The sequence below is a fragment of the Dysidea avara genome, chromosome 1 (genome assembly GCF_963678975.1).
Source record: "Dysidea avara chromosome 1, odDysAvar1.4, whole genome shotgun sequence".
Classification (NCBI taxonomy): domain Eukaryota; kingdom Metazoa; phylum Porifera; class Demospongiae; order Dictyoceratida; family Dysideidae; genus Dysidea; species Dysidea avara.
Window position 1 is genome coordinate 49,423,936 of NC_089272.1, and position 144,179 is coordinate 49,568,114.

The following is a 144,179-nucleotide window of genomic DNA, read 5'->3' on the forward strand; positions in this document are numbered from 1 at the left end:
TGTACTTGGCTTTCAGGTACAAGTTACAGAAAGCAACTATTCTATTCCAGTACTGAGATATGACCTGTAGAGTGATGGGGTGTAGTTTGTACCCACATGCCCTATTTTCGCAGGCCCAGTCACATATTATAATCTAGGTGATGGTCACTGCAGACTGTACAAAGACACAGACCCCATACTATGCTGTGATGTATGTAGGCAATCAGTGGTATTATTACCGTTACATTCCAATTTTGAGTAGATAAGTATAATATTATTATGATTATAATAATGAAAGTTATACAAACATATACATGTACAAATTAGGTCTAGCTATTGTATGCATGGAATGAAGTCTATATCAACAGATTTCGATATAGATTGATGTATGTACCATTCTTGATGATGGTGCATGGAGGGAATATATAGTAGTATTACTAGCATTATATGATCATGTATCACATCATCGTCATGCCTAATTATAATAATAATATTATGTTTGTACATTCTGTTTTGTTTTTAGCATAGCATCTACACACGGCCTGTAACTTTTCAGCCTTTCCCAAATTGATAGGTGATATTTCAGGCCGCTTACTGCAGTAGTGTGTTGTAAACAATCTATTGTATTGTTCCGCACTAAATTCTATACACTGTCGTTTTGTTATCATATCCTATAATGGACACATGAGCCATCAGAATTATATACAAATTACATACTTACCTCAAGCTTTTGAAGTAGTTTGCTTTGTGTCTGCAAAACCTTTAATAAACCAGTTGCAGTTTGCAGGGTTAAATTCAGTGTGTCTAGATCTGTACCATTAAACAGGTTGTATTGCAAATGGTGCTTGATTGCCATTACACTGGTAAAGTATTGGCATGCTTTACTAAACTTTCGAGCCATCTCATTGAGGTCAGTATTCGAAGACTGATTACACCACACTGTTGAACTATTCTGTATTAAAACCATGCAATAATAGATGCACGTATATAACAATACAGACTGACATCATAGTGCACAATACAGCTTTGACTATATGCTACACACCATACACTGACATCAGCTTACCAGTTCTAATAAATGTCTGTTGTATGGTATAGATACATAGTAAATTTCCTCCAGCACGTTGGCCAGTAAAGCATTATCTACATTAGTAGGACAGGCAATTCCTCTTGTAAAGCCAATTACAATTGCTAGCAGAATTGAAACTTTAAGAAACATTGTAAATAAAATTCCTTTAAATCAATGCTAAAACAAGTTTTGCAGTCTCTAAAACTGAAAGTCAACTTGCAACTTTTATAGAACATATATACAGCAGTTTCTAAGCAACTTTATACTACACACATTAATTAAAGATCACTAATGCAGAAAATTTATCATGGCAACTGAATGTGGTTTGTAAAAGAATTTTTTTTTGTAAACTGCTCATATAATTATGTGCTTATATAAATGTCCATTATCACTCAGCTCATGCCGATTTACTTGCTTTGACACTTAGCCAATCAGAATCTGTCCTCTAGCCATTGGAACTGTAGAGGGTAGCAGATATGATGCTGTTGAGCTCCAGTTCTATGCCGCCTAGCATAAAACTGGCGCAGTACACAACAAAGGAGAAGTGTTAACAAGTACAACGATGATTGTTCCTTTGAAAACTGGCGGTACACAATTCCGGGCACATAGTATATAATATCTATGACCTTATGAAGTGAACTATGATTATGTCTGTGTTATCTTTGGACATGTTAATTAATTGTGTTCTGTGAGACAAAACAAAAAGGTTGAATGAATTTAAAATTGAAGATTTTTTATGGCAAATGTTACAATGTGAGTATACTGTACTAAATTGTAAATATTGGCAAGTATTTACACATGTTCATATATAGCTACAGCAAGCATGCAATAGAAAAAATTAATATTAAATGCAGTGAGCTGTGACTGAGAATATATATGTATATGTACTTAGCCATGCCATCATCTAATAGCAAAAAATAGGTATGAAATCTAGCCAGCAAAATCTTTTTTCAATTGCAAGTTAACCAAATGTTCAGTGAAACTTCTACCAATTATTGGTCTTACAATGATGCAAAGCTTCCCTTTGTATAATAGTGCTTGTAACTGTAATTATTATTTAAGCAGGGAGTCCACTCAGCTGATGCTGAGTTTCAGTGGAGCCCTGAAAACAACTTACAGAAAAATATACACTAAATACACAATACAACAGGTAGAAATACACTTAATTACATAAAAGTTGTAGATTATTAAGACAGCACAATTAATACTACTACTACCACTACTACTACCACTACTACTACAGTACTTTTCATTAAGAATTTTCATGTACACACATTTGTACAGCAAGGAACTGAGAGCATGTATAAAACACAAGACAAACAGTTCATACATTAACATTAATTGACTGAAGAAGACGAACATACTACTACTACTACTACTACTACTACTACTACTACTACTACTACTACTACTACCACCACCACCACCACCACCACCACTACCACTACCACTACTACTACTACGTAACATTACAAGTATGTCAATTCAGCAAAGCAAGGCCAAAATTGTATTAATTTTAAATTAAGAAGTTTCATCTAAAAATAGTTCATAATGAAGCTTCCTTGTTTATCTTCTCTTCTGTCATAGCAACATCTACTTTATAGAATAAACAAAGGATATGATAATTTTGATTAATCATCACCTCATAAATGACATCACCAATCCTGCTCACCACATCACTTATATGTAAGCTACATATGGTCACTCAGTGTAAACAATTATCACAGTAATGCAGGATGATGAAATGTTTCACAATACATACTAACGTCTATGGATATAAATCAATGCAATGCTAATTATGTCAGCTACTATATTACTGCATGCCATTAAGGTCTATACACATAAAAAATGTATACAACAAAACTTTCATTATTAATTTGCCTCATGCACGATCACATATCTGTCTACATAGGACAAGAATGAAGATACACTACACCTGTAGCTATAGCTTGCAATAATATCACTCAGCAGCACAACATCTGTCATTGGTTGTTGAAGTGTTCACATGACATGTGGCTATAGAAGGTTACACATTAAATTTTATACTAGTTCCTTCTGTGCATGTACTATAGCATAAAATTAATAGCATATATGAATTAAGCATCATAAATACCGTATTCCACTTATATCATATTAATTTAAATCATTATCTTAGTAGTTACTGTGTTGCAACGCACACTTTAAATGTTTATAAGTGCTGTGCACAGCTACATTTAATGTATACATTACAGGGAAAGCATGCAAGCATTTATGATGAAGATAAATGCTTGACAAAATTTCAATTGAGAAAAAACTTACAGTACATGTACAGTAATAAAAAGGATTAACAAAACTATACTTGACATGCATAATCAGGTGCACACAGCTACCTAATTGGCACACTGGTCTGCAGGATAGAACCAGATTAACACATAATAATGTGATTGAGGTATACATTAATGCCATGCAATAAAATAATTATGCCTTGTTTGTTTAAAGGAATTGACATGTCACATGTCATTTGGTTATTGTATGGTTCATTGTTTAAGGTATTGTGGTGAGGATGATGTTGCAATGTATTATTGGTATTGTTATTGTAATGTGCACATAATGTTATGTGACAATGAAGTTGAGTTACAACAACAAGAGACTTGATGTGTATCCTCGTGCATCCATGTGTGACTGGATTTGGATAAAGGAGTCTTTCACACATTATTGAAACAAACTTGTCTACTTTGGGGTTCATATCTACACAGACTACTGGGAAAACTTATTGGCATGAAATTTTGGTATGAAGTGAGCTACAACATGGTATAGAGAAAATGGCAGGTTTGTGTAAAAAATCTTTGATACACAGTTATATGTGGTCTGTTCATAGGAAGACCCTCTTTTACACATTCAGTTTTTAAGATTGATCATCATATGTAAATGTTGCACAATGCCATCATGCACCTATTGTACTATAGCTATGGACCTCTATTTTACTTGGCCTGACAAATAAACAGCAGTGCAACAAGGGAGGTCACCTATATGTTTGCACTCCTACAGGTGTACTAGATTAAGTAGACATTTTTAAATCCTATACATTGCCAACTTCTGGGAGGTCATGAGGCTATGGTGTATTGACGACATATAGAAACGTAAATATAAGGCAACATAGCATAACATGCAGTGAATAGACTGTTGCTACTAAATAATCTCTAAAGTTATCAGCATCTGATTCATTAGAGAACTAGAGTATATGCGCTGTTTACCCCTGCATGGCAATTTAATAAAAACACTATGTTTCCTGATACAATTTGGTATGGGTTAAAGAAATAATAGAGCATTGTTTATAGGCAAACACATTTATATAAAGCTTCGAATAACCTCTAATCCATATAGTGGTCACTTGAACATCAAAATAATATTTGAATTTGGCTGATTTGATATGTGTGACCAAAGTTGTAAAAAGGGGTCTTCCACACACACATAGGCTAGCAAATTATAGTTACTTGTGATTTCAAAGCCACAGTTTTTAATTAACAACATAATCAATCCTTGAAACATTATTAAAGAAGACATTTTACACTTGCCAAGCTACAACAAGGTTGTAATCAGCTTATACACAACATAATCAGACATTTAACCATACACTCTCACACACTAGCTAGCAATCTTGCTTCAATCACTCCCTCACCCACTCACTCACTCACTCACTCACTCACTCACTCACTCACTCCCTCACCCACTCACTCACTCACTCACTCACTCACTCACTCACTCACTCACTCACTCACTCACTCACTCACTCACTCACTCACTCACTCACTCACTCACTCACTCACTCACTCACTCACTCACTCACTCACTCACTCACTCACTCACTCACTCACTCACTCACTCACCCACTCACCCACTGACTCACTCATCCATTCACCTACTCATTCACTCACTCATACACTCACTCACCCACTCATGCAATGCACCCACCTACCCACTCACGTACCTACTTCTACTACTACTACTACTACTACAACTACTACTACTACTACTACTACTACTACTACTACTACTACTACTACTACTACTACTACTACTACTACTACTACTACTACTACTACTACTACTACTACTACTACTACTACTACTACTACTACTACTACTACTACTACTACTACTACTACTACTACTACTACTACTACTACTACTACTACTACTACTACTACTACTACTATACACAGGCAAAGATTATGCACAGGTGTGTGCTATATTAGGGAGTTTTGCAATCCTTTACTCATGTCCATAACTGTACACCCAAGCGATGTAACAAAGTTATATTTAGTTGTGTGACAGGTATAGAATAACATAAATAGTTGGCACTGGGATGTTTCATAAGTTAAAGTTTAACTGTTGTATGTACTGTATGATCTGTTGATTTAGAGACTCAGTTTTGTTCTTATTTGGTTATTGAACATATAGTAGGAGGACAGTTAGATCATACTCTTTCAGTTTCATTGTTGTAGCTGACAATGTACATGCACATGCACACTTCATTGTATCATGTGAATTCAGTGCACTTTACATCACTTACCTTTTGTAGAGTATATGGGCAGCACCTTGTTTTATAGTTGTATGAAGTGTATTAGATTGTGATAATGGTTGTTGGTTACTGAAACTTAAAGCAGCTAAGGCTGTAGCTACAACTGTATTGTGTGAAAAGGAGAACCTTCCCAGCTCATTATGAGTGTCACATTATACCCACAGGTACTTCAGCCATGGCTGTAGGTTGAAGTAGGGATTAAATGGTGTAGGAGAATCTTTGTTTCACTACTTTGATTCCTAATAAGTTTGGCAGATTGATGGGTTTTGTAAATAGCTTGCTGATACCTTTATGTCATTAAAAAAGCCAAGTGCATGGCACTGTGTAAATATTTAAAATCATCAGTTAATCTCACTTACAATATTATTACTTCTTCAACAACAACCCATCATTACTATGTACTACTCCTAATGCTGACTGCCAACATTTCTCAATAAATGGCTAAATTAAAATGACCTTAGAGTAAACTGAAATAGAATATAATTTAAAATTAGAAAACATTACTTTAATTCACAAAATCACAGATTAGTAACCAATTGATTAGGTATCACAAATGATACCAACAATAAACTGATTCAGAGTGCTATTATTATTATTTTTCCTTCTCCATAATATTACTATTATTAACTAGATGTAGCCACACAAAATGTGCATTACTAATATCCTCTGTATAGCATGTTGTAGCTGTCACCTGCTTTCCAAGTAAAAGCAAGGTCAAAAGTGCTACTATGATGTATACAATCTCTATGTAATCCACCTTGTTTGTACTGAGAAATGTAAATATGATAGGTTCATTAAAACTCCAATTTTGCCTCATGTAGACAATAAAATATGCCTCAATTAAAAAAAATCGTATTGAATAAAATTCATAACATAATAATTATGAAATACACACACATGCACTCACACACAAACAAAGCCTCCAAAGCAAAACCCCGGCAGCCATGCGGAACTATTTCCTATTGCTACCCAGTGAACCAACACTGCATGGGATGCCTGTGCACCAATCAGGCACTTAAGCCTTGTGTAGGAAAATCCTCCTGGGGCAGGGCTAGTAACCCGCAGGAGGACTGTTCAGGTTTCATGGAGAGGTCGCAGAAACTAAAGTTCCACAACGACCTCAACCCCACTTAGTGAGACGAGGAGAGTTGGGAATTTGCTTCCCCAGTTTGCACTAGGTAGGCCTGCGCCTATTATGCCGGCATAATCTTGAGAATAATAGGAATTTCGTGAGAATAATTCCTGAATAATAGGGATGGTTACAGGCATAATTTTAGAATAATCGGACGACCACCGGAATAATCGGTGGAATTAGGGGGCGTGTCTCTTCTTGATTACCTAGAGGAAAGAGTTAAGCTACTACAAATGATATAAAGCTGACAGGAGTGCTGGCTGAAAGGAGCTAAAAGATCGATATACTCTAATAGAACGCTCAAATACTCTAATAGAGCAGTCAGGTCGTTTCATGCTAACAATCTGCAGCCAGCACCAGGGATTTAACTGCATGATTATCTGCAATTCTGAAACTTGCACATCTTATACCAGTGTATCCTCTTCAAGTCTTTGAGCATTATTATCTACCTAACTTAGTAGCTATACAGTAGTTACAGCATACAGTATTATTATAATACACTAATAATTAAATACACTTGAATTCTTACTGTAGATAGCTATTCTAAGTCTGCTGTAACTATTATGGATAGAAAAACGATGTGTAAGGTGGAATGTTTCATATATGGTTATTAATAATTCGGACAAAACTAGCATCTTGAAAACTAAGCGACTAGCCACAGATATATACTGAATGAGAATAATAATGGAATAATAGGCTGGATACAAGAATAACAAAAAGAATAATAGGGGAATTTTTTGGGAAATTCTGGAAAGAATAATAGGTAAAATTTTGGGCATAATAGGCTCAGGCCTAGCACTAGGTACCCATTAATGTTACAGCTGGGTGGGCTGCTTTCCCAGTTGACACCAGGCCACCAGCTCCCCATTTAAACAGCTGGGTAGACTGGAGCAGTGTGAGTATAAAGTTTCTTGCTCAAGGAAACAACAACACCACAGTGGCTCAACCGGGAATCGAACTTGGGACCTTTCGATTACCAGACCGAGCCTTAACCACTTGGCTATGCTTCCTCACACCACACACGCGCGCACGCGACGTACGCACTCACGAATACAGTACGGTACTGAGGTTTTCACCAGCGTTCGAATCTGTGTGACGCTGTGCGTGAGTGCGTAACAGTTAGCGTGATTGCACACTCAGCTTTTTGCCATTACGCTAACCGGTACGTTCTCACGCACGGCGTCACGCAGATTCGAACGCTGATGAAAACCTCAGATGCGTGCGTGCTTGCGTGCGTGTGTGCGTGCTTGCGTGCGTGCATGTGTGTGTGTGCGTGTATACCTTACACAACAAACATTGTGTACAACCAGACTCTTTGCTGTCGCACTCGCTTGCACGTGTAATATTGCTCGAGATCTTAAAAATCGCTAATTAAGGGGCGTGGCAACTGTTTTGCTTTTGAGACATCGTGGCAGATGTTTCGCTCACGGAATCACGAGCTAAACAGTTGCCACGCCTCTTAATTAGCGACTTTTCAGTAAATTTCGAGCAAAACTGTGCATGTGATGTTGCGCTTGGGAAGTATTGAGCACAAACAATTACTCGGGGGGTCCGCCACTTTCTCGAAGAGCGTACGAGATTTCGAAATCACAGTGATTTCTCTGAAATCAATGATTTCTCTGAAATCAATGATTTCATTAGTGATTTCATGATTTCAATTGTGATTTCGTGATTTCAATTTTGATTTCGTGATTTCCGTGATTTCACCATTGTTGACTCTCACGGAGCTAGAACAGGTCCAGAAGCTTCGTCATCAGTAAACTGGATGGTAAAAGTTATATCTTCACTAGAGTCTAGTTCGTAAGCAAAGATGCTGGGGCCAAAGCCGTCTTGCTGAGATGATTCCAGGCACCAGTAGCCGTGATGGTTTGTGGTTGTGGTCGTACGGTAGTGCTGATGATTAACAGGCAAGCTAACAGTGTAAAGAGGCTGTCTAAAAATGAATAGAAGCCGTCCCAGAACTTCGTGCATAAGTTATATTCTAAAAAGTGTAAAAAAATAATAGGCGTGGATCAAGGAATGCCGCACTGGCCTAGTTATAGCTAGCCGCCGGCATTTTAACGAGGCAATCCACGACTTATCTGCAGCCTATCAATACCATTATCCTCTTAGCCCACAATGTTCAACTAGTCACCACCACCCTTACCACTTCATCCAGGTACTTAGCTACATGAACCGGCATTCCTTCTTTCCAAGAGCTGTCATCGACTGGAATAATTTGCCAACTTCAGTGATTGAGTCAGAAAGCATGCATTATCAAAGAGCTACTACATACTTGTGCTGTAAAGTAAAAGTGGTAAGGCAATGTTAGGCATTGTCGAGTATCGTCTTTACCGGTAGATATAATAAAGCAGTACTGTTGTTATCTTGTGTATTTTTTCCTTGGAGCATTACTCACGTCCCCTTGGCACATCAGCATGCCCAGCAATAATAATAATAAAAGTAGCTGATGGTGATACATGTGATTAATTAAGTATATTGGAATTGGTTACTATTACATGGTTGCGTGTCATCAGTGGGTCCACATGATTTCAGTTACACTTTTATCACTGAGTTATGATGAATTTAAAACAGTATCTTTGGTAGGAGATAGACTTGGACTCAATCAGTAATGATTAGGTAATGAAAAAGGTGTAAAATTATTTACAAAAATAGATAAGAAACAAGTACACAGAAAAGTTAAGCACAAAAGTATACAAAGACTAGCAAATTACAAACTACCACACTAATTACAATAAACTAAACTACTTACAAGCTACACCTACTTAACTACATTATAAAACCTAAACAAAATCTATAATGTCCTCCGAGCAAAGAGCATAGTGTCTGAGGACCATTTTGGCATTGTATTTCCATAAAGTCACTGATTAGGTAATTGTTCTCAGTAAAATTTGTGTGCTATACACTGTTAGCTCCAATGCATCCTGCATTATCAGTTCTTCAGATAATATAATGGAAACCAGTATGATGCATTGCCAGCAATGAACATACCTGTAAAATTTAGCAGAACTTATAAACCTTATCTGATCAATATGTGATGTATTTATTATAATAATCTGCATGAAGCTGACTTAGCTATTTGCAGAAAGATAGCTACTTGTATGTATTACCTACCAGTTTTATAATACACAATAGATTAAATCACACCTGAAAGTTGACATAAACAATATCTCTGCTAACATCAGTAACGTGCACATCCCTTCCTTCACAATGGTATTGAAAACTGGAATGGCTCTCTGTAAACAACCCTGATCTCATTTCATATTGACTAACAACCACAGAGGCAGGAAACACCTAAGTACACAGTCAACTGATCTGGATACATCCATGGTCTTCATTGTGTATGCCAGGATTGTTTTATATGAAATGTTTGCTTGCGAGTTATGTAAAGATGTTTAGTGGGTCAGCTGAACAAGCAGAATCATATTATGTGAGCTAATCTTTGAAAAGTTACACCTAGTAGCTAGTTACTAACCAGTACTGACATACATATTTTCTAGACAAGCTGCATAATTATTTGTCCTGAAGCTAATGCTAGGAACTACTTTCTTTGCAAAAGTGTGCTTATAGTTTGCAGCCCTTCTACATGGTTTACCCGTCTCATCATTAACCCATGCAGTCACTATGATGTACCGTCACTTGTGGCTGCGAGTAGAGCCTAAATTGCTAGTTAAAACTGAATAAGATTCCGAGATGGATTCTCAGATCACTCGTGTGGCTCCAGCATAGATTTTAGAGGCGCTTACGCGCCTCTAAAATCTATGGCTCCAGTGATGGAAGCTTTTGACCATTAGTGGACTCAGCTTGGGCTGTAAAATTCTAGAGATTGGCAGCCTAACCAGTGCCAGATCAAGTGATTCGGGCCTTAAATCACTTCTGTTATGTTCCAATTAATAATATCGCGTAATTCAATGCGTCCGTAATTTACGGAAATATACGGAGTTTTACGATTTCCGTTTTCAAAAAGTGTGATTTCTGATTTCTTTTGAGTGTGTGATTTCATGATTTCAAATGTGATTTCTGACGAAGCGTACGAGATTTCAAGAGTGTCGGACCCCTTTCAATTACTGACGGCTTATACTATGTTAAAGTGCACTTACCGCATTGTTGAACCATGTATACACCAGAATCCACCGGATTGACAACTAACACGTGATCTATTTAGGGGAAATCTCGTGGAAAGTCTCTAATTACCTTAAGCGGACATACGTGATGCGTGGTTTTAAATTGAATGGTTTAAGAATGTAACTCGTGACTTTAACCACAGAAATGTAGAACTATGGTTGCAGGTGAAAAAAACTTATTTACTCAGTTACAAGAAATTCACCCAGCCGGGATAAAATGTTGAAGTGAATGTCATTAGTACCAACCTGCCTTATTTAGCTATACCAATTTTCAGAAACCCCTTTAGAAATCCTAGATCTGCCACTGCAGTATCTATGCTATTGGGGACTACATACCTAGATTATAATATAATATATTCTTGTCAAACACTAGCTGTTCATTTACAATGAAAATATCGCACTACTGAAGTATGTAAAATTTGGAATAGGCCTGTGCCAGTGACGGATCTAGGATTTCTAATATATGACCGATCCTGTGAAAACAGGGCATGTCGGCACAAACTACACCCCATCACTCTACAGGTCATATCTCAGTATTGGAAAAGTATATTTCCATTCTGTAACTTGCGTCATGATGCCAATTAAATGTTTACTAAGAACTGAAAATCGCAGTGCCATAGCATAATGGTACAAAACGCTATGAAAAATGAAACATTGAAAAAGTAGGCAAAAATCATGTGCCCACATGCCCTATTTTCGCAGGCCTGGTCACAATTATATTATGGCGTTTTCTGAAAGTTAGTATAGCTAAATAAGGTATGTGATAACAATTCCCCAGGAAATTTTGAGATTTTAGAAGCTCTGAGATCGGATTTTAGGCTTAGTAATTACAATAAATTCAATACTTTAAACTGTAAATAATTACTAAATACTATAGCTAACTATAGGGCAAATATGGTGACTGCAAGCTGTGGCTTTGGTTGCTGTATTGGAGTAGTTACTTGACTGCTCTATTAGAGTATCTTGATCGTTTTTAATGCAGTGGGAGATGAAAACTGAAGTGTTGCTGATGGTTTAATAGCTATAAATGGTGTTAGTTTTTGTGAACCAATCTAGTGTGTGGTACAGTGTCAAATGCCTTAGCAAGATCCAAGAGTATTGCATCAACCTGAGTCCTGAGTCAAAAAAATTAATAACGACAATTCAGGTGAATTTGGTTCCGAATCCTAGTGGAGGAGGCAACACAAATTCACCTGAATTGTCGTTATTAAAATCTTAGCCATTAACCTACCATCACAGCCATTTCTTGGCCACCACCTTTGATTTTGTATTATTTTTCACCATGGCTTTTCTGGAGGCCGCACCCTTTTTTTACAGCTTGGCTGTTTTTGATTAGATAGTATATATTTCACTTGAAGCAGCTGTCTATTACCTTCGTACGCAATAAGTGCCTCTAAAATAATTATCGTTTGTCTTGAAACTATTACATACAGCAACTGTTAAAGACCTCAGCTGCATTTCTAATGGCCCAAATGTTGAAGTAAAGCATCGCTGGAGAGCCCACCATTAAGAGTGGAATCCTCGTTTTTAGAAATCTGGATCCCGAGGTGGATCCGCCCCTCAAAGACATTATTATCTACCTGCCTCACAAAAAAGCTAAACTGGTAATTAAGACTATATAAAACGACTACCCAATGCTAGAGACAACTCCTTGGGTACTACACCCGTTCACCCTCGTCATACGCACACGATCGTTAAAATCACATGTTTTGTTGTGGCGCGCAGTGCAACTATGAAGCACCTTAACTATTAATTATCCTTCGAGAAGAACAAAAAAGCGAATGATGCAGTGGACAGAACGTAATCGGAACAATAGATTCGCGAATCTGCCGTCATTACCTTAGTTGTCTGAAGTTTCTGGAGTCGTATAGCTACACCTATCGCAACATGCAGGCAGGCTGGCAGACGAATCCAGGTGAAATTCGAAAATTTTAAACCCAGTCACTGTACATCGAAACATTCGACTTTTCACTTCGTTTAACCAAGGTACAGCATCATTTCAGCAGTACTAATGTATTCCAGGTGGTTTTTTCGGATAAAACTTATTGCAAGGCCATTATTTTGTTAAGGTGTGAAAATCCATGAAACCATAATGATTTTCTTACCTCGCGCGCCCTACTTTCCTTGGACGCACGCCCTACTTTCCTTGGCCGCGCTACTGACTACCTTGAGTCTTGATAATGCTGTTGTGGCAGATGACACTTCATTAATTTTTGGATGTATATTTTCAGTTTAACAATAATTATTGACCTTGTCCTGCTGAATTGCCACATACATAGTTGTAACGAAGTACATAGTTGTAACGAAGTACATAGTAGTGGTAGTATTAGATATGCTGTCATAACTATCTACTGCTACATAAGTATTATATAAATGAAACTGTCACCTTTGCATTGTTAGGCTAAAATAATTCTGACCTTAATTACATAAGTAGCTGCATGCAGGTGGCTGCATTTGATTAGCCAATTCAAAATGATTATTTTAACACATGGCCTTATTTTGACCTGATTTTATTGCAAAACCTTATATGTGATCCAGTCTGGGAAAACCGGTCTTATCCCCTATTTAAAAGTATTGAGAAATGCCGGTTTAAAGTATTTAGTGTGTTGTAGCTTGCCAATGGTTGAAGCTATGTGTACCACATTTTCACATGTTTTACACCAATTCTTTACCTTCCAGAGCATCCACTGTGCAAGTAGCCAACAACTAAATTATGATGCTTACACTATAAGCATTAATTTATGTTATGGTGCATGCACAGAAAGAATCTGTTAATAAGAAACCTTCTGTAGCCAGTAGACATGCTCATGTGAAAACTTTCTCAATCAATGAAAGGTGTTGTGCTTCACATGCATTGTAATGACATTACTATAAGGTGTAGCTATAGGGGTGTCATGTATCATTATTCTTGTCCTAGCTGAATATGTGATTGTGAGGCAAATAATGAAAGCATACATTTATTCTGATAGTATGCGTGTAGACGTCAATGACATGCAGTATAACACAGTAGCAAACCTAGCATTGCATTTTATATCCATATAAAGTAACTCGGAGGATTTTATTTCCTTGCATTACTATGATAACTGTTTATGGTGATCTATGATAACTATTTACGGTGATTATAGTTTACATACACGATGTAGTGAGTGTGGTTGTTGGTGTGGTAACCGCAATATAGAGGATGAGTTGTAATTTAAATTAGTGCATAAACGAATGCTAGAATGAGCATTCGAATGTTTGAATGAAAATCTGCGGATTATCCGAATGTTTCTAATATTTAAAACCCACAATCAAAATGTTTAATTATTTGATCTAAGGAGTAAGACTTATTGTTGTGAGGATTCTATGCACTTACTTGTTGAAATACTCTTTGATATAGACATTAAAATGAGTGTAAACAATAGCGAAGTAGTAGTTTTATCGCTGTAATCGACCTCACGCCTGGTGCGCTAGCCGTCGCTTGTAGCTTCACATGCACCTGACTGTAGACAACAGGCTATTAACTAAGTGTAAACAATAGCGAAGTACATGTTAACAACTTGACACCTGGCACGTGTTGTGTCCTGTACTATTTCAGCTGCACGTGACCTAATTATATACATTGGGCGTCCACGTAAAAGATTCGAACATTATGAATTTGTATTCAAATGCTCCCAAATGAATGACCATTCGAATTTCAGAGCATTAGTTTATGCACTAATTTATATGGCTGTCACCACTGACACCTTGGCGATGATGAATCGTACTCTTTGTTTATCCAATAAAGTAGATGTTGTTGTGACAGAAGATAAAACAAGCAAGCTTCATTATGAATTATTTTGGCTTAATTTATATGTAGCAATTTGACCTTGCTCTTCTACGTACTTGTGATGAATTACATAGTAGTTTGATTACATAGTATTTTGATAATCTACAGCATACATTAATGAAACCTGTCAGTCACCTTCACATTGTAAGATCAATACAAAATGCACCTTTATTGCATAAAATAACCAGCTGCATTTGATTAGTCAAGTCACTTGTATACAAATTGTAATTTTGGTTTCTTAAGCGATTGCCAGTTAATAGCCTTATTTTGACCTGAGTACATGGATTTTAGCTACTACAAAACCATAGCAAAATAAATACACTTAATTGTGTTTTGCAAAAAAAAGTTGTACACATAATTATGTAAAAAAGAGAGTTGGAAATTCATTTATTCATATATGCACAGCACTCATCCACTTACAGCACAGCACTCATCCACTAATCAGCAATCATCGCTATTATAAAAGAAAGAAATGTTTTATTTATTGTAAATAAACAAGCATACCTGTGTATGGTAGGGATCAAAAGCCATTTATAGAATTGGTAAATACAAACAGTCAATAACATCCAACACCGTAGAAATTAGGAATGCTGTTTACATGAGTATCTGTAATATGTGACTGAATTTGACAAAACAAGGCTTCGGCGCACAAAGCTTTGTTAGGAGATATGACGATTTTAAGGAATCATTGTGTAATAACTTTCCAGTGCCTATAGCTGTGCAAACAAAATTTGCACCAATTGTTCATCTGTTCACTAGCTATCACTGAGTGGGTGTATACTGATACCCAAAATTTGCCCTGTTTTGAGCAGCTTTTTTCGAGCGGGTAATAATATCACAGATGGTAGTAATAAGGGTGGGAGGGTGGGGGTGGACGGTGGTCTTAATATACTGGTATAAAATGGAGTAAGAAGACGATTGGAATCCAGAGGCCAAGTTTGGGCTCTCCATGGCCCTCCATGGCCCTCAAATTACTCCAAATTGACTGAGAACACTATTGGCAAGCTCTCTGTGAAGTCCCAGCTCACTACACACCATTATCACAAAGGCATGGCCATTTGATGGTGCCAATCTCACACTCGTGGCTTTGACAGGGTCGGAAGAAAGCTGCTACAGAAACCAGACTTGCCAGTGCTGAAGGAAGTACAGTGTGAAATATGATAGTGTATTAGACCAGCAATCCATTTCTGGTAAAATCGTAAGTTTGATTTTGTGTGTGTGGAAGCCTTGTTATATGAAATCCGGTCACATATGACCAATGAAACCTGTGAATCTCAGGATTAACAGCTGGGTGAGCTGGCATCAGGAGTCATCTTACTATGTGAATATCATTGCATGTATGCACAGTACAATTATCACCAATTATTTGTTTCATAGTATGCTATGTATCATTTATCTAAAAAATCCTGCAGTTTGCCATCAACGCATATCTGGATGATGCATTTGTGGAAGTTTCACTGAACGTATATGGTTAACTTGCAATTGAGAAAGTTTTGCTAGAGATTTTGCACCTATTTTTGCTATTAGATGGTGGCTAACTAAAAATAAATATGTAATAACTTTAGTAAAATAGTATAGGGTATTTGTCACACTCCGTTTATTCTTATGATCACAGTTCACTGCATTTAATAGTTTCTACTGCTTGTTGTATGTTATATGTGCAATTGCTTACCAATATAAACATCGTATTGGTTAGTCACATTGTATAGTAGCATTTGCCACGAAAATATTAAATTTTAAATTCATTCAAACTGTGTAAAATTGTAGAATGTAGGGAATGTCACTGAACACATGTACAATACTGTCCAAGATGGCACAGCAGGTTAAATCAATATAGCTACATAGAGCAAACAAATTATATTTCTCAGTTTTCCACATACTCATGTCCATAACTACTACATAATATATTATAATCTAGGTGATGGTCACTGCAGACTGTACAAAGACACAGACCCCATACTATGCTGTGATGTATGTAGGCAATCAGTGGTATTATTACCGTTACATTCCAATTTTGAATAGATAAGTATAATATTATTATGATGATAATAATGAAAGTTATACAAACATATACATGTACAAATTAGGTCTAGCTATTGTATGCATGGAATGAAGTCTATATCAACAGATTTCGATATAGATTGATGTATGTACCATTCTTGATGATGGTGCATGGAGGGAATATATAGTAGTATTACTAGCATTATATGATCATGTATCACATCATCGTCATGCTAATTATAATAATATTATGTTTGTACATTCTGTTGAGTTTTTAGCATAGCATATACACACAGCCTGTAAATTGTCAGCCTTTCCCAAATTGATAGGTGATATTTCAAGCCGCTTACTGCAGTAGTGTGCTGTAAACAATCTATTGTATTGTTCTGCACTAAATTCTATACACTGTCGTTTTGTTATCATATCCTATAATGGACACATGAGCCATCAGAATTACATACAAATTACATACTTACCTCAAGCTTTTGAAGTAGTTTGCTTTGTGTCTGCAAAACCTTTAATAAACCAGTTGCAGTTTGCAGGGATATTTGCAATGTGTCTAGATATGTACCATTAAACAGGTGGTATTGCAAATGGTGCTTGATTGCCATTACATTGGTAAAGTATTGGCATGCTTTACTAAACTTTCGAACCATCTCATTGACGTCAGTATTCGAAGACTGATCACAATCCACTGTTGAACTATTCTGTATTAAAAACCATGCAATAATAGATGCACATATATAACTGTACAGACTTACATCATAGTGCACAATACAGCTTTGACTATATGCTACACACCATACACTGACATCAGCTTACCAGTTCTGATAAATGTTTGATGTATGGTATAGATACATAGTAAATTTCCTCCAGCACGTTGGCCAGTAAAGCATTATCTACATTGTTAGGACAGGCAATTCCTCTTGTAAAGCCAATTACAATTGCTAGCAGAATTGAAACTTTAAGAAACATTGCAAATAAAATTCCTTTAAATCAATGCTAAAACAAGTTCTGCAGTCTCTAAAACTGAAAGTCAACTTGCAACTTTTATAGAACATATATACAGCAGTTTCTAAGCAACTTTATACTACACACATTAATTAAAGATCACTAATGCAGAAAATACAGACTGTATATTAAGATGTTACCATGGTAACTGCATGTGGTTTGTAAAAGAATTTTTTTGCAAACTGCTCATATAATTATGTGCTTATATAAATGTCCATTATCACTCAGCTCATGCCGATTTACTTGCTTTGACACTTAGCCGATCAGAATCTGTCCTATAGCCATTGAAACTGTAGAGGGTAGCAGATATGATGCTGTTAAGCTCCAGTTCTATGCCGTCTAGCACAACACTTGCACATTACACTACAAAGGAGAAGTGTTAACAAGTACAACGATGATTGTTCCTTTGAAAACCGGTGGTACGCAATCCCGGGTACATAGTATAATAATATCTATGACCTTATGAAGTGAACTATGATTATGTCTGTGCTATCTTTGGACATGTTAATTAATTGTGTTCAGTGAGACAAAACAAAGGTTGAATGAATTTAAAATTGAAGATTTTCATGGCAAATGTCACAATGTGAGTATACTGTACTAAATTGTAAAATTAATATTGGCAAGTATTTGTACATGTTCATATATAGCTACAGCAAGCATGCAATAGAAGAATGTTAAATGCAGTGAACTGTGACTATGAGAATATATATGTATTTGTACTTAGTCATGCCATCATCTAATAGCATAAAATAGGTATGAAATCTAGCCAGCAAAATCTTTTCAATTGCAAGTTAACCAAATGTTCAGTGGAACTTCTATCAATTATTGGTCTTACAATGATGCAAAGCTGCCCTTTGTATAATAGTGCTTGTAATTGTAATTATTATTTAAGCAGGGAGTCCACTCAGCTGATACTGAGTTTCAGTGGAGCCCTGAAAACAACACACAGAAAAATATACACTAAATACACAACACAACAGCTAGAAATACACTTAATTACATAAAAGTTGTAGATTATTAAGACAGCACAATTAATACCACTACTACTACTACCACTACTACTACTACTTTTCATTAAGAATTTGCATGTACACACTTTTGTACAGAAAGGAACTCAGAGCATGTATAAAACATAAGACAAACAGTTCATACACTAACATTAATTGACTGAAGATGAACATACTACTTACTACTACTGCTACCACCATCAAACTGGCACATCATTCTTTACAAAGGTAGTATGCACACCACATCAATCACACCAATAAGAGTGTGACCATAAATAATTATTTACAACTGATAAAAAGCAAATATTGCATTATTTAGGAGTGGGAGGCATGTCATGACATGCTATTATCAAAGTTAACCACTAATCTCAGTATCATATGTGAAAATGCTGCATCATCTACAGTTTTGCAATTGATGTTACAATCCTGGAATGTCACCAATCTACAAACAGTACACAAAACTATGTGTAAGTCAGTAACTTACCTACTTTAACATCTCTACTTAAACATTGTTTTCAAAATGTATTTAAAACCTATATCACCCAGCATGGAGTTTGATTGTGGGTTCTAATTTCACTCAACCAAGGCTTACATGTTTTACGGTACAACATGTACTGGCCCCACTGATCATTGGTGCATAATATTGTTATCCCTTTACTGTTGTTTACACTCTGATGTCTGATGACATAATTGAATGTATTTTATTTAGCTATGAGCTAATGGAAATTTTGTTGATACAAACTTATATACCAGCTTTGCCTTTGTGCATTGATCTGAACTGTCTGTGTGTAATAATGGCTTAGCACAAAATGAGTTTATTGCTCTGGTTATATATATATTAATAACACATAGATTCAATGAAATTGATACTTCATGATCCTTCTTACAACCCCTCAATGATAAAGGATGCTGCAGAATACCTCTTTTAAATACTAGAATCATCTATAATGGCAGAGAATAGCTTTTCATTTATAAATATTAGTGTCATACACACCAATTTACAGTCACACTGCTTGCCTTATGTGCTTTACACACCATATCCTGAAAGTGTGACGGTGTGCTGCTGGTTAAGTGTGCTATGACCACCTGAGTTTTAACAGTGCACCACCACCACCACCACCACCACCACTACTACTACGTAACATTACAAGTATGTCAATTCAGCAAAGCAAGGCCAAAATTGTATTAATTTTAAATTAAGAACTTACATCCAAAAATAGTTCATAATGAAGCTTGCTTGTTTATCTTCTGTCATAGCAACATCTATTTTATAGAATAAACAAAGGATTTGATAATTTTGATTCATCATCACCTCATAAATGACATCACCAATCCTGTGTATTGTGTCTAGACAGCTATCACACCCACTCACCACATCACTCATATATGTAAGCTACATATGGTCACTCAGTGTAAACAGTTATCACAGTAATGCAGAGTGATGAAATGTTTCACAGTATACATACTTATATGGGTATAAATTAATGCAATGCTAATTATGTCAGCTACTATATTACTGCATGTCATTAAGGTCTATACACATAAAAAATGTATACAACAAAACTTCCATTATTAAGTTGCCTCATGCATGATCACATATCTGTCTACATAGGACAAGAATGAAGATACACTACACCACGTAGCTACAGCTCACAATAATATCACTCAGCAGCACAACATCTTTCATTGGTTGTTGAAGTGTTCACATGACATGTGGCTATAGAAGGTTACACATTAAATTTTATACTAGTTCCTTCTGTGCATGTACTATAGCATAAAATTAATAGCATACACGAATTAAGCATCATAAATTCCATATTCCACTTATATCATATTGATTTAAATGCTTATCTTAGTAGTAACTGCATTGCAAAACACAATTTAAATGTTTATAAGTGCTGTGCACAGCTATTACAGGGAAAGCATGCAAGCATTTATGATGAAGATAAATGCTTGACAAAATTTCAATTGACAAAAAACTTACTGTACATGTACAGTAATAAAAAGGATTAACAAAACTATACTTGACATGTATAATCAGGTGCACACAGCTACCTAATTGGCACACTGGTCTGCAGGATAGAACCAGATTAACACATAATAATGTGATTGAGGTATACATTAATGCCATGCAATAAAACAATTATGCCTTGTTTGTTTAAAGGAATTGACATGTCACATGTCACTTGGTTATTGTATGGTTCATTGTTTAAGGTATTGTGGTGAGGATGATGTTGCAATGTATTATTGGTATTGTTATTGTAATGTGCACATAATGTTATGTGACAATGAAGTTGAGTTACAACAACAAGAGACTTGATGTGTATCCTCGTGTATCCATGTGTGACTGGATTTGGATAAAGGGGTCTTTCACACATTATTGAAACAAACTTGTCTACTTTGGGGTTCATATCTACACAGACTACTGGGAAAACTTATTGGCATGAAATTTTGGTACGAAGTGAGCTACAACATGGTATAGAGAAAATGGCAGGTTTGTGTAAAAAATCTTTGATACACAGTTATATGTGGTCTGTTCATAGGAAGACCCTCTTTTACACATTCAGCTTTTTAAGATTGGTATCATATGTAAATGTTGCACAATGCCATCATGCACCTATTGTACTATAGCTATGGACCTCTATTTTACTTGGCCTGACAAATAAACAGCAGTGAAACAAGGGAGGTCACCTATATGTTTGCACTCCTACAGGTGTACTAGATTAAGTAGACATTTTTAAATCCTATACATTGCCAACTTCTGGGTGGTCATTAGGCTATGGTGTATTGACGACATATAGAAACGTAAATATAAGGCAACATAGCATAACATGCAGTGAATAGACTGTTGCTACTAAATAATCTCTAAAGTTATCAGCATCTGATTCATTAGAGAACTAGAGTATATGCGCTGTTTACCCCTGCACGGCAATTTAATAAAAACACTATGTTTCCTGATACAATTTGTATGGGTTAAAGAAATAATAGAGCATTGTTTATAGGCAAACACATTTATATAAAGCTTCGAATAACCTCTAATCCATATAGTGGTCACTTGAACATCAAAATAATATTTGAATTTGGCTGATTTGATATGTGTGACCAAAGTTGCAATAAGGGGTCTTCCACACACACATAGGCTAGCAAATTATAGTTACTTGTGATTTCAAAGCCACAGTTTTTAATTAACAACATAATCAATCCTTGAAACATTATTAAAGAAGACATTTTACACTTTCCAAGCTACAACAAGGTTGTAATCAGCTTATACACAACATAATCAGACATTTAACCATACACTCTCACACACTAGCTAGCAATCTTGCTTCAATCACTCCCTCACCCACTCACTCACTCACTCACCCACTCACTCACTCACTCACTCACTCACTCACTCACTCACTCACTCACTCACTCACTCACTCACTCACTCACTCACTCACTCACTCACTCACTCACTCACTCACTCACTCACTCACTCACTCACTCACTCACTCACACACACTCACACACTCACACAAACATCACAGTACAGCATGGCAAAGTAAACCACAATACACAGGCAAAGATTATGCGCATGTGTGTGCTATATTAGGGAGTTATGCAATCCTTTACTCATGTCCATAACTGTACACCCAAGTGATGTAACAAAGTTATATTTAGTTGTGTGACAGGTATAGAATAACATAAATAGTTGGCACTGGGATGTTTCATAAGTTAAAGTTTAACTGTTGCATGCACTGTATGATCTGTTGATTAGAGACTCAGTTTTGTTCTTATTTGGTTATTGTACATATAGTAGGAGGACAGTTAGATCATACTCTTTCAGTTTCATTGTTGTAGCTGACAATGTACATGCACATGCACACTTCATTGTATCATGTGAATTCAGTGCACTTTACATCACTTACCTTTTGTAGAGTATATGGGCAGCACCTTGTTTTATAGTTGTATGAAGTGTATTAGATTGTGACGATAGTTGTTGGTTACTGAAGCTTAAAGCAGCTAATGCTGTAGCTACAACTGCATGGAGTGAAAAGGAGAACCTTCCCAGCTCATTATGAGTGTCACATTATACCCACAGGTACTTCAGCCATGGCTGTAGGGATTAAATGGTGTAGGAGAATCTTTGTTTCACTACTTTGATTCCTAATAAGTTCGGCAGATTGATGGGTTTTGTAAATAGCTTGCTGATATCTTTATGTCATTAAAAAAGTCAAGTGCATGACACTGTGTAAATATTTAAAATCATCAGTTAATCTCACTTACAATATTATTACTTCTTCAACAACAACCCATCATTACTACAGTATGTACTGCTCCTAATGCTGACTGCCAGCATTTCTCAATAAATGGCTGAAATAAAATGAGCTTAGAGTAAACTGAAATAGAATATAATTTATAATTAGAAAACATTACTTTAATTCACAAAATCACAGATTAGTAACCAATTGATTAGGTATCACAAATGATACCAACTATAAACTGATTCAGAGTGCTATTATTATTTTTCCTTCTCCATAATATTACTATTATTAACTAGATGTACCCACACAAAATGTGCATTACTAATATCCTCTGTATAGCATGTTGTAGCTGTCACCTGCTTTCCAGGTAAAAGCAAGGTCAAAAGTGCTACTATGATGTATACAATCTCTATGTAATCCACCTTGTTTGTACTGAGAAATGTAAATATGATACGTGCATTAAAACTCCAATATTGCCCCATGTAGCCACTAAAATATGCCTCAATTAAATAAAATCGTATTGAATAAAATTCATGACATAATAATTATGAAATACACACACATGCATGCACTCACACACAAACAAAGCCTCCAAAGCAAAACCCCGGCAGCCATGCGGAACTATTTCCTATTGCTACCCAGTGAACCAACACTGCATTGGATGCCTGTGCACCAATCAGGCACTTAAGCCTTGTGTAGGAAAATCCTCCTGGGGCAGGGCTAGTAACCTGCAGGAGGACTGTTCAGGTCTCATGGAGAGGTAGCAGAAACTAAAGTTCCACAACGACCTCAACCCCACTAAGTGAGACGAGGACAGTTGGGCATTTGCTTCCCCAGTTTGCACTAGGTACCCATTGATGTTACAGCTGGGTGGGCTGCTTTCCCAGTTGACACCAGGCGACCAGCTCCCCATTTAAACAGCTGGGTAGACTGGAGCAGTGTGAGTATAAAGTTTCTTGCTCAAGGAAATAACAACACCACAGTGGCTCAACCGGGAATCGAACCTGGGACCTTTCGATTACCAGACCGAGCCTTAACCACTTGGCTATGCTTCCTCACACCACACACGCGCGCACGCGACGTACGCACTCACGCATACAGTACGGTACTGAAGTTTTCACCAGCGTTCGAATCTGTGTGGCGCTGTGCGTGAGTGCGTAACAGTTAGCGTGATTGCACACTCAGCTTTTTGCCATCACGCTAACCGGTACGCTCTCACGCACGGCGTCACGCAGATTCGAACGCTGATGAAAACCTCAGATGCGTGCGTGTGTGCGTACTTGCGTGCGTGTGTGCGTACTTGCGTGCGTGTGTGTGCGTGTATACCTTACACAACAAACATTGTGTACAACCAGACTCTTTCGCTTGTACGTGTAATATTGCTCGAGATCTTAAAAAATCGCTAATTAAGGGGCGTGGCAACTGTTTTGCTTGTGAGGCATCGTGGCAGCTGTTTCGCTCACGAGAATCGCGAGCTAAACAGTTGTCACGCCTCTTAATTAGCGATTTTTCAGTAAATTTCGAGCAAAATTGTGCGTGTGATGTTGCGCTTGGGAAGTATTGAGTACAAACAATTACTGACGGCTTATACTATGTTAAAGTGCACTTACCGCATTGTTGAACCATGTATACACCAGAATCCACCGGATTGACAACTAACATGTGATATATTTAGGGGAAATCTCATGGAAAGTCTCTAATTACCTTAAGCGGACACACGTGATACGTGGTTTTAAATTGAATGGTTTAAGAATGTAACTCGTGACTTTAATCGGCTCGACTTTAATGGTAAACTCGAGCCCCTCGTGAAAAACTGCATCGCTTGAGCAACGCTTGAAGAAGTAAGAGTCAAGAATACTGAGGTACTCTATGATATATGCCGGTCTTGAAGGCTAACGAATTCAAAACGAGGAGTGGAGTTTGTGCAAAGTGTCACATCGCCACACACTGATTCACCGTGTTTGTGCGATAGGGTTTTTGGACCTGTCCATCAGATGTTGAAAGGAAATTCATTCCAACTTGTGAAGTTATTGATGTACTCATTGTTGGGGTCCACGGGGACATTGATGATCATTTACCAGTCAGCTGTAAGTAATGTCACAACAGAAGGAATGGAACCATTTCTATACCCCTGTGCTGTGACATACTGATTTTCCAGGTCAATATATGTACACTCATAGATCCTTTATACCCCGGGATAGGAATCTCCGCATACTTGCTGTACTTACTTGTTGTTATTGTTATTGTTATTATCAATTTTGTCAAAAGACCGGGTTGTACAAAAGGACAAGCCTGTAGGCGTACTTCCCACAAAAAGCACATACACACCAGAAATTACAAAAAAAAATGACATAAGCAAATACACCTGTAAAACAAAACTACTACAAGAACAAAAATAAATACTAACAAAACAAGAACATTAAATATACAGAAGATTCAAAAAAGAAAACGACGGAGGGCTAAACGGAACAAGGGTGGCTGTTTAATTCGCAGGATGGTATGGGGTATGGTATTCCACAGAAATGGGCTGTTCACAAAGAAAGAGTAACGAAACGAATTGATAGACGATGTCACAGGCCGGAGAGATAGAGGGTGACACCTTGTGGGAGCTTGGGACAACTGAAAATGTTCACTAAATGGTAAGGAATTCCTGTGGTAGAGACTATCATGAATGCAACAAATAGTAAAGTAGTTGTGATGCTGTTGAATGGTAGGCCACTTTAATGCTTGGATGCATTCGTCAGAAGACTTACTCCAACAGTGAGATGAAGGAATCCACCTACTATTGGAAGCCCAACGGGCAGCTCTACGCTGAACAGATTCCAGAGCATTGATGTTTTTAGCAGTATGAGGATGCCAAACTGGACTGGCATATTCCATAACGGGGCGGACAATGCATTTGTAAGCAGTAGATTTAATGGATGAAGGAGCATTGAACAGGCAGTGGCGAAGAAAATTGAGTGCTTTAGTAGCTTTAGCTGAAACATATTTACAGTGTTCATTCCAGTTCAGCTTTGTGTCAACTATAATGCCTAGGTATCGAATTACAGGATGGTGTAGAATAACAGAAGAATCTAGATGGTATGAAGGTAAAATTGGGGAACGCTTGTTGGAAATCACTATGCTATCACATTTAATTGGATTGAGACGCAAGAGCCACTTTTTCGCCCACTGAGCTATACTTGAGAGATCAAACTGCAACAATTTAACATCATCAGGTGATGAGATTTCCTTGTAGATCGTGACATCATCAGCAAATAGTTTGACTTTGCTGTGAGATATAACAGAGGAAATGTCATTTAATGAAAAGTAAAAAAAGAAGAGGGCCTAAGACTGAACCCTGGGGCACCCCTGAGGTAACCGGAAGCCATGAGGAAAACCTCCCATTAACTACAACACGCTGGCGTCGACTTGTTAAAAATGCCTTTAACCAAATCAAAATATCACCAGAGATTCCAAGAGATTCCAACTTCAACAGTAAACGAGGATGGGAAACAGAATCAAAAGCCTTTGCTAGGTCTAAGAAAATGCAGTGAGTACTACTACGCTGTTCCAGAGAAGTTGCCCAATCATTAACTGCCTCCAAAAGTTGGACTAGCCGCACCGTTAATTAATTGGTGTTGACTGGAAGGAGAAAACTCTGATCTATTGTTCTGTAGTGAGTTTCGTGTTGTTTGATACAGTAATCTTGTTCTTTACTTCGAATAAGGCGGAAAGGTGATTGTGGATGCAAAAACAGTGACAAAACTTGCTGACAGACCCAAGCGATTAAAACTTTGGCTAGCTGTAACTCTGGAACTATTCACTCTATGAGTGTCAAATTCAGTCCGTAAGTATAACTTGGGATATGGAATCGAACCAGCGAAGTCAATAGTCCATATCTCTGTGTTCAAATCTTGCCGTTTGAATGGTGGAGACAAATTTTGGCTAGCTCAACCCGCCTGAAACAATGTCTTCTTAACTTACAATTTGTTTTGTGTACCTATCCATCCTTTGTTTATTGAACTGAAGTAAACTCATTGTCCGCACTGTCCACTAAACAGAGAATTAATACACTAAAGTCGGAGTTACTGATGCATCAATTCATAGATCCCTTTGTAGAAAGGTGTCGATGGAGGTGCAGATGAAAGTGTTAAAAACAGAAGATTCTAATCCCGGGGGTGTAAAGCATGTATGGTACACTCAACCACAGAAATGTAGAACTATGGTTGCAGGTGAAAACAAACTTTTTTACTCAGTTACAAGAAATTCACCCAGCCAGGATAAAATGTTGAAGTGAATGTCATTAGTACCAACCTGCCTTATTTAGCTATACCAATTTTCAGAAACCCCTTTAGAAATCCTAGATCTGCCACTGCAGTATCCATGCTATTGGGGACTACATACCTAGATTATAACATAATATGTTCTTGTCAAACACTAGCTGTTCATTTACAATGAAAATATCGCACTATACTGAAGTATGTAAAATTTGGAATAGGCCTGTGCCAGTGGCGGATCTAGGATTTCTAATATGTGACCGAGCCTGCGAAAACAGGGCATGTGGGCACAAACTACACCCCATCACTCTACAGGTCATATCTCAGTATTGGAAAAGTATATTTCCATTCTGTAACTTGCGTCATGATGCCAATTAATGTTTACTAAGAACTGAAAATCGCAGTGCCATAGCATAATGGTACAAAACGCTATGAGAAATGAAACATTGAAAAAGTAGGCAAAATCATGTGCCCACATGCCCTATTTTCGCAGACCCGGTCATATATGGCGTTTCTGAAAATTAGTATAGCTAAATAAGGCATCTGATAACAATTCCCCAGGAAATTTTGAGATTTTAGAAGCTCTGGATCGGATTTTAGGCTATTTTGTTAGCAATTACAATAAATTCAATACTTTAAACTGTCAATAATTACTAAATACTATAGCTAACTATAGGGCAAATATGGTGACTGCAAGCTGTGGCTTTGGTTGTTGTATTGGAGTAGTTACTTGACTGCTCTATTAGAGTATCTTGATCGTTTTTAATGCAGTGGGGGATGAAAAAGAAAAATGAAGTGTTGCTGATGGTTTAATAGCTATAAATGGTGTTAGTTTTTGTGAACCAATCTAGTGTGTGGTACAGTGTCAAATGCCTTAGCAAGATCCAAGAGTATCGCATCAACCTGAGTCCCCATATTTAGGGCTTCTGCCAAGTCATTATCAGTCGCAACAAGTTGAGTCTCACATGACCTGTGCTGTCTAAACCCATGTTGTTCATTACATAATATCTTGTGCTTGTTAAAGTGATCATAAATAGATTATACTTTCAAAGTTCATATTATGGTATTAATGGCCAATTACTGTGATGGATCGAGTCCTTCCTTATGAACAGATCTCAGCAGGTTACAGTAAATCGTCAGCTAAGCAGCACAGCCCAGGTTATTTCAGGAGTCCCCCATAGTTCAGTATTGGGTCCTTTAATATTTATTTGTTATGTGAATGACATTCCTGATAAAATTAAGTCCACTTTAAAGTTTTACGCAGATGATGCTCTTCTGTACAGAGAGATTCATTCTCCAGAGGACAGTAAAACCCTACAAGAGGATATCAACATGCTACAGCAATGGGCCGAATGCTGGATGATGAATTTTAATCCTGTAAAATGTGAATACTTAAGAGTAACTAACAAATCTTCACCCTTTGCTACACAATATCTCATAAACAATAATAAGATTCAGTAAGTTTCACAAGCAAAATATTTGGGAGTTCATATTGACGAAACACTTTCTTGGAACTTCCACATTAATTTTGTATGCAACAAAGCAAATAATGTCTGAGCATTTCTGCAGCGAAATTTAAGACAATGTCCAGCAAATGTAAGGGAAAGATGTTATCTTACTTTAGTGCGGCCCATATTAGAGTATGCTTGTGTAGTTTGGTCACCCTATACTATGACTAATATTGATAAACTAGAAATAGTACAAATTAAAGGAAAGCAGCAAGATTTGTATGTAATGATTACTCAATGTGCTCTAGTGTCACTAACATGTTAAATAGGATGCACGCACTGGACAACACTTCAAGTTAGAAGGGAAAACCTGAGACTGATAAGATCTACATAATCTTGTTGAAATTGATGTAGGGAACTCACTTAACAAGAATAATTTACCCACCCGAGGTCATTCAAATATTCGTTTAAACATTCCTTTTACCCCGATGCAATTAAATTGTGGAATAAATTATCAGATACTATAATTAATTGTACAAAACTTTAAAGATCTAATTAACTGTTAATAATATTTGTACACACCTGCATTACACCTTTATGTACGTTTACACTCGCTTGTTGAGTCCTGTACATTACATATAATTAAATTAAATAGTTAAGTGCAACTGCATGCATGCTACTGGTGTATAGTTGTTTGCTATGACAAATTGTCAATACAACAATGTTTATGTAATGAGAATGCCACTAAGCTAAATTGAAAAGGGGGTTTCTGTCAAAACCCCAGAAACCCATCTGGATCCGCTACTGTGTGCCCACCTGGTCTGGTAGTGCCTGCCTGATTATTTATTGTATGGAATGTAATTATGTTGTGCTTTGTGTACTGTAGTCATAGCTATGTTGTGCATTTTATTTTGCATTTGTTTGCACTGGTATATGTGATTCAGTACCTAATTGTGTGTGTGTGTGTGTGTGTGTGTGTGTGTGTGTGTGTGTGTGTGTGTGTGTGTGTGTGTGTGTGTGTGTGTGTGTGTGTGTGTGTGTGTGTGTGTACTCTGGGATGGAAGAATGACCTTGGCCAAATCCTGGAGTTTAAGCAAACAAATCAAACAATATCAAATTGCCAATTACATGATTGTATGTACCAATTCCATATACAGTGGAACCTCAGTTATCCGAACCCCTTGGAACCAGGGGTGGTCCGTAAGTCTGAAAAGTCTATATCACTGAAACTGTGTATAAAATAAATAACCTTAAAGAACTTTATTATAAAATATCCGTATTTTCAACTACCCTAATAGAACAGTCACTACTATAATAGAGCAGTCATTACTGTAGTATGGATAACCAAGAATTCAAATAAGGTTCCACTGTAATTTATTGTGTTATGCATAGTCATCAAGATACACAGTAGTGTGTCATGTGGCCAAGAAAGCCAGCATAAATTATTATACTGACAGAAACAAAGAAAATACATTTTCACACATGCCAAGCACTATAGTTTATTGTCTTCTCAAAAATTCATGATTTTTACATTATATCTGTCTTCCATAAATTTAAGCAAAATCACCTAATGTATATTTGTGAAACACATACAAGCCATCAAAGTAAGGCTTAATTTCTTGTTCTTCTGAGATAGCCTAATTGCTCTTGTTTTGCATCAGCCTTGGGGTCAAAATTAATACAGTGTATGTACCACTTTAGCATAGGCATTCAAATGCGCTGATCAGAGTTTAACATGCATATTGCCAGGGCAATATTATGAGAATGCAACTTATTCATGGCTTTGATGCCCAACCAGTTCAAAGATACAATATGCTTTGAATCATTTCATTATATTGAGCAACACAAAGCATTTAATTGTGGGTTTGGGTTTATAGATTTATACTGTAGTTGCTAAGTTTCAACTTCAGTAGTTGCCACTTACTAAATGATGCAGTGAAATAATCATTTGGGCAATGAGTGGATGTGTATTTCCACCCACCACATACCAGTCATTGAGCAGACCACAGAAACAACACAAAGAAGACAACTAGATTTAAATAGGTATATAAGTAATTTATAGTCTTAACTACTTAGCTTAATGCATTAACTAACTTACTGTCCCAATAGCGAAGTTAGTAGGCTTAATGTAGTACAAAATGCTAAAGCTAAAAAAATTATGGATCTTACAATTGCAACTGGCATTGTGTGTAAAGCATAATGATGTATGGACAACATTCTAATGGCTATCAGCCCATGCTATTAACATCACAACCAATCATGAGATACTGAATCAGATGTACATAGCTATAAAAGAAACAGGGTGTATAAATTCAAAGACAATAATATACATTGTAGATAGACAATAAGTAGTCGAATCACTTAGAAAGCTTAATAACAACAGAGTAAAATTTATATTTAATTACTTCAGAAAGTGAATAGCTACTGTCCAGACAAAAGTATTTGCAATTGAATTTTTATTTGGGAAATATCTAGATTGATCATCGCTTGCTGACATCAGTCACCCTCCCAACTAGTGACTTTCAAGTAGCTTGCATCACATTTACTGACAATTGTGTAATGGATACACTTCCGGTGCTTAATCAATAATGTTTAAGTAGGTAGTCTATTCTTTGTAACACAGCAGCACCTGTTACACAATGTCCATAGTACCCTATTGTGTTTATTATGACTTATCATTTGTCATGTATACAGTGCACCATATACAGCATAGCTATGTACAACATTAACTTCACATTCAATTTCAGCAATAACATGTACTGTAGCATGTCCATGGATGTGCACATCTATATAAACAACTTGTTTGAAGTATATACAATGTATCTCCATACTTCTAATACTCATAACCAGTGAGCTTTAAGACTTGTCTGAAGGGTAATTCGTTACTACAGTGCTGTATATGCAACAGGTATATATGAATATAACTACAAGAATACTTAATTACCGTATACATTATATTGTCCTATGGGTAGATTATTCAATGTAGCTGTATTTTATAACCGTTTCTCTGGTGTGTTTTTAGCAGTGAAGAATATGCTGATTTTCATATTAATACTTCTGGCTTTCTCAATACAAGCATTGTCACTGGAAGTGCATCGCATATGCATCAATCTCAATGAATCATGCGTTGAATGGGAAGATGTATTGTTTAAAAACCTGCTTTCTAATTCTGTAGAATCTGAATTCAACCTGATACCAGGAACATATAGTTTAGACTTCAATTTATTAATCAATAATGCTACTAATGTTCTACTAGTCGGACGTACCGACACACCAGCTTATGTTACAATTGAATGCAGTAATTTCAGCTCCCTTGTCATCTCCAATTCAACATCCATCGAAATAAGAAACATCAGATTTCTTGGATGCGGCAACAGTATTGGGGCTGAACACAGTGACTTCTCATTCCCTTCATTTACTAGAGCAGCAGTATTCATGTACAATGTATCCTCACTTGTGATCAGTAATGTATTACTAGGAAATAGTTGTGGTCATGGGATAATTGGAGTGAATATTGTGGGTAAGTTATTACTGGAACATGTAAAGGTGTATGGTGTTACTACTGTCAGTGACAGTAATAATAACACTTGTGATAAATGGAAGACTGCTATTGGAGGAATAATATTGCTAAATTTAGCCAATGAAAGCGATGAGACAGATACAGAGCAAAGAAATATTCTTGTTTCTATTAGAGAATGCAACTTTTCTAACATTAATACAAAAGCTGATATAGAAAAGGCTGCTGAAGCGTACAGTTATAACAAGTCAATAAAGAAAGATTATCTCAATTCATCAGTTGTTGGTCTAGTTCTTCATCAAATGGGTGGCCATGTTTACATCCATATTGAAGATACCACAATAACGAACATATACTCTTCCAATGGTCCATTAGTTTTCATTTCATATTCACTAACAAGCGTAAACAACATATCGTTCAATAACATCTCAATAAGCAACACAAACACAACCCATTCTACATTTGTATTAAGCTGCAAACATGGAGTTAAAAAATCAAATTATATAGCAACACGGTTAAGAAATTCAACTTTCCTTGCCCTATCATCCTCCATGTTTAGCTGGAATTTTGCATGGCACTCAATAATAAGAATGCAAAGTATTCATAAGGATTATGATAGAATATCGATCATGAAACTCAATAATAACCTATTTATCAGCAATACCATTGGGGATAGGTATACTCTATTTCGAACAACCAAAGTCACACCAATTTTCACAGGGCTTACCCAATTTATTAACAATACAGCACATGTTATTTTTAGCATGTCAAGTTATATAATACTGGCAGATGGGTGTAAACTTTTCTTTGTTAACAATAAATGCAGAAATTTATTTAAAGAAAATTTACCTGGACCAAGGTACATTATTAAAAAGGAAGTAATGTCTAAGGATGAAGAATGTCCTGTACAATTTGAGAATGCAATCAATGTTATAATTTCTTTTGACAAAAATATTGGATACAGAAAAGCAATATATGGGAATCCACTTTATGGATGTAAATGGATTTCTGATTCTCCATTGCAGAACATATTACCTATTGAAGTGATTAAGAATGTTACATACTTTAACAAAGGGAATGAAGTTAATAGTTTCATTTCAGGTGCTGAGAACAGCGTATGCCATTGTGACAGTGAAAATCAGGTAGATTGTCTTGACACAAAAAATATCATTCTATATCCAGGTCAAGCAGTATTAATGACGTTAACTCATTTCAACTTTAACGTTGCATTATATACAGATTTCACAACTTCACACTTTAATAAAATAGCACCTACCTGCAATGTCTTTGATCATAATGGCATAACTTACAACTCATCCAACCCAAAAATTGACTTGATATTTAAAAATTGTACAACCGTTTCCTACAGGATTAAGTCTGTTTCTAGTCACAAAAAGATATGTTTACTACTATTAAGAACTGCCACTAAGGAGAATAGTATGTATGCATTTAAAATTAACTTACAGAATTGTCCTGTGGGGTTTTATTTACAGCAAGGCATATGTACTTGTGATCCAGCATTGGAAGAAAACTTGGAAGGATTACGCTGTGACATTACATTTGAGACATTTTTTCGACCACCCAACAGTTGGCTATCAAAGAAAGGCAGTAATGTTATTTACACAGGTCACTGCCTAACTGATTACTGTATTAGATTTCCAAGTTCACTGCAGCTTAAAGAACCTGACAAACAATGTACTTCAAATAGAAGTGGAATAGCATGTGGAGCTTGTACAAGTGGGATGAGTGCAGTGTTTGGCACACTACGGTGCAAACTTTGCTCCAATTACTGGCTCTTAATGATGCCACTTTATGCTCTTGCTGGTATACTACTGGTTGTAGCATTGTTTGTGTTGAACTTGACTGTTGTGGATGGAGATATTTATGGGTTTATTTTCATGGTAAATGGCTTAAGCACTCATAGCTCAAGGATATTTCCTTCCACTAGTAATGCTGCATATATTTTGGTATCACTTGCTAATTTAGATTTAGGATTTGAGGTATGTTTTTACAATGGTATGACTCAGTATGCAGCTACATGGTTAAGATTTGTATTTCCAATTTATGTTCTCCTCATTGTTGCTGGGCTGGCTTTTGCCAGTCGATATTCTGTTTTAATTGAGAAGTTGACACGTAAGAGAGTTATTCCTGTGATAGCAACACTGTATCTTCTTACCTACAATAAAATAATGTTAGAAACATTTCGAGGATTATTTTCGTACACGGTGATATACTACTTACACAGCAAACATACTGATGTGTACTGGTCTGTGGACACTAGTGTTTCTGTGTTTGGTACTCAATTTGCTCTATTGTTTGTATTTTGTCTTATCATATTCCTGTTTGTCATAGTTCCAACTAACCTTTTGTTGATTTTCACTAAAACTGCTTATCGCTTCAGGTTCATTGTCAACTATTTAAAGCCATTTTTAGATGTCTATCAAGCACCATTTAAAGAGAACTGCAGTTATTTCTTAGGCCTTGAGTTTATTTTTCGAGCAATAATTTTTGCTTGCTACTCTTTCAAGCCACCAGATACAGCAGCAATTTACAATACAATATTAATAGTTTACCTTGCTCATTTGTGCTGTTCTCAACCATTCAAAAGTAAAACAAATACAATTCTCTATGTGGTTTACCTGATATACCTGGGTGCATATATAATGTTATTTATTCGTTATTTCCCTTATGGCCAATATCCATATGGTTTGATGTTCAACCTGGTAGTGTATTTGGCCTTTATTCAGTTTGTAGGAATCCTTGTTTGCCATGCTTGGAAATACATCTTGAGATACTCTGAATATTTCAATAGATATGAACTGGTTTTAAAGAGATGCATTAATCGTTGCAAATTAAACCTTTCTAGAAGCAAACATAGAAATGTGAACTCGATAGTTGTCTCCATGGCAAGCTGCGAAGATTTTCAAGAGGAGTTACTTGCTTTAGACTTGGACACTTAATTAAGATAAAGTACTGAACATGCACTGTAAATGTAATTCATGCATTTATGAACAGATATATAAACTACTTGTACATGTGTGCATTATACATACTGTAATATATATATATATATATATATATATATATATATATATAGAATTGGAGCATCACATAATTATATTGTTGTAACTTTTTGGGTATGCGCACAGCATACTTAGTGAATAATTACAAATACTGTTAATTAATCACCTGTATAACATTGTATTAGCATTTGGATTAATTAATGTTGCTATTGTGTGTATATTAGAATATCTCATCAAGTTGGTATTATTTGGTTGATGCTATCAGATCAAATTTTCATTTGTTCGCATAATTATCAGGATTTGTGAACTACTAATAACATAATATTATATTGGTCTTTGCGTGGGAGGACCAAAGCGATGCCGCGTATCATATTCTCCATACAGTACTAATCAACTGCATAACTGTACTGCGCTTAATTGGGAAAATACAGCACACTTAGGCAAATACAGTACAGTTATGTGGAGAATTTATTTGTGGAATGTTACATAAACAACACACTGTAAATCGCTAAAACCAGCCAAACTAATCCTACGAGTTCGTTCTACGGCTACGAATAAATTGTATAAACACTTACTGATCATCTGATCATGAAGCTTTTAAACATGACTCCACTAAGACAGCACAATTGATCACGTGCGTAACATTGTAAATCTCTAAAACTAGCCAAACTAATCATATTAGTTCGTTCTACAACTAGAAATAGATTAGTTAAACACTTACTGATATCCTTATCACCGAAAATCGCAGCGGTTTGAGTACTAGAGAAAATCTCTCCGAGCCAGACGTGACCAGGAAGTACAATATAACACTTAAAGCACCGCCTTGCTTGTGTGTACGAAAAATACAGTACTCGGGGGTGTCTCGAGGCAAATACAGCACTCGGCTTTGCCTCGTGCTGTATTAGCCTCTCGACACACCCCCTAGTACTGTATTTTCTGTACACACGCGGAGGTGCTTTAACTCTAACGTACTGTATACAAACCAAAGAGGACTTCCAGACATTCAGCAGTTGGGAAATTTGCAGCAGCATAATATAATATTATTATGGTAACTGCTACTCTGTAATGAACATTACGAATCTCATATCTAAATCTTCCAATACAGGATTCTTCAAACACACATGCACTCCTGTACTAAAATAAAATATTTTGGAGTTTCAACATAGTGGCTTTGCATTTTGATGTTAAAATCCTGAAACCGGCAATTGATTTGTATTGGTAATGACATGCATTTGAGTGCAATTTTGGCTATTATGAGTGCAAGTATTCCACAATTGCATGAAAATGTGTGTGATTGCCTACTAATTAGATTATAGTGACCACCCTTAATGGTTTGTAGTACACATCTATTAAGTTCAATGTGGCCAATAACTTCTACCAGGTCATTGCATCATTCTTTTTTATGTAAAATCATTTGGTGTTGCACTTAAAAGGCTTCACATACTAGCAATTTAGATTGGCTACTATACATTTTTGTACTTGAAAGGCTTCCATTGTCAGCTTATTTGATTGGCTCTTCATTCACTTTCTTGTTGCACTTAAAAAGCTTCTGCTTATTCTGCTATTTTATTGGCTATTTTACAGTGCAATTACAGAAACAAGGCCATGTGATTTGGGATTAATTGCACTCCTACTATTGAGACTAATGTATGGCAAACTAAATCACTATGTGACGTGATAATTAGTCAAACAAAGCAGTCAATCTACTTGTCCAGTCTCTTATGTCAAATTTTAGGCAACATTGTGATTTACTGGAACAAAGAACCAAACTTAGTACAGTTATTCCTTAACAAAATAAAAGTAATTTCAAAAGAAGTGCCACTACTTAATTATCCCCTAGCCCCCAATGGTAAAAAAATAAAAATATATAATTTAATGACATGATTTGTTCATTTGCATGTGAAATAAATTATTTCTATGTTAACAAGTATGTTTTTTAATTAGGAACAGCTAGCGCACTTATATCTCCATTGTTTCAGTGGTGACTTGAGGAACAAGAAAATAATTCTACAGTTTCTGGTATGGTTATTCATTACCTATTGAACTTTTAAAATGTTTTTGGTACCTCCTAACACACTTTTATGGTCAATAACAATGTGTTACTATTATTCTACTTAATGGCCATTTTTATAATCTCAAATATATAGCATTAGTATCTGGCTTTCCTTGTAGCCACCTATGTACATTCAAGACATATCATCACTATGGAAACTTCTAGCATTGATTGGGACTCATGAAATGAAACAAAAGTATTGGTGAATTGGGGTGTCCTCACTGTCCTGTAGATAGTCTGCAGCGCAATGGAGTGACCATAAATACAACAATTTTCTTGATACTGTTAGTGATTTTCAAACTCTAGATGCATTGCCAACAAGTTAGCATCGTGTATTTAGTAGAATGCAATAGTTGAGTGAGTTGTTATGTGCATTCTTTGCAAACTAAATAGGACACCTTGACCTGCTCTTTAATTTAATTTTGGATTAAGAGCTTGAGCTGTGATAGATTATACTTGTATTTAGGCTCCTATTTGTTGATTATTAGTTTCTCATCCAACCTTCCTAATTATCATGGTGAGGGCGGGAGGGTATTACCATTATTTACATTTTGACCATTATTTATACTGCACATTAAAAAAACACATGAATCGTTAATTAAAGCAATGTTTATACTCTTTTTTTAATTGCAGGTCTATCTTTACATCCTGAACACTGAGGATAAAATCCTTCTGTGACAACTACACCAGTCTCCTTACAGCAATAAAAGCAAATCGGTTCTTTATTTAAGGAATAGTATAGCTTCTCTAATGGATCATAGCAACGTAAAAGTCGTATAGCCACATCTGCTAATCGTCCGGGTAGACAAAGATCCGATACAGATGCACCACAAGTGTAAGTGTAGTCATCCAATGCAGTGTTAAGCTCAATAAGTTCAGATTTCTTCAACTTGTATTTACTGTATACCAAACGCCACATCTCACACTCTTCACACTGTACCATCAGGTTGGTATTCTTTGCGTGCTGCACACTGGCTATAAATGGCATTGTTTTCTGTCTGGCAGGATGATTTTGTAGTGATGGGTGATGCTCTTCAGATGTAACTGTATTGTATACAGTATCAAAGGGTTTGTAATGGCCATCTTCTTGTGGTACTGGGTCTGGTAAGAATGCAAGTGTTTCAAATATCTCTGGTGGGAGCCTTGACGGCTTACATATATCACAATCAGGTTTTCCACATTTCTTAATGCAGAATGAGTAATGTCTCTGCTGACAACAATGATTGTAAAATCTCTTCAAACTTTGATGATCATCCAGGCTTCCCTTTTTAAGTTTCTCTCCAATAGCCAACGTTTCATCAACCTCCAAAAGGCCCTTTTCAAATTCAGCCATGTCATGTTCTGTTGCTGATGAGAAACCTTCTATTACTTTTCCTTTCAGGCTTATTCTTCCAAAAACATCATGAAGCAAACTTTTCACTGGCTCTATACTGTCAACACATACTTCTTGAACACGTGGGTGTCGTTCAGCTGCATGGCGGAGTGCAGCTAAGCTATTGCAACCAGAAATGATTGATTCATCTTCTGTACCCATTTCTTTTCTCATTAGACCAACGGATTGCAAACCCATGTTGAGCAAAGACATAATCCTCTCTACTGGATTTCTCCATGAGTGAAAAGGTGCAGTACGAGCTACACACAAAAGGTCTAAATCTAAATTTTGAAATAAAGAAATGAATGATGCTTGAACTGAAACGTATGTTAGGCGATGGTCTGGGCCACCATCACAATATACAAAACAAACAGGTTTGGAAGAACAGTCACTTTCCTCAAAAATTTTCTGTAACTCAGTAGCATGATGCTGAGGACTCGATGGTTCAAAAGCTGCTTCTTTTAGGCCCACCTTCACTTGTCCTGTATACCAAGAATTTTCTATATTTTCAGGTATATCAATGAAAAGTGAAACGGATGGAATGATACTAAAGCGTGTAAAATCATGGTCGCCAACTTCAAAATTTGCATTTCTGCTGACTAGCACTCGTCGTCCTTGCTCAGCTGCAGCAACTGGAAAACCAGGTTCCCCAACTTTGATTCTGTGCTTGTCATCCATACATACAAATGTGCTATGAGCTCTTAATAAGATGGCCATCTCTCTCTGGTATCGAAATATAGCTGCAGCATAGTGTGCATCTTCATGGTCTTTTCTAAACTGCCTCGCTTGAATCATGTACTTTACATCAAGCTTTCCAGTGTAGTGTAACTTAGATTTGTTGTGAATGCTCTTTGGCCAAAATTGTAATGACAACCATGATACTGATGGTATATTAGTATGTTCTGGACATTTTGACTTTACTTGTTCAAGGAGATCATTTGCAGATATGGCCTGGGCTAAATGAGTGACTTGGCCATGTCGTCTATCATCCACTGCAACTCCAACACTTTCTTGAAGATACTTCCTACACTCATCCCAAAAGACATCGTATTGACTTTTTTCCCTTCATTGTGCCTACGCAAATCAACAACTATCTCAGGGTCTTCCATTTCAATAAGCTGCTGTACTCTTTTATCTATTTCAGCTTCATGCTCATTGGTTGATGAGGAGTGATCACCTGTTAATTCCTTGTACATGATACGTAAAAGAGCGGGCTTCAAACAAGGCAAAATCCTTCCATACTTTGATGTAAGTTGAGCCCGCATTGCTCGAGTGTGATAAATGTGGATTTTACTTTTTAGAGCTTCAATGGGACGCTGGCTACTTACAATTAGATTACTGCTTGAGGCTTCTTCAGAAATGTGCCATATGAAATGAGAATTCCCCATATTATTTCCATGAAAATAAGTCAGCATTACTGCTTTAAAGGCAAGTCCTCTAGACTGTAAATTTTGAATAAAATGATACTTCTTGCGGGGGTCTGAAGGACAAAAGTATTCAATAGCCAAATATTCAAACTCCTTCTGCTTTTCAAGTTCTTGCTCGAGTGTAAGAAATTCGTCTTGTGACTCTTTATTGACAGGTAATAACACTAATGCCATATTATCAGCTATCTGACGAGCTGGATACAACTGAACATGGTGCTGCTTCATCTTTTTATTTTGCTCTTGTAAATATAATGCATAATCAGAAACAGATGTGGCTAAAGATTCAACATCAGCTTTCCATGGCTGCCAATTGCTACGTAACCAAAATTTTCTTTGCAAATAGTTAAACAGGTTGTTTGAGTGTTCCCTAAGAACAGGTGCAGACATGTTTTGAGCAGATCTTTTACGGTGCTTTGATGCTTCAGGGGTGTTATATCCAGAAAAGTTTGACCAGCTATCAGGAATTCTTTTATTTCTATGGTTAAAAACATCATGGCGGCCGTCAATATACCACAACAAATCCACCATGTTCGCTAGAAATTTCTCACCATCATCTGCTACTTCATTGGCATACCACATCATGTTGTTGCTCTCAAAATATTCAATAAGATCATTGTATAATTGTTGTTTCTTGTTCAGGATGTGTAAGATTTTGTTAGGCAAAGTCAATCTTCTGGAAGCTGACATCAGTACCTCAATGGCATTACGACGATTATCAACTACAATTGAAACATAAAAATACATACATATGATTGTATAGACCAAACCTGTAGTTTCATTTAGCTGAACCTCTGCATTACCAATTTCAGTAGCAGAAAACTTGACAAAATGTCCAAACATCTGTGCAACTTCATCAATTCTTAGCTCTGAATCAACCTATACACATATTATAAATAAAAGTATCTAGCTATACATGACCTACTGAGTAAATACCTGTTTAGTGAACAGATTGAGCCAAGTGCTATTTTACTACCTTGTAAAAAGTAAGTGTCTGTAATTTTATATTATTTTTGTTGTACTAGCTAGTCTTAATATTAAATTTCTTTAATATTTTAAACTAACACACTATAAAATACAGTGAAGTACAAACCTTGTCCAAGTTGTCCTTCTTTCTTCCCACAAAAGTTTCCCTCAGTTGCAATCGTGCTCTATCAACTTCATCTATTAAGCGCCCTTTCAGTTGGCTGTTAAAGAACACTCGAAAAGTAGAATCCGGTGGTTCCACCGCAATAATTTGCCACGGAAAAACAGTTCTTCTGGCTGATACACAGTGCACTGTAGCGTTAATTAACATAGACATGTTTACAAACGTGCTGACTTGGTATCACGTGGTCTTCTGAGCATGCGCAGAGTAAATAATGGTGAAATGGTTACAGTCATGCGGTAGCCTAACACGGATGCGGGCGGTGGATGAGAAACTAATAATCAACAAATAGGGGCCTTATGAAGAACCTGTGAAGATTTCTTGGTAATTACTAGTGATCATCAAACTGTTAATCACATTTAAAATGTCATTTTATCATTGTACATGTAAGATTTGTAAGCAACGCTGAAAATAGTTTTCTGTGAATGTGGTTGTTGTGAAATTGTGTGTTATTTACATTTATGATGTTGAGGAGCTATCACTGACAAGACTGAAGCAACAGTGTTATTGTGGAATCTGCTGTTAGATCAATAAGTAAACATTATTCAATGTATAATGAAAATAAGAGGTTGTAGTGACATTAATTATATTGATGATAAACATGTTTAATGCTACTGTCTCTTACAACTGCAATCATGTTGAAAGTGAGGATAAACTCAGTAACATTCTGGTATGGCCTAATGTATTTCGCGGACAGGACTCACGGACTGGACTCGCGGACTGGACTCACGCACTGAGCTGGAAACAGTTTTTAAACAATAATCCAGGCATTATCCATCTCTTGCAACACTGAAGACACCACTATCGAGCTACAACTGCTAATACTGCTCTTCCTTACAAGTCAACAAACTAGCGCATGCACTAATTAATTAGAATACACTTACGATGCACGAGTACTAGCAGTGATAAAACGTGATAGAGGCTGTTGTTGTAGCTTAGATGTTTTTCCTTTGTTGCTCCAGTACTTAGGACTAGTGTTAGGGCTGTAGTGATGAGCCAGTTTATTTGCATAGCCCCATCACCTCGCCGGGTGGTGCCTTCTACAGCTACCCTGCTAAGAATTGTTACTGACTCATCTCTACAACCCTAGCACTAGTGCCAAAACAATAAAGGAAAACATCTATGCTACAACAATAGCCTCTATCACGCTTTATCACTGCCAGTACTCGTGTATCGTAAGTGTATTCTAATTAATTAGTGCACGCGCTAGTTTGTAGACTTGTAAGGAAGAGCAGTATCAGCTGTTGTAGCTTGATAGTGGGGTCTCCAGTGTTGCAAGAGATGGATAATGTCTGGATTATTGTTTAAAAACTGTTTCCAGCTCAGTGCGTGAGTCCAGTCCGCGAGTCCAGTCCGTGAGTCCAGTCCGCGAAATACATTAGGCCTTCTGGTATATTAATATGTTTGCAGAAGTTTGAAGGTGAAACCCTTGCTAAATTATTTTACTCAAACAAAGCCAAGTGCACAAATGTTGTTATTTTAAGTTTTCAACCTCAAAATTAATGAGAGTTAAAAAGCAATTAGAGAAAAATCTTGAATGTAGCTTTAGTGATGATGAAGAAAGTGTGTCAAAGTTCCAGTATGTTTATAGTGATGTTGAAGGATTAAAGTGTAATGATGATTGCAGTGATGGTGTAACACTAGCTGACTCTAGTAGTGAGACAATCCAAAGAAGGTCAAAACATCTATTCCCCCTAATGATGTAGCTATGTTGTATATTTTGATCCGCCTCATCTGGTAAATTGCATCAGTGTACTAATATAGGGCTGGATTGTGATTTGCGAAGATCTTCAGGATACTGGATTAATGGCAAAATTATCTAGTGGGGACCTAGTAGCGATCGAAGCCAAATACCACTATAATTCCTCTCAACTTAAAAAACCATCACAGAACCTTTATACAGTCTCAGCAATCTTGTGATAGTACGAAGAATTCATAATACCCCTGTAGAAAGGCGTATCGTGAAGTTGTGACGTAACGACAATGTTGTGGTTTCTGACGTACAAGTAGCCATAAAAGTGCAAGATCCTTAGCAACATTTCACACCTAGTCTCGCGTGGTCAGACCCACTTTTCGCGCGGTGCTTATTGATTAATAATTATAAGCGCCTAGCTGCGAGAGGGTCTGGTATAATTCGAATAGCAAAGTTGTTCTGACACCCTGAGCTTTCTCAGGGTGATAATGAAACACCTGGTTAAGTTTCATCACGCCACGTCACATTGCGGACTTGTCAACATAGAAAGGAATTTGTTAACAACCCACAAAATGACGTGGCGTGATGAAAGTTAACAGTGTTTCATCATCACCCTGTAAAAAGTCAGGGTGTCAGAACAACTTGGCTATTCGAACTACACCAGACCTTCTCGCAGCTAGGCGCTTATAATTATCATTCAATAAGCGCCGCGCGAAGAATGAGTCTGGCTACGCGAGACTATTTCACACCTGCGACGCTCAGAATAGCTGTATTCGCGAATGGTTTAGCAAGAAACGTCTACTAAGCGGTCTTAACCTAGTCTCGCGTGGCCAGACCGCTTTTTTATTTTAGTCGGGAGAAAAGGGTCATGTCCTGTTCGAATACCCATAGATAGTTTACCACAGACAGTATACTATCTATGGAATACCCGCACTTGTTCTCAAAATCCCGGTTGTGGCCGGGATTAATTCCAATCGCACTTACTACAATCATTGCAAACATTATAAAGTCGTAGCTGACCTGTTCGTCACTGAATGATCGGAATCCTATCTTTTCAATTACCCAGTCAATAGCAGACTTCACGTCCATTCAAGCATGCTTCGAGAATGCATTAAGACGCGCGCGTAGAATTAATCTCTGCCACAACCGGGATTTTGAGAACAAGTGCGGGTATTCGAACCTTTTTTCCCGACCGAATGAAAAAAAAAGAAAAAAAGTGGTTTGGCCACGCGAGACTAGTCTTAATCCATGAAGGAACGATTTTAGTTCGGTGAGAAACGCTTAGAGCTGGATGTGATTTGGTTGCTAGCGACGTTGTTAGGCACGCGCTCAATCGATACCATGTTCAACCATAGATAGTATACCACAGACAGTGATGTTCAGTATTAGTAACTACAGAGAGTTCTAATAATGTGATGGAATCTGTGGAAACTACCACAAGATCAGGTCTGCTTAAGGTAGATGTAATATGAGGTAGAATGGTACTTGCGGGACTAACACTTGCCTGGTGGCCAGGAAGATCTGCATAAATCTTATAACATGGTGGTAAATCTTTCTTAAAGTTGCGAACAAGAACCTGCAGAACAGAGTCATGACGCCAAGTGTATCTGCCTTGATCAAGTGCAATGGAACAACCAGTTAAAATATGGTTAGTTGTTGGTTGAGTACAGTGACAAAGGGTACAAACTGGACTAGTGATTATATTCCAGCGAGCCAGATTCATAGGCGTTGGTAAGGTGTCACAACCGGCACGCAATAAGAAAGAAAGTTGCTTTTCAGGTAAACCATACATTACATTAATTAGGCAAATGACGGGTGAACTCAGAAGTTCTACATCATAACTTTCACGATACGCCCTTCTACAGTGGTATATGAGAGTAGGATACTCTCCTCAGTATATCAAGTCCATTTTGTTGCTATGTTGGGATTAACCTGTCTACAGAGCAGTTTCAAAACCATGGTAACTAAAAATGATGCAATGGACCACACCCAGATCGCCATGTTTTTGTAACAGACTGCTTGATGTTGCAAGTTGAATTCCTTGCTAAATTCATGCCATCTTCCCATACATCCCCTACCTCATATATTACCATAAACACTGATGTGTCACCACTTAAATTATCTGAAGTGGATGTTCAGGAGGTTGTTGAGTGTATTTCTCATCTGGATAGCTAGTCATAAGGCGGTGGGGGTTGATGGAATTCCAGCAAAGTTTGTTAAGGCCTCACCTTTGTGCATGGCTGTGCTTTTGACTAAGTTAATTAATAAGAGTATTTCTTCAGCTGTCTTTCCGGATTGTTGGAAATCTGCTGTTGTAACGCCAATTCCAAAATCAAGCAATAGTTCATCGTTGTCTAACTTTCGTCCCATTTCAGCTTTACCAATCTTCTCCAAGGTATTGGAAAGAATTGTATCTAATCAGATGATTGATCATTTCAACAAGTATGACTTGTTCTCACAAAGACAGTCTGGCTTTCGTTGTGGACATTCAACTCAGGATGTTCTTCTGCATGTTTCCAATTCTTTTTCTGGTGCTATCGATCGTGGGGAATATGTAGGCGCTGTATTTTTGGACCTAGCTATAAGGCTTTTGATTGTGTAGACCATTCTATTCTGTTGCAGAAGTTGGGTTGTTATGGCTTTGGTGATAATGCTCACTCATGGTTAAGGAGTTATCTGAATAATATAGAACACAGCGAGTTGCATTTCAAGGTTGTTTGTCATCTAGTGGGCCTATTAAAGTTGGAGTTCCCCAGGGTTCAATCCTAGGGCCCTTACTTTTTTCTATTTATGTCAATGACTTGCCAAGTGTTATTTCTTTGTCTGACATTAATATGTATGCAGATGATACGGAGCTTCACTTTAGCCATGGTGACCTTTCTGTTGTTGAAAAAACCCTTCAAGCAGATGTAGAGAATGTTTCCACTTGGCTGGTTGTTAATAGATTCAAATTGAACGTGATTAAATCATTATGTATGTTCATTGGTTCCCGCCAGAGAACTGGAGGGCTGAATCTCACAATAATGTTGGATGGTGTTATCTTGAAGCAAGTTTGTTCTACTAAGTATTTGGGTGTATATTTTGATCGGCATCTCACTTGGCAGGTTCATGTGGATTATGTTCTTGTAGAGTTAGAAGGAAACTTTTTGCTATGAATCGCGTTAGGCCGGCTTCCTCTAGAGTTCTGCAGTTGCTATATCAAGCTTATATTTTACCGGTGTTGGATTATTGTGATACTGTGTGGTTACCATCAAATTCTAGTAGTACTCGTCGTTTGGAAAGACTCCATACTAAGTTTACATCATCTTTCCATTCCTCTGATAACTTTAACTTCTGATCATCTTTAACTTAAAGGCGTACTTTTCACACAGCTGTACAGGTTTTTAAAATTTTCAACAAGATTTCCCCTCCTTATTTACATGGGATTTTTTCATATGCCGTGGATGTTACTGGTTGCTCTGGTAGAAATTTACACCGATTATTTGTTCCATGTGTTAGAACTAATTATGTAAAACAGTCTTTGGCGTACAGGGGTACGGCCATATGGAACAGATTACCTAAAGCACTATACAGTGCTAAAACTGTGAATGATTTAAAAACATTATTATGTACAATGTAATTCTGTTTTGTTGTGTATGTATGTACTTATATTGTATAGTATTTTTTTGTTGTGCTCTCAGGGCATAGCTAAAAAACAGCCGTCTTTGGCTGACGCTATTTTCCCTGATTAAATATCAATAAAAAAATGCCAAGACTTATTAATACGTTAGTAAAATAGTTGCCAGTGATAGAATTAAGTATGTAGGTGAGTTATTAGTCATTAAAAGATACGTACTGCCTCCCAACAGGGCAGTTTCGTAAGAAAGAGAAATGCTTAAAAATGGATTTGGCCAAATTGCGACCTATTCACCGCCCAAAGGTGGTTAAAACTAGGGGAAACTTGAAGTATAGGTCTTTATCCAGCACCACAGCAGCGTACAGCTACATCCAGTTATCCCAGGATTAGCCAGAGCTCCTGAAAGGCACGAGACCGGTGATGGCGTACTACCCAACTGTGATAAAACGCCAGCAAAAGAACACTCTTAGTTGTGAATTTTACTAGTGTTAAAGTTTTATTGTCAAAATCAACCATCGGTTAAAGTTTAGCGGTCTTATTTTGCTGTCTGCTTTTTCACACGAAGTGGGAATCCCTGCACACGAGCGATTCTGGCTAACTCAGGGATGACTGGATGTGGCTGTACGATGCTGTGATGCTGGATAAAGACCTATACTGCAAGTTTCCCCTGGTTGTAACCACCTTTGGGCGGTAAATAGGTCGCAGTTTGGCCAAATCCATCCTTACGCATTTCTCTTTTCTACGAAACTGCCCTATTGGGAGGCAGTACGGATCTTTTAATGCCTAATAACTCACCTACATACTTCATTCTATCACTGGCAACTATTTTACTTACGTATTAATAGCCTTGGCATGAATTTAGTGAGGAATTCTGTTTGCAACATGAAACAGTCTGGTACAAAAACATCATATCCAACAATTAAGCGACTTTTAATAAAAAAAATTTTATTGGCAAGATACACGCGTCTACACTGGAAGCAGGTTTTCAAGGCTCTGTTATGGATCGTCAGATAACTTTTAAACCCTTTCCAGGTTCTAGCAGGAATGGCCAGCATGACATCTACTTTCACGTAAAATGTAACAGCTTAATACGGCCTTCTTCATGGTACAAAGTAGGGGGTTTAACATTACACATAGAACCATTGGCCATGAAAATATTGGCTCACCTCAACAATCCAGGCGCGAACTTTTTAACGATTCCAGGTTATACCAGGCTAGATCTATCCTTTCTTGAATACTTCAGCTAGCTATACCGTTCGTGACGAACGTTTTACACGGTACAAATAATTTTATAAAAATCACTATCTCAATCCAATAGTCGCATACCCTGGCTGAGCACTGATTATTAATGACGCGCGCGCTATATTGCGTGGGCGAGTTGCAATGGAGAAGTATTACGTTCTTGAAAGTTTAATTCATCAACTTTTCAATGGTCAATAGTCCTTGTACATCATGCTTTTTTTGATCACGTGATACATCTTTGTATTTTGTACATGTAATCAAATAAATATTTTGAAAAATGGTCATTATAAAAATTTCAAGTTACTTGTTGCAGTTCTCCAACGTATAAACCTGTGGAAAAACAGTCACATTTAAATTGGTGAATTTAAAAAAATCTTTATCACGCACACACTACACACACACTACACACACACACACACTACACTTCACTACATATTCACATAAAAATAAAACACTACAAGGTATGGTAATGGTTGTTTACATTGGTTAATTTTGTGGTGTGCCACATATAGCAACAAGGGAAATGTGTATCTGTGATCAAGAATTTAATTTAGTCTGTAATATCAATCTTTGTCAACTAGAGATGAACTGGCTATTGGTAAAAAGCAAGGGGTAGCCAATGCCTTGGGAATCTTGTATGCTATGTGAGAAATCCAATCAGAAATACACAAATATATTAGAAACCAAATCCTAAATCCAAAATCATGTAAAAATAAAGGAGAAAGTGAGTTTAACAAAGTAGACAATGATCGATCATGAATAACTAGAACAAGATGTAGATCAACAACTGTACAGGTAGTTACTAGTTAGCAATATCACTAAATGCTTTTAAAAATACATAAAGATTGGGAGTCTCGTATACGCTAGTTTGGTGCTTTGCTTGGGCATTGGCAACCCCTCTGGTACACCATTTCTGTGTTTTGCGTGGGCGTTGGCTACCCCTCGGGAAAAATAAAATAATGAAAGACTATACAGAAGCTGATCTGTACAGAAGATGAGCCGTGTACAGCTACGTGGGCTTCTTTTTACAAAGCATACACTCACCTTATTTGCACATTGCCCAATCATCATCATGGACGCTTCCACCTCCCACCGTGCACTAAAGTAATAGAAACAAACATCATTAAATAATATAAGCATTAATATTATTATAGCATAACACAGCAGCACAATATTACAGCATGATAAACAAACCAAAGTATTTATACAGAAAACTATGTCATAGACATTTAATCGTCTTTGAGCAAGGCCATTTTAACGAAGGCGCAAATTGGCGTGGGCGTGGGCGGGCAATTCATTACATTCTTTTCGCCGTTTATAACTATCACTGGCAAACTAATGCATATACTATATCAAAGAACGTATATATTTAAACAGTTGTATGATACTTATAGACTGTTTTTTCACTTTCAACCACTTCTTGCGCGTGGGCGGCCCACCACCTCTCCCCTCCGCACCCTCCCACCCACCCACCCCCTATATGATATACGTGCTATACAGCTGAGCATATAAAAGTTGCTAAAATTAACGGGTTTTTGTAGAATCAATTTTATTTTTAAAATTCTAATTGAACAAACAGTACATTTTCATACTGTAGCTGAATGACATTAAAATACATTGAATTGTCTGATATGTGGCGATTTGGGTGTGGTCTATTGCGTAATTTTTGGTTACCATGGTTTTGAAACTGCTCTACTAGACTCTGCAGGGGCGGATTCTAAAAGCCTCTCTTACTCGAGATACTCTAATAGAGCAGTCACAGTAGTCTTTTGAGGAGCAGTGTAGCAAGCTATATATCTAGTTATAAATAAGGAAGTTGGTGAGGTGACAGCTATTGTCAGCAGGTGATGACTTTTTTTTTCTTATACAGCTAGGCTTAAGTTGCAATTTCAAAGTGAAACCCCCTTTTTAAAAGTCTGGATCCGTCCATCATTTGGAATCAGCACGGAATAGAAAGCAATCGAGAGTTGAATTTATTTATTTATTTATATTTATTTATTATTGCTTTATGGTGTAAACACACCAAAGGTCTGTTGGTAACATGTACCAACAGCCGCGAAAGTACATTACATTACATTACTTATTTACCTACTTACTTACTTACTTATATACACACAGATTCTACAAGTAGTTCAGGTTTGAGGTGGGTGGACGTGACTGGTGGTATCTTGAGCAAGGACAGAGATAGTGTAATGAGCAATTGTTGTTATCTTCAAAGTTAGTTATAAAATGATCCCAGAGAAAAGTTTTTAGTTTTGATTTTAGCAGAGGAAACGTTAGATCCAAGTTAAGGATAGGCATGGCATTCCAGAGAGTTGGTAATCTATGGAAATAAGAATGTCTAGATACGTTATTTAAATGATGAGGGATGATCAATTTGTTGCTGGTGCCGGATCTAGTATTAGCTGAGCTGAATATTTACAATTATTGCGGGCAGAATTTGACAGATTAAGTATCTCCAGTTATTATGCACTTGTCAATTTTATGCCCCACCCACCACCCCCGGGCGTCCCCACACCCCAGGTGGGGATTTGACATTGCTTCTTGTCCCCACCCCTGGGGCAATTGACAGTTGTCCAATTCACTGACCGATTTTCGGTAGTTGCATTCCTAAACAATAAAATCGCACTTGCTATAATTTTACTAGCTACAGGCATAGATATTAGAGCACACACCAGGATTGGAAACGCGCCAATAGCTCCGTACAAACACTCCGCACCTTATTTAATTAACCTTATAAAAGCGAAAATATACGTACGTGTACTGAAAGCGGTTAAGGCCAGGCGGTGAATGGCGTGCGAGGGGTCCTTCACTTCCAGAAATGTCGTCGATCAGCTCAGAAATTTAGACTTTTTGGTTAGAAATTTAATTGGAAATTTAGAAATATATTTGGAAATTTAGAAATTTGTAATTGAAATTTTAGTTCGTACGAATAGGAATTCATGATGTGTTTTGTACAGAAATTTGTTTATTGTATCATTTCATTGTACTGTATACATGAACATAAGTATAGTACGAAGTGAGAAGCAAGGTTTATGGAAGGTATAAAAGATTTATAGCGCCGTCTAGATTATACGCGCATTGACTTATCCGTGAATGTGTCCGTAATCTGCTTGTATACTTCCGAACTAATTTCGCTTGTGTTTGCCGGGATACTGAAGTTTCAACTAAAACATTAACGCAATTAAACCAGTTGCAAACTTTGGTAAGTAAGCTACTGTCTGTAGCATGATATGCTGCTCGTCTACATTATCATGACTTAGCTGCCTCCTCATCATAGCTTGAACGTGATTCAGCTGCAGCTTGAACTTGCAGTTCATGAAGCGTTGTCTAATCCTTTTGGGTCGCTAAAGGTATGTGCAAATACTAGGGATATAATGGCACGCATAATGGCATGTGTGAAGTAGCTGCAGCTGCAGCTGCAGCCTGTATATCAGTAGCTATAGCAGCTGGGATGGCAGCTGTATAGCTACATAATGCGTTTACATGTTCTCATATACTAAAAGCTAGTTGCTGCATGGCTTTCTTTATGCTTTCAGCTACAAACCATATCCAGTGTAGGGAAACAATAGAAATGTAATGAAGTTCACACCATGCATATTTTTGAGGTGTCAATAAACAGATTGTGTTTACTAACACCACAGAAATATGTTACAGTATAACAAGCATTTTAGAGAGACAATTCATACCAGTGAGTAATACTGTTTTGTGGGGTGATTGCTAAATTTTGCATATAGCTAAGCTGAGAAAATTTGCAGTTCAGTTCGGTAACATTTGCTCACCAATTTGTGTTCAGCATAAATCATTTTTGACTCATAAATTTTACTAGACAACATGCAGTGAAAAAATGAAGAGCACATTCAAGTGATTATCATCAGTAGACCATATACTTAGCTTCTTTATAATTAATCCACTATATAAAGTAATAGTATTATTTGACATTCTTACATAGGATCAGAGAATACGGTATGGCAGAAAATGGTGATCAAGAGATAGAAGACACATCTATGGATGAAGAACAAATATTGAATATGATGAGAAAATCTTTACCACCATATGTTGTCAATTGTTTCAAGTATACTGGATATGACAATAGTCCTGCCATAACACAGATGACAACAGAAGGCCCCCAGAATAGCTTGAACCAAATTGAGGGATTTATTATTAAGTACCATCCAAATGATGAATTTTGTTATCCTCCAACTGTTGCCAAAAACCTGACCAATGTCCCAAACTTTGTCTTTTTGCCCGGTCATCGTATCTTAATAGCTAAATTTATTAATGATTTCAAGGCCAGAGAGGAAATAAACAGCCGCTTGGCTAGAAAACGACCAACTACTGGCCATTCAAATGCAACAAAAAAACGAATTATCACATGTTCCACTGCAGATCCAGAAGAAAGTCCACCCTACCAGAGCTATGATTTGCAATTTCATTATAATGACATACGTAAGAGAATGGTCAAATGGATAAGAAAGGAAGGCTCTAAAGAGATTCAAGAGCTTAAGGAGCACACTGACTACAGTGTCATTTGTAAACTTGACAGTTCAAACCATTTGAAAGCCTCTGTCAAATGCACTCTGTGCAGAAAGGAGTTCCAGCTCAATCCTAAAACCACTGCAAATGGAAAGAAAGTTATGATATTATCCAACTGGACCGCCCATATTAAACAATGCATCCATAAATGCAAGGACAGTGGAAAGCAACCTGGAATTGCCACATTTTTACAACAGTCTCAGCCACATCAAAGTGATCCATCAACAATCAGTAATGACCAGCAAAGGAAGTGTGTAGATCAATCTGCCAATGCTGGAAAGCTCAGCAATGATGATTCTTGTATGATTCAAGTTTCAATTCAAGCTAAAGGACTTCAACAAAATATTAAGACTTCTACTACTAAGCTGAATACAAAGAAACGGTCTACTGCTGCAGGTATGACCAAGCAGAAATCTCATCAGCTGTTAGCAATTACACAGCAGTCCTCCCCTTTGCAATTGAGTCCACAAGGTGTACGACAGCCTACTCACGTGGAAGTGAATACACAAAATATTCAACAATCTCCTCCTGTGTTGGTTACTCCACAGAATGATGTGGTTCAACATTCTACTTCTGTGCCCATGAATCCACAGAAAGTTCACCAGTCCCCTCTTACTTCAGTGAGTCCACAAGATACTCAACAGCAATCTCCTCCTGTGTTGGTTACTCCACAGAAAGATGTGACTCAACATTCTACTTCTGTGCCAGTGAACCCACAGAAAATTCACCAGTCCCCTCTTGCTTCAGTGAGTCCACAAGGTACTCAACAGCAATCTCCTCCTGTGTTGGTTACTCCACAGAAAGATGTGGCTCAACATTCTACTTCTGTGCCAGTGAATCCACAGAAAGTTCACCAGTCCCCTCTTGCTTCAGTGAGTCCACACGATATTCAACAACAATCTCCTCCTGTGTTGGTTACTCCACAGAAAGATGTGGCTCAGCATTCTACTTCTGTGCCAGTGAATCCACAGAAAGTTCACCAGTCCCCTCTTGCTTCAGTGAGTCCACAAGATACTCAACAGCAATCTCCTCCTGTGTTGGTTACTCCACAGAAAGATGTGACTCAACATTCTACTTCTGTGCCAGTGAACCCACAGAAAGTTCACCAGTCCCCTCTTGCTTCAGTGAGTCCACACGATATTCAACAGCAATCTCCTCCTGTGTTGGTTACTCCACAGAAAGATGTGACTCAACATTCTACTTCTGTGCCAGTGAACCCACAGAAAGTTCACCAGTCCCCTCTTGCTTCAGTGAGTCCACAAGATATTCAACAATCCCATACAAAGGGTATTCAGCAGTCTAGTACATTTTTGAGTGAGAAGGATTTTCAGTAATCCCCTCCTGTGTTGGTGAGTCAGGAGGGGATACAGCTGTCAAATCACCAATGGTTGACTGGTCATATGAAACGCGAAAAACACAGAAATTGTTAAAATTTGAACCAAATCAGCCAAAAATCACTGATTACATCTCCATACCTACCAGAGTAAAAAACATCCTTTGTCAACATTCTTTAAAAGAAATACAAGACCTTGATGAAGATCAAGCATTGCAGTTTTCTACTGAATTGTTTAAAAAACTAATAGAAAATGCACAAAGCAATTGCAGATTGGTACCAAAGGCAAGAAGACACAGTGAAATTGTGAAAAGCTATTCCTTATCACTGTTACTGATGATAGGTCCATCAGCATACAAGTTAATTCATGCTAACATGCCAGAGGCATTTCCATCCCTGTCCACTGTAGAAAGAGAAGCCAGCAAACGCTATCATCCCCTTAAAGAAGGGGAATTTTTATTTGACAAATTAGCTGCCCATCTGGATGCATACAATGCTCCAAGAATGATATCAATTTCAGAAGATGCCACAAGAGTGGTATCTAGAGTTGAATATGATGGAAACAGTGACAGCATTGTTGGCTTTGTCCTACCAATAAGTGAAGATTCTCTTCCAAAGCAAAACTTATTCTCTGCCACTACATAAGAAGAAATTGAGCAAATTTTTGCGTCATCCAAGAAAGCTACTAGTGCATACATTTATGTGGCACAAGCAATTTCACTAAATGTGCCACCATTTTGCCTGGCTTTGATTGGCAGTGATAACTGCTTTGATGCTACAGTTGTACTGAAACGATGGGAATACATTATCAAGGAGTGTAATGCACGCAACATAAAAGTGATTAGTTTTGGAAGTGATGGAGATTCTAAGCTTCTTACATCTATGCGTGTGTCAATAAAGCTAGATGATTATGCACCAAAGCAATATCAAAAAGTTAATTTAATCACTCAAGACATGCTTTCTCACAATCACTAGGGATTTGGAATACCTCAATGATGGAACTCATGGTTTAGTGCCAAAAATGTTGCTAGCATAACTTTTGTGCAAGACCCAGTGCATCTTGGAGTGAAATTGAAAGCTAGATTGTTGACATACTCACAAATTCTTCCAATGGGCAAGTATGCTGCCTTGTCATCACATTTAAGTTTACTGCAAGCATCATTTGGTAAAGAGCAGCATAATTTATGAACTAAGGATCTAGATCACCAAGATCGTCAGAATTTTGAGGCTGTACTGAGAATAACCAGTGAAAATGTTATTTCTTTACTAGATGATATCCCTGATTCCAAAGGAACCAAATATTATTTGCAAGTCACAAAGTGCATTCTAGAAAGTTATTTAAACAAAGAGTTTGATCCAATTACACGTGTTACAGAGGCTTGGTATGCACTATTTTTTGTTAGATTTTGGCGAAAATGGCTGCTTTGCCATGAAGATTACACTCTAGAAAGCAACTTCATTTCACTGAATTCATATTTGTGCATAGAAATTAATGCCCATGCCTTAATTATTTTTGTTTTGATGTTGCGCAAGTATGGAAAATCAATGTACTGCCTTCCTTGGCTGCTAGGCTCTCAGCCATGTGAAAAGGCTTTTCGAGCTGCCCGAAGCATGTCCCCAACTTTCTCCACAATGATTAATTTCACAGTTCTAGGTTTGATAAGACGATTACACAAATTACAGATTCAGGTAGATCTTGAATCTATTTCTGAAGCTACAGGTATCATATATCCACACAAAGTAGCCCATGACAAAAAAAGTGGAATGAATAAGGATACCATGTACACCTGTGAAAACATCACCAACAAAAGCATTGAAGATGCCATAAAATTCAGTTTGCAAAAGGCAAAAGCTGCAATGGAGGATTTGGGAATGAAAGAATTATTAGTGAAAGGAAAAAAGTGGGATGATGTATATGGAGACTCGAAAGATGACGTGATCAAGAAAGATGTAGATGATGATGATGATTTAAAGGTTGCTGATGAATATGTTCCAATGATTTCTGAATTAGATAATCAAGAATGCAAGGAAATTACTGAAAACATAGCTCAATTAGAAGAAAAGAAGATTATTGATAAAAGCATCAAACAGAAAGCAACCTACTTATGCCAAAGAGAAATAGCTGATACTGATGGGAGAACATTTATTCCCATGTACAAGAAAATGGATATGAAGAGTTCTGTTGACAAAAAGCACGGGCTAAGGCACAAGTATATTGAAATTGAGTACAAAGGAGAAAATATTTATGTTCGCAAGTCAACCATAGTTTGGTTACTCCAGGAGAGTGAAAGAGTTTCTAGTGACCGACTCTTTAGAGTGAGAGTTAAACAGCCCTACTCCACATTAGAAAAACAGATACCATCAAAGAGTCTAAAAGAAATTAACTACGCACTACCACAGGTTAAAGACCAAGTAGAATTGGGTGATCTATGTGTATTTTCAGAAGAAAGAAATGGTTGGAAGGTTGGGAGAATCATGCAATTTGCCAAACACAAGGAAAAATTGAAGAGCAACAGACAATATAAGCCAACCATTGCACCAGTGACCTCAGATTCTATTGGAGTATTATGTTCGTGGTTCTGTAAACTTGATAACAAATTTTCAATCAGTAGCAGTACAAACACAGTTGACTACATATCACTGACAAGGTACATATGTAGCCTTTCACTTGGGTGCCTTCAAAATACTAAACATAGTAGTAACACAGAGACTTACTTGAATCAGGTACGACCTATATCAGCATTGTACACTGCCAGTGAATTTACACTAGCAAAAGAAGTGATTGAAACAATTGATCTGCATATGGCAGAAATGGCAATCAAACAACATCCAAGTGTTACTATGCCAAGTAAACAAAATGATAAGGCACTGTCACAAGTTATAGACTTGACTGGAGCAGATAATAGTGAATTGGTGTTGGATGTAGAAAGACTGTGGATGATTTGCTGTGGGTTTAGGTTAACGATGTAAGAACGACATATTATACTGAATGGAGGATGGCTGACTGACAGAATTATTAATGCTGCATGTGCTGTTTTAAGGAAACAATTCCCTGGGTATGGTGGATTAGAGTCAACACTGCTGCAACAAAGCACCAGAGGGATAGCTAATACTATCAACGCCATACAAGTAATACATTTACCAGGGAAAAGTCATTGGGCAGTCATTTCAACAATAGGATGCAATGCAAATGCTCTGAAGTATTATGACTTTCTTTTTAATACTGTTTCTTTAGAAGCAGACAATGCAATAGTACGCTTGCTGAAGCCTTCTGCATCAATTGATGTCCAAGTTATGAATGTACCTTTACAGAAAGGCTCTAGTGATTGTGGCATTTATTGTATTGCATATTGTACTTGCCTTGCTTTTAACACCGATCCATGTTTGTGTGTGTTTAGCCAGTCAGAAATGAGACTCCATCTACTTTCCTGCTTGGAAAAGGAACAATTTACATTATTTCCAGTATTGCAGAATAGACGATTGACAAGCAGCGCACGAGATATACACTGTCTATCAATTTGCCCAGTTTGCCTTAAGCCTGATGATGGGAAACTCATGGTACTTTGCGAGTCATGTAATGAGTGGTACCATAATGACTGTGTAGACCCATTTAACGAAGATAGTGACTGGATATGTGCAAGATGTGATGTAAAGCATGTATGATGTTTCATTTTTTTGTTAGAGTACAATAAGCAAAATAACCTACAGCAAAAATTTCTATGAACTAATCTGGTTAGTTAGTGATCACTAAAACTATTGAGACTTCTTAAGGTACAGTATACCTTTTTCTTTTTATCTTTTAAAATAACACAAATTATGAGTGTACATTAATTAACTAACCATCATTGTGCAGCAATACTACATGTATATGTATGAAGTTGTCATAATTTGTAAACATTATCATAATATTATTAAACTCTGTTTCAACATCCTGTTTCAGTGAGTTCAAAGAGAATTCACCAATTCTCTTGTGTGCTAGTTAGTATACTTGCACATGGAGGATATTCAGCAGTCTACTCCTACAATGCCAATATCAGCATAATATTATAGGTATTATTGTAGAGATGGTACCATACCTGCAGAAGATCCAACTATCTGTAGCATCCCTGAGTGTCCATGCGCAAGCCTCCACAGTTTTACTCTTGGCTGGCCGGTGAATTGTTAAAGCTAAACATGTACAGAATATGAAAGTAAATCACTGGAAATTTGCATGCAAGGTGTAGCAGTTGTATATTCAATATAGTCTTCAGGTGGCAGCAGGAGCTCAGTTATCAAGTCCAGAGGACTCGATAAGCTCCTGGTGGTGGTGAGAGTAAATAGAAGAAGTAGGGGTCCAATAGGCTAAGGCCACTATTCAGAGTGTAGTTAAAAAGCAGTTTCTGCAAAGCATATAGTGGAAGATTCATCATCACTACCCATTGTATATGCGTGGTCAAAGATATGCGGAAGCTGCTCTCTTGGTATTTGTGAAGCCGGGCGGCCGCACCAGACTATGCAGGTAGGCTACTCATTCACGAACATGGTTAGCTATATGTTTTACGCAGTAAAATATGTCTAAGAACTTACAACTAGCTATCTAGTTCTATTCATAGTCTGTGTGGTGTCTCCAGTTCGCTTGAATGGCGTGATGCGTGGGCATCATCATATCGTCGTGGGCTCCTGAGGATAGCCTGCCCTTGATCTTGATGGCTTCATAGATTATAATATGATGGCTTGTAAGACCGCTTGAAATTTAACCATTTTTAGTACAACAACCATAGAATCCATCACTGTTCGTAGCAACTCGAAATTCCAGAGCACGCAGAAATTGGAAATTTAGCAGAAATTTGGAAATTCAGTAGAAATTTGGAAATTTAGCAGAAATTTAGAAATTTATATAGAAATTTGAGTGACCAAATTTCCAAATTTCGAAATGTCGTCGATGGATTTTGTATGTGAAGGACCCCCTGATGGCGTGCTTACACGGCTGTAACGACATGTAGAAGGAAGATGGTGGAGTGGAGTAATTCTTGTACCAGTCGATGCAGAATTACGTAAGTATCATAGATTGAAGCACGAGTAGAATGAATAGGCTAGAATGTAACTTTCATTCATGGCTTTGCCACGTTTTTCCCTGTAGTCTAACGAAACAACCTTCCAATCGCCATTCCTTTTGAACATAGGTGTGTTTTAGCGGTACAAAGCAAATAGAAAAGTTCATTTGGAAGTTCTCAGTCACTTCAGTGATCTAGTTAGGAAAAATATCATAATTAAATGCCACACTGGTTTTCCCTTTGTCAACTAAATGACATCATATTTTAAATATTTTGAGGCACTTATGTATATTTGATTCTATGTGATAATAAATGATTTGCATATTATGGCTGCAGCAGAATCAGCAATGTATTTTTTTTTATTATTGCAGTATGAATAAACATCCAGGATTTAGCAAAAAAGAGAAGCAAATGATGATGCTACCCTGTGAGACACTAGATGGAATACGCATAACAGGTATTATAGACAAGGTGTCAACTGTTACTGCATTTATGTACTTTATAGTGTTGTCATTTTGTGAACTGCTTCCTTACATCTTCAAGATTCCTGAAGTGACATGTTTTTTAAGCTGCAAGGTAAATCAAGACACGCTAGAGAAGTTTTTTGGCTTACAGAGGCAGGCAGGAAGATGCAGTGAAAACCCCACAGTTATTGATTTTATTAAGACTACTGAGAATTTCAGGGTAGTGTGCTCTATATGGGTTGATGACATCCTAGGAAATTGTCGTGGTCGCAAATTAGGTAATACAGATTTGCAGCTGGCTAGAAAGCCTTTACGTAAAAGGAAACGCAGAAGGTCTTCCTAACATTGTTGCTGTTTGTATATTATTTATGATTTATACATTGCTGTTTGTACACTATTTTATAATTGATTATGAAGTGCTATCTCAGTAAATAATTTGGTTCGTAATGACTTGCACTTGGCAGTTCTTTTTTTGATTCAGCCTGATATTTTTCCATTATTGATTTAGAAAAGGAGTTCTGCCAGATGTTGATCCATAATGCAGTTATTGCATGCAACACATCTTCTTTCTCTGTTTCATGACCCGTGATCAGAGCCCATTGAAATAAAACACCATTATCTTCATTAGTGACATTTCCATTTGTTAGCAAAAACCGTCATCCATGTCTCCAATCTTGTGTTCTCAATTCTTGACAGGTGGCATGCTCAATTGCCAAGAAAAGTTGGTAACATTCATCGGTAACATGAATGAGCCCTCCTCTGTCAATTATATTGATCCAATCTGTGGAATTAGATTCCTGTATACGTTTCTTATCTGTTTCAATCAACATTTCAACTTCATCTGCCATTTTCCTTTGAAGATTTCTTACCACATACCCAGCCATATATCTGATGGCATTTTCTTCCTCATATGTTAGTCTCGCTTCATCATTATCTTCAGGTGCTGCATTTTCACAACAGTAAGTATCATGCAGCAACTGCTCAAAAAGTTCAGCTGTTATCAGCTGAAAGAAAACTGACTTTGCTGATATTCCCATGATTTGTTCCAAATAACATTTCCATTCTTGAAAAAAATCATCAGAACTTCTCAACTTATGGAACTGGCTCCACATTTCTTTTCTCTGGAGTTTTTCAGGGGGTTCACCAACTATTTTCTTCATTCTACCAAACAGCCACTCAAGGAAATGACACTCCTTGGTCAATGGAGACTGCATTTGTCGAAGCATACTTTGGGCATTGGAAATAAATTCCCTTGATCCTTCTGTATCAGTACTCATTACCTCGTCATTTAGTAACCCAAAAACTATTGCTCTAACCTTCTTGACATAAACTACAAATGAAAATTGATAATCATGGCACGAACAGTGATCCCTTACCTTCGCAGCATTCCTTATGGCCTTGCTCGTCACACCCTAGCTCCATGCCACGGTGTGTTGCCATCTTTTTATCACTTTGTCGGCTCTGAAGAACGGAAGGAATACAGTAGAAGTCATGCGTACATATAAGAAGCCATACGTGGTCGTAAGGTGCGGTGTGTTTACGAATTATATTGGCGTTTCCAATCCCGGTGTGTGCTCTAATATCTATGCTACAGGTAGTCATTCCAGCCCAATTTTTAAATTTTGGAAAAATGGGCTTTTAATATGCTCAATAGATAGAGTATTAATTGCCGATCTCAGAAATATATAGTTTGTTGGGCTGGAATTAGCTACTTTGGCATGCACAGTGCTTAAAAATTGAAAAAAGGTACATTTTTCTACATACATATGCATTTAAAAGGGAAAAATGGCACAATTGAATCAGGAAGCCATCTAGCAATCTGGACTATCTTGAAACTGCAGTTGTTCCTAACTGCAAGTTTGTACATTTAATGAGAGTAAATTCAAACTGTATGAGATCTCAGCGATCTTTGTATGCTTTGTGGTGAGCAAATATGTTTCACCTACTGCACACTTCTCAATACAATGGTGTATGCCTATAGGCAAGAGGCTACGTCAAGTAAGCAAAAACATCAAGTTAACAACTTATAAAGGTAAACAACTAAAGTGGAGGTGCCACAGTGATGCAACAGTACCTAAGGTGGAGTTGTGGTTTCAATTATGGCATTGTTATGCCGACTTTGAAGTGGTTTATACTTTTGAGCTGATGACACAGCCATCAGAAAATTGCTCTGGAGCTGAAAATCGCTAACCAGAGCGAAGTAACTACGCACTTTAAAGTAAGCACCAGTGACTACCTTCCACCCGACAGTACATTTTTTAATTGGTCACTGTAAAGTGCTAATAATAAATACTTCAGGTTTAAGGAAGAAAGTCCGTCCCTCCTGGAGGAAGACTGAGTGTGGCCTCGACTAGACATTGGCTGACCTGCAGTTCGAATCCTGGGGTTGGAGGGATTTTTTTTCCTTACTTTGGCCCCTTTTCTGTTACACCTTATCAGTCAGTTTGTAAGTCAAGTCATTAGGTCTAAATTATGTTAGGTAATCCTAAGGCTGCAGCACATGTTGCTGTCAGACCTTCAGTGCAGGTCACTGTAAAGTGCTAATTATACAACCAAGTACTAAGAATAATACGAAACGCGGTTAAAATTACGTCATTAATAAGGCCCTTATTCGGTGATTATTAGTTTCTCATCCAGCCTTTCTAATTATTATGATGCGGGCGGGAGGGTATTACCATTATGCCATTATTTTATAATATTAACACACTGATGTACAGACCTTGTCCAAATTGTCTTTCTTTCTTACTACAAACATTTCCTTCACCAGCTGATTCTACTTTTCGTGATCGCCAACTGTTTTTCGACAGTCAACTGAAAGCCTGCTTTGATGAAGTCGATAGAGCACGATTGCAACTGGCACTGCAGCAATTTGCTAAGGAAAACAACAGTTCTCCTGGTGATATATAGCGCATTGTAGCGTTCATCAACAAAAATTATAACAGTTTGGTATCACGTGTTCTTCCGAGCATGCGCAGAGTAAATAATGGCTTACCATGCGGTAGCTTAAGAAGGATGCGGGCGGTGGATGAGAAACTAATAATCACCAAATAGGGGCATAATGAATGAAATAAATAAATAAATAAATAATGTTTGAGAAAACTACAAGGCCTAAGGCTTCGCACTCACCGGGAATAGAATCCATGTTGTATGAAGAGATAATCGTATAATGGGTGAATGTTTCCGTGGAGGTGATAGAAACGTACGACAATTCTATTTAATTCCGATCAAAACAGCACGTGATATACCCACTACTAATCGAGCAGATTCAAATGGCTATTTAGACGAGCGAACTACTGTTCAATTGTGTTTGAAAGTGTTGCCAGCTGGTACACTAAGCCTCAAGTCGCCATGCCAGCTGCCAGTGGATGCGCTCCGTGTATCCATAGATATTAGAGTACACTCTAATATCTATGGTGTATCTATGGCTGCAGGACACCTGAATAGGTTTGACATGCCAGCTGCACAAGGACAGGTATGTTTGTTTGTATTGTAATGTACATATGTCTTGTATTTTACTATATTTTTTCTGGCTTGCTAGGCTCTGGTTGGTTTGGTTGTCTGTTTGTACTAATGTATTGTAAGAGCGTGGTATGTTTTAAAATTTTAATAAAATGTTTTCTTGTATTATTGTACATTTTGCCTTTACCTAGCTTACTAGGCTCTGGCTGGCTGGCTTGGCTGTCTTCCTTTAACTGGTCCACCTGGCTTGTATACTCCTACAGTATTGTGCATCTCCTGTAGGTTGTGTATGCATATACTGTGTACACATCACTGTGCCATTACCACACCAATGATGTACTGGCACTTAGCTACTGGTGGCCTTTAGTTACGATGCCACTATTGTGTTGTATCTGTCACTACTGTGACATATTGAGTTGATTTGGGGATCGTGCCTTCACCACCTAATAACCTCACCAGGGGGCTGTCACATTGGTGTATGCACTTGGTTGTATGTGACGCGGTCCTAGTAATAATAAATAATAATAATAATAAAGTTTTAAAGTATTCTACATACATTACAAGGCTTGAAAAGATTACAAAACAACACAAACTTACTTATATGAAATGCGCACGATAAAACCAAGATTTTCATGATGAACAGCGTGTAGACAAACTTCACAGCAGTTTTCATCCTCATTGGAGCTCGGACAACGGAGCAATATCAAGTTAAAATCGAGTTGTTATTTTGTGCCAGGGTTCTATTGGGGAATATACGGAGAATTTTTTATTAAAAAATCTCGGATACTGGAATGCCTACTACAGGGCAGGTTTATTACTAGTCGCATGCATGAAATATGCGCTTAGTCATCCTTGAGGTGTTGTCAAATACCCTTCTATAGGGGTGTGGACATAGTGGGGATTTCACAGCCGATTTTGCCCCAGTAGTGGGGAATTTGACACCACGATTTGTCAAACCCCCTGTATTCCCCCACCCTCCCCGGAAGTGGGAGGGTGGGGCATGAAATTGACAAGCGCATTATGAAACTATAGAAATTTCAGCACTTGGCCATTACCAACCAGCCTCCATTGGAAACTACCTGAATTTCATCAAATTTTCCAACCCTACCATAACTATCCCCAAATCTACTTTAAGGAAATGTTTAGATGATGCTGCCTACCAAAGTATTCTAGCCTCTGAGAGGATAGTTTTGGCTAGGAATAATAAAGAGTGGCTGGATGTGACTAGTATTGGCTAATTTATATATAGTGGAACCTCAGTTATCTGAACCCCTTGGGACCAGAGGTGGTCCATAAGTCTGAAAAGTCTGTATCTCTGAAACTGTGTGTAAATTGAAATATCAGTTATTTCAACTTGAAAATAGCATGAAGAAATTTTTTGAGAATATCAGTTATTTCAACTACCCTAATAGAACAGTCACTACTCTAATAGAGCAGTCATTTCTGTGGTTCGGTTAACCGAGAATCCGGATAAGTGGGGTCCGGATAAGGTTCCACTGTAGCTTCTTTTTATTTTATTTTTGTATTTACACCCTTACCATGCCCATGCGGGTCCTTCCTTAGGACCATACACGTCGTCACATGTGACCGAGGACTATCACACTTTCTGTAATTTATGTACTCTGTAATTTATGTACTTTCATCACTTCATCATTGATTGTTTTCTCTCATATTATGAACTCTTGATAATACTAACAGAAGTGAAGAAAAGCAAATATTGGCAAGAGCATTTGCTGAACTCCTATGCCACCTTGAAAACTGTGTTCAAAAATGCTGAAAGTGTCAGCAAGTTTTCATGATTTTGAATCAGAAGCATTTTAAATGACTAAATTAGTCAAGTTGATGAGGAAAGAAATATTCGATATTTTATCTTTTAAATTCTCTGGCAATTTCGCTTCTCATTGCCAACAAACCTTATACTTAAGACCTCTATATCAATGCTGTTTAATGGAATTAACTTGTAGAATCAAGGTGATCATGAATCGCAGGCTTGTCTCAGCCATTTCTCAGCTTATATGCTTCAATACCAAATCAAAAGATCATGTGCACAGAGCAATTGCTACTGTAAAGATAGGGAAACACCTCTTCCTCTGTATATTGGTTTAAACATCCATACTCAAACAAGAAGTAAGAAGCTAGTAAGCAATTGCAACCTACACAAATTAGGCATTACATGTAGTATTACTTACAGCCAGGTTATTGAGCTGGAAAACAACTTAACTAGTGCTATCAAGAGTCAAGCACAACGCCGCACTTGCTCGCACACGCAACTTTGCTCAAGATTTTTTTAAAATCGCTAATTAAGGGGCGTGGCAACTGTTTCGCTTGCAAGACAATATGGCAGCTGTTTTGTTCACAAGAATCCATGAGTGAAACAGTTGCCATGCCCCTTAATTAGTGATTTTTAAAATCTTGAGCAAAGTTGCGTGTGCAAGTGAGTGCGACTTTGCGCATGGGCGGTACTGTATATAATGGGTGCTATCTGTAAAAGATTGCAACATGAGGATATAGTGTGTCGATCTCATTTGAGAAAAGGTGTTATTTACAGTGGGAGCCTTAGATAACATCAACCACAATCCACCATCCACCACTGCTCAAGGTTCTTTTCATGGTACCAGAATAAGTTCAAACTACTAGGAATTTTAGTATCTTCAGAGATCCCCTTGCTATTCCATCTAACGTTGATTCACCCGACTTTTCTTTGAAAGTTATGTCAATGTGCCAGCTGTCACCATCCAAATCAATGAATTGGTTGCACCTCCAGTGATGTGTACTGAAATTATAGATAGCCATCTGAAGAAAGCTAAGGAATAGGAAATAAAATGGACTGATCATTCTGCACAATTACCAGCAAAAGATAAACTTGATGTAATGACTATCTTTCCTGGGCTGCATTCCATGCATCAATGCAACCTGATCCTGAAGATCCTAATTCAGTAGTTGCTCTTTTACCATTGTTTTTGAGAAGGTTGCAACTATTGCCATGATTAAACATGGCATGGATGTACTTTAAAAAGTCACTAACAATCTTAACAGTGGTCAAACTCCAGTAATGGCTTTTGATCAGCCACTTTTTGCCTTGGCAAAATATGTTCATTGGTCTTGGCCACAGTCATTTGAAGAAGACTTCTTTGTGGTTATGGATGTTTGGAGGACTCCATATTGAAATGGTTTTGTGGAATACTAGTGCCATTGGTGACTTTCTAGATTGCTCAGGATAGACAACAGCTTTATGTGAAGCTGGCATAGGGACAGCAGGAGTAGTATAGATTCTTTTTAAAAGGTGTCACATCTTACTAGAACTAGGCATAGTCACCAAAATTAATAGCTAACAGTGTTAGTGCTCACTATAAACTTCAACAGGATGTTTGGGAAACATGCAAATGATGAACTTTCGTTTGAAAAATGGAGACTCTAAATGAACACATACTGAATTGTCCAACCTTTCAGTATTGGGATCTAGTCTTAGTGCGGTTTGAAATTCTCACAATGAATCTCATTCGAGCCCATTGCATAAATGATTTTAAATTGTATCTTAATTCCAGAGTTGGGCTAGTTACTCCAGAAAAGTAACTAGTTACTATTCGTCGTTAAAAATTTTTCGTTGCTGGATATATATATATATTTATTAAAATGACGAATTATTTCTAACTATATACGGATAATTCGTGCATACAAATATTAACGTATAAGTAGTTATTCCGTCAAAAAATTTTCGTCCATTATGCAAGTGACGAAATTACGTACTGTAGCTAGCGTCAAAATTTTAATAGAAGAAAATTTTCTATGTCGAAATTTTTCTGATTTACCCTAGTTACTTTTATCCCATGTAACTTAGTAACCGTTATAGTTACTTTTTAAAATGTAAATAAGTATCTAGTTACTAGTTACTTTCATCAACATTCAAGTTATGCTGGTTTATTAATTTTGTAACATGATTTTTTTGCCCAGAGCAAGGGAGAAGAGGACTAATAATACTTCTATAATAATTTTATGCAACTTTCTGATAATAACGATTCTGTAGCTATTTCAGCTCAGTTTCAACTGTTATGCCTGTATACTCATTAAGAACAGTACATAGAAACCTAAACAGTGTTTACTTAATGTGGCTGTAGCACTAAAATTGAAGTGCTCTTGCTTTTAAAGCATAATTACCTATAGTTACAATGACAGTAACAATGTAATTATTGTAACTAGTTACTATTGTAACTTAGTTACTTTTCAGGCAGTTGTAACTAGTTAAAGTAATTAGTTATGTAATGTAGTTACAAAGTAACTAGTTATCCCCAACTCTGCTTGAATCTTTGGAAACTCTGGTACCATGGTTATTCGCTCTCGATCACACGAACTATGCTTGTTGGATTCCAGTCCACATATGTGACATGAAGTCACTGCCACAAAATGTCAAGGATGATTTGGAACAGTGCTGGGTGCTTAGAAAAACTCACAATAAATTTTCCTGTATGCCTTTGGACCATGGCTATGAACAGAACAATGAAATGATTATTATTAATAAAGGATCTGGAGTAGCAATTGGGCTTACAGAAAATCCTATAGCTTTTAGAAGATGGATGGTAGCAGGGCCAAAATAATCTCAGCTTCTATCAGAATTTGAAAGTCAATTCATGGAGGAAGGCAACAATAGTTGGTATAAACAACATAAACAAGGTCTTTCTACTCAAAAACGTTTCAGAAAGCATACCAACAGCTTGTATGAGACAATGAAAAAGATGGTTAATCCTTTTGAAGATGACTACCCAGAACTGATAGCCCTGGACTCTTGAAATTGTGTATCCAAGAATGTAGTTTACATTGTTAAAGATATTGGGAGTACTCAGTACCAGAAGTATGTAAGATCAACCCTCTAACTATTTCTGCATGTGGGCACAAACTACACCTTTTCACATAACACTTCATATCTCTGTACTGTAAGAGAATATTTGTGTTCTGTAACTTGCATCATCACGCCAACTAAATGCTTACTAAGCGCTGAAAATTGTGTTGCCATAGGATAGTGTTACAAAACGTTATGAGTGATGAAAGCCTGAAAAAGTAGGCAAAAATCATGTGCCCACTTGCCCTATTTTAAATTTGCAGGCCCAGTCACAAATTATCATTTATGAGCAAAAATATCATGTTCACCCTTTACTTGTAGCTGTTAAAACCCATAGTTAAATGTACATCAATGAAGTGAAGATGAATGTAAATACCTATTGTGATTATACAGATATTTATTCTATTATGCATTGTATCATATAAAAATTCTATATCATGGCATCACTACATTCTAGTATGCTTTAGTCTACTCAGTTTACAAGTAGAAGCTAGTAATGCAAGGCTATAAGTTGAGTTGATCATCACATTGCACTATTTCGTGACTAAGCCTGTGAAAATAGCTAGGGCATGTTGGCACATAATTTGCCTACTTTAATTTTCAAGCTTTTATCAATCATAATTTTTTATGCTATTGTGCTACATACAGCATGTCCATGTAGTTTTAAACATTAACTGGGCTTTACATGTACAAGTCACAATATTCTATTCCAGTACTGAGATATGAGTGTGATTTGCAGTCCCATGTCACATTATTCTATTCCAGTATTGAGATGTGAGTGTAATTTGCAGACCCATGTCACATTATTCTATTCCAGTATTGAGATATGAGTGTGATTTGCAGTCCCATGTCACATTATTCTTTTTGCAACCAGCACCTGAAGATTTCTATAACTTCACCTAGTTTAGGTGCAGAATAATTTTGATGTAGCTAGTAAAGAATCTGTCAATGCAGATGAGAAAATAATAAGTTTATGTAGCCCAATAATCTTTTGACAGAAATGTTCTGATTCTCATTATGACGGAGAGCACACAGAATTCTACACTGTTTAAGACAATAATACCCCAGTGAAGATGAAAAGGTGGATTTTTAGGAGTGCTTAGGAAGTGAAGCTTCAATCTTGAAAACGTATACCTGTACACACATGCGTATATTTATATACATATATAATAAAAGCTATTGTGTATCTCAAGCGCAATGCTGCACAAGGGTAGAAATGGCAAAAAAAGCAAAGCAGGTTCTAGTCTCTATATGATGCTGTTGGTTGCAGTATAGGAAAGAAATTTAAATTCATATTAGAAAATGTTAAACAACAGTTACAGACTCTAAGAGACTAAAAGCAGTCAAGTGCTCCTGGACCAATAACACATACAAATTGTTTTGAATTTTTTGTCCATGGTTGGAAAGAAGAATAGCGACAGTTTGGAACCACTACTGCAACAAGCCAACTTTCTGCAATTCTTAGTAGGTATTGTTTGGTATTAGACGGAGAGGGTTATAACTACACTAGAGCCTAAGAAATCTGAACTCCAAATTTTGATTAACTGAGCAAGTGCAGTCAAAAGGCTTTTGAAAGGCTGTACTTTAAAGAAGTGTTAACAAACTAATGCCATCAAACAAGATCAAACATCTTGCCTCTCAATTTTTAAACAGTGTTCCTGCTAGTTCTAATAGCTACTCACATAACTTATCTATTCACACAAAATTACACAGTGTAGAAATTAGAAGTAAAAGCAAATCATTTCAAATGATATACAAGATTTCAGAAATCTTGAACATTATCTGTAGAATAATAAAATACAAAGTATTCAATACATGTATGTCTTGCTGTATGTATAGCTATTAATAAAAGCTTGAGCAGCAGTTTTAGGGAAGATATACTTTTTAGGCTGCTAAAGAAGTCTATCATGTTAAAATAGTTGCAATCTTAAAGCATGTAAATTAAACATTTTGAGGGGGCCTCAGACTCCATTGTATGCTTGCAAATGTTGCATATACTACAGATGTGCTTCACATATGCAATGCTGGATTATGACAGATCATCTTTGAAACTGATACTACATGTCAATCAGATCAATGAAAGTACAGGAGAATCTCAGTCATCCAAAACCCTGGGGACCACCTGGTGTGCAGGTAACTGACATACAGTAACTCCTATTAGTTGTATGTAAAATCACCTTTAAAAAGAATAAAAGAATAATTATGAAATTTCCACTATTCTAATAGAGCACTCACTACTCTAATAAAGCAATCATTTTCAGAGCTCACTAGAACACTAGATTTTTGGTTCCATTTAACATAAAGTGGTCTGTCATTCTTGACTACTATAGTATAGCTAGGGTTTCCACTCAGAAATGAAAGGTCCGCTATTCAAGTTTCCACTCTTGTATATATGTGACTGGATTTGACAAAACAAGGCTTCGACGTACAAAGCTTTGTTAGGAGATATGGCGATTTTAAGGAATCATTGTGTAATAACTTCCCAGTGCCTACAGCTGTGCAAACAAAATTTGCACCAATTGTTCATCTGTTCACTAGCTATCACTGAGTGGGTGTGTACAGTTCTGATACCCAAAATTTGCCCTGTTTTGAGCAGCTTTTTTCGAGCAGGTTATAATATCACAGATGGTAGTAATAAGGGTGGGAGGGTGGGGGTGGACGGTGGTCTTAATATACTGGTATAAAATGGAGTAAGAAGACGATTGGAATCCAGAGGCCAAGTTTGGGCTCTCCATGGCCCTCCATGGCCCTCAAATTACTCCAAATTGACTGAGAACGCTATTGGCGAGCTCTCTGTGAAGTCCCAGCTCACTACACACCATTATCACAAAGCCATGGCCATTTAATGGTGCCAATCTCACACTCGTGGCTTTGACAGGGTCGGAAGAAAGCTGCTACAGAAACCAGACTTGCCAGTGCTGAAGGAAGTACGGTGTGAAATATGATAGTGTATTAGACCAGCAATCCATTTCTGGTAAAATCGTAAGTTTGATTTTGTGTGTGTGGAAGCCTTGTTATATGAAATCCGGTCACATATGATGGCATTAGTTTGTGTGCTTTAAAACTTTTTTAAAGTACAGCCTTTTCAAAAGCTTTCCAACTGCACTTGCAACTAGAACACTAGATTTTAGGTTCCATTTAACATAAAGTTGGCAATAATAGTATAGCTAGGGTTTCCACTTAGAAATGAAAAGTCTGCTAGAGGTTTCTGGGGTTTTTCACACAGACTGACCTTTAACATAAAACAAACAAATGCTAAAGAAATGCTTTTAGAGTTTGATATCAGCATAGATTTTTACATATTAAAAATTGGTTATTTGACTAAAAATCCCATATAATTATAACATCAGATGGTTATATTAAAAAATTGTTTAAGCACCATTTTGCTTTATCATAAAGGTCAGTATGTGTGAAAATCTCCAGAAAAAAAACTTTTGTAGTAACCCCAGTGAGCATAATTGGTGGAAATTTGGGAAATTTCTGAAGCATTTAGAAAAAATTAACATAATAACTATAGCTGACTCTGACCTAATCCATTCTGGTGGAAATAATTATTTATACTTCCTACTATGTTTGTATGATAACTTCAACTCAAAATAACAAGTACTTGCATTTGGTTCAATATGGATCTTATTGAAAAAAGTTATGTAGCTATGGTAACTCAATCGTCAATATTGTGTGGTGTGCAGTAACTGAATGTAGTTCTCATAATTATGAGTCTATTACTAGCAGCTCTTCTTGATATTCCTCATATCTATCCATTGATCTTTGTACATTATCTGTAGGTTTCTTTGTGCAGAATCGTAGTGAATACTTCATTGTAATTGCTAGCAAATATGTTTCTAGCTTGATAAATATTCTGTAGCGGCACAAAATAAACTTCCAAATATGATAGACAACAATTAGACCAAATACTGCCAATGCTACTTGAACTATAACAGCAACCATTATCACATAATTTTTACTAGGCTCTGACTTCATCACTGAGTAGTGCATAAACAGAATACTAATTAAATTTAAGCAAAGTATGTATGTAAAATAAATTAAGTTGTTAACTGCATGCTTAAATGGTTGAAATCGACACAGATAAGCAATGAAAGCAACACTTATAATGCTGTAGACTATTGCACCTTGGTTCGGCCAAACATGCTTAATCACATACACTGCAGCCCTTAATAAAAATTCTAATCCTAAAAAGTAACGGCAACAGTCCTTTAGAGGTGCAGTATATGCATCTATGAATGGTTTTAAACGACTGACAATGAATCTGAAATTGTAAAATAGTTTTGCATAGATCAGCAAGGCATTAATTGGAATTATCACAAACAGTAGTAAAATGACACAGAAGAGAACAAGCAATAAATGAAAAACTCCAAACAATGAAATGCCTGTGTCAATATCCCAGCACATAGTAGTCTTTTTACTGTGTAGGTGATGAATAATGGAGTAAGAAAACAGTACATTAAATGTGACAATCATTATTTTATTGTATGAGAGCAAAAATATAGTAGCAATCACTGGAATAACTTTTTTGCGTGCTAACCTTTCTATCTTCACAGAGTATCTGCTAGCAACCACTAACACTGCTATAATACAAAGGAGGTAAAGAGGGAAAGCAAACTCCAGCCATGTGGCAATGTATGCTGTCATTCCATTGTAAAAGCAAACCTCAATACCTAAGTCAAAGTTAAACAAGGCCAGAACCACATGTTTTGTGGAAAATTCTTTTGTACTATTTATGCTAAGTACATTTACAAAAGCAATAAAACCATAGATATCTCCATTAACCACAGTAAGATTCAGTAGAAACAACAAAATAATTAGTATAACTCCTGCTACTGCAAAGAATATGATTAAAAAGAGTCCATAGTTGGAACACTGCTTACATTTTGACGAACCAAATATAGAGCTTAAACCTTTCTTACACTGTCCACACAGTAATCCTGCTCTGCTAGGTAAACATTGGGTGTCTGGTTCGCTCAATGAAATAAAATGTGACTTTCTCAGACAGTAAACAATCTGACAATTTGTGGCATATATGATTTCACTGCTGTTCTTTACAACTGAAATCCAACCCTTTGGCGGAAGTTTTATTTTCTCATCTGAAATTCTACAAATTATTCCAGTTACCTTAGCTGCAAGTTGAGGATTACACTGACATAGTCGAGCATCTGCATTTATTGTAAATCCAATTGGGCAATCTTTTACTGGTATACTAATAGCACTTATAAAGCTTTTCTTGGTAGCAGTTTTCAGAACAAGTATACACTGGTCGATTTGTGTTGTATTTGAGGTTATTGTAAAGGATAATTTGGTGCATTGTTGAAACACAATATTGACCTTAGGATGTGAGGCATTATATTCTGCCAGTTCACAAGTTGGAGCTACATTAGCAAACCTGTTGTCTGTAAAATCTGTGTATACTGAGATGTTAAACCTTGCATGAACCATGCTAAGAGTTGCAGTTTGTCCTAGGCTTATAGGATTTTGTATAAAATTTAAACATGTTTTATTCACACTGTCACATTGGCATATCATACTTCCTCTTCCAAAGCTGAATGTTTTTGGTTCATTTGCACACATATGCATTACAATGTTGTATACATGTCTGGGTGTGAAATTGAACTTTTTCAGATACCATGTATTGTTCCAAGTGCAATTATCCAAAAAAATATCTGCATAAACTTCTTTGTAGTATTGTTCATTGTCGCAGAATGTAATAGTTGAGGTGGTATGTGCATACTTTGTAAACTGAATAGGACACTTCAAAGATTTATTTTGTCTTTCAATGATGAACCTTTGAATTGAGATCTCTGATGGATTATACTGATTCCTGTCAAAAACCAAAGTAGATTTCTTGGCCATTACTATGTAATCGTTTAAACTCATGATTACATTAGCTACATTTTGTACAAAAGAAACATTTCCTTCAATTGTAGGGTTCACGTACAGTACTGAAAACAATTTCTTGTGAACAATGTTTTTGTTAAATAGTGTGTTGTTTATGCAAAGTGATGTAGAAGTGTTAGGAGAACTGATCATCGAAAAGACTGAAGCAACAGTGTTATTATTGAAACTGCTGTTAAACAATGTAACAAAAGTATTGACAATGGAATTTGAAATGAAGACTAGAGACTGATTTATTGAAGTGACATGTTTACTGCTACTTTAGAACAATTGCAACCATGTTGAAAGATTAAACCAATTGAGGATGACCATTCATGATCTTGTAACATTTCAGTATGTACATGTTTATGTGTGTTGCTGACAATACAATCCCTGATTGTAAGGGTTACATCATTAATATTAGAAGGACCATATGCAACATGTTTACTGCTACTTTAGAACAATTGCAACCATGTTGAAAGATTAAACCAATTGAGGATGACCATTCATGATCTTGTAACATTTCAGTATGTACATGTTTATGTGTGTTGCTGACAATACAATCCCTGATTGTAAGGGTTACATCATTAATATTAGAAGGACCATGTGCATTTTTGTACAACCAAAAGATCCCTCCTAGCTTTTTAACACAATAAGCTATATTTCTGGTATGGAATATAGAAATATTTTGCAACCATGACACACCAATAACATTCACAGCAATTATAGCATGACCACAGCTGAACGTTCTCAAATACAACATTTGTAATATTAACTGATGAGGTGTTATGTAAGTATACAACAGAACTTATCTGTGGTGAAAGTAAACTAGCAGTTTTCTTTGCTTCATAACCACAATCGACAAATTTTATATTTGAAATTTGGACAAAGCTGGAATTATGAATTGACAAAGAAAATCTACTGTCATTTTGACATCTGAATACAGATCCATTGCCTACAATAGAGAAATTTGTTACTGCTGCAATCATCAAGTTTTCTTGCATGGTATAAATTCCAGTTGAAAGTCGTATTTCTGTAAATGAATTAGCTAATCTTTGAAAAGAAACTGGCCATTGATAACAGCAAAATGCATGTGCACATTCCACAGCAGTAATGAAACACGCCTTGTGTAGGGATAATGCTTAGCATTAAAACCATAACTAGAAAAGCATGTTTCATCGTTGTGATCCAATTCCTTTGTTGTAGCCCACTGATGTACAAAGTTTTCTGTATCCACAAAAGAATAATACTTTGCTATTAATAGTAAAATATTAACAGATCATGTATGTACATATGCAAATAATACAGTACAATATAAAATAGAAATTTGAATTAGAAGCAAAAATCCACATTTCTCAAATGCACAGGTGTTGTATGGCTCAGGTATTGAAAGCATGCACAGAATACAAAGTATACAATAGCTTCTGCAACCAAGTTCCTTTGAATGTAACTGCTTTACCTATACACACTGAAAGCAGTACATATCTTAATGTGTATAGGCTATGGTGCAGGCTTGTAGAATTCTGTACATGTAAAAACTGTTAATGACATAACTTAAATCAAGGCTACATACACAGCCTTTGAAAAGTAGTTTCGACTTACCAGGTGAATCAGCTAGTTATACCGGGTATATGAATCTTAGGGTGTTTGTGCAAATATTTGTAGCGTAAGTGACCGATTATTGAATGGTATACCTATTATCGAACATAAAAATCACGTAACGTATTCGGAAGTCTACAATTTTATTCCGCATACTCGTAAAGTGTTTTTATGGAGAATTCCAATAGTGTAGCCTATTCTTAATGAACTTTCCATCCTTTAGAGTTTATGTGTGGACATCACAGCTATGGGGTGCCATTTGTCTCAAAAACCCAAAAATTGAGATCTAAACAAAATATCGTCAATATTTACTAAACATCGACGACATTTAGCTAAATATCGACGGCATTTACTAAACATCGACGACACTTGCTAAACATTTACGACATTTACTAAACATCGACTATATTCAGCAACTCAGCTGCTTTCGCGTTTTAATTTTCTGCGGATCCTTTACTATAATAATATTATAGGCGCGTACAGTACTAATAATTTCTGATTAGCTGCTTGCGATTGTAGATGAATCATCTATGGTACTACGTGACTCATTAGGCATTCGTACCTCCTTTAATGCTGCGCATCTATTAAGGTCAATGTTGCTGTGTTGGCGACGAGTTGGACTGAGAGGAAGGAACTCATCTGTGAGGATACGAGGTATGGGGTTAGCCTCTAAAGCTGTAAATGTGACAGCATGTACACTGCACGTTTTTCGCTTTTTAATGTTCCAATCACTATCATACATCAATAGACAATTATAAGTACTCATTTTTTCCAAGAACAATACCAGAATGGAATGGACTACCACAAGACATCATCAACCAACAAACTATTGACAGCTTCAAACAATTATTATACAATCACTTTTAATTTAATGTACATTAGCACTTATGCCCCAGGCGGGCTCTGATTAAACAATATAATAATAATAATAATAATAATAATAATGACAGAACTCAGTCTGGCAGATCGCTAGAGGCAGACTCTCACGTGAACGAGGGTCTAGAGACTCTATAGCATAGGCGGCGGAAAGGGGGGGGGGGGGGGGGGGGGCTAGGGGGCCAAAGCCCCCCTAGGTCTGCTGAGGGGGGGCTTAGCCCCCCCTCAGAATGATATCACACCGAAATTATCTTTCTTGGAGTGGGGCTGAAAACCGTGATAAAGATCGAGATACTCTAATAGAGCAGTCACTCTAATAAAGTAGTCAGTGTGTAGCGAGCTATGTAAGGATTTTTATGTAGTTTATCAGCTAGAAATGGTAGCTGGTGAGGTGGAAAGCTCTTGTGAGTTGGTTGTGACCTTTTTTTTATTTTATTTTTTTTAAATTTAATTTTATTTTTATTTATTTATTTTTTTTTTGGTCTCACCTTACCAAACTATAGAAATAAGTCTGGGTCAGCTCAGCGGAGCCCCCCTCATATCAACTACTTCCTCCGCCGCTGCTCTATAGCATACAGGAATTTGTGCACAATGACAGCTACATACTTTAATTTGTGCATGCGTGGTGTATGTTGGGTTGCCTTGTGTGGCCAGACCAATTGGGTAGGGAGAAGAAGGGATCTTGTACAGTTCAAATCTTGGTTTATACTGGTCTTTGACACTACCCATTTATTACATGGCAATTTAAATTAGTTGCTTCATGGGCTTGACTGACCCAGGTGAATAACCACCTAACATATTTTCAAAACCTAGCTAAAAAATGCACTATATGTATATGGCTGCAAATGAGTTGTTGTCTCATTGATACCATACCCCATTCTTGTATTTTGTTTTTACGCTTTTATATGCCAACCTAGATTTGTTTCCTGTTAGTGCAGTGATGTACTATTATCATACTATAATAAATATTTGTGACAAAATCAGTCTTATATATGCACAAGCCTATCTTCATATGGACATCAATACAGCATTTTAAAAATGTGTATGCATCACTTCGTATACTTTGCCTACACTGCTGTACCATACGCAAGGAAATTTTGACACAAGAATAATTTGATGAATTCACATTGCAGCAGATTTGATGAATAAAATGTTGACGAAATCAAAAAATTGTAGACAAAACCTGTACTTTTAAAGACATTTGACGAACTTAAGTTTGATGAATTTAATTGATTCGTCAATTTTGTTAAATTTTTCTATTGTCAAAATTTCCTTGCGTACGGTATGCAAGGTGACTAATGTATTGTGAATGCTAGCTAGCTATTGACCTTCTTATTCCAAAGATACCTATCTGTACGTGTCTTAATACGATACAACAGACAGTCATCTGCAAATTAGGTGACAAGTAGATTTAATACAGCTGGGAAAGTCATTTATAAAAACAAGAACAGTAAGGGGTCCAATACAGAGCACTGAGGTACTCCACTGGTAACGTTGACAGCTTCTGAAATAGAACCATCACAAAAACTTACTATTTATGGTTGGTTAAAAAAGACCAAATACAGTTAATTGTCTCTCTGGTAATTCCATAGTACCTTAACTTTAACAGTAAGAGTTTATGGGAAACCTTGTAGAATGCCTTGCTGAAATCCAGCAGTATGCAATCAGTTTGTACTTTGTCTTTTAAACTGGATGCTAAGTCATGGACAGTTAATAGTAGTTGAAGATCAGCAGAACGTTTTTGGTGGAAGCCAAACTGACTGGTTGAGAGGATATTGTTACATTCTAAATGCCCCATCACATGCAATTAAATAATGTGCTTGAGAGCTGACAGTTTTATTAGAATATATTTTGTGACTGCTCTATTAGAGTATATCAAATCAACTAAAAACTGTAAAAATATGAGTACTGTACATTTGATATCAAATGCAGCATTATGCATAGTGTGTTCATGTTTTGCTGCACGTATTTCTTACATTCACATTGCTTTAAAATCTTGTATTATATGCTGGCATAATACTTGATGCTTTTGCTAGCCTGTTAACATACAATCATGCCAACATAATTGGCACAAGCAAATTAATTTTTAAAAGATATTAGCGTTTATAAAATACAAGTGCACCTGTAGTTTATAGCAGTACCTTCCTATTGTAGTTACTACACAGTAAAAAGAAAGTGTTTGAGCACTCCTGCATCTATTCTTAGATGGCCTTTTGTAATAAAGCACATCTTATCTGTGCTTGGAAACTACTGAGTTACACATGTGTACAGTACTTATGTATTTTGTACTGATATTAAACATTAACATGTTTAATCTTTTATTAATTAAAATAGTATGAAGTATGCAACCATTGAAATCACTACAGCAGATCTTTGGTGACAATCAATTTCACCATTGCCAAAGTTTCTCAAGTAGTGGAACAAAGAATTAAGCATATTACTAAACGGTGCAGTGTCAGTGTAAGATTCTACTCCACTGTATTTGCTTCGTATGTAGGTCTACCTAGTATGCAGTTGCTCATCAACTTGCTATGGATGATCCACAATCAGAGCTCAGAAATGTACTGTTTTGGGTTTCTTTTGTGATTTGTCAGAATGTCCACGTCAAGTTTGTGAGTGTATACCAGGAGACAACTAAAAAGGAAAGAAAACAAAAAACATAATATAGTGAGGCTAGACTTTCTTGACATCACACAATGCACATGTGTGTTTTTCAGTTTGTTGTACAGATGTAAAAAAATGCACTATAGCTGTTTGAAATTACTGTAACAGCTGTTGATTTACACACAATATGTCTCATGTTTGAAAATTGTTTACTCTTAAAACTGGGAAAAAACTGTGATGATTTATTGCCATTGACTTTGAAAATTGTAGCAGCCTGCTGCTGAGTACTGACAGGGTAGCAAAAGGTAGAAGCAGTATTTTCCAAATTTTAATTAAAAATTCTCATTCACTTTAAACTTTTCACACTGATACAGTAGATAGGCGTTCATTGACACAAACTGGAATCATTTTGCACTTTGTAATTTGTAATTCAACTGTACAGCCTCTGACTCACACATTGCTCTACAGGACTAAGGGACCTGTGAAATAACTTTGAAATTTCCCTTATCTGGACCTCTTTTATCCAGGCCCAGACAGTCCAAATTAGTCACAAGCATGTGGCCTGTAGTCTATTGACAGTAAGATGTTTACATGTTAGGTGGCTTGTTGATTCTAACTACCACTTGGATGCTAGGTGATAAAAAAATTACAACCCAGGAGAGTGACCACGAATGCTCTGTAGTGACTTCCCCTTCTGCCCACTAAAATGTATAGTAGCAATAGTAACATTGCACTGATTGCAGAACAGTTAACTTTACCAGTTACGGATATTTCTGAGATAAGGACAGTATACCAGACTACCTGGATAAGAGAGGTTCCACTGTACCTGCTATAAAATAAATTACATGGATGACTCTAGCAAATAAAATTCTTCAATTATCCTTGTTGCCTCTCTATAATGTTGATGATTCTATCAGAGTAATTTAGTATTGACTGCTCTACTAGAGTATCTTGATCTAAGTTACCAATATTAAAATTCCTTGAGGGTGAATTAAAAGCATGCAACCAATAATGCACAACTGACAATCAAGCTTAACAAGTTGCTCTACCTTTGAGTTGGGAGACCAGGCAGCAAATTTCTAGAACTACCCTTGTGTGTAGCTAGTTGACAAGTTGAAATGATCTCAGAATTTCATCTTTGCAGGCAAGTCCATATTATATTGTTTGGTTGGGAAATTTGACTAAATAAAAGTACTGGTCTGGCAAGAGCACTCAAATTATGGCCTGCTGAGATTCATATGAATATTACAACAAGCTATTTTACTAGTTTAATTTTGTGTACTGATCTGTTATACACCTATCAATGCAATCCCCGACTACCACTAATACGGGCTGAGGTGGGGGAAGGTGGGGATTTGCATCACTGAAAATTACAATTCCCACCTACTGGGGACGTACTGGCAATGCAAACCACGACCAAGTCTCGACTTGTAACCCCCGGGAATACTGGGGCTAGGAGAGGATTTGTATGGTTGTGTGGGGTTGGTCTAGTGATGAGTTAGTTCGAGTGGATTCTAGTACAAACGTAGTAGCTAGCATCCGAGACACTCCTCCCAATTAACCTGAAAGCACACAGCTTTGCTGTCTGAGTGAATTTCTTTAGTGAAGATAGATTCCCACTATGTTGGAGAAATGTAGCGATCAATTCCCCCACCATCCCCTACCCTTAGCCCGTATCAGTGGTAGTCGGGAATTACATTGATAGGTGCATTACAGTCCTGTAAAGTATTAATAAACAACTAAATAAAACACTATTTGATTCATGCAACTAAATAATTATACTTAGCCGAATTATACTCTCAGTGACAGCGGACAGCATTATATTCAATAATGCTGTCACTGAGAGTATTGGCACCCAGGGATGAAAAGTGAAACACGTGCAGTTTACAAATTGTCACATTTACAACTGAAAAGGTAACTTCATACCTTACATCCTTAGTTACAGATGAGATCAGTTCCTCTCGTCGCCAATGACAGCAACATTGATCTTAATAAACGCGCAACAATTATTTCCATTAAAGGTCATGGACTCATCCGAATGAAAACAAGCCTAATGAGTCACGTATAGCACCACAGATGGTTCATCTACAGTCACAAGCAGCTAATCAGCAATTAGTATTTACAAGCATAAGCGCCTATAATATTATTATACTGAAGGATTCGCAGAAAATTAAAACGCAAAAGCAGGTGAATTGTTAAATATCGTCGATATTTAGCAAATGTCATCAATGTTTAGTAAATGTCATCGATGTTTAGTAAATATCATCGATGTTTAGCAAAAGTCGTCGATATTTAGCAAATGTCGTCGATGTTTAGCTAAATGTCGTCGATATTTAGCAAATGTCGTCGATGTTTAGTAAATATCGACTATATTTAGTTTAGATCTCAATTTTTGGGGTTTTGAGACAAATGGCACCCCATACACAGCAGTCTTGATACTCATCACCACTGACAAAGAAATGAAGAAAAATAACACAGAAATTGCCGTGAAAGAACTACAACTCGAGCGTGACATTGCCAGCGGAATTCAGTAGTGGCCGACTGTTTATCTTTTTCCGGAGTAAAAGATGTATCCACGAAGATTGTACAGAAGGGGTTGCTGTAAACAAGGATGATAACACTGTGTTATTGTTCGTAATGTGCTGATTTTTACTGTACGCATTTAACACTAAACGATTCGCCGTTGTAACTCACAAGTGCATGCTTGTATCTCGATCAAAACTATATTTCAGTTACAACTTTAAACTAGTACCTTACCAACCAAGAATTGATGTATATAAATATTCCTTCCTCCCAAGAACTGTACCAGAATGGAATAGATTAGATGATGAGATTATTGAGACTGACTGTGTTGAAGAATTTATGCAAAAATTAGCCCCTTCTATGTATATAGTTAAGTAACTTATTGTAATTGTATATTGTAAGACTCGATTAGATAATTTATTAAGACTGTAAAATCATACAGCAATCACAATATATAATACAGTTAAGTCTGACTAGTCGAGTCACTGTCCATGAGGTGTCTTGGCGCCAACAACTCTCTCTCCACGTTCTCCGGACTCCGTAATCTCTCGCGTGATCTCACAACTTCCCCCTCCTTCTTGTGAATAGTCCCTGGGCTATTCATTATGTGAAATCTTGCTGGTTTCTTTACTAAACGTCCATGTCTGGTGACGGTAACATTGTCTGGAGCCCTCTCTTCAGATTGATCCTCTGCGGATTGGTTATCAGTGGCTGCTTGCTTGTCTCGCCTATTAAAAACTCGGCGTCTCTTTCTCAGCTTGCCAGAGTGCCCTACCCATGGGGTAGCAGTTGCCATTGCTTGCTCACAACGGGATAGTCGCTGCCTGGACACATTCAATAGTTCTGCAGTGTTGTCATCTTTCAACTGGATCACTGCATTCGTTGAAGTTAGGGACTTCACCACAAATGGTCCCTTAAACAAACGATCTAACTTGAACCTAGGTTCTGTCTTCAGCATAACTAAATCCCCTACCTGCAACTCTACTTCTTTGCTTCTTCGGTCATAATATTTCTTCTGTTCTTTCTGTTTCTTACTAATATTCTGCTTGGCCACACTACGAGCTTGTTTCAACTCCATGGCTAGCTCTTTGCCATACTCTGTCTCCACAACAGGATACCTTGTAACTGGCACTTGAAACTCTAACTGACTTGGTAACTGGGGGTCCCTACCATACAGTAAATAAAATGGTGACATGCCTGATGATGCATGTGGTGTTGCTCTGTAAGCTAGCAACACTGGACCTAACAATTGATCCCAGTCATGGCCTCCCTTATTGACTACCTTTGACAGCATCTGCTTCAAGGTCCGATTGAAGCGTTCTATGAGACCATCAGTTTGGGGATGGCCCCCTGATGTGGGTAGCTGCCTCACACCTAGAAGTTCAGCGGTTTCCTGTAGAACATCAGACAAGAACTCGGCCGCTCTGTCATGTATGATCTTATTGGGTACTCCATGTCTCCACACCAAGTCCTGTAAACACTTAGCTACAGTCTCTGCCCGCCTGTTGGATAACGCATACACTTCGGGCCACTTACTTAAATAATCTTGAAACACAAGGGCATACCTGTTGCCACTCTTACTGACATCTAACTCAACAAAGTCCATTCCAATCATGTCAAATGGGCCTCCAACTGGTATACTCACAAGGGGTGGTTTCCCTCTGTTGCCCTGTCCTCTTACTGATGCACAAGTTACACAAGAGGAGCACTTCTTGTACACATCACTTCGTAGTCCACTCCAGTAATAATACTGCTTGATTCGTTGTACCATCTTCTTCGCAGCAAAATGTCCTGCAAATGGCAGATCATGATGTTCATCCAGTAACTTCTGTCTTAAATGAATTGGTACCACTACACATCTGTGATCACACACTTCAGGACCTTCATAATAAAGAATACCATCTACCACATAGTATCCCTTCTTGGCTAAACCAACCACAACATTGGCATCACGAGGATCAGATGGTAGTGTCTTGTCAGTAAGGAAATCAATCAGTCTTGCCAGTTCTGGGTCCTTACACTGATCTGTCTGCACTTGTCGCAGAGTTGAATCTGGTTCTGACAACTGTAATACATCACTTCCTTCTACTGAAACACTGGTACCATCACTGTTACCCTGACTGGGAGCTCTCGACAAAGCATCTGCCACGACATTAGTAACTCCAGGCTTGTACTCAATCTTCACGTTAGGCAGGAACCTGGCTAGCCGTAAATACCAACGAGCAAGTAAGCCTTTTGTCTGGCTCTTCAAGTGAACTATAAATGCACTTACTAAAGGCTGGTGATCAGTATACACTGTGAATGGTTGCCCGAGCAGGTAGACTTCAAAGTGTTCCACAGCATAAACTAGAGCTGCCACTTCCAACTGTGTTGATGCATACTTCTGCTCTGCATTATTGGTTTGCCTACTGGCATAAGCTATGGGGTGCCTTCGACCCTCATCATCAAGCTGTTCAAGCACTGCTCCAAAACCTAACAGGCTGGCATCTGTCCACACAAAGAATTGTCTTGACAAATCTGGTGGGCTCAAAACTGGTGCTGATACTAGCTTCTCCTTCAATTCTCTAAATGCCTTCTCACAATCTGGACTCCACTTAAACTGCACTATACCACCACTAACTGGGTCCTTACGTGTTAGTGCTGTTAATGGTCTGGCCACAGCTGCCAAGCTCTGTATGTGTCTCCTATAGAAATTCAACATACCCAAAAACCTTCTCACTGACTTACAGTCTGTTGGCTGGGGATATTCCACAATTGCCTTCACCTTCTCCTGATTAGGGGTCACTCCCTCTGATGATATGGTGAATCCGAGGTACACAACCTCCTTCCTGGCAAACAGACACTTACTGGGCTTGAGACACAGTCCTGCATCATTAAGTCTATCCAATACAAGTCCCACATCTCTCAAGTGGTCCTCAAAGGATGCCGACACTACCAGAATATCATCCAGGTAAACAAATACTGACTCCCATTCCTTGCCACTGAATAGTTTGTTCATTAATCTCTGGAATGTCGCTGGCGCATTTGTCAGGCCAAAAGGCATACGACGGTACTGGTAAAGTCCCAAATGGCAGGTGAAGGCTGTCTTTGGCTTTGACTGTTCCTCCATCTTCACCTGGTGATAACCTTTCATCAGGTCGAGAGTTGTGAAGTACTTGCCCTCCCTTCTACCAATAGCGTCCACCAGCTCATCCACTCTGGGCATGGGGTATCTATCAGCTACAGTATCCTTATTCACTTGTCTTTAATCAACACACACTCTTAATGTCCCATCTTTCTTACGCACCAGCACCAATCCTGATGCATAAGGACTAGTTGATGGCTCGATACATCCAGTTGTCTCTAACTTGATTAACTCATCTTCAAGTTCCTTCCTGAGAACATATGGCAGACGTCTTGGAGAAGTCTTCACTGGTTTTGCCTCACCAGTATCTATGACATGCTCCACCAGACCTGTCTCTCCAAGCTCTGTGTCTTCTAGAGCAAAACAACTATGCTTACACAACAATAATTGTTTAAACTTGCCACACTCCTCTTCAGAACAGGCACCACCAATTACTAACTGGCTCTCTAGCTCTGCTTTCCTCTTGCTGACCTCATCCTCAGTGAGTTCGTCAAGCCTTGCAACATCTACTGGTATTGGGTCTGTGTTGCTCCACACTGGGTCATCTTGACTAACAAGTTCCACCTCTTCCACACTGCCCATTGTTGTGCCTTGTTCAATCGCTAATGGTTCACCACTCCAGTTTGTGATAGCTAGCACTCCTGATGTGCTGCTGTTCCACACCTCTTCAGTAAAATCACACTGTAAGTTAGCCACCGTCTCACTTGGTGTAACCATTCCAATTGTCTGAAGATCACATACAGGTGTACTCACCACATTCACTTGTACAACCTTAGTTTGGAATGGTCCAATACGCAGGTTCTTGTCTAGTACCACAGTCCTACTTGTGTCTGTATTAGGAGAAGTAGATACACACACATTTGTGCTAGGAGTAACTGTTGCACACACATTTGTGCTAGATGTTACACTCACTTCTGTATTAGAGGATACCGGTGTACACACCACTGAGTTAGGGGTTACTGTTTCTGTGTTGTTAGTGTCCTGTGAAGTAGCAACTTCCTTCACAGCTGGTCTGACCATCTGACCGCTGGGATGAGTGATTAAAAACCCAAACTTCTCTAAACAATTAGTCCCAAGTACTAGTCCACAGTTCCACAACTCACCATTCCAAAGTGGTCTATTGGAGTTCAAAACATAACATGGAACCTGTAGAGTCCTGTCTGTGCCTTCAACTGACACCTTGAGTTTCACTAGAGCCACAACGCCCAACTCTGTTCCATTAGCTCCTATTGGCTGTCTGTCTAGCTTCAGGTTCCTTGTCTGGTACTGTTCCTTTGTCCATCCTTGGGCCTCACGCACCTTAGGAAGCAATTCTCTGCGAACAATAGACACTTGGGCTCCATGGTCCAATAGTGCCCTTGTCTTAACACTATCCACAATTATATCTACCTTGTAAGTTGGACCTCTGGTAGGTACCTCAGCAACTTCAATTTCACTACCAGTACCAGCACTCACTGTCCTCATCCATGGGTCAACAGACTCCTTGCTAAGCTCTTGGGTAAGCTCAGATTCTATCACATTGGCTCCTGCCTTCTGGGTCACTTCTGGACAATCTTTAGCCATGTGTCCCTTCAACTTACACTTATAACACTTGATGTGTTGCATACTAGCTTCACTCTGTAGAGTAGTCTTCACTGTACCACTCTTCCTATGGGTAGAATCCTTAGAGGTTGTGCCTTTGCCTTCATCAGGCTTCTTACCACTAGTAATGTCACTACTTCTCTTAGTAGATGTATAATGTCTACCACAAGGTGGCTTCTCAATTGTCTCCTGACTGCGACGCTTTCTCTCAGCTACTGCTGATTCGGCTCTAAGCAATTTTAATAACAGTTCCTGAACTGAGCCATCTGTAATCTCCTTGACCTCTTGCTGCAGCTCTATTGGCACCTTATTCCATAAGATGGACTCTAGAATACTATCACCAAGCTTCTCAGGAGCCATTCTCTGATACTCACGCATAGCATTCAATAGTCCTTGTGCAGATCCAAATTGATCATAACGGAGTTCATTACACCTCTGGTAAGCAGTTCGGGGGTCAACATCTTGGAACACTTTCACAATACTCTTCCAATCTGCTTTCTGCTCAGTAGTAAGGGTCCTCTGCCATTAGCCTTGGCAGGGCCACTCACAAACCAGGAAAACCATCTAGCTCTCATGTCATCTGTCCATCCACAGTCGTTTGTGGCTTCTTCAAAGTCATCAAGCCACACCTCAAATGTGCCGTCCTCAGCTCGCTTGCCTGAAAACTTCTCAACACTACTGGACACTTCTCTGAAGCCTGGGGGGTGGGGACGTGCTGCACTACGTCTTGGTACCTGGGTCGACCTACGACTAGAGGTCGTACTTCCAGCAGACTCGGACGAAGATGACTCGGAACCATCGTGCTCTGACACTTCTGACTCTTTCTTGCCTGAGAGTTCCGTTGTCTTTCTATTAGGGGAGCCCTTCTGCAACTTCGATATTCCGTCGTGAAGTTTCTTCACTTCTGCTTTCAATGCATCACGCTCTTGCTTAAATTCAGCTATTGCCTGTTCACTAGCTTGCGCACGAGCCTCCGCTTGTTCTAATAGACGCGCGCTGGCCAGCCGCTCGTCTTGTGCGTGCGCTAATTCAAATTCACACTTCATAAATTGTTTAACAAGTGAACCTTTCTTACGACAGCGTGTGCATATAAAGGACAAACACTTTGTGCGACACCTCACCAGTGCATCATACAGCGTGCTATCCGGGCGTTCACATTCTCTGATGCAGTCCACGTGTTCCCAGTCTTCGCACAACTCGCACTGAAATGCCTTATCTGAGTTGCCAACATCTTCCTTGCAAACCACACAGGGATAATCCATAACTATCCGAACTCTACTTCACTTTGGGTCGATGTGTGAAAATCGGCAATATCTCGGTGGGGTCCTCCAAGTTGTAAGACTCGATTAGATAATTTATTAAGACTGTAAAATCATACAGCAATCACAATATATAATACAGCTAAGTCTGACTAGTCGAGTCACTGTCCATGAGGTGTCTTGGCGCCAACAACTCTCTCTCCACGTTCCCCGGACTCCGTAATCTCTCGCGTGATCTCACATATATTTTATAGTTTATTATTGTAATTGTACATATGTATATAATTAAGTAACTAGTCGTAATTGTACATACTTATATAGTTAAGTAACTAATTGAAATTGTACACATGTAATTACACATCAGCATTATACCCCTGGAGGATCCTGCTGATTAACAATAAATAATAAATAACAGTATCATGGTACTTTAGATAATACGTTGATATAATAATTAAGAGTGTGTAGGTTGCACTGAGGTTACCAGAGAAGAAAAGGTGCAAAACGTTCGATAATTGATTAACGGAAATTAATGGACGTTCGACAATAGGTATCGGTGTTCGATAATTCATATCTTATGGAATGCAGAAATCCACTCATAACACGGACACTAATCGGATACTATTGCTCAAACTTACTTGAGGTATTCTACGAGAAAGTCGATACCTCCTGGTCAACTTTCGAGGTTGATTATATCAAAACATGCATGATATTGGCATTTGTAAAGTCAAAATGGCAAAAATGGCAAAATCAAATTTACAGCCAGTAATCATTTTATCAGCAATATTGTACATTACTAGTGTCCTTTGTTTGTTTTCTGCCCTTAGATCATGAAATGGACTGATTAAACACTGATTTTTCAAAGGTCTCATGATGGATGGATCACTTTTTCAATTTCTCCAATACAAACTCCATACATTTTACATCATTTTGTATATTCAATAATTGCAAGCACTAGACACGATCAAATACCATAAAACTTGATATCATTCAACTCCATATTAAAAAAACTCCATATGAATTGCTCTATCCGATTCCGGCCGAACAAAATTCGTAATTGCCATGGTGACGGCGTGATTCCGAAATTTAATCAGAACGCGAAATTCGTGATTTGCTTTCTAATGGATTTTGTATTGCGTAAGTTGCTACTTACCATCGTTTGTTGTGATTTGCAAGCTGTAAACACTTTAGTTTCGAATAAATTTTGTTACCATCGGATAGAGGAGTGTTAGCTATGCGTGTGTAATGGCGGCCGAACAATTTTGATACTGCCTTCAGAACCAGAGTTATGATGAATAATGTAACTTAAGACTAACTTACCTCCATAGGCTACTGTACATTGATTTTACGCATAATAAGGCCACTCCAATTGGTAATTATGTTTCTGGTCCACCGCCCGCATCCTTTTTGGAGAATGAGAAATTTCAGAAATACATTGTAAAATGCCCGCATCAGCTTTTTGAAAAAGCTGGATTTCAGAAACAAATATTAGGCTGCAACAAGTATGCTAAATATTATTATTATTGTTTATTACAGGTAATTTTATAAGGCTAAACAGCCTGTTACACCTGATCAACAGGTAAAAAAGTACAAGTAGACTAATTACATACATTTATACATAGTGTTAGATGAATACTGGTCTATCAATTTCTTAAAATCATCAACTGATGTTGCACATACTACTTCTTGGGGTAAATTATTCCATGGTTCAACAACTCTTTTTGTAAAAAAATATTTCCTGGCATCTGTTCTTGAAAAATATTTAAATAGCTTAAATGTATGACCTCTGGTAGGCATTCCAGTATCCGAGATTTTTAAATTAAAAAATTATCCGTATATTCCCCAATAGAACCCTGGCACAAATTAACAAGTCTGTTTAACTTGGGATTGCTCCGTCATCCGAGCTCCAATGAAGATGAAAATCGCTGTGGGGTTTGTCTACACGCTGATCATTATGAAAATCGTAGTTTTATTGTGTGCGTTACACATAAGTAAGTTTTATGTTATTTTGTAATCTTTTCAAGCCTTGTAATGTATGTAGAATACTTTAAAACTTTAAAAAACCTACTGTCGGGTGGAAGGTAGTCACTGGTGCTTACTTTAAAGTGCATAGTTACTTCGCTTGGGTTAGCGATTTTCAGCTCCAGAGCAATTTTCTGATGGCTGTGTCATCAGCTCAAAAGTATAAACTTCTTCAAAGTCGGCATAACAGTGCCAAGATTGAAACCACAACTCCACCTTAGGTATTGTTGCATCATTGTGGCACCTCAACTTTAGCTGTTCACCTTTATAAGTTGTTACCTTGATGTTTTTAGTTACTTGAGTTAGCCACTTGCCTAAGGGTATACACCATTGCATTGAGAAGTGTTGTTATTGTTATTATCTACTTTACCAGTTGGGCACTGGAGGGTGTACACAGAAGGCAGAGCCTGTTCGAGGTGTTTACCCATAGCCTAGGAGCCTAAGCGTGCAGTAGGTGAAACATGTTTGCTCACCACAAAGCATAGAAAGATCGATAAGTTCTGAAGTTACTCTCATTACATGTACGAACTTGCAGCTAGAAGCACCTGCAGTTTCAAGATAGTTCAGATTGCTAGATAGCTTCCTGATTCAATTGTGCCATTTTCCCTTTAAAATGTATGGGGAGCCCCGGAGAAAAAATGTACCTTTTTTCAGCTTTTAAGCACTGTGCATGCCAAAGTAGCTAATTCCAACCCAACAAACTATATATTTTTGGGATCGGCAATCAATACTCTATCCATTGAGCATATAAAAAGCCCATTTTCCAAAATTTAAAAATCGGGCTGGAATGCCTACCTCTGGTATGGGTAATGGGTGAAAAAGTAAAAAAATCAAAATAGTCTATATCATACTTATCATGTAGCATTTTGTAGACAGCAATCATATCACCTCTATAACGTCTATAATGTAATGATGGCAAGTTAAGTACTTTCAATCGTTCCTCGTAGTCAAGATTTCTTATAGATTTGATCATTCTAGTTGCTTTCCGCTGGATTTTTTCTAATTTTTGGATGTCTGTTTTATAGTAAGGTCCCCAAACCAAGTTACCATATTCTAAAATAGGACGTACTATTGATTTGTAAATGAATCTACAGAAATATCCGAAAATATAACTATCTAAGTATCACAATTTGTATTTTATCATTGCAAACCTGCAAGAAATGGGCAGAGTGCATAGTACGGATCGATATACTCTAATAGAACAGTCAGTAAATCACAAAAAGTACTCTAATTGAGCAGTCACTTCATTGTTGCTTTGTTGCTGAATTCTGCCCGCCCGTACCTAAAATTGATTTTCAATGGACCAGAAACATAATTACCAATTGGAGTGGCCTACACTGTTTGAAGTGTCTTAGTTTACTACAGTGGTATATCCCCAGTATATGGAACAGTTAATTGTTTGTTATTTTAGTAGTTTTTCAGTAAACCCGCATTCACTGATGTTTTACTGAGAGTTTAAAACTTAGTAAAATAATTATGTTCCATATACTTAAGTTTACTGACACTTTACTATCAGTGTAACTACAGTAAGGCATCTTAACAAATTAGTAAACTAAGAACCTTCAAGCAGTGCTAATATTTACGGAAAATTGTAATGACACGAGTTTTGATATGTACTACTTTCCTGGAGATATTTATGAAGTATAAATGTATAAACCTTGTTCGATAATCGGTCACTTACGCTATCATGCAGAAATACGGAATGAAAGAAGAAAAGTTGTAAGATTTCATTTCACAAAACATTAACCCATTATAGTGTGTAGCTGATTGTGAATTTTCAGCAGGATACCTAAATAATGTGTATAAAACAAATTTACTCGGTATGCACACACCCACATATATACACATGTGTGAACACCTCTTAACTACTGTATTGTACAGTGCTACAAGTCATTGATTGTATACCTTAATAAATGAGCCTTCTACTTAGATTCTCAGCGTTAGCACCGCACACTAGAATCATACACTGGCACATTCATGTTTATGTGCATACTGTGTAATGACATAATTGCTTTGTAACAAAATAACCTGTATTTATAATTATTATATACATATCATTAATTTATAAAATATTTATTACATAGAAATGTTTTCAGTACATATCCATGCATTTGATAAGCTTAGTTTAGGAATCATAGCCAGGTATGTTTATCGAGTTACTTTATATAGTCACTATGTCAGGGACAGATTTAGGGGTGCGTTGATCCATCACTAAACTGATTTACCATGCGCTTGCTAGGTACTATTACAGTAGCTACTGCAGTATATAGCGTTGCAAACTAAAATTTATCATTACCCATTCAGAATATGCAAGTTTATAAGTAGGCAAAAGCATAAATAATATATGTGACCGGATTTGCGAAAAGGTACCTTTTTCACACATTTGACTTACCAGCAGACAAAATGCCATAACTGTTAACGCCTTGCACTGATTGACTTTCTTTTTGTACCAAAATGTAGCCACATAATGTAGGCATACTCATGGAAAATTACAGACACATGCTTGCAATGATACAAAAGTTACAAAGTTTGAAAGTTGAAAAAATTGGTCAAATTTTATGTGTGAAAAAGGTACCTTTTCGCAAATCCGGTCACAATTATCAAGCACAAAATTGAGAATAACAAGTTGATTTTTTAGCAATGCAACATAATGTATTAGCAAGAGTAAACAATAAAAGAGCATGGATAAACCCCAAAAGTTTTGCATTGAAGTTTCCATTTTAATACCACACCTGTTTCACTACTCATACAAATCAGCATTTAAATTTACCCTAAATTTCACTGATATCAGTAAAAAGTTGTAATTGCAATTTCATTGGCTAGTACATGTATGTGCTATGTTGTTGCTTACCAATGTTTGCTATGGTACAGTATGATATGGTTGCTTTGGCCCAAATGTTTATTACCTTAGAAAATGTCTCCATGGCAAATGGTGACCATATTGCTGATTGCGAACAATGGGTTTTCTGATTAATTTTGATTCTTCAATTGAGCCATAGCAACCAAACCTAATAACTGTTGCTTGCTTTAATCAACCAATGTGGTTACCTTAATCTTAATGTTATACTGTAACAAAAATTCCAGTTAATGAAATTGCAATTATTACTTTTCACTATATTAGAGATAAATTTCACTGCTGCTATAGGGATTTTAGCATGAGCAGTGAAATAGGCATGATAATAGTGATAGCACAATGGGTAAAATTATACCATAATATATAGGCTTGTGTCTGTGTGACTTACTATTTATTTTAGCAGCTATAAGCCTCTATGACTAATCTTTTGTTCACCATACAAGTGTTCATTTCTCTGCACAGTACATTTTCAAACATGTGACAAGATGGTTCAGATCAGTCGTCTATACTCTTAACTACTTAGCTTAGTGCCTTAGCCTACTGTAAGCATCCTTAACAGCATAACATGGCCTATAAAAATGGTACCATTCAGGGGTGGATCCAGGGTGGGGGCTTTGGGGGCTGAAGCCCCCCCTTCATATTTAGGCTTTACTTGATCAATATGCTGAGTATAATAATGAAATTTTGTCTTAGCATAATTATATGATCACTAATAATACAAATACTCATAAAACCACCTTATAAACATCTTTCCAAGGTATTATCAGTGGATGTATGCTAAAGTTTATGCAACAAGGACCCGGATCAGCATTGGAGGTGTACAAGATCGAGATACTCTAATAGAGCAGTCAGCTAACTACTCTAATAGAACATTCACTGGAAACATGTAGTTGGTTCTGTTATGGAATTTTTTCAAATCTGCCTGCACCTATACATACAATGAAGTGCATTGGTCTGATTATAAAGGGCTTCATTCATCTATTTGTATAGTTAATATGTATGGCAATACTTAATTCAGGCACACAATTTCCATTTGAAATGCTCTCAGATTTAATCTTGTATTGTTTAAATTTCAAAATTTTCCACTTTCAACATTCTTATTCTATCATGCACCTATTCAGTGTTGTGCAATTGTAAGAGAGGTGCATCATGTACTTGATTGTCTGTACCTACCCAAACTTTTCCATTAGCAAAATGCTTCAGAGAGCCATACCTATAATCTAAAGGCAGTATATAAAATATCTACAGGTATGAATTTTATGTGGAAATATCTCCAAATTGCAGTATTTTAGCATCTATTTTTCAAAATTTTCTTGGGGGGGCATGCCCCCAGACCCCCATAGTTCCAGCATGCTTGAAGCATGCTGGGAAGTGTGCTTCACACACCTCTATCCAAGAGATTAGTACCTTGAGCTAGCCCCCCCCCCTTTTATAAATCCTAGATCGGCCCCTGCCATTATAATTTTATGACTGGATTTGCAAAAAGGGTCTCCAATTTACCAACTTTGATGACTCGTAACTCCAGAGTAGAAAAAGTATTTAAGGTTTATATGATACAGTACTTGAACACTAAGTTATGATCTCCCAAGTTCATAAAATTGAATGTGTGTGGAAGATCCTTAGGTCACATAACGTAGTATTGTATTCGTGCATAAATTTTAGCACAAATCACAACAAGGCAAAGTGAGTTGGCTAATGGTACAATAGTTGCTACACTTTTACTGGGAATTGGAAAACGTGAGAGGGCTTTACCCCTCCACTCTTCATAGTGGGAGGAAGTTACCCCTGCCCCCTATTTCTCCATCCTTGGTCAGTAGTAGATAATTATATAATTGGGTGATAATCAGCTGGTAAATGTCTGATGGCTGACCAATGTAATCTATTCTGATGGAGACAGAATCAAGACACATGGTAGTGTGTCGTGCGGCCTAAGAAGCCGGCGCGCCACACCGTGAGTACATTAACAGGGAGAAAGAAAACGCAATGTTCACACCTTTGTAGCTCCGTGATCCCTTATCCGATTGAAACCAAAGTTGCTATAAACGTACAGCCCAGTTAGGGGAGTCTACATACCAAATTTGAAGAAAAACGCTCCAGCCATTTCCGAGATATGAGCGAACACTATTTAGTTTCGTTTTCTTCTTCATCTTCTTCATTTCGCACACTTCGCAAAATCCGCCATAAAACACGAATGCGTGTTTGGATAGGGCTGAAATTTGGCACGCTTAAAGGGCTCATTAAGGCGGATCTCCGTTTAACGTTTGGTAGGAATCCGATGAACATCCATGGAGTTATGACCGATTATTTGCGTAAAATAAGGTCGAAGGTCTGTCACGCCTACAGGGTAAACCCCTAGAAGGAATCAGTTGAAAATTGATATGTAGATGGAGCAACCATCGTAGGAGTGCCTTTTTGTGGTTTGAAAGGAATCAGAATAAAGACAATGGAGGTATGACATAAAACCCAACCTGTATCAAAATTACGCGATCAATTTTGATGAATAAAAAGAACTATTAGTTTTCTTGTCTACCAGGCAAACCGCTTAGAGCAACGAGCTGAAAATCAGTATGTAACTGGAATAATCATCATAGAAAGTCCTTGCAGTAGTACAAAAGAATCGGATTACAAACCACTGAGTTATGATTCGAAAGGAATCTACGTCTAGCAAATGCTAGATCGAGATACTCTAATAGAACAGTCACCCTAATAAAGCATTCAGCTGCGTTTATAATTTACTCTCTTATATTACATTGCAAGTTATTCTGTAGGGAATTCAGCTACAACCAAGTCACCCTGTAGTCAGATCAGCTAGAAGAAGGTACCTAATAAAGAGTTCAGCTACAAAGAAACCATTATGTAGAGAGTTCAGCTCAAACAAATCACCCTGTAGAGAATTCAGCTACAAACAAATAACAATAATTATGGACATAACACACATACATACATACTGAAAACTACACTTATTACCTAACTATATACTTATTACTACCTACATACTTAACTTAACCAATGTCAAAGTCAGGAAATTTATTATTTATTTATTTTCCAAAAATGTGCAGCCTCAGTTTGAGGATTAACGCACATATGAAACATGCATACAAAATGTTTTACAATATGATTGATTATGGGAATACTGATTGGTAGGGGAAAGTAATAATAATTTCAGTTGGTACTTAAAAATTTGTAATGATTGTTGTTGGATTAGGTCAGGTGGGAGTGAATTCCACAGTCTAATTGATCTAGGGAAGAATGAATTACTGTACTGATTGGTCCTTGCATAGATATGATGGAATCTTTGATCATGTCCTCTGGTGTTAGAAGTGACAGGGATTAAATCAACTGGAGATATATCAATGAGATTATGAACAATTTTGTAGAGGAGGGTGATACTATATACTTGTCTGCGGTGTTCTAAGCTGGGAATGTTAAGGTCAATGAGCATGTTAGTTACGCTGCTGAAACGTGAGAAGTCAGCCATAATGAATCTGGCAGATTGCCTCTGTACTCGTTCAAGCTTATCAATGTCCCTTCTTATGTGAGGGGACCAGACAGGATTGGCGTATTCTAAGATTGGTCTTATCATGGCATTATAACATTTCAATTTGATTTGAGTTGGGCAGGACTTAAGATTTCTCTGTAGGAATGCTTTGACTGATAGAGCCTTGGATATGATGTTAGTAATGTGTGTGGACCAAGACAAGTCATTGGTGATTGTAACTCCTAAACATTTAGTAGATGAAACTTCTTGGATAGAGATGTCATTAAATTCGTCCTCAGCTACAAACAAATTGCCCTGTAGAGAGATCAACTAAAAGAAGTTACCTTGTAGAGAGTTCAGTTACAAAGAAACCATCATGTAGAGAGTTCAGCTGCAAACAAATCACCCAGTAGTCTAAGAAAGTTCCGCTATAAACAGATCACCCTGTAGAGAGTTCAGTTAGAAACAAGTCATCCTGTAGAGAGATCAGCTAGAAGAAGTCACCTTGTAGAGAGTTCAGCTACAAAGAAACCACCATGTAAGAGTTCAGCTGCAGACAAATCAACTGTAGAGAGATCAGCTAAAAACAAGTCACCCTGTAGAGAGTTAAGCTAGAAGAAGTTACATTGTAGAGAGTTCAGCAACAAAGAAACTACCATGTAGAGAGTTCAGCTGCAAACAAATCGCCCTGTAGAGAATTAAACTACAAACAAATTGCCCAGTAGAAAGATCAGCTAGAAGATATTACCTTGTAGAGAGTTCACCTACAAATAAATCACCCTGTAGAGAGTTCAGCTGCAAACAAGTCATCTGGTAGAGAGATCAGCTAGAAGGATCACCTTGTAGAGAGTTCAGCTACAAAGAAATCACCTACTTCATCTTTTCTTCTTCCTGTGGTAAAGAAAAAATGATAGGTTAAAAAGCCCTAAAGCTGGCCATTAGTCCAGTCATTTTAGCCAAAAAAATGGGTCAACCTTTAACTAATTGCAACAAAAACAGTTTCAACTGTTTCTGGTACAGAAAAGTGTGCTCTACAACATATTAAAAGTCTCGATGAGTCTCGTGAGGGGAAAATGCTTTTTTGTGACCTTTTATGGCAAGTTTTAGTGATTTTCAGTTCTATTTCATCTGTGCATTATCAAAACCACTCAAATTGGGTATAAAATGATTGGTCTTACCATAAGGAACACTGTGATACTTGTTTGGTGTCCATAGCTTAATCTGTTCAAAAGTTATAACCATTTTACCTGTCACTTTAGTCCTGCCCACACATATAATTGAATTTTGTTTAAAGCAATTTCTTTTTGGATTAATGATACTTTAACCATGGCAGGAGACACTTCTTCACAACAGAGGGTCATGATGAAACCTTAGATGTATTTGTTGCCATGGAAACACATAAGTACATACTTTTGTACAGTTATTGTAATTATTGTAAGATATGAACAATACTTCAGATGATATGCATTACAGAAGATGTACACAACTGAGTTGGTGCAAGTTTAAAGTAGAATTGTTTTCAAGTACTTCTGAATTAGTACATCCTGGCCTTCCCTTAATAAGCAACAGAGCATTTCACATTGTGCTTCTTGCATGTGCAGTTGTACACTTCATACTGCCAGCTAAAGTCAGCCTCACTTGGTGCTTGTGGCAAATCAGAAAGTAATGGAGTTTCATGCCCATTGTAGGGGGTTCATTTTGCCACAGCTACCTCTTCACTCAAATATTTGAAAATAAACTTAGCATTTTGTATGGATGGGTAAAAGATGCGTTTGTGGCAAATTTTTGTTGATATGTTTGTGGCACAGAATTTTAGTGACTCACCAGGTGTCAAATTGCACAAAATATCTAATGTTTGTTCTGCAACGGAAATTTCTTCAGGGGTAGCTGACTCTTTAACATTACAGGTTTGGCTTGTTCTCAAATGACTTGATGGATATGTGCACTTTACGATACTGTACAGGTGTGAGGTAGTATCACAGCCAAGGAATGCATGCAGAGAAAGGACCCAATTACTCATTTATAGCCTTGATGTTCAGCTTTTTTGGCGCATTTATTGGAAGAAAAAGTAGACTGAGACTCCAGACTGGCATGATAGCATAACCAGATGTGACTGTCAGGCTGAGTGTACTATCTAATAGACTTACCAGTGTTATTGATTTATAATTACTAGAGATTTAGATTGGCCGTCACTCGAATCTAGACAAAGAATTGAGCAACTGCAAACATTTTATGAAGGGATCAACAACTTATCAGGATTATCTGTTCCACCAAATTTCTTGTCAAATCAGTAATCCACCAGACACCACCACACTCACCAATTTTTCCAACCCAGTACGGTCCAGTTATTACCAACACTTTATTTTCGAGAACAATCAAAGATTGGAACAGGTTACCAGTAGCTGTCTCATAGAATCAGAAAACATACGTAGATACATTTACCAATTGCTTATTGTCTATCTAATCGTTTGCTGTATGTTTTGTGTAAATGTGATGTCTTTAGTGTTCATCACTCCCTGGGTGCATCGGCAATTGCTGTCTTCCCAGTAAAAATAAATTAATAAGTAAGTAAAATGTTTTCTGTTGCTTGTGGCAAATACAGAGAGTTGGGATGTACTAATTCAGAAGTAATCAAAAGCAATGATGATGATGATGATAATGATGAAGATATGAGTAACTATATTTGTATTGCACTCATTCTACTTTAGACTCAGTTGTGTACATCTTCCGTAATGCATATCATCTGAAGTGTTGTTGATATCTTACAATAATTATCACAATAACTGTACAAAAGTACACACTTATGTGTTTCCATGGTAACAAATACATATAAGGTTTCATCATGACCCTCTGTTGTGAAAACTTGTCTCCTGCCATGGTTAAAGTATCATTAATCCAGAAAGAAATTGCTTCAACAAAATTCAATTATATGCGTGGGCGAAACTAAAGTGACAGGTAAAATGGTTATAACTTTGAAACAGATTAAGCTATGGACACCAAACAAGTATCAAATTGTTGCTTATGGTAAGACCAATCATTTTGTACCCAATTTGAGTGGTTTGGATAATGCACAGATGAAATAGAACTGAAAATAACTAAAAATGGCCATAAAAGGTCACAAAAAGCACTTTCCCCTCACGAGACTCACTGAGACTTTTGATATGTTGTAAAGCACATTTTTCTGTACCAGAAACAGTTGAAACTGTTTTTGTTGCAATTAGTTAAAGGTTAAAAAGTAAAATGACTGAACTACATAGGCCGGCTTTGGGGTATACAAATACAAAAGAAGTGAAATCTAATCCAAAAACAATCAAGTTTTAAAAAAAGAGTGCGGCCCTCAGAAAGGCTATCAAATGGTGAATAAAGATGTGAAATCCAAGGTGGTGGCCAAGAAATGGCTGTGATGGTAGGTTAATGGTAAAAATTTTAACAACAACAATTCAGGTGAATTTTGTGCCAAGACCAAGCAGCACCAAATTCACCTGAATTGTTGTTATTAAAATTTTTTAACCTACCATCACAACCATTTCTTGGCTGCCACCTTGGATTTCACATCTTTATTCACCATAGCCTTTCTGAGGGCCGCATTCTTTTTTAACAGCTTGGTTGTTTTTTGATTAGATAATATTAACTGCTATAACTGTACGTACATGAAAGAGTGTATGCATGAAACTTCTACTCTATAACACTGCTTGAAGTTTCTTAGTTTACTAGAGTGGTATATCCCCAGTATATGGAACAGTTAATTGTTTGGAATTTTAGTAGCTTTTCAGTAAACCTGCATTCACTGATGTTTACTGAGAGTTTAAAACTTAGTAAAATAATTATGTTCCATATACTTAAAGTTACTGACATTTTACTATTAGTATAACTGGGCACAACTACAGTAAAGCAGCTTAACAAATTAGTAAACTAAGAACCTTCAAGCAGTGTAATAACAACAAAAGAGTTAGCTTGTACATAAATATTATACTGTATTATAAGTCATAGTGACACATCAGTAATCAGTGTATGTTGTATATTATATAGTTATACAACGGCCACGAGTGCTCTGCCTGATATAAACGCACGAGCCTGCATGAGGGCCGTCAGGCCCGAAGGCAAGTGCGTTTATACAGGCAGAGCACGAGTGCACGTTGTATAACTGTTATGTACCACTCACCTAATAGGTGGGGAGAGTCTCACAAGACAGCTGTAACACTTATAAAGGCCAGGTTTCTAACTTCGATTGTGGGTAACCAAGCCGGACGTTGCGATGACGTTCCCCCTGCAGTACTGCAGCCACCTGAGATATTGAAAACTAGTACGCTATGGGTTATATCACTAACCTGCATTCGCTGTTCGACTCTCATCATGTAGTGCTCAGCATGCCAGTGTGCCATATAGACTAAGCACCAGACTAATCACCATAGTGATTCTCTCGAGCGAAAAAAAGCAGCTAAATAGACGGTTTAAGTAAACAAAACCTAACTACTAAACGATACTAGTCTAATTCTTACTATTCACACTGGCTAAACTCGAATCTGGTGGCATGACAAAACTGGTTCCCACAATCGAACGTAAAGGTTAGTATTATTTAGAATATATTTGTTTTATTGAGTCATTGTCGAAGTGGACTACAGTTTAATCTGAGCTAAGATGGCACCAGACTAGTAAGGTGTATAAGTACGTTTATATATATGTAGACTAGAGTTGTGGCCACCCGCGTGGCTTTTTCGATCGCCATTGGCTGCTTGTAAACATTATACGTATTGGTGACGTTATGGCCCACAATCGACCTGTACATGTCGGGCTATAAAAGAATTCGAGTGATCTGTGAAGTGTCTTTCCACCTATTAGGTGAGGTGTCGTAGTGGTCTTCGCCACCGGCACTTGTGCTATGCTGCACAAAACCGCAGCCAGTGCAATATCTGTATATTGCACTGCGGTCGGTGCATTATAACTTATAATGCACTCGTTGTGGTCTACAAAACCACAACCAGTGAGTTATAAGTTATAATGCACTCACTGCGGTCTGCAGCAGTGCAATATACAAATTATGGCACTGGCGGTGCCTTTGAACTGCCCACGCAGAGTGGTACATACATATTATTATGTGCAGGCAGTGTAGATAATAATTATGTAATATACTGTATATAGCTAGTTTAATGGATCCAAGTAAGCAATTCTTCTTGATATTCTGAATATCTGTAGGGACCCGCCGATTATGCTGGCATAATTATGAGCATAATAGGTGTCTGAAAGCATTGAGCATAATACTAGCATAATAGGTAGAATATTTGTGTAATAGTATGAATTCTTGCTTATCAAAATAGGTATCACAGAAAGATCGATATACTCTAATAGAACAGTCAGTAACTCTAATAGAACAATCACATAACTGACTGTTCTATTAGAGTATATCGATCTTTTCTGTGATATGCATTTTGACAAGTAAGTTTGTGCTTCAGCCACTTATTATTTATCCATAAATTGGAAATTATTAGCAGAGCATGAGAACTTAGGCATAAATAATTGGGCATAATTTGAGCATAATGGGTAAGTATTGAGCATAAATTTAAGCATAATAGGTAAATTTTTGAGCAGTGTAGCATAGCATAATAGGTAAAATTATGAGCATAATCGGCGGGTCCCTAAATATCTGCCCATTGATCTTTGTGTATTATTTGTGCTGGACTGAATAGAGATGAGTACTTGATTGTAATTGCAAACAAATTTGTTTTTAACTTGATATTAAATATCTAATCCAAAACAGCCAAGCTGTAAAAAAAGAGTGCAGCCCTCAAAAAGGCTATGGTGAAAAAATATGTGAAATCCAAGGTGGTGGCCAAGAAATGGCTGTGATGGTAGGTTAATGGTAAAAATCTTAATAACAACAATTCAGGTGAATTTTGGTGCCGCTTGGTCTTGGCACAAAATTCACCTGAGTTGTTGTTATTAAAATATTTACCATTAACATACCATCACGGCCATTTCTTGGCTGCCATCTTGGATTTCACATCTTTTTTTCACCATAAGTAGCATTTTTGAGGGCCGCACTCTTTTTTTATAGCTTGGCTCTGTTTTGGATTAGATTAGATTTCACTTCTTTTTGTATTTTTATACCCCAAAGCTGGCCTATGGCCAGCTTTGGGGCTTTTTTAACCTATCATTTTTTCTGTACCACAGGAAGAAGAAAAGATGAAACAGATGAATACTTTAAATATTTCTGATTTTATCAATAAATGTACAAATTATATATATATAATGCATAATATTTATTACAGAACTCTATACCTGGTGGTTTCTTTGTAACTGAACACTCCACAAGGTGAGTCCTTCTAGCTGATCTCTCTACAGGGTAAATTGCTTGTAACTGAACTATCTGCAAGGTAACTTCTTCTAGCTGATCTTTCTACACGATGATTTGTTTTTAGCTGAACTCTCTACAAGGTAACTTCTTCTAGCTGATCTTTCTACAGGGTAATTTGTTTGTAGCTGAACTCTCTACAGGTGATTTGTTTGCAGCTGAACTCTCTACATGATTGTTTCTTTGTAGCTGAATTCTGTACAGAGTAATTTATTCTAGCTGATTCCTCTACAGGGCGATTTGTTTGTAGCTGAACTCTCTACATGGTGGTTTCTTTGTAGCTGAACTCTCTATAAGGTGACTTCTTCTAGCTGAACTACGTAGTTGAACTCCCTACAAGGTAGCTTCTTCTAGCTGATCTCTGTACAGATGAATTGTTTGCAGCTTATCTCTATACAGGTTACTAGTTTCTAGGTGATCTTTTGAATTTTTTTCAGGGCGACTGCTCTATTACAGTATCTCGATCTCGCACTTGCTACACCAAGTTTGATTTCGTGTTATAACTCCGTGGCTTCAAGTTTGATTCTTCTACACCATTGAAGATCCTTTCTAAGATGATTACTCCATCTGTACAGCGAATTTCAAAGCATTACCCCAAGCGGCTTTTCTGGTGGGCGTGGAAAGTAATCGTTTTTATTAGTTAATCTCGATTGCGTAATTGTTACACACTGTTGTTTTTTTCGTTGTATCTTCCTGGTTTTTAGTTCGATTTCTTTTAAACTACAAAAGGAGGTTCAATAGTCAACCTATTCACCCATCGATTTTCAGCTTCTTCCCGTAAACGATTTACTGTACCTTGTAGGCGTGACGACATATTGGTGTTATTTTTCGTGAATAATCGCTAATAACTCTTTTCCTGTTTATCGTATTCCAGCCAACGTTGGTACAGAGATGCGCCTTTATACCCCCACTTCTGTGTGCCACATTGCAAGGCAATCGAATATTGCGTTCGCGGGTTTTGTAAGTGTGCGATAAGAGGAAAACTAAGCCAATTTTTGAAGTCGCATATCTCGGGAACTCTTAAAGCGATTTCGCTCAAATTTGGAATGTGGAGTGCTGAATTTGGAGGGCGTGTCCACAGCAAAAATCATCTTGTTACATCAAGGCAGCACAGAGCTACGGAGGTGCGAAAATTGCGTTTTGATTCGTCCTGTCAATATACTCACGGGTTTTGCGCGCCGGCTTCTTGGGCCGAACGACACGCTATCGTGTGTCTAAGGCCGATGTAAGCACTACGGCCACTGCCGTAGCAGATTTTCACAGCCCAAGCCAGTCATGTGAGCGCATGCCTAGCTATATAAGCTAATATAGCTACACACTAATAAGGTAGCTCCATATAGTAGTTACGTCGTCATGACATACACTAATTTATGTTTCTAGACAGACACCAACCATTCTAACCTTTAAAGCAGTAAAAGGATGTGCAACCGACTTCACGTTACCACTTACTTATCATCTATTATATTCGTGCGTCTAATGATTGAAGCACGTGATGACCAGTGAGGTGGACGTTCTTCCAGCTCTGCTGAAAGGTAGGTTATTATTATTATTGGGGGTACAGGTAAGAAGGCAAAGCCTGTAATAACTTGATCAATTCTATAAACGAAATTAGACTTTACAACATATAGAAAGGTAGTGTGACAGCTAGGGAAGTTACAAAAGTCAGTGTATGTATGAAGCTATATCTTAAAATCAACTCTTGTAAAGTGCTAAAATTGCTTCAAAATGTGGTTTACAAACACTAAAAAGTCGAAATTTTCCTGGGGGGCATGCTTCGCATGCCACAGTGCTTCACGGCACAGTCACTCATTGTGCTTCGCACACTCATCACAATCCCTGAATCAAAACCTGGCTTGTTGCCTGACCAGCCACTAAGAGCTTCCACCGGCCCTGTGTCTTGATTCTGTAACGACATAAAATAAACTTCCAAATATAATAGGCAACAATTAGAACAAATACTACCAAAGCTATGTAAACTATAACAGCAACTACAGTATTATCACATAATTTTCACTAGGTTCTGATTTTAATGCTGAGTAGAGCACAAACAGGATATAAAGTAAATTTAAACAAAGTACATATATAAAATAGATGAAGTTGTTAACTGCATGCTTGAATGGTTGAATTCGACACAGGTAGGCAATGAATATGATGATTAAAATAACATGGCTTGATTTGGCCAAACATGCCTAATCACATACACTGAAGGTCTTAATAAAAATTCTAATCTTTAAAAGTAATGGCAATGATCTTTTAAAGGTGCAGAATATGCATCTTCAAATTAATGACTGACAATGATTTTGATGCGGTAAAATATCTTAGCATACATCAGCAATACATTAATTGGAATGATCACTAAGAGTAGAACTACTACATACAAAAGAGAAGGAGCAATAGATGACACACTCCAAACAATGAAATAACTGTATTTATAGTCCAATACATTTCAGTATTCTTACTGCATATAGATGATGAACAGTTGAGTAAAAAACAATACATTAAAAGTGACAATCATTATCTTATTTTAGGAGAGCAAAAGTAAAGTAACAATTGCAGGATAAACTTTAAATCTTGTCATGTTAATCTTCTACTTTCACAGAGTATCTGCTGGCAATCACTAACCCTGCTACAATACAGAGTAGGTAAAATGGAAAGCCAAATTCCAGCCATGAGGCAACATATGATGTCATTCCACTGTAAAAACAAAATTTGATTCCCAAGTCTAAATTAAACAGATCCACTAACATGCATTTTGTCAAATATTTTTTTGCACTATTTGTGCTAAGTGTATTTACAAAAAACAATGAAACCATAGATATTTCCATTAACCAGTGTAAGATTCAATAGAAACATCAAAGCAATGAGCAGTACCCCAGCTACTGCAAAGACTATAATTAAAAACAGTCCACAGTTGGGGCATTGTTTACATTCTGATGAGCTGAACTCAAGCCATTGTTACACTGTTCACAAGCTAATCATGTTCTGCCTCAGTAAACATTGGGTATCTGGATTGCTCAGTGAGACAAAATGTGGCATTCTCAGACAATGAATGGCCTGACAGTATTTCGTATAAATGATTTCACTGCTTTCCTTATTTAGTTGTATCACTGAAATCCAATTGTTCAGTGCATAGTGGTTTCATTTTCTTATTGGAAATTCTACAAGTTATTCCTGTTAACACACATCCACAAGCTTAGGATTACACTGACACATTTGATCAAAAATATTCAATGTAAACCCTGCTGGGAAATCTTTCACTAATACACTAATAACACTTATGAAACTTTTCTTAGTAGCAGTTTTCAGAACAAGTATACACTTGTCCATTTCTGATAAATTTGAAATTATTGTAAAGGATAATTTGGTGCATTGCTGAAATACAAGATTAACTTTAGGATTTGAAGCATTATACTCTGCCAGTTCACAAGTTGGTGCTACATTAGTGAACCTGCATGTTGTCTGTAAAATCTGTGTATACTTGAATGAACCATGCAAACAGTTGTAGTTTGTCTTGGGCTTACAGGACCTTGTGTAAAATATAAACACATTTTATCCACACTGTCACATTGGCATATCATATTTCCTCTTCCAAAGCTTAATGTTTTTGGTTCATTTGCACACATATGCATTACAACGTCATACACGTGTACAGGTAATACTTCTGTTTCATTCAGATACCTTTTATTGGTCCAAGTGCAGCTATGCAAAAAAATGTTTAATGTATCTGCATACACTTCTTTATAATAATATTTATTCTCGCACTTTGTAATGATGGAACTTTTATGTGCACAGGGCTGCCCAGAGAAATTAAGGGGCCCAGGACAAAGAGTTAAAGTGGGGCCCCAAGTGCAAGGAGGTTTCCATTCTGGATCATAACTTCACCCAAGCTGAGATGGAAGACCAAAAAAAAAGAAAAAAAGGTCAGTACATGCTCACAATGACGATAGCTACCCCTCACCAACCATATCTCCTTATTTATAAACTTACTACGCTGTTTCTCTGAAGAATACTGTGACTGCTCTATTAGAGTATTTAGAAATGACTGCTCCATTAGAGTATATCGATCTTCTAAACAGGTATTCAAGCCACTTTCAAAGGGCCCTTCATGGGGCCTCCTGGTTCCCCTTTCAGGCTGGGGCCTGGGGAAATTCTCTCCCCCCTGTGGGCGACCCTGTATGTGTATCATTTGCAAACTGAATAGGACACCTTGTCGACTTTTTCATTCTTTCAATAATAAACCTTTGAGTTGAGCTCTCTGATGGATTATATAGATTCTTGTTAAAAACCAAAGTAGAGTTCTTGGTCATTACTATGTAATCACTTAAACTCATGATTACATCAGCTACATTTTGTAAAAAAAGAACATTTCTTTCAATTGTAGGGTTCATGTATATTACTGAAAACAGTTTCTTGTGAGCAATGTTGCTGTGAAATAGTATGTTGTTTATACTAAGTGATGTATAAGTGTTAGGAGAATTGATCATTGAAAAGACTGAAGCAACAGTGTTGTTAGTCCATAGGCGGCGGAAAGGGGGGGCTAGGGGGCTAAAGCCCCCCCTAGGTCTGCTGAGGGGGGGCTTAGCCCCCCCTCAGAATGATATCACACCGAAATTATCTTTCTTGGAGTGGGGCTGAAAACCGTGATAAAGATCGAGATACTCTAATAGAGCAGTCACTCTAATAAAGTAGTCAGTGTGTAGCGAGCTATGTAAGGATTTTTATGTAGTTTATCAGCTAGAAATGGTAGCTGGTGAGGTGGAAAGTTCTTGTGAGTTGGTTGTGACCTTTTTTTTTTTTTTTTTTTTTTTTGGTCTCACCTTACCAAACTATAGAAATAAGTCTGGGTCAGCTCAATGGAGCCCCCCCTCATATCAACTACTTCCTCCGCCGCTGGTTGTTACTGAAACTGCTGTTAAACAATGCAATAAAAGTATTGACAATGGAATTTGAAATGAAGACTGGAGAGTTAAGTGACAATAGTTATATTAATGTTAAACATGTTTACTGCTAACTTAGAACAATTGCAACCATGTTGAGGATGACCATTAATTTCATGATCTTGTAACATTTTCGGTATGTACATGTTTATGTGTGTTGCTGACAATACAATCCCTGATTGCAATGGTTACATCATTAATATAAGAAAGATCATAGGCATTTTTGTACAGCTGCAAGATCCCTCCTAGATTTTTAACACAAAAAGCCATATTTTTGGTATGAATATAGAAATATTTTTCAACAGTGACACACCAAAAAGTATTCAATCTACTCTCATTTTGGCAACTGAATACAGATCCATTGTGTACAAAAGAGAAATTTGTTACTGTTGCAATTATCAGATTTTCTTGCATGGTATAAATTCTTGTTGAAAGTTGTATCTCTGTAAATGATTTAGCTAATTTTTAAAAAGAAACTGGCTATTGATAACAGCAAGATGTATTATGGGTGCAGTCCACAGCAGTTATGAAACACACCTTGGCTTATGTAGGAATGATGCTAAGCATTAGTGCCAATTTAACTAAAAAGGTATCATTTGGGTGATCCAACTTCTCTGTTGTAATGCACTGATGCACAAAGCTTCTTGAACTCACAAAGGAGTATAAAGTTTGCTACTAATGGTAAAATATTTACAAAATAATAATTACATACATATGTACATGTGCAGATAGTACGGTATAAAATTAAACATTGAATTAGAAGCAAACATCCACACTTCTCAAGTGTTACATGGCTCAAGTATTTATAGCACATACAGAAAACAAAGCATTCAACTGGGACCATTATAAGGAAGGTTGAATGTAATCGCCCCAGATGAAATCCCCAGATATCTTCTGCAGGGAAGCATAAAAAGTTAGGTTAATATGATGCAGGCTTGTAGAATTCTGTAGTATCTGTACATATAAAACAGTTGGTTGAATAATATAAAATTGCTTAGTTACGTCAACAAGAAGAGGCTACGTTATACAGCCCTTGAAAAGTGGTTTTGACTTACTAGGTTAATCAGCTAGTTATATGAATCTTAAGCTGTTTTATGTCAACATTTACATCATAATAGAAGTGTTTTTATACTGAACATTCACCCATTATAATAGTGTGTGTAGCTGATTGCTAATTTTCAGCTGGTCTAAATAATACATACTTTCCCAGCAATGGCGAATCCAGCATGGCAAATACCCCCTCCCTTTCCCCTTGTGGAGGAGCTATACTAGCTAGCTATATTGATTTTGATTGAAATACTAAAATGTTGTCAGGCTAAATTACTTTTAAAATAAGTAAATTATTAGCATTTATTGCAAACTGACTCATGCACCCGAAATCAAGGTCAAACCAGCTATCAAAGAATCTGTCACTCAACACCTTGGGGTACTAAGCGCTCTTAAATATAAGTATCTTTTAAAGAAAGACATTCATGACATTGCAACTATCTGTAAAGCCAAAAATAGCTAAGAGGTGATTACTTCCTGCTTAAAAAATAAAGCAACTAACAAGAGAATCTATTCTTCCCTCCCACCTACAAATTAGCCTGTTTGTACCCCTCTCCTTGGTCAGCTCTGGATTTGCCCCTGGCCAGGTACAAACAAATTTGCTTCGTATATGCACACATAAGCACCTAAGTCACCTTAAATAGCTAGAACTTTCTGCTTGAATTAGCAGTAGTTTTTTGCAATGTTTTTAATGGTAGATTCTCAGCCATAGCACAACATAGTGAGAGCACACTAGTATCATAAACAACCATGTTCAAGTTTATATATATATACAGTGTAATGACATAATTGTTTTGCAACAAATAATTGTTATGTACACACCATTAAATTACTTACAATTAAATTACTTAGAAATGTTTATCATAACATTACAAAATAATTATCATAAACTGCTTAGAAATAATTACCATTAGGAATGTTTTCAATGCATAGCAATATTATATTCACTTGATAAGTTTACTTTTAGGAATCATAGCCTTGTTTACCAAGGTACATTATTTAGTAACTATGTCAAGGGGTAGTTGTAGTCTTGGCCGCTCCAGATATCAGTTCTTTCAGTTGCCAGTTAGACTTTTTCTATAGCTGAGCTGTTTATTTCAGTTACTTGTGGTTTCTTGGACGCGCCTTTTTTACAGCAAAGGTGTTTTGGGGGATATCACTAATTTTTATCAGTTATATAATTTACAGACTCAACTTGATTGATCAACTCAAGTCATGGGAATGTATGATGAATTCTGCATTGTAGAGGTGTTGAGACCAATCACAAAGTGGTGAACATGTATCATACATTCCTATAGTAGCTGTGAATTGTTATTAGAGCCAGGGCTGGTGGAAACTGCAATTTACTGGTCAGGTCAAGTAATGGCTACAGTCAGGGTTACCAATAAAGATGTATGTAATACACTTATTTGCAAAGCATGCTTTACTAGGTTGTCTGGGAGGATACCAAATCTGAAACAAAATTGACATAGCAACTCTGAGATTACATCTGGGAGTGTTTTCAGACAGAAATTTAGCACTTTCTGCTATTTTATTTGATGACTGTTCTATTAGAGTATTTTATTGCTTGACTGTTCTATTAGAATATATTGATACTTTTCATTGAATAAAACCTGCTATGGCCACTACCATATATAGTGGCCATAGTGTCCTTAGGACAATTCAGTAACTTGGTTTTCCACTCACAGCACAAGATGCTTTGCTGAGGGTCTATTACAGAGATCACAAATGTGGTACACCACATTATACTATTTTCATTTCAGCACATAGACACACGCATACATCATCATCATAATATTATACAAGCACAAGGCACATACACACACACACACACACACACACACACACACACACGCACACACACAAAATGTGCTAACACTATACATACTACACATGTCAACACATATACATGACATATTGATGTAAACAAGTTAATATCACAATACTCTCGTAGGTGAGCTGAGAGTTCCCTTACTAGATGTTAAAAGTTCTTGCAGTGCTTGAAACAGAGGTACTGGAGAGCGAAGGTTTATCACTGACATCATATTCAATCACAATCATTGTTGCAATGTGAAATCAATATTAATTGCTTATGTACTGTATTATCATTGCTATGTTAATGCATGATTTATCTCACAATAAAAAAATATGTGACTGTCTCTGGGAAAACCGGTCTTATCGCCCATTTAAAAGTATCGAGAAACGTCGGTTTTAAATATTCTGTGTGTTGTAGCTGGCCAATGGTGGTAGCTACGCATACCAAATTTTCACACGTTTCACAACAATTTCTTACCTTCCTGATCATCCACTGAAGAAGTAGTCAACAGCTAAGTTTCCCGCCATTTTAGATAGTTTTTAAACCGAGGTTGTCTGTATCAGGCGAGCTCCAGAAGGGTGGGAGGCGGGGGCCATGGACGGCGGGCAAGATAGTGTTCAAAAATTGAAAAGAGACGTGCTGGGATGAATTAGGCCAAGTTATAGGCCATTCAGGGCTCAGAACTGGCTAAAATGAAAGGAAATTTACAGCACAGGTCATTGTCCAACACCACAGAGCTGTACAGCCACACACAGCCATCTCCTGGTTGGCCAGGGCTCCATCAAGACCCCAGACCACTCGTACGGCTCGCCACTGTGCTCTAGAAAAGCAGCCAGCAAAAGCAGACCACTTTACTCTGGTCGACTGTGGCAGTGAAACTTGATAGCTAGTACATTCATTAAGCTTTGTGTTTGTGTGAAAAAATCAAACTTCCTGTCTTGGGCGATAAGAACGGTTTTCGTAGATCCAGTCACATATGATGAACCTTTTGATATGTTGGTAGACTGTACTGGTGTGTTTGAGTACCAATACAGAGGTAGAGGAAATAACTTTTAGAAGGGAGGATGGGTGCATATCTGCTGGAGTATGCATATGCCTTGCAGAATAGTTTAAAAAAATTTTCCTTTGAAATTAATTGAATAAGCACCTTTAAAGCCAGGACTTAGTTAACTGCATGGACGATTTTTTTAGCTCAAATAATTTGTTCTTCTATATAAAAGCTACTAAGAACAATTCACATTACTATTTATTAAATTATTTACCTAAGATGGAAAACTGGAGGAGGAGACAACATCATCAGACAGACCACTACGGTACAGTAGATTCAAAGTAGTGTTGTTCCAGTACTCAGTACTGAAACTAAAATAATTCCAGTTTCTGCCCTTTTTATTCCAGTTCCAGCTCTAGAACTAGAACTGGAACTGGAACAATAATTTTGCTTTTCTTAAGACTGGAACTGGAACTAGAACTATAATTTTACTTTCTTCAAGACTGGAACTAGAACTAGAACTATAAAGAAATTTTATCAAGTACTGGAACTAATACTGGAACTGGAATTGGTCATAACCATATAGCTTTTGCCAATGAGATTTTATGTTCTTATAAGACCAGAATTTATTTGCAGACAAAAGCACTTAATGTAGTATATAACTTCATAAAAGATGTATGTATTACAACCATGTATACATCAATGTGCTAAAAACTGCTTGAAACAACTAATTAGCTATAATATTAGAACAGAATGCAAAATGCTGGCTCAGTCACATGTTAATATGTCTGGTTCAGTGTTTGATAATTACATGTAGCTACAAGTCTTTTAGTACCACCCTATAGAGTGTTAGGGTTATAGTTGTTAGTGTAATAATGCAGATAACTACTATACAGTATTGGCTACATACTATACAGCAGCGTTGAAACCGGGTCGGGTCATCCGGGTCATCCGGGTCACATTTTCTCCGGGTCATCCGGGTCTGACCCGGTTTACAATTTATCCGGGTCTGACCCGGATTGGATCACGTGAGAAACGAAATTGTTCGTTTGACGAAGTGGAACTTATAAACGCTATCGCGTAGCTCTTTCGTGAGCCACGCCCACTTATCGCATTACCAACATACGCTCAGCCACGCTCATTTGTTAGTAAGTGTAGTATGTAGCACGAAATTGAGGGTATTTATGGTGAGGGGTAGCTATTGTCAGTAGGTGAAGTTTTTTTTTTTTGGTCTTCAACCTACAGCTAGGCTGAAGTTGCAATATTTACTCAACACGAATCGAACGCTCAAAATGTAGACTCGTTCGCTCACTCGAGACTAGCCGAAACACGTCTCGGCTTTAATTAATCCGGGTCAATCCCTGGCCGGGTCACATCCGGGTCAAATCTGGGTCTGACCCGGATTGCTATCCGGGTCAGTGGGTCATCCGGGTCAGCAGCAGTGACCCGGTTTCAACGTTGCTATACAGTATTAGCTACATATATGAAACAAGTAAACCTGTAGCATATTAGCTTATATAACTTAATAGTGAGTCTGCATATTTCATTATGGGCTTTTGGTAATACTTAAGTTAAAATCGATAAGGCCAATGAAACTTGATTGCCAGTTTCTCGCTCAGAATTTTGAAAATTTGATGCGGGCGGGCGGTTATTAATCATTATTCATTATTTTCCAAAAGCACAACACACATCCCAAACATGAAGATTTCTGCCAAAAACAGTGAGATCTATACATTGATTATTCTTGCATAAATAGCTAAAGTACGTTACTAATCCATATAACAAGTGATTTTTCCATAGAGTATAGCTGATTGCTCTATTAGAGTAAAAGTGACTGCTCTAGTAGAGTATTTCGATCTGAAATACCAATAATGAAATTCCATGCGAGTGTATCAAAAGCATGCGGGCGATGACGCGAAACTGTTTATCAAGTTTCAGTGGCCTAAGTGTTGTTCTAGTAAATGTCAAGGCTCCTGAACTGGAACTAGAACTGTAATTCTGAAAATTATGGTTCCAGAACTGGAACTAGAACTGTAATTCTAAAGGTCATGGTTCCAGAACAAGAACTAGAACTGTAATTTTAAAGATTATGGTTCCAAAACTGGAACTAGAACTGTAATAACTAGCTGATACTGGAACAACACTAAGTATTAATTGTGTACTCTCACCGGCGTCTTCGGTCAAAGGACACACGGTCACGAAACTGACGATCCATATAAAGAGTACTAGTGTTCACGTGCGCTACTTGAGGTGTGAAAGGGACTTCCCCTGCTAGCACAAGTTGTAATTGATGATGGTCGGCAAGGAATGTTAAATGCCCATAAGCACACTCTTGTATACGTCACTGATCATGAAATCTGAGTGCCATGCACCCTATGGCCTGCTATATGGGTTGACGCGCCTCTAAAATATACTGCCTGGTATGACACGTGTATGAAGTGGTATGACCAAATACGGAAATGGCGCTTCACTGATCGTGACCTAATATCGCTTATGAAATGTTTTTGTATGTGTGTAAGTAAGGTGTTTCAGCCCTTCTCTTCAGTCTTGGCTGAACATGAGTGAATTAATTAGAGTTAGTGCATATTAGGAACCTCAGACGGTGGTTGCGAGGAGTCCGCAACTCTAGGAATCGGGTTTTACTCTTTTCACCACCTTTCATAACCCTTACGTAATATTAAGCTCAAAAGCATCCAGACTTCCTACTGTAGTTGTTGCTCTCTCTCTCTCTTCGACTTTAGGGCACGCATCTAGTAGTTGCCGCGAGTAGTCGACTTTAGGGGATGCGTCCAGTAGTTGCCGCGAGTAGTAGACTTTAGGGGAAGCGTCCAGTAGTTGCCACGAGTAGTAGACTTTAAGGGAAGCGTCTAGTAGTGTTAGGGTTAGGGTTAGAGTTCAGCTTTGGTTTCTTCTTCACCTTTAGGGTTAGGTTCTTCTTACTATATACAGCTTATTTCGTTAGTCACATTTATAAGATACAAAAGAAGGGAATCAAGGGAGCTAGCAGCGGTAGCATAATCGGTAGAACACTGGACCATCACACTGGGATCCTGGGTTTGATCCCCTTCAATATTGCACTTTTTTTCCCCCTTTTTGGTTCACCGTTTTTTGTCTAAGTTCTGTAGGGTTATGAAATAGGGTGAAAAGAGTGATACCCTCTAGGAATCACGTCGATGGATCAGACGTGATTCAGGAATCACAATTTGTTAAAAATTTCCTGTAAATCTTTGTGCTTCTCCGTATTTCTATGTATGTATCCTTAGCGCCAGGAATCACAGAATCAGTTGTAGAATCAGTGTGATTTCCGAATCAAATCTATCAAAATCCCATAGTTGCGAACCCCTCAGTCTGGTGGTTGTTACTTTATATAGTTGTTAAATATGCTCCTGTTACATACTAAACTGCAAAGAGCAAAACAAGTTATTTCTTTTGATATATTTATCAGATTTCTTTTTAAATAACTAGTGGAAATAAATATCAGAAGTTACAGTAGTTTTTATGCAAGTCAATTTGTTTATATAATATTATATTGTACTGTTACAGAGAGTAAATTGAAGACTAAGAGGAACTCTAGATCTGTAAAGACATTTAAAATTCTGGCAGACTCTGACAATGGTATTGTTAATAGTCAGGTAACTAAGAACTTTATAACAGCCACAATGCATTTCTGTCTCTATGGCTTCATCAGGTGACAATGTTCTTAGGATGAAAGATCGCATGGAGTTGTGTGTAAATGTTGGAGTGAGTGGTTTTACTTACCTTGTCGTGTTTAACGTTATACTTTATCTTATAGTAAGAAAACTGCTGTATTAATTTTGTTTATGTTAACTGGTGACATATCAGTGAAAGTATTTTATTGTTTTTTCTGGTGACATACAGTGTATTATGAAAGTGTTTTGTTAAGTCATTAAAAATTATTACCTTTAATTAAATGATGGTGTACATACAGTCATGTTATTTACTTCGTGTGACTGGCCAAGGGGCTTTCCAGAGGTTCAATTAATTTTTGGCGGAGCATTTGGTGGTTCTAAAGTGGAGGAAAGTTTTGTATTAATAAATGAAAAACTACTATGTACTGAGAATACGGAAGTCACTACTGCAGTTAGTCGGTCCTGTAGAGTAACAGCCAAGGGGGAAGCAATTAAATCAGCATATTTAAAGTGTAACTAAGTGAGTGTACTGTGTAGTCAATGAGGGTTGTGGATTTTAAATAAGTGTTATCAATGGTTGGAGGCTGAAAGGTTACCTTTGTGATCAGTGTAATCATGTAGGGCGGAGCCATAAGTGGGGGACACCATCAGTGCGAACGTTACTGTTTGTGTGCTACGTATCAATACATCCTGTTCTTTTGAAATTTGTTTGTTCTTATGAAATTAATAGATGCCTTGTAAAAGGCATCCAATAATCATATACAGTATAGTGGTGCAACACTAAAACTGAATATCAAATTGATCTTGAGGGACAATAATGTGGAATCATCACAAAACTCAAGATTGCGGCTCTGGCCTTGACAAATTATGCATAAATTAATAGTAAAATGTGTCATGCTTGACTTCATAAACATACGTCTCTAAAGATTTCTGTAACTAGTGCACTCTGAGGTTGAACAATAGAGCAAACTGTGCTGAATGTTACTAACCTGTAAGAACACCTCCTACAATGGCAATAGTGAGAGATTAATGTGTGAAAATGTGTAGTAATTATTAGGTCTGACTTGACCTTATTGATAGAGGATGAGCATGCCGTTGGCCTCAGCCCCATCATTGCTAGGTGTTATTCTCAGTCTCCTTATGAGATTTCGGCCACATATCTGCTCTAAGTACATAACATTGTTTCATTTCCTCTAGTCCAATAACTTTAATTCCATTATACATGAGGGGTTGATCCAGAGGGATTTGCCCCAACCTGCTGGTACCATAACATTCCAACCCACACTTTCACAGTGAGAAATTAATGTGCGAAATTTAATGGATAGTAGTCAGTGCAATTCCATAATACACTTTTTACGTTGTAGCCACTGTTCCCCCCACATAACGTATCATTTGTACATGGTACTACTAGCAAACTATTCACATTGTATGCTCTGATTTGATATGAATGCTTCACAGACTCTAGAATCAGTGTTGCCGGAAAAGATACCAATACATAAAATAATATAATATAATATTACAGTGAAACGTTAAAACATATAATGTATGGATACGCAGAATATTTAATGTACTGTATCTACTGTACAGGATGCATGAGTACTGAGTTGTATATTATTTGTTAATTAATATCATCATATCCTATAAGTTCTTCTCTTAACAGGGAATCATCTTCATCTGGTTGTATGTTGACATGTTTAGCCTTTAGGCGATTTCCAAATAATTTGATGTATCGCTGCTTGATCTTATCCCATGGATTTTGGCATCTAATTTGAACTTTATCATTACAATTATTTATGATGGTTTTAACAATGTAGAGGATTACGATTCCCAAGAACTCTAGTATGCTCAAGTAAATGATTGTATTGAAAAGTGCTACATAAATGGTAGGAAAACCAGAAGAATAATAGTAGACAAATAAGGTTGCCAAAATACCCAAGAAAAGAACATTGCTGGAATAAATTACATAATTTAGTTTACTCTTAAAAGGCTGGCAACATCCAGTAAATGTGAGATAAATTAGCAGCATTACAAGTTGTAATGCTGGTGTTAATCTTAACTCTGTACAGCAAAATCCATGGTTGGAAATTGTCCTGAACAGAAATTCTACGCCCAAGAAATATCTGCGATTGTCTTTAAAAGGTGCCTGATATGCATCAATAAATGGTCTAAATGTTTTTGAAATAAAACTAATCCTATAGCAATAGCCTGGAAACAGTAGAAAGATGGTGATTGGTATTAATACAAAAATAAAAAGTAGTATGCAAAATGTAAACAACAGACTATGCTTCACACTAAATAATTGAATGTCTGTATCCATTGACCAGAAACTCTCAGACTTTTTGCTGTACAAATAATAAACTTTAGTATAAGAGAATAAGACTTGACCTGTGATCATGATCATTTTATTAAGTGTGAGTAAGTACAATGTGGCACTCACAGGAATTATTCTTTTTCGTGTTAACTTTTCAATTCTAGTAAAATACCTACTTGCCATGGCTAACCCCAACACAATCAGAAGCAAGTATGCTGGGAAAATGAATCTTAACCAAGTTGCAGTGTATTTGGTCATGCCATCATAAAAGCATACTTCAATTCCCAAGTCTAAATTTAGCAGTGAAACAATAATATAAGTAATACCATGCCCAGGAAATATCCTGAAACTGTACACATTTATGCAGTTACTGAAGAATATGAACCCATATAATTTGCCATCAGTGACTGTTATATTGAACACAAAGAGAATTGCAACCAGCAGTAATCCTACAACTGCAAACACTGGGATAAGGAATAGGCCACTATTGGAACATTTCTTACATGCTGATGTTCCAAACACTGCACTGAATCCTTCACTACATTTTCCACATGATATTCCATTTCTACATGACAAACATTGGACATCTGAGTTATTATGTATATCAACCTTAATGGTAGCTAAAGAGCAGTAGTCATAATGGCATTGATCAATGTACATAATGTCAGTGTGATTTGGATTTATTGCAATCCAGCTGCTCGGTGGCCGCTCATATGTTCCAGTTTGCACATCACAACTTAAACCTCTAATGGCATTCAGAAAAGTGGGGTCACATATGCACAGCCCATCATGAAGGATGAATCCTAGTGGACACCTCTTCAATGTGATATTGTAAGAGTAGAGTGTTGCTTCACTGGTGGCCATTCTGAGTTGAAGCATACACCATTTTGAAGAGTTTGATCTTATGGTGTATGACAAAGTAGTACAGTTTGTATGCACCAGGTTGACTTGTGGTTTTGATCTTGATTTTAAGGTTGAGTGGGCAACAGAATCACACACTGGCATCATTTTGTCATTGTACGTTCCATCAACATACAGTGCTACAGTGTATGATGTGGCTTGAAGCTTTAATTGAATACTTTGACCTGGATACACAGTTCCCACATTGGTTGAATTGAAGCAACCTTTTTCCTGGCAAAGACAAATTCTAGTTGATTTATCAGATATTTTTCTATTGTTTATCTGGGTGTGATTACCCCCCCTAGTGGTAGTCATATTATAACATTTTTTCAAACCATTTGAGCATTCTTCCTTTCCTTCACTGTAATTGCAAGCACAATCACAGCAAAACCTAAGATTTAATAAATTCACATAACAGTGATAATAGAAATAATTGCATGTACTGTATATACAGAATTTTAAATTAAGTTATGGTACCAATTTTCTACCTGCATACTAAAACCTTTAACAAGTATTGTACATGTCAGTCCTATTTAGTAGTACATGTAGTAAAATTGCAGGAGTAAAATAAAGATTAATAATGATGTGATTTACTGTTAATTTATCAGCTTGCCTGCTTTTGTCACTATGAAGTGACACCTTGAAAACTGTGCTTGATTTTGTGAAATTCATTTTACTTTACATGTTAGGAAATTTACATGGGCTAGCGTTGTCGAATCATTATAATACAGTATAGTGTGTCCGTGTGTTCATCTTACTGTTATGTAAACTTCATATGGTGCAATACAATAAGAACAGTACAAATCTTGCCACGTAACAGCTATAAGTTTACATAGGTGCACTGTTAAAATTGAGGTGGTCATAGCACGCTTAGCCAGCAGCACACCCTTGGGGTGCAGTCACACTTTCAGGATATGATGTGTAAAGCACACAAGACAAGCAGTGTGACTGTAAATTGGTGTGTATGACACCAATATTTATACATGAAAAGCTATTCTCTGCCATCATAGATGATTCTAGTATTTAAAAGAGGTATTTTGTGGCATCCTTTATCATTGAGGGGTTGTAAGAAGGATCGCAAAGTATCACTTTCATTGAATTTGTGTGTTATTAAAATATAACTGTGACAATAAACTCATTTTGTGCTAAGCCATTACACACAGACAGTTCAGATCAATGCACAAAGCTGGTATATATGTTTGTATCAACAAAATTAATTTCCATTAGCTCATAGTTAAATAAAATACATTCAAATATGTCATCAGACATCAGAATGTAAACAACAGTAAAGGGATAACCTACTGTGCACTAATGATCAGTGGGGCCAGTACATATCGTACTGTAGAACATGTAAGCCTTGGTTGAGTGAAATTAAAACCCACAATCAAACTCCATGCTTGGTGATATAGGCTTTAAATACATTTTGAAAACAATATTTAAGTAGAGATGTTTAAGTAAGTTGCTGACTGACACATAGTGTTGTGTACTGTTTGTAAATTGTTGACATTCCAGGATTGTAACACCAATTGTGAAACTGTAGATGATGCAGTGTTTTGCAAATAATACTGAGATTAGTGGTTGACTTTGATAATAGCATGCCTCCCACTCCTAAATGCATTAAGTGCTTTTTATCAGTTGCGAATTTATGGTCACACTCTTATTAGTGTAATTGATGTGGTCTGCATACTACCCTTGTAAAGATGTGCCAGTTTGGACAGCAATATCACACCTGTGCTGGTGTGTTATGACCACCTCTGTATTAACAGTATGGACAAGTATTCATGAGTACTCGATCATTAATACTAGGACTTCAAAAAAGTCCATGATCTCTGTATACATTTACTCTTAAATACCTGGCATTGATAGAGCAACAAGGAAGTATAATGTTGGTGAAAGAACAACATGTGTGTATCATTTCACTATTAATTTTACACTGGGAGTTTGGTAAACTGTAAACAAAGCTACCATAAGTACTAAAGTCATTGTCATAACATCAATGTTTTCAAGTCTGCAAAGTTGAAATAATTGTGCTTTCAATATGGAAATGTTGATGGCATTTAATATTAATATTGGCAATTTTGTTAGCATTTAATGTCTCTTCTACACAGTTCTGAACTATATGACATAAAGCAACATTAAGCAAATCTGTATAAAGATCAAATATGATTGGCATTTAATTCTATTACTAGCTAAGGTTAATAGGTTTGCTGACAGTGTGTGAAAAACAAGTAATCTATGCTATAATCCATTATGTCCATGGACTGTAATTTTGTAATATTGCAGTAAAATATTTGATTTGTCCTGGATTTGTAAATGCATTTTGAAAACTCACTAGATATCTGATGAATTGATTGCAATCTGTATGTATCTACCTTACAAAAGTACAGATAACATTGTAAAAGTATTGACATACATGTTGTAGTTCATAAGAAACTCTGACCACTCATAACATGAGGTGTTATCATACACATTGCAAGGCGCTGACTTTTGGTAGAAATCCTCTCCGTGTACTGAAGGAAATTTGCCAGTCAAGTACAGGAAAATGAAGAGAAGACTGCACATCATGTTGCTATATCTACATGAAAAAGTTGTCAATCAAATAGTGCTTGAGCATATGTACAGTAAGTGTGATATTGTCACCATGACTATGTGCACACGATCAATCTGTACACAACTTGTATTACCATATTGACAGTATAATAATATTATTGTACTATGCATTATAATACACTATACACAAACACATTCATTATGCCCTACTTTATCCATGATTGTTTGCATGCAAATTTAAGTTGCTTACTTTATCCTACACTTCTTCTATTATGTCAAACTTGTATACAGTTGTTCTATTATGTCAAACTTGTATACAGTTGTACTGTATAGCTTTATATATACTGTATATACATATAAGAGTTTACATTAATGTGCAAACACATAATAATAAATAAACACTATTGGCTCTATTCAAATCGTGTATTATTGTGTTTTCAGTTCAACACTGTATACAGTACAAGCTTATCAGTTTAGTTTATGTAGACATTCAAGTATTCTTATCATATTCACACTGTTATTCATGGTTAGTGTAAATGAACAGACATGTAAACATGTTAAAGTTTGTTTCACCACTGAAGTTATGACACGTTTAATTTGAAAATGTTTTCTTGTACAAAGATATGAAATATTATGTACAAACCATATTGTTTTCTCAGGCATTTAAAAGACCAGTCTTTTTTACCCAATCTGTAAATTAATAGGGTCTATAATTATACTGTATTAAACTAGGTATATTTATCTACCTATAGTGCTGCAATCCCCCCCACACACACACCCTCTCTCTGGCTTATAATTGGGCTTTTGTTCCTGATGTTGGGTGGCTATAGCTAGCTCTGTTATAATTATAAAATGATAACTGTAGTGTGATTGATGATGGTCATACAACTTTCTGATGGTTGTGCATTGCCAGTTAAGAACTACGAACCACTGTATAAGTCGCATTACAATCAAACATAAATTCTGTCTTGGAGACTTGGACATGCAAGTGCACTGCTGCATCATTATAGCATCTCCATGCAATCCCTTGTAAGTTGCTAGCTGTGACTCTTTAATCCATCACTATACTGTACACCATATGAGCAGATGTGACTGTAAACAAAAAAAACAGTCTGCAAGCTGTGAAAAGGGTGTAGCCTACAAAATCCTGCATGGGTAAAAAAAAAGTTGTGAATTCAAAGATGGTGGCCAAAACATGCAAGTCCACTCAATTAAATGAACAAAACTAAAACCTCTTTGTGCATACCTGTAGATGTACAAAATCCCCAGCTAGAAGTAACTACAACTGCAAGACAGTCGGTCTATTAGATACTGCAACTACCTAACTTAATTTTGCCATTTTTCCTTAAAGTGTATGAGCCATCCCAGAGAAAATATACCATATTAAAATTACTGTGCATACCATAATAGCTAATACTGTAATTATAGCTCTGAGATCAGCATTCAATACTCTAAAAATTCATTTTTTTTCCAAATAGGTCTGTATAGACCTAGAACAGTAAGCGTCCTCTGATGTCATACGAAGCCATACAAGGCTCCTTATTTAATTTAATTTAATTTTTTTAATGCACATACCTCATAATTGAGTGTTGTGTGCCAGCGTTGAAACCGGGTCACTACGGCTGACCCGGATGACCCACTGACCCGGATAGCAATCCGGGTCAGACCTGGATTTGACCCGGATTAATTAAAGCCGAGGTGTACGATAAGAGCTATGTTTCGGGTAGTCTCGAGTGAGCGACCCTTCGTGGTTTGTAGTACACATCTATCTAGTTATATGTGGGCATTAACTTGTAACAGGTGATTTCATCCTTCTTTGTATTACATCATTTGTTGTTGCACTTTAAAGGCTTCACATGTCAGCAATTCTGATTGGCTACTCAAATCTACATATGTTGCACTTAAAAGGCTTCTATTGTCAGCTTCTTTGATTGGCTCTTCATTATATCACTTTCTTGTTGTACTTAAAATGCTTATGTTATTCTGCTATTTTATTGGCTACTTTACAGTGCAATTACAGAAACAAGGCCATGGGATTTGGGATTAATTGCACTCCTACTATTGAGACTAATGTATGGCAAATTAAATCACTATGTGATTAAAACAAAAATGATCAGACTGATGTTGTTTTTTTTAGACTTCTCTAAAGCATTCGACAACGTATCCCATCAGTATTTGTTCCACAAACTTTATCATTATGGTATCCGAGTAAAATTATTAGACTGGATGCAACATTTTCTTCTACAAAGATCCCAGCATGTAATAGTTGAGGGTCAGGAGAGTGATCCATCTACAGTGACTTCCGGTATACCCCAGAGCACTGTCTTGGCACCATTACTCTTCCTGTGCTTTATTTATTTGCCAAATGGGATATTATCCAAAATTAAACTGTATGCTGATGATGTGTTACTTTTTGCTACTATTCATTCAGAGCAGGACTGCCAACAGTTACAAAGAGATCTAGATTCTCTCGGAAAGTGGGCTGATGAATGGAAAATGGCATTTAACCCTAAAAAATGTGAGTTTCTGAGAATAACCAACAAAAAAACATCCAATTCTAAACCAATATAAAATTCAAAGCAAAGAAATTAAGGACGTTGCCCATGCTAAGTACTTAGGTGTAACAATTAGTCACAATCTTACTTGGTCTGAACATATAAAGCAAATTACCAACGACGCTAACAGAACCAAAGGATTTCTGCAACGAAATTTGCATAGCTGCCCACTTGAAATTAAACGTAATTGTTACAAAGCGATGGTAAAGCCTATATTAGATTATGCAGCCACTATTTGGTCACCACACACAAGGATATCAATATGATAGAAAGAAGTCAGAGGCAAGCAGCAAGATTTGTGATGAATAACTTCATTCTCCCATTATGCCAGTGTTACACAACTGCTAACAAACCTTAACTGGCTGACCCTTGCTGAATGTAGAGAAGAACAGAAAGCTATTATGATGTTTAAGATCACTAATCACCTCATTGACATCTCAGCAAATTCTTTCCTAACACCTGTACCACTGTTACATGATACAAGAGACCATATAGCAAGAGATTTATACAACGAATGACAAGAATTGGTTCTTATCTATAATATTATTATTCCTTCTTTCCCTCTGCTATCAAACTCTGGAATTCTCTACACCAACACGTGATTGGCTCTAAGGACATTGATCAATTTAAGCAAAGACTAGCTGGTCTAGCAACAATTATTAATATTGATTAAGCTATTTGTTTGCTTGTTTGTTTGTGATCTGTGCATCATACTCTTTTCAGAGGTCTGCACAGTAATAATATAATAATAATATAATAATATGCTGAATGGAGTGAATGCAGAAAACAATTCCAGGCCAGGCGGTGACTTGATCAACATGCAGACAGCTTGCAGTCTAGGCAAGTTCCTGAGGAGCCACACAACTTGGGATCTGGGATTATAAATAATTTTGACATCAAAATTAGTAACAGCAGTAGGGAGGTCAGTGGGCAGAGCCTGATCCTCCTGTCAAGACATTCAATGACTTTGCTATTGCCTTGACATCAATGATCACCAAAGCTGGGCACAGCAGTGATGAGATCCATATTGTTTTTGATAATTACAGAGAGGACAGCATCAAGAATGGAGAGAGGGATAGAAGAGCTAAGTCCAAAGAAATGGTCGTCCTTGATGTAATCTCACCAAACCAAAATGTTCTAGTGATTTTGGGGAATTTTTGGTCATCTTCCACCAGCAAAAGTGCTTTCCAAGCATTCTATGTTGACTGGTTCACCACCAGCTATTGTGGCTCCAAACCTTTATATCTTGGTATATCACCACAAGCATAGATAGTGTTGGCTGGTTGTGCTTCTGTATTTCCTCAGCTCAACTGCACACATGAGGAAGCTGATGACAGGATGATGTTCCATTTGCAGGACATCTTAAGTCGCTGGTCAGGACCTACATCCATGACACTGTCATCAGGTGATACAGATGTTGTTGCATGCCTACTGTACCACTTTACAGTGAATTGGAGATACCTTGGTCTTCAAGAGCTCTAGCTAATTCACAATTCAGGATGAGAAGAGTGATCTTACCACTCGACGACATTACAGTGCATTGGGAAATGACTTGATCAAGTGTCTTCCAGCAGTTCATGCACTGACTGGGTGTGATACCACCAGCAAGATAGCAACCAAGTCTGCAGCCCTGAATGCTGTTCAGAAACCAGGAAGTTCTTCTTTGGTGCTTGATTTGAACTCTCCACAGCTAACAAAAAGCTCAATACAGATGGTTGGTCAAATGTCTCAAACCAACAACAGACCTGGAGACATTTGATGACCTACGTCTTGCTGCATTCAATAGCAATGCCCTCAAGTTGGACTTTGCAAGAACTGCTTGCACCTCAACCAATGCAAGAAAGCGTATCCATAGAGCATACTATCAAGTACAGCTGTGGGTTCAAGCACCATTTAGAGATGCCACTTTGATCATGGATGCTGAGACTTATGGTTTTGAAAGAAGGGAAAATATATTGGTACCTGAGATTGTGATCTCTAAACCTGAAGGCCTGCCAGATCCCTGCACATGTGTGCTCGCAAGAATAGGTGTTGTTGCAGAGTAGCTGGGATTAAGTGCTGCAAGTACTGTAAATGCAAGGGAGGTGACAATTGCAAAACCCAATTACTGAATGAACATAATATTATTTATAATTATGTTGCACTTTTTATTATAATGCTAAACTCAATGAAATATAGAGGCCCGCCGATTATACTCATAATTTTACCTATTATGCTATGCTGCACTGCTCAAAAATTTACCTATTATGCTAAAATTTATGCTCAATACTTACCTATTATGCTCAAATTATGCCCAATTATTTATGCCTCAGTTCTCTTGCTCTGCTAATAATTTCCAGTTTGTGGAGTGGCTTAAGCACAAACCTACTTGTCCAAATTCATATCACAGAAAAGATCGATATACTCTAATAGAACAGTCAGCTATGTGATTGTTCTATTAGAGTTACTGACTGTTCTATTAGAGTATATCGATCTTTCTGTGATAGCTATTTTTATATGCAAGAATTCGTACTATTACAAAATATTCTACCTATTATGCTAGCATTATGCTCAATGCTTTCAGGTACCTATTATGCTCATAATTATGCCAGCATAATCGGCGGGTCCCTAATGAAATATCCAAGTACACATTTTGCATTCTTCATTGACCCCCTAAATATGGCCATTCTAAACCTTTTGAGCACCATAGGAAGTCTGCAGTTACAATGTTTCAGAAGATACAGTGAAATGGCTTTCTATAAAAAGGGTGTGGTCAATTTGGGGCATTTCGCCCCGGATAGAGCATTTGGCACAAATCACCGGTTATTCCTTGGAGTCATGCAAATTAGCGTATATAGAACAATTGACTTATCCTTTCCTAAATTAAGTGCATACAAACTCAAGCCAGGTCCTCCTCTAATGGTGACTGTGACACAGAATTCACATAAATTGCACAGCTATAAGTACAGTTTCCACCACAGAATACTATACTACTGCAAAAATAATTTTAAAACACGGGAATAGAGGTCGCTGAAAAAATTAAAAAGCAATAGTCAAACAAGCCAGCATGTTAATTAAACACACAGAGATCTCAATAATAACATTTGTTCAGAAGCATTCTCAGTACTTATCTGCCCTTGATTTATATAAACTACTGCCTTTTCCTTAGTCTCTAGCTATCATTTCCATTGAGTCCGAATAGAGATCTCTGTACATGCGTTTAGCATGCTGGCTGGTTTGACTCTTGTTTCTTAACTTTTTTCAGCGAGTTTTATTCCCATATTTTTATAATTACTTTTACACTAGTTTGTTTATTATTTAAAAATCTGTTTATGGATAGTTAACATGATAATAAGAGGTGCTGATGACAATGAGGATGGGGCATGTATTATTTTTAGGAAGAATTGATAGCTGATCACTTTGACAGCTATGCCAGTCAGGTCAATATAAGTTTATTACTCAATACTTTTTAGCTTAAAAGGCAGCCTGCTTACTACTCTTGTAACCTGAAATCATACTCAAACTGTTACCCAGCACCTTCATACATACTAAGTGCCTCTAGAAATAATTATCATCTGGCATGTGTTTAAGCATTTAAGTTAATAGCTTTGTAGTACCTTTCAAGACTTTACAACCTTCTACAATGGCCTAAATGGCACAATTCAACAGTGAAACACTACTGTGAGGTGATTATTTGCTGTTATACATCAACTACAACAGCTAGATTGCAGCTATGTAGCTAGCTACTAGGTGCTCAGTGTGGAGGTGTTCAGTGTGGATTCACCTTTCTAAAGGTATGAATTTGAACTTGTTAAAATTTTTGTGTCCCTCCCCTTGCCAGCTCCAGGATCCGCCCCTGGCTGATGCTTGATATTACTCAGTATCAACCACTATCAAGTTTGACAAATTAACTCACATATGCATACATGATAGACATTCACTAACATCAAAACACACGTCACAGTTTTGTATACAATAGTGAGTGCTAAATCAGTCATCTTGTACATTAGATGTGAAGTAGTTAGCTAATACTATCAGTTTAACAGACACCAATGCATTGTTTTTTATCTTTGTACTAATAATTATAGGAAACGTATAGCATGCTGTGGTCAGCATTAGTATGGCTTCAACTAGGTGATCACAATACGTCAAATACCCAAAAATATTTATCAACTTCATATACTGCAGTAAAAATATAGGTAATGATGTAAGGTTTCCAAATGAACATGTTAATGTGAATCGATTGGATACTTATTAACACATTGGTTTCTTGTGTAGAGACTAAGTTAGAAGATCAATGGCTAAGCGAACCTACAAAAAGTAAATTGGGATGTTAACATTGAATAAGCATTTAAAAAATAGATCATGGAGAAGAAGAAAGTCATGGGAGGGAAAGTTATGTAGTTTTTACCCCTTAAAAGTACTCACATTTTGCTGTAGCCCTGTGGAGAAAACATAATAATGAGAAGATGAACAAAATGGTGGCAGATTTCAGTTCTTTTTAAAAAGTGCTTTTATTAGGTCCTTTTGACATCATCTTTGCTAGTAGACCTAGACTTCTTCCAAATTAACTTATAAGGCTTCTTTGGGGTTGGAAACAGTTTCTAAGGTGGTGTTTAGCTGAGAATTCTATTAGGACTTTGAAAAAACTAGGGCGACCTCTATTGTGAACCACTACCGTGGTTCATGATAGCTAGTTATTGTAGTGTAGAATTTTCTGTTGTCCTTAACTATGTTCTCACATATAATCAGGATCACATCCATGCAGGATTCAGATATTGTAGTGCTCGAGTTAGAAGTGCAGGGGTCTAATGGCACAGCTCCCATTAAAGAGCCTGCCAGTCAGTGCCAGATCCAATTGTTAAAATTAGGAAGTTTTATGGGAAGATTTCGAACTGATTATGTGATCAATATCTACAGTAGTTAACTTTCTTATTATGCTTAATACTTAGTATGGTACTATTGCAAGTAGTCTTGAAACTATTATAATACATATTATAATGATAATAATAATAAATCATAATGTAAATAATTATTATAGTTTATGGCTGGTCAGTATTGCTACTACTAACTGCTGTATACATTAATTATGCATGTAGTTACAGTAGCTACTGTACATATCCAAATTCCTCCAACTGCAATGAATAATTCAAGATTTAGCTACTCAGTGGCGGATAGGGCACGTGCCCCTCTCCCCCAAATAAGATTTAGATACTCTAATAGAGTAGTCAGTCAAATACTCTAATACGTAAAGCAGTCAACGCATGCATGTAACACTATTAACAATTCTCCACATGCAGTTGCTGAGCATTATATGAAAACTGGCATGTCTGCAGCATGATCCCATGCATGGACACATTTAGCCACTAATAACCAGCTAGGAATTTTACAGATAAAATGCAAATGGTCCTTTACAATACTGAACTACTTATGACTGTCACTGATCTCTACAACTCTTGTTCAATGCAGACCACTTAGCATGCATAATTTATTATTAGCTATTATTTTACATATCTGTACATAAAACTGCTCTAGTGCTCTACATCAAAAATTTCAGTCCTAAGTACCTTTAGCTTCTGGGGGGCTGCACCCCCTACATATACCTACTACCCTGGTGCACTAACCCCCTCCCCCTTGCCAAACCCTCGGTCCTCCCCTGCTACTGAATGTATTCTATACATTTATTTTAAAATTGTAATGCTCTATTAGAGTAGATCTGACTACTCTCTTAGAATGTATCTGACTATTAATTATTAATTTTGTTATCTAATTTGACTGCTCTATTAGAGTAGCTAGTTATCGCCATCTTTATAGGCCAGGCAAACTTGATTACTTGTTTCTCATCCACAAAAATTCGGATTTCCATGCGGATCATATTTCATTATTCATTTAGATTAAGTAAAGAAAATACTCCAAATCAAGCTGTCTGTTACTATAAAGGTTAGCTAAAGCCTTTAAAGAACTAGTACTTATGCATTTTGACCACTGTTTCTGAGATACAAGTAACATTTGTTGTGCTGTAAAATGAGAGCCAGCCCTCTTAGCATCACAATACGTGTGCACATGATTGGTAACAGCAATTATGAAATTTGGGTAAAAAGAGATGCGGTCGGGGATGAGAAACAATACTATAGGTATACTTATCGTCATAATGCTGTGTTGTCATGCCTGTTGTCTGAACTGCGAAGTTGTCTAGACGGCAAAGTTGAAATAGTTGCTGATTTGGATGGCAAACACTGTGAAAAAGGCGGGATATAAGATGGTATTTCCAGTGGCTTATTGAATACAAATAAGCCTTAATATAAATCCTGTATTATACTCATGTTATACTTTAGTATAATGCATACTATACTATTACATATATGGTTTAAGTTTATTTACCATATTACCTAAAATAGCTTATATCAAATATAATGCCCACACTATACCATCACATATATGGTTTCAGTATGTTTAACACATTAACTAAAGCCTTACATGTGATTGTTAGTATACTACAGGTTATATCAAGCTTTTTTGTATTCAATAAGCCACTGAAAATACCATCTTATATCCCTCTTTTTTCACAGTGAAATGTGCATCGGACTCATCTCCTGTCACAATTCCACCTGCTCTACTAGTATGCCCGTACCGGCCTGATATTGTTGTATACAATGAAGAACTGAAAACTATTTCATTACTGGAACTCACTTGCCCGTTTGACTCTCATGCTGATCTTTCTGTTGCACGTCAGCATAAGGAAAGGAAACCTGAATGTGTACTGTAACTTACTGTTTATAATTAGTGATTGTAACATACAGGTGTACATACCATAATTTAATTAGTAATTGTAACATATGCACAACAACTAACTTTTTATGCAACACATACATACTGTACCTTTTTGTTCACAACTAGCAATTGTAGCATACATACACTTATTGATTGTAACATACACTACACTATTGTTGATTTTACATCCTAGGCAAACCAGCTGTGCTGTCTGCCTAGTAATTAATAATAAAGAAAAATAAAGAATAAAGGAAAGGAAACCTGAATACCAACAAATAGTTGCTGAGCTTGATCGCTTGGGCTTCAGAGTCAGTACTATCAATTGAAATTGGCTGCCTTGGCCACTACCTTAAGACCATTACAGCAATGAAATAAATTTTAAATCAAAGTTTTTCCCATTCAAAAGCTACACTAGATAGAGCAGCAGCAATTGCTATCATCATGTCCCAGAGTATATTCTTTGTTCGAAGCATCCCTACTTGGACTAAATAAACTTTATTTAGCTATTCTCTGTTTTGTATTTATCCTTGCCATGCCTACTTGGATTTAGGTCTTTGTGGTCCATGTGACCGAGGAATTTTATGTATTAATTTTAACATTTCATCTCTCAAGTTTGCCAGGCTGGCCTTATACCGGTATAAGGTCTGGTATGGTGCGTGCTCCTGCTGCAACCCGTGCTGCAAGCCTATATTATACGTAGCTAGCAAAAGTTTGGCAAGTTATAATAACCGGAACCGGAATCAGGAATGGAACGGAATGCCGGACTAAACCAGGTGAAGAAGAAACCAAAGCTGAAGCCGACCCTAACCTCTGAGATTTGCCTGTTAAGCATTATGATGTCTTTCACTGTCTGTATGAAGGTAAGTTTTTGGTGAGTTCGAAACGAGCTAGGGTTGGAGCGAGCCGAAACAAGCGTCCCGGTGTCACAGTGATATATATTTCCCCGGGTAACGTGTTTCCCGCACACATATCCCTAGGGATCCGTGTTTCCCCGCATACATATCACTAGGGATCCATGTTTCCCACCAAAAGCGGCCTAGCTTACCTCGAACTCACCAAGAACTTACCTTCATACAACTAGTGTGCCTGATAGTGGAGTGACCGTTCCGTTCCGTTCCGTTCATAATTCCGGTTATTATAACTGGGCTCACTGTGTGATAGTTAGTTACATTGGCGGCGGAAAGGGAGGGGGCTAGGGGGCTGAAGCCCCCCCTCAGAATGATATCACACCGAAATTATCTTTCTTGGAGTGGGGCTGAAAACCGTGATAAAGATCGAGATACTCTAATAGAGCAGTCACTCTAATAAAGTAGTCAGTGTGTAGCGAGCTATGTAAGGATTTTTATATTTTTATGTAGTTTATCAGCTAAAAGTGGTAGCTGATGAGGTGGAAAGTTCTTGTCAGTTGGTTGCGACCTTTTTTCCCTTTTTTTTTGGTCTCACTTTACCTAACTATAGAAATAAGTCTGGGTCAGCCCAACCCCCCCCCCCCTCATATCAACTACTTGCTCCGCCGCTGGTTAGTTAGAAGTACAAGGGAGGTTCGAAGCTATTCGAATGGACGATCTTGACAACAGCGGACTACTTCAACTACACGTGTTCCGAGACGTGTTCACACTACTAATGAAGCGCACTAACCAGCACATACATGCACGTGATACACAATACGTTACATCATACTACAATAATGTTAGTTAGGCCCCTATTCGGTGATTATTAGTTTCTCATCCACCGCCCCGCATCCTTCTTAAGCTACCGCATGGTAAGTCATTATTTACTCTGTGCATGCTCAGAAGAACACGTGATGCCAAATTCTTATAATTATTTGTTGATGAACGCTACAATGCGCTATATATCGCCAGGAGAACTGCTGTTTTCCTTAGCAAATTGCTGTAGTGCCAGTTGTAATCGTGTTCTATCGACTTCGCTTTCAGTTGACTGTCGAAAAACAGTTGGCGATCACGAAAAGTAGAATCAGCTGGTGAAGGAAATGTTTGTAGTAAAAAAGAAAGACAATTTGGACAAGGTCTGTACATCAGTGTGAAAATAATGGCATAATGGTAATCAGTGTTGGGAGTAACGCGTTGCTTATGTAACGCGTTACGTAATATTATTACTTTTGTGGTAACAAAGTAATATTATAACGAAATACAGGTAATATAACGCAAGTTACTTTACTTACAAATGTAACGCCTTGCCTAAGTAATATAGTTACTGCAACGAGTCTAATATTACGTAATATTATTACTACAAGTAACGAAGTTACTAATCTCGTTAGTTATCCTCTGAGTAACGCCTAGCCACAACGAAGTACTGAATGAAGCTTATTCACCAGCTTCTTACTTATAACCAAGATTTGCATATTGTCCAACAACGCAATCATGTCACGTGATAACGTGGTAGTTTCACAAGTAACAACTTAAGGCTGTGGACACAAAGTAATATAATATGTAATATTATTACAGTTACAGTTATGTAACTGTAACTAAATAGTTCAGTTGCAAGTAATATGTAATATGTAACTAGTTACTTTTACAAAGTAACTTGCCCAACACTGATTTTTTTTCCCCAGGCTGTATGGACTGCCCTTGCCTACCACCCCCAGCACAAAGAAAGCATGTGCTGGACAACTGAATAAAAAGGACCGGATTGCTAAAAGTTTAAAAGTCCCTGTGCTCATCAATGCGGCCCATCTCAGGAGAGGCATCAGAGGAGCGATGCGAGATGGACAACACTGATGGTAATACCCTCCCGCCCGCATCATAATAATTAGAAAGGCTGGATGAGAAACTGATAATCACCAAGTAGGGGCCTTACTAGCTAGTTCTGGACACACTGAAAGTTTCAATACGGTAGCTAGCTATAAGCTTACAGGTTTATTAAGACTGAATTAAAAACATATTAAAAGTGGGGTAATCCGCTATAGCCTACTCTAACTCTTTGTATTAAATGCTTGCTACCACGTGTGACCTTTCGCTGAATGACCTCGATACTGTCTGCATTCCTATAGGGATGTACGTACGTAGGTGAGACTAGTAGTGGGTGAGTCGTACTGCTGACTGCCGAAATTCTTGTCACACTAGCTTTTTAACTGTGAAACCAGACTGACACTGAGTAGGCACAGATGGTGGTGAGAACTGGTTTGTTTGATGGACTGCTAATGACATTTGTAATTGTCGTTGTTGCTTCGCTATCTAACGCACAGAATACTACCTCTACCACCCTTGAAGATTGTCATTACTATCCTGATGAAGTTGAATCTTGTATCAGCGAGTATGAAACTCTAGAGGCGTTCCTCAGAGCTGACAATGAACAGATCGCCACACTTGCTCGTAGCTTCTACAGAACCGGCAAAGACCCTACCAAGTACATCAAAATAAGTTACCTCTTTCAGATCCCATCTAGTCATTTAGCTAGCACTAATGATACTTGTGTTCTTATTAAACGGAATTACATCTGGAGTACTTCACCGGTTTTTCTTCTTGGACCTAGAGCACTGTTATGGCTATCATTATTCACTATTACTGTAAATGAAGACAGTGTTACTATAAGATTGCCCTGTTTGCAGGAGGCTGCTGAAAGAGTCCTTTTGTCACGATTAACATATTTGGTATAGTGGGTGTTTGTTGTTATAATTGTATTATTGTATTGTATTGTATTAATGTAGTATTAATTGCTGTAACTACAGTATATGTGACTGGGCCTGCGAAAACAGGGCATGTGGGCACAAGATTTTTGCCTACTTTTTCACACTTCCTTTACTCATAACTTTTTATATCATTATGCTATAGCAATGAACTTTTAAGCCTTTAGTAAGCATTTAATTGGCTTTACGATACAAGTTACAGAATGCAAATATTCTGTTCCGATACTGGGATATGACCTGTAGTGTTACAGGATGTAGTTTGTGCCCACATGCCCTGTTTTCGCAGGCCCGGTCACATATAGCGAGGGGTAGCCAGCGTCCATGCAAAAATCCAACATGGTGTATGAGAGTCCCAATATTTAAGTATTTCAACACGTATTTCTGCATTATTTCAATAAATATTTCATGTATTTATAATTGGATTTCTCAGATAGTGTACGAGAGTCCCAAGACGTTAGCTACCCCTTGGTATATAGCTACGTATGTATATCAAGAGTAAATGATAATAGGAAGGGAGAGTATCTAATGTCAATAGGTCTTATTATAAACTGAGCACAGGTCACCTGGGGTATTACCATATTCCTTTGTAGTTTCGAATAGTGTCAATAACCACATTAAACAAATTTAGTGAAATCAATAGTTGACAGTGGCAGCAATGCTATGATGGTAGCTAACTCCAGTGCGCGATTTAAGCTATGGAGGAATCAGAGAAGTATTGTCTTTGCTACAGCTCCTTCGAGAATCAATCTCCCAACATCTAGTAGAAACTATGGTGGAAAGACTGCCGTAGTACCCTCCCTACTATTATTAACTCTTGGCTAGTTATGATTTTGAAGTCCTAGAAATATTAGCTACAAAGTAGATTATATTTTTGGCACTCTCTGGGTTATCGAACAGTGCAGTAGTACACTGCTATAGTAGTCCCCCTAAATAGATGCATGCCACCGAAAATGCTACTAGTCAAAAGCCATCATAGAAACATGACACTGTATTATGAAAATCAAGACACACAATAGTGTGTCGTGCAGCCAAGAAATCCAGTGCACCAGAGTATATGTACAGGAAGAAACTAAACGTGATTTTCATGCATACGTAACTCCGTGCTCCCTTCATGAATTGGAATCATTTTTTTACACTGCAAACGTCCTCCACCTTCAGCATCCCAACATACCAAATTTTAGCAAGATTGCCTAATGCAGTTGTGAAATATAAGCCTTCAAAATCTGGCTTTATTTCTTCATTTTTTTCTTTGTTTAGGAGACTTGAGGGACTTAGATTTTTCTTTTTGCACATATCACAGTAACCATTATGAAATGCAAATGTGTAGCTCGATTGTCTTGAGCTTTGACACACTTTAAGAACGTGTTTCAGCACAATCACATACCGAATTTAGTGCAAATCTGATTACTAGTAGTAGAGCTATGGACGATTATTTGCGTTAAAGAAGGCTGACTACCTACAGGGTGGGAATAACTTGAAAATCGGCATGCATATAGGTTAACCGTCATAGTTCAAACCTTTTGTGGTTAAAAGAAATAGCATTGAAAGATATGGAGTTACAAGGCAAAAACCAAGCAACTGTAAATGGAGGGGCCAAAATACTTAAATAGGACAGTCACCGTGGGATAAAAAAGTGCATGAAAAATGTTGGAAAAATAAGGTAATACTGACCAGCGTTTGAACCAGGGACCTCCACGCTGAACACCCAAATCCTTAACCACTGAGCTCTTGCTATTACAACTGATCACCTTACTTAATTTCTACTTTATAAATGAAAAGTCTAGCTAAAATCTACTCAATAGTGAAAAGTTCATAGGTTCGTAGATCTAGCTAGCTATCAATGGAAAATCTAGATTGTTCTAGAACATTCTATGTGTGTTCTATTAGAAATCCTCAAAACAAATGTGTGCTCTAGTAGAACAATACTAAAGTAATTTAAATATAAACCCTGTAATGCTGTACTATTACAACTTCTCTAGTATTCCATCGAGTCAGTCGATGATCATTTTGGTACAGCTCACGGTGGGGTATAGCACCTACTCGCTCAAATCGTCATCATCATAATATAATCATCATAATAAGTGCTATGTTAATATAACGTTTGACAACAGGCTGCAAATTGCATTTTAGCTTGAAAGGTACAGGATTTGCTTTGTAAAAAAATGAGTAACTGCATCTTATCACATTTTGCATGAAAAATTGATATACTCTAATACAACAGTCAAAATATTAATTGACAAATACTATACCTAATTAAGGAGTTTATTTTGTTATAAAACACTATTGCAAAAATAAATATAAGTACTGCATATGTATTACAACTTTATATATGCAAGCTAAATTATATCAAATTTAATAAAAATTCAAAACCTCTGACTCTGCATCACTTTTACAATCACATTATTGCACCGGTACAGCAGCTTACAATACTGTATGACCTTCAGCTTTCTGGCTTATCTGTTAATCTTGTTTCCATCAAGATTGGTTGTTTAGGCCATTTTATGCCAGACACAATTGCCCAAGTAACCTATGCTTATGAAATGTCAAAGAAGATCATATAAGATCCCTGTTTGAGCAGGCTGCTAGCATTGTTGTCTCATGCTCATGCAGAATTTTTATTTCTAGAGCTTCCCCAGACTGGAACCTATCCATTTGCCTAAACTGAACTTTTCTGCATGTTATAATTATTATTTCTGTGTTGTAATTTAATAGTGTAAGTCTTTCCAGGGCTCCTGTACTGTCCATCCAGTGCATGGTACCTCTGAGTCTAGACCCTGTACTTAAGTTGTATTTGTCTTAACAAAATAAGACATCTCTCTCTCTCTTGTAATTAGATAATTGGTTTGTGTATTGTAACTCTTTTTTCCTAAGCATAGCTACCAACAGGGCTGACTGCTCAGTATAAATAGTATGTAACTAAATTAATTAAACTGTAAACTGTCATTAGTATCAGATCAGTTGGTATTTTTCTGTATTGGTAGAGCACTATTTTGATAATATCATCTTCATTGCATCTATAACTAAGAACAATGATTTGTGTAAAAACAAAATTAATTAACTGATTTTTATGGTTGGCTTTGGGTATATATTTGAACTAAAAGAAGAAGTGAAATCCATGCAAAAACAGCCAAGTTGTATAAAAGGTGTGCGGCCTTCAAAAAGCCTGGGTGAAAAAAGTTATGAAATCAAAGGTGGTGGCCATGAAATGGCAGCAATGATGTGGATGATAATAAATTTTAATAATAGCTTGCGTATATTATCAACATCATTGCAGCCACATTTCATGGCCGACACCTTTGATTTTATAACTTTTTTCACCCAGGCTTTTTGAAGGCCACACACTTTTAATACAGCTTGGTTGTTTTTGCGTGGATAACTTCAATGGAATAGACTTAGCGTAAGTTGCCAATTATCAGCAGGTACCAATTTATTAGGCCTTGTAGGTTAGTTATACAGACTACGGAATATAAGAAGTTACAGGGGTGTATGTAAAATAATTTTGTATTGGAAATCAGTATAATTATATGCTTTTGCATTTAACCTGAATATCTCTCGAATGGCAAGACTCATCTTAATAAAACTTTTTGTGAAACGGGGTTATCCAAGAACTGTATACTGTATATTCCACAAAATTTTCACAATGAACCAATCTAGTAAAATGCTTTAATATACTGATAACTGATAATATTATGCAATAAATGAACCAACAAATCACCAGAGAGTTACACACAAATTTGCAAAGTCTGCCGATGATTGGTCAATTACTGAAGTATGGAATGCCAATAATACATACAGTGGACCCTCGCAAATCCGACCCTCTCTAATCCGGATCCTTGGATAATCCGAACGGGTCAAGTAGCTAGCAAAAAATAATAAAATATAATTAACGCCCAGCAATAAATGTGTTTTTAGCAAGGTTAAAAAGTTGAGGATATGGCTGAAGAAAACAAAAACGTGTGACCTTGTCAATTGAGTAAAAATTTACTATATTGAAAAAGATTACTGGAGGAGCAAGTTTAAGCAACATTGCTAAAGAATATGACATTGACAAATCAACTGTAAGTGACATTAAAAAGAATGAAGATAAGCTAAAGTGAAGAAGTGACTAGACTAAGTGTTATTCATACCAAGTGTTTCACTTGGTATGAATGTCAAGATGAGTGCACTACCCCATCACTTTCAGTAATGCTAAGCAACTTACTCTTGACACTTACTTTCATTCAACTTAACTCCAAAAACGTATATATATACTTTAAAATTTGATGTATGTGAAGACCTCTTATATACTTGTTTAGTCAATAAAAACTTAAAACACAGTGTTAATTGATGATTCACAAATCCGAACATTTCAGTAATCTGAACAGCCTTTGGTCCCAGGGAGGTCGGATTTGTGAGGGTCCACTGTACCTCATGGTGATAGTTGGCTCGTGATACCCTTTGCATTTTCACTTATAACATGATGATCACTGACGTAAGATAATTAAAATTTGGTGTGCTAAGAGACTACTTGTAAATTGCTCCATATGGTGCAATATTGCTTTTGAATGGCACATGTAATGTAGCTATAAGGTAGGACTGAGTAGCTGACTACAATGGTTCAGTGGTTATAAGGGTTTGGGAGTTATATGTAGAGGATCCTGGTTTGAGCTTGCCAATGTTTTGTCTAGGCCTGAATCAAATGTGCTCAAAATGTTGCCCAAAACTTCAAAGTTCCCGAAATTTTCACCTATAATGCTATTGTGTTCCTTGCGTTATGCTCCTAGGTTAGCAATGTTTTTTACAATTATCTTGGAACAATTTAATCACTGAATGTTCTACTTTATTTATTATTATTTATTAAGCCTTTACAGCACAAGTTCTGAAGGTCTGTAGGACACCTGGTCCTACAGCCTGTCTAAAGTTGTTACAGAAAGTATGTTTGTATTAGAGTATTTAACTACAAAGTAACTGTTCTATTATAGAGTATTGATCTAAGGAGCTATGTATGATGCATTTGAGTGCTCTATTGCAGATTGCAGTTTCCACTGACTGCTTGCTCTATTAGGGAGTATCAATCTATTTTCTTGGAGTTAAGTTCCATAGTTTGAAATATTCACCTAATATGCTAGCATTATACTGGCATAGTACTCCAGCATAATAGTATCATACTTTTATTACGTTGGCATATTTTAACGCAGGCCTAATTTTGTCAAATTTTTTACACTTATTTTCTATTTGGTGATTTTTCTATTAGAGTATTTTGACCCCAGTAATTTTTTTTGGTTTTTACTTGTAACTCTGTAGCTGTCACTCTTAAATCACAAAGTGTTTGAGCTGTGATGGTTAACCTATACACACACTGATTTTCAAATTATTTCTGGTTTAAGACAATGAATTTCCCCATCTCAGCTCCCATCTGTAGCCACAATAATGTCACACATTTTAATTGAATTGACAACAATATCAGTGACTTTTCCAGGCTTCCTTAACCCTGAACCTTTGTACAACCACACTGATTGCTACCTTTGGTCAAGATCTTTTCTACCACATCACTGATTTTTTTCTTGCACTGGGGACTGAATGCAGCTATTGAACAACTTAAACAAGTTAGTACTGGAGCAGCCTAAAACCTGCATTCTTGATCATGTGAGCTATATAATTTAACTATGTAGTGTATTGTGAATCCACCTACCCAGTACATATCAGGGGATGAGAAACTAGTAATAAGATTATGTGGTCTAATAGTTGATTATTGAGCACTTCTCATAAACATAATTCTCAATTTTGTGAGCATAACAACCTCACGTCTGTCTAGCAAAACCCTAGATCCATCCTTGTTAGACCTTCACTTGAATTCCTTAAAGTCAATAGCAACCAAATGTATCAAGTCTATGTATACAATATCCCAATAAAGCAGTTCTCCTAACACAACCATGCTAATACAGCAGTCACATGTATGTATTATAATACTAGCACGCACAAATTGAATTTGAAAGATTAATGATGCAGTAAGTATCCATGAAACAAAAGGGAGTCAAAAAAGATTTTAGTAATAAGTACTATTTAGACTACATCATATATCACAGCTCAATTAGAGGTTCAGTATGTCATTTAGTCACCTACACGCGTTCAAATAGTCACCTGCATGCCCTCAAGCAATTTTGTGCATAATAATTGTGACCGATTCTGGGAAAACCGAGCTTGTTGCCTATTATAATATAAAGCATCAAGAAATGCCAGATTTAAGTTTTTAGTGTGTTGTAGCTCACCAATGGTTGAAGCTATGTGTACCAAATTTTCACATGTTCTACACCAATTTTGTACCTTCCAGAGCATCCACCGTACAAGTAGCTAGTAGCTAAGTTTCCCACCATTTTAGATAGTTTTTGAACTGAGGTTGGCTGCATCAGGTGAGCTTTAAATGGGTTGGGAGGTGGGGGCCCGGAAGGAAGGCCAGAGGCTGTTCAAAAAATTGAAGAGGAATGCATAGGGATGAATTAGGCCAAGTTATGGACATTCCGGTCTTAAAACTGGCTTAAATGAAAGGAAATTCACAGCACAGGACACAGGTCTTAGTCAATTCCACAGAGCTGTACAGCCACATATAGCCATCCCTGACCATAGCTCCATTAAGGCCCCGCACCACACACACGGATCGCCACTGGGCTTGGGAAAAGTAGCCAGCAAAAGCAGACCACTCAAGTCTAGCTGATTCTGATTGTGAAATTTGATAGTTTATTCATGTAGCTTTGTGTTCTTGGTGAAAAAGCAAATCTACTGACATAGGCAATAAGACCGGTTTTCCCAGATCCAGTCACAATTACTATTACTAACACAACAATACACTGCAGTACTGAGTTCCCTTTTCATGTCTTACCCCAGCATTGTGTGCATTAATGCTGTACAAGTCAGTTTCTCAGTCAGCTACAGCAGTAAATGGAATAGGCTGGTTAACGTTTGCCATATGAATCACCAAATAGCTATTCCTCTGATATTCTTGACAGTAACAGTTAAACATTTCCATCTTAAACGTTTTTTACTAAAACTGCACATGCATCACTCATCTTGATGTCTTCTCAGGCTGTGTTCTACAAAATAATTCTGTAGGGACGCGCCAATTATTCTGGCATAATGTCAAGCAAAATAGGTGCCTGAAAGTATTGAGCATAATGCTAACATAATAGGTAGAACACTTGTGCCAGTGCTAGCATAATAGAAAAAATACTTGTGTCATACCGTAATGCAAAATGATTGATATACTTTTAATACAACAGTCAGTAACTTTTAGGAACAATCAGGCAGTTGACTGTTCTATTAGAGTATGTCAATCTTTTCTCTGTATTACATTTTGACAAGCAAAGATTTATATTATAGTCTCTACTTTAGCCACTTATTTACCCATGAAGTACACATTTATTAGCAAACAGGGGGAACTGAGGCATAAAATTAATGTTGAGTGTAATTTAGGCAAAAGGTTTGAGCACTGCTCAAAAACATAATAGGTAAAATAAAAGCATAATCAGCAGATCCCTAACCTATAATTGTCAGTTAATAGCAAACTGTAACCACATGTCCGCAGCATTACTCTGGTTACCAGTACCCACCCACCAAAGAATTTTTGTGAGAGCTATAGAAATTTCAGCACAACAAACTAAGGAACTGTTTAGCTGTTTTTTATTACTCTCTCACCATACTTGTGGCATGGCTAGAAAGATACATGTACTACTTTTAAACTATTACAATGCTAATGTAGACACCACAACCAATGGGAACCAAGCACTAAGAGATTTAGTGATCCCTCAGGCTCTTAGTTGTGCCCTCATTGCACTCAGGATGCTACAGCCTCCAGCAATTGGTATTACTTAATCACTTATGTAGTTCCCTTGATCTTAGTGTCTAACTATTATTTTAATATACTAGTGTGGTTTAGCCACTGAAGCTAAAATGAAGTATGTATACATGTTTCAATACTTTATATGCTTCACTGACATTTTTCATGTTATATTATGAAATATATAGAGTGTCAAAGTAAAAATGGTTCTATAAAAATCATACAGAACACAACTGTTCTATATTGGGCAGTTATAGAACACAATAACAGACCCACAGTTCTATATAAAGTAGTTACAGAACTACCAGGTATATTTGCAGGCTAATAGCCTACTTTAAGTAATAACTCATTGTGGCTACTCAATCAACCAAGCTAGTCTAGGCTAATAGCACTGTGCTGTGCTGGCTGACCAGTCAACCCAACTAACAACTGGTTTTAATTTATATAGTAAATCTGGAAAAATTCGTTGTCAAAAAAATTGTGTCACTGGCTGTATCGACAAAAATTAAAATGACGAATTATTTACAACTCTATATACGAATAATTTGCGCATACAGATAGCTACTAACGTACAGTTACTCTGTCAAAAAAAATTTCGTCGATTATGATAGCGACAAAAATATGTTGCGTCGATATTTTTAATAGGTGAAAATTTTCTACATTGGAATTTTCCTGATTTACAGTAGACATACTTGAAGATTTCAATGATGGTTACTTGTGATCAGCAGCAGTGAACGTTCTTAGTACATTATGGTCACATACATGTCCTAGGAGTATCATGGAAACATGCTTGTTAACTAATACAATCAAAAACTTTTAGTTGTTAAGAAGACAGACTAGACTCATCCTCTTGTTCATCCTAGTCTAATGCAGACACAGTGCCGAATCATCTGACACACTCTCGTTCATTCTAATTTTTTTTGTGTGTGCCTCAAGGTAATGGTTCTCTATTCCATGCAGTTAAAGCACTGCCTGATCTCATGCTATGTGTAAATATATAGCAGCGCTCAAAGGGTGGTCTCGAAATGAAAATTAGCACTCGGCTTTGCCTCATGCTATTTGTCTCTCACTCACTCTTTTACATGATATAATTATTTGACATAATAGCACTCTCAACAGTGCTTTAACTCTTACATAAATATAAATAATATGTAACACTTTGCAGTGTGGTTTTGTCAAACTGGTATACTGTACTCCTGTGTTTTCTTCACAGAGTAGAATGTATGCACAAGGAAGATATGTTGAAGATCTTGATCTTGACCTGGCCAGCAAATACTATTTTCAGACACAGAGTAATATTAAAGAGGACATCCATTATCGAACTATTTACACCATGTTGTTCTACTTAGAAGTATTGAGCAGTCTGCTTTATGCTTTTCTCTGTTTGACAATATACACATGGATATTTCCAGCTTTTGATAAATCTAAACAAGGTCTTAAAGAGACCATCTCTCCAAAGTTGATCAAATTTACAACACTTGATAAGCTAAAGCATCCACATTATGTTGCAAAAGGTATCACAGCTGCTATAGTAGTCATACCATTGGTTGGTTTTCATTTAATTGCTGTTACAGAATTGTACAGATATCGTCAGAAAGTATTTCAAGAAAAAGATGCTCTGGGACCCTCATCAGTTGCTCTTATTTTTACTTCCAGTGTTACTGTTGTATATTTAATAATATTCTATATTGTATACAAAAGACAAAAATTTAGCTTAAAGAATTATATTATGCATTGTTTAACCTCTCTAAGTATTGCTTACTTGGGACACTTTATTCCATTTATTTCACTGGCATTTATCACAGATCCATTGAAGACTGTTCTTATTGTTACTGGTGAAATGTTGGTTGTCATTTGTGTGTACGGCATAGTACTAGTTCTTGTTTACTCTGTTCAGTACAAAAGTCTTAACGTACTTTTGGATGCACTAGGATGGCTTCTTTCTGCAGTGATTCTGATTGCAGCTTTGATAACCGTACTTACACTGTTCAGTATTGGAAATTTTAATGGTTTTGATGATATACAAGAGCTGCTATTTCCTTTGATTGGAACAGTTGGTACAATATTAATAGGTTTTTATTTGAAGCCATCTAGTAAAATGGAAGAAGATTCTGAAGCAGAAAGTAGTGCAGATAAAGAACAAGAAATGTACACTCAGGAAGATGATACTACAGTAGTGTAACAGTAACATGCATAATTATTATAGTTGACTTAAATGGTTATTAGGATGTTTGAAGGAATGTGGCAACATGCATTATCATAACATACATGCTGTAACTAATGTTTTTTTTTGTAAAATAAGGTATGGCTACTTTTAACATGCTGAGTTGAAATAAATTTATGCTTGGATGTTCATTAAGGATTTTGGTATTTGGGTGGTAAAATTGGCACTTGAGTACTGTTATGATCATGTGATCCTTTTTATGGTTATATGGTTATCTTTTATGGTTCCATTCGTGGTCCTATGCGTGGTCACATGTTGCCTGAGGACTCACATGCTTACACTTTGATGGTGTTGTTTTGTTGAACATATTTTCATCATTCATGATGTTTTATCTCTCTGTACAATTACCAGACAGTCAAGATAACCACCCATATAATTATGTCATTTTCTTTTACAATGTATGGGCAATCTCAGTGAATATTTTTTTGTATGAAAGCAGCCTTTAAGCAGGTGTAGTTGCATATGTACAAATTGTACATACATGCACTGTACAAAGTTATTCTGACAGTCATCATAATGTGTACAGGTTGCTCCATTACATACCATGTAGTGTGTAGTTGACAGTACCAGGAGCGGATCCAGAGTTTGGAAAGGGGGGGGGTGCACTTTGCTGAAATAAGTTGAAGACCAAAAAAAAGGTTGCAGCAATAATACCTGTCCTTTACCAAATGTATACACTAGAAAGTATATGTGAGCCTTATTCATAGCTTCATAGTTAAGCTACACTGCCTCATGAACACTGTGACTGCATTATTAGAGTAATTAACTGCTATATTACAGTATCTCGACCTTGTATGCAATTTTTTGTAAAACGGATGAAGGAGGGGAGGGAACATGCCCCCTGTGCCCCCTCCCCCCTGATCTGCCACTGAGTAGAGTATCCATAAGGCCACTTATTGTTATTCAACTTAATTTTATGTCAAGTTACTTTAAACTAATGCCGGTGGGCGGCCCATTATAATCTTACATGCACCTGACTGTTTTATTAGAGTTAGCTGAAGCTTTCATTGATTGTTATCTTAACTTTTTGAGACATGAAAGGCCCCTACTGACATTAAGGTTGTCTTCAGCCCATTAACATAGTCTTTCTTTCTCTATGCCTAGCTATTTAAACAAGTTTGTTTATAACTATTACAATCATCAAACATTGAGATGAAGAAATTATGGTGAAAGCTCACAATAATGACCAATTCTAGGTGGCGAGCCTACTGAACCACAGCAATATGGGTGGGGGATCTGAAATATAAAAATTAAAAATATTAATAAGTGCATGGCCTGTATAATTCATGTGGAATGCTCTACCTTCAAGTTGTATCACCTGATGAGCATGTTCATTTTTGGGTGGTGACTACAGTGGAACCTCAGTTATCCAGACCCCAGTTATCAGCTTCTCAGTTAACTGAAATTCAAAAATGACTGCTCCATTAGATAGAGTTGTGACTGTTTATTAG

At 37.1% G+C, this 144,179-nt stretch overlaps 8 protein-coding genes and 2 long non-coding RNA genes across 24 annotated transcripts; 3 read left to right on the forward strand and 7 right to left on the reverse strand.

The window, feature by feature from the left end:
• Window positions 1-231: 231 nt before the first annotated feature.
• Window positions 232-1,776, reverse strand: LOC136250758 (uncharacterized). Its single transcript, XM_066043039.1, has 3 exons — window positions 1,046-1,776; window positions 701-931; window positions 232-650 (listed from the first exon to the last, which is right to left on the reverse strand). Exons 1-3 carry the CDS (start codon window positions 1,196-1,198, stop codon window positions 459-461), a joined length of 576 nt encoding a protein of 191 aa, XP_065899111.1. The 5' UTR covers window positions 1,199-1,776; the 3' UTR covers window positions 232-458.
• Window positions 1,777-16,699: 14,923 nt separating this feature from the next.
• On the reverse strand, window positions 16,700-43,971 carry LOC136267305 (uncharacterized). 13 transcript variants are annotated; one of them, XM_066062423.1, is made up of 9 exons: window positions 24,644-24,677; window positions 24,550-24,594; window positions 22,962-23,048; window positions 20,347-20,409; window positions 20,005-20,296; window positions 19,901-19,955; window positions 17,497-19,134; window positions 17,151-17,381; window positions 16,700-17,100 (listed from the first exon to the last, which is right to left on the reverse strand). In XM_066062423.1, exons 7-9 carry the CDS (start codon window positions 17,647-17,649, stop codon window positions 16,912-16,914), a joined length of 573 nt encoding a protein of 190 aa, XP_065918495.1. In that variant the 5' UTR covers window positions 17,650-19,134; window positions 19,901-19,955; window positions 20,005-20,296; window positions 20,347-20,409; window positions 22,962-23,048; window positions 24,550-24,594; window positions 24,644-24,677; the 3' UTR covers window positions 16,700-16,911. The 13 variants fall into 13 exon arrangements, 12 of the variants coding, with proteins under 12 accessions (XP_065918495.1, XP_065918488.1, XP_065918480.1 ...); XM_066062416.1 differs by having other exon boundaries at window positions 17,497-18,048; window positions 18,876-19,134; window positions 24,550-24,665; XM_066062408.1 differs by having other exon boundaries at window positions 17,497-18,617; window positions 18,876-19,134; window positions 24,550-24,665.
• LOC136267297 (uncharacterized) lies at window positions 31,236-35,241 on the forward strand. Its single transcript, XM_066062392.1, has 2 exons — window positions 31,236-31,554; window positions 31,669-35,241. The coding sequence occupies exon 2, from the start codon at window positions 31,680-31,682 to the stop codon at window positions 35,121-35,123; it is 3,444 nt and encodes a 1,147-aa protein (XP_065918464.1). The 5' UTR covers window positions 31,236-31,554; window positions 31,669-31,679; the 3' UTR covers window positions 35,124-35,241.
• Window positions 37,802-44,598, reverse strand: LOC136247239 (uncharacterized). Its single transcript, XM_066038872.1, has 5 exons — window positions 44,361-44,598; window positions 41,129-41,313; window positions 40,806-40,914; window positions 39,854-40,757; window positions 37,802-39,674 (listed from the first exon to the last, which is right to left on the reverse strand). The coding sequence occupies exons 1-5, from the start codon at window positions 44,596-44,598 to the stop codon at window positions 37,850-37,852; spliced, it is 3,261 nt and encodes a 1,086-aa protein (XP_065894944.1). The 3' UTR covers window positions 37,802-37,849.
• A 3,325-nt stretch (window positions 44,599-47,923) lies between these two features.
• Window positions 47,924-49,001, reverse strand: LOC136250765 (uncharacterized). Its single transcript, XR_010698707.1, has 2 exons — window positions 48,778-49,001; window positions 47,924-48,063 (listed from the first exon to the last, which is right to left on the reverse strand). It is a non-coding gene; the product is annotated as an uncharacterized lncRNA (long non-coding RNA).
• Window positions 49,002-58,289: 9,288 nt separating this feature from the next.
• LOC136250768 (uncharacterized) lies at window positions 58,290-59,513 on the forward strand. The gene is made up of 3 exons (XR_010698708.1): window positions 58,290-58,635; window positions 59,007-59,092; window positions 59,141-59,513. It is a non-coding gene; the product is annotated as an uncharacterized lncRNA (long non-coding RNA).
• A 70-nt stretch (window positions 59,514-59,583) lies between these two features.
• Window positions 59,584-60,598, reverse strand: LOC136250774 (uncharacterized). The gene is made up of 2 exons (XM_066043065.1): window positions 60,476-60,598; window positions 59,584-60,429 (listed from the first exon to the last, which is right to left on the reverse strand). Exons 1-2 carry the CDS (start codon window positions 60,537-60,539, stop codon window positions 59,756-59,758), a joined length of 738 nt encoding a protein of 245 aa, XP_065899137.1. The 5' UTR covers window positions 60,540-60,598; the 3' UTR covers window positions 59,584-59,755.
• A 10,364-nt stretch (window positions 60,599-70,962) lies between these two features.
• On the reverse strand, window positions 70,963-74,938 carry LOC136267371 (uncharacterized). 2 transcript variants are annotated; one of them, XM_066062490.1, is made up of 2 exons: window positions 74,881-74,938; window positions 70,963-74,532 (listed from the first exon to the last, which is right to left on the reverse strand). In XM_066062490.1, the coding sequence occupies exon 2, from the start codon at window positions 73,432-73,434 to the stop codon at window positions 71,104-71,106; it is 2,331 nt and encodes a 776-aa protein (XP_065918562.1). In that variant the 5' UTR covers window positions 73,435-74,532; window positions 74,881-74,938; the 3' UTR covers window positions 70,963-71,103. The 2 variants fall into 2 exon arrangements, with proteins under 2 accessions (XP_065918562.1, XP_065918571.1); XM_066062499.1 differs by having other exon boundaries at window positions 70,963-74,505; window positions 74,881-74,935.
• A 40,602-nt stretch (window positions 74,939-115,540) lies between these two features.
• LOC136250784 (uncharacterized) lies at window positions 115,541-120,047 on the reverse strand. 2 transcript variants are annotated; one of them, XM_066043079.1, is made up of 4 exons: window positions 119,994-120,047; window positions 119,607-119,768; window positions 116,797-117,584; window positions 115,541-115,854 (listed from the first exon to the last, which is right to left on the reverse strand). In XM_066043079.1, exons 2-4 carry the CDS (start codon window positions 119,756-119,758, stop codon window positions 115,601-115,603), a joined length of 1,194 nt encoding a protein of 397 aa, XP_065899151.1. In that variant the 5' UTR covers window positions 119,759-119,768; window positions 119,994-120,047; the 3' UTR covers window positions 115,541-115,600. The 2 variants fall into 2 exon arrangements, with proteins under 2 accessions (XP_065899151.1, XP_065899146.1); XM_066043074.1 differs by having other exon boundaries at window positions 115,541-117,584.
• Window positions 120,048-132,028: 11,981 nt separating this feature from the next.
• LOC136267436 (uncharacterized) lies at window positions 132,029-142,807 on the forward strand. Its single transcript, XM_066062595.1, has 2 exons — window positions 132,029-132,658; window positions 141,718-142,807. Exons 1-2 carry the CDS (start codon window positions 132,173-132,175, stop codon window positions 142,684-142,686), a joined length of 1,455 nt encoding a protein of 484 aa, XP_065918667.1. The 5' UTR covers window positions 132,029-132,172; the 3' UTR covers window positions 142,687-142,807.
• The last annotated feature ends 1,372 nt before the right edge of the window (window positions 142,808-144,179 follow it).

Excerpts from the sequence above, each read along its gene's own strand:
- LOC136267305 (XM_066062464.1), bottom strand. The coding sequence starts at position 17,649 with ATGTTTCTTAAAGTTTCAATTCTGCTAGCAATTGTAATTGGCTTTACA. Across the intron at positions 17,382-17,496 it reads TCAAACATTTATCAGAACTG|AATAGTTCAACAGTGGATTG; the intron begins GTAAGCTGATGT and ends TTTTTAATACAG. Across the intron at positions 17,101-17,150 it reads AACTACTTCAAAAGCTTGAG|GATATGATAACAAAACGACA; the intron begins GTAAGTATGTAA and ends TGTCCATTATAG.
- LOC136267436 (XM_066062595.1), top strand. The coding sequence starts at position 132,173 with ATGGTGGTGAGAACTGGTTTGTTTGATGGACTGCTAATGACATTTGTA. Across the intron at positions 132,659-141,717 it reads TGTCACGATTAACATATTTG|AGTAGAATGTATGCACAAGG; the intron begins GTATAGTGGGTG and ends TTTTCTTCACAG.
- LOC136267371 (XM_066062490.1), bottom strand. The coding sequence starts at position 73,434 with ATGATCAGTTCTCCTAACACTTCTACATCACTTTGCATAAACAACACA.
- LOC136247239 (XM_066038872.1), bottom strand. The coding sequence starts at position 44,598 with ATGAATCTGGCTCGCTGGAATATAATCACTAGTCCAGTTTGTACCCTT. Across the intron at positions 40,758-40,805 it reads TCAGCTAAATGAAACTACAG|TTGATAATCGTCGTAATGCC; the intron begins GTTTGGTCTATA and ends TTTCAATTGTAG. Across the intron at positions 39,675-39,853 it reads CGGGCTCAACTTACATCAAA|GGAAAAAAGTCAATACGATG; the intron begins GTATGGAAGGAT and ends GGCACAATGAAG.
- LOC136250758 (XM_066043039.1), bottom strand. The coding sequence starts at position 1,198 with ATGTTTCTTAAAGTTTCAATTCTGCTAGCAATTGTAATTGGCTTTACA. Across the intron at positions 932-1,045 it reads ACAGACATTTATTAGAACTG|AATAGTTCAACAGTGTGGTG; the intron begins GTAAGCTGATGT and ends GTTTTAATACAG. Across the intron at positions 651-700 it reads AACTACTTCAAAAGCTTGAG|GATATGATAACAAAACGACA; the intron begins GTAAGTATGTAA and ends TGTCCATTATAG.
- LOC136250774 (XM_066043065.1), bottom strand. The coding sequence starts at position 60,539 with ATGGCAACACACCGTGGCATGGAGCTAGGGTGTGACGAGCAAGGCCAT. Across the intron at positions 60,430-60,475 it reads CCATAAGGAATGCTGCGAAG|TTTATGTCAAGAAGGTTAGA; the intron begins GTAAGGGATCAC and ends TTTCATTTGTAG.
- LOC136267297 (XM_066062392.1), top strand. The coding sequence starts at position 31,680 with ATGCTGATTTTCATATTAATACTTCTGGCTTTCTCAATACAAGCATTG.
- LOC136250784 (XM_066043074.1), bottom strand. The coding sequence starts at position 119,758 with ATGATGTGCAGTCTTCTCTTCATTTTCCTGTACTTGACTGGCAAATTT. Across the intron at positions 117,585-119,606 it reads TTTCTTATGAACTACAACAT|GTTTTGCTGTGATTGTGCTT; the intron begins GTATGTCAATAC and ends ATTAAATCTTAG.